Source organism: Ranitomeya imitator, chromosome 2 (assembly GCF_032444005.1).
Source record: "Ranitomeya imitator isolate aRanImi1 chromosome 2, aRanImi1.pri, whole genome shotgun sequence".
NCBI lineage: Eukaryota > Metazoa > Chordata > Amphibia > Anura > Dendrobatidae > Ranitomeya > Ranitomeya imitator.
The window spans coordinates 291,409,422-291,553,600 of NC_091283.1; the positions used below are offsets into that span (position 1 = coordinate 291,409,422).

Sequence of the window (144,179 nt, forward strand, 5' to 3'; positions counted from 1 at the left end):
GCCTACACAAGTGTTAAGTTGTGTTTGGTGAACTTTACTTTTTTTTTTTTGTGCAGATGGGGCTACAAAGCTAGTTTAAATCACACGGAGACCGTGCAGACAGCCGTAAACGGCGCTGCAAGGCCCAAAAAACATCCTCTAGGTTATCCTATGTAGTGTTTTTCCACTATTTAGCTGGAGACGGGTGGAAAGACACTAATAGGAAATTTTTTTTTAAAATTTTAAACAGGCTGCACTATTTGAAAAAAAGGAAATCTTTTTTCAAGGTATGAGGCAGTAACGCACCCTGAGCTGAATCCAACCGGCTATGGCTGCACACAGACTACAGGGCGAGCTGCGCTCACACAGAGACCGTGCAGACAGCCGTAAACGGCGCTGCAAGGCCCAATAAACCCCCTCTAGGTTATCCTATGTTGTGTTTTTCCACTATTTAGCTGGAGACTGGTGGAAAAACACTAATAGGATTTTTTTTTTTTAATTTTAAACAGGCTGCACTATTTGAAAAAAAGGAAATTGTTTTTCAAGGTATGAGGCAGTAACGCACCCTGAGCTGAATCCAACCGGCTATGGCTGCACACAGACTACAGGGCGAGCTGCGCTCACACAGAGACCGTGCAGACAGCCGTAAACGGCGCTGCAAGGCCCAAAAAAACCCCTCTAGGTTATCCTATGTAGTGTTTTTCCACAATTTAGCTGGAGACGGGTGGAAAAACACTAATAGGAAATTTTTTTTTTAAATTTTAAACAGGCTGCACTATTTGAAAAAAAGGAAAATTTTTCTCAAGGTATGAGGCAGTAACGAACCCTGAGCTGAATCCAACCGGCTATGGCTGCACACAGACTACAGGGCGAGCTGGGCTCACATGGAGACCGTGCAGACAGCCGTAAACGGCGCTGCAAGGCCCAAGAACCCCCCTCTAGGTTATCCTATGTAGTGTTTTTCCACAATTTAGCTGCAGACGGGTGGAAAAACACTAATAGGGAATTTTTTTTTTAATTTTAAACAGGCTGCACTATTAGAAAAAAAGGAAAATTTTTCTCAAGGTATGAGGCAGTAACGAACCCTGAGCTGAATCCAACCGGCTATGGCTGCACAAAGACTACAGGGCGAGCTGGGCTCACACGGAGACCGTGCAGACAGCCGTAAACGGCGCTGCAAGGCCCAAAAAACCCCCTCTAGGTTATCCTATGTAGTGTTTTTCCACAATTTAGCTGGAGACTGGTGGAAAAACACTAATAGGAAATTTGAGAAAAAATATGCAGCAGGCTGCACTAGGAGCAAGAAAGGACAACTGTGTGAGGCAGTGTGAACCCCCCCTGAGCTGAATACAACCGGGTATATGGCTGCACACAGACTACAGAGTGAGCTGCACACACACACACACACAGAGACCTTGCAGAACGCTGTTAAAACAGCGCTGCAAGGCAAGAGCAAGGTGAACAGTGAAGAACACACAGCGTTTTGCTAAATTAGCCTTTGGAAAGGAAAATAAAGCAATTAGCTATCTCAACTGGCCCTCAGTTAGAACACAACGTCCTGTCCCTAACTGAAATCACAGCAGAGTGAGCGCAAAATGGTGGCAGCGTTTTTTATAGTGCAGAGTGACATCATTTCAGCAGCCAATCACAGCCTTGCCAGTACTTACATGCCCACCATGCTAAACAGGATGTGCCCACACTTTCAATCATTCCTCATTGGCTGCTGCGTTCAGTTTGAATTCTGGGAACTTCCGATTCCGGTATCCGATACGCGGGAAGTATCGGAATTCGGTATCGGAATTCCGATACCCCAAATATCGGCCGATACCCGATACTTGCGGTATCGGAATGCTCAACACTAGTTACGACCGATATGAGCACAGCTGTGGCCAAACGTCAACAGGCCGTCTTGAAATTAATTTCTTTGGGAATCGAAGCCACACAGCGCAGGAGCTCTGGAATGCCATCAAGCAGGAAAGCGACGTGTGGTTTGTGCCAGCGAATCTCCAGCCTGGCATGGTAGTGTGTGACAATGGCCGAAATCTGGTGGCAGCTCTTGCCCTAGGCAACCTCACTCACATCCCATGTCTGGCACATGTGCTCAACTTGGTCGTGCAGAGTTTTTTGAGAGACTATCCGGATCTTGATGCACTGCAGCACAAGGTCCGCCTAGAGTGTGCTCACTTGCGGCGTTCCAGCATGGCAAGATCGCGCATTGCAGCTCTGCAGCACCAATTCCGCCTTTCGGAAAATCGCATCATATGTGACCTACCCACCAGGTGGAATTCCACATTACATATGTTGGAGCAGTTGTGTGAGCAGCAGCCAGCAGTAATGGAGTACCAGCTGCATCAGGCACAAAGAAAGAGCACTCCGCGCCGTTCAGACTTCACAACCACTGAGTGGGCCACTATGTAGGACGTCTGCCAGGTTTTGCGTTCCTTTGATGATTCCACGCGGATGGCGAGTGCAGATGATGCACTAGTCAGCATGACTGTCCCCCTTATCTGCCTGCTTCAACAAACACTGCAAGCGGTAAGGGATGATGTTGTGGAAGAGGTGGAGGATGAGGAGTCACCAATTCCATCAGCTTCTGGACAGTCAGCCCTACGTGGTTCCTCACAAAGGCCTAGGCAGGGGACACTTTGTGAGGAGGATGGGGAGGAGTCAATGGAGGAGGAAGAGATCGGTCCAGAGGAGGGAGTTACACAATTCTCCAGTAGTCAGTGTGTAGAGCGAGGGTGGGGTGATGCAGAGCAGGCAAAGATCACTTCTCAAGCAGGGGACAGCGTTTCTTGGCTAGTTGGCAGTCTGCAGCACATGGTTGATTTCATGCTGCAGAGCCGGAGAAACGACCGCCGCATCGCCCACATTCTCAACACGGCTGATTATTGGGTGTACACCCTCCTAGATCTTCGCTACCGGGACAACTTACAAAGCCTCATAACACCGTTGAACCGGGAGCGTAAAATGCGGGAGTACCAAGACACACTGGTGAATTCCATCATCTTCTCCAGTCCAACTGAGAGCAGTGCTGCTAGTGCTTTACAAAGCAGCTCAGTGCGTCGAGGCAGTGGAGGAAGCTCTACACAAAGAGGGAGCAGAAGCAGTGCCTCAGCACAAGGCAAGATCAGTATGGCCCAACTGTGGCACAGTTTTGTGTCCCCGCCACACATGTCTACACCATCACAGACGGCTCCAGTCAGCAGGAGGCAACGTTTCTGTCAGATGGTGACAGACTACATGTCTTGCCCTCTTACTGTACTCCCAGACGACTCTTCCCCCTTCAAAATTTGGGTCTCTAAGCTGGATACATGGCCAGAGCTAAGCCAGTATGCATTGGAGGTGCTGGCTTGCCCTGCTGCTAGTGTATTATCGAAATGCATCTTTAGTGCCGCAGGTGGTGTACTAACAGACCGTCGCATGCGACTATCCTCCGATAACGTTGACCGGTTTACTTTTCTGAAAATGATCAAGGCCTGGATCTCGCAGGAATTTGTCACTCCTGTTCCAGATTAAATAATTGGTTGGCTACAGTATCCAGGTCTCCTGTTGCGTTCATGTTTCTACCACCTGAACTCGAATCCCTGGGCTCAAACACCGCCAGTTGATGCTCAGAAGTGCCGTCTGCACAGTCAAAACACATGACCCAGTGTTAATGGGTTTCAGTAACGTCAGCTGATCCCCAGCTGTGTAGCCGGCAATGTGTCCTGCGACCGCCACGCTGACACAACTACTGAAATTTAAGGGAACCTGTCCCCCCCCCGGGCGTTTGTTACTAAAAGAGCCATCTTGTGCAGCAGTAATGCTGCACAACGAAAAGGTAGCTCTTTTAGTTTAGCTCCTTGAACACGCAGAACTTAACACTTATAAAATGTGTCCCCTCATACCGTGAAACCGTCCCTTCGTAATGGGATGCAGCACAGCCGTCATCCCTACCCCCTTGGTGCCGTGCGCCGCCTCCTCAGCGTTGTTTGAATCTGTCCCGTAGCCTGCGCTGTTATGTTATACATTGGCCATGCGAACTTAGCGCTGCCTGTCTTCTGATATCATTTGTTGTCAGGCTGCCTGCACCTGTGCAGCCGCACTGCCCGAGATCCCGCCTCGCAGTCTCTTCTGATTTAATCACACTGCGGGCCTGGGATCCATGGGCATGCGCAGTGCATATCTTCACCTCGGGCTCTCACTCATCTCCCTCCGCCTTCTTCAGACTGTGCGCCGTCAGCTGATCCCTAATAGCATGCCATAACCGTGACGCCGCACATTCTGTAGAAGACAGAAGGAGGGGAGTGAGAGGCGAAGGTATGCACTGCGCATGCCCATGGAACCCAGGCCCGCAGTGTGATTACATTAGACAACACTCCGAGGTGGGATCTCGGGCAGCGCGTCCGCACAGACGCAGCCAGCCTGATAACAAATGATGTCAGAAGACGGGCAGCGCTAACTGCGCATGGCCAAGGGATAACATAACAGCGCAGGCTCCGGGACAGAATTAAACAACGCTGAGGAGGCGGCGCACGGTGCCAAGGGAGTAGGAATGACGGCTGTGCTGCGTCCCATTATGAAGGAAAGTCCCACCTCCGGGACAAATTCACGGTATCATGGGACACATTTTATAAGTGTTTAGTTCTGCGTTTGCAAGGAGCATAATTAAAAGAGCCACCTTTTCCTTTTGCATCATTAGTGCTGCACAATGTGGCTCTTTCCGCTACAAACACCTTGATGGGGGGGGTTAAAGGTTCCCTTTCAACTTCCTCCAATCAGGTTTTGGCCTACACTCTGCTCCTCCTGCTGTCCCTGGGCTCTAACACTGCCAGTTGGTGCTCGGAAGTGCTGGCTGCAAAGACACTCGCCACTGTGTCAGTGGGGTTCAGTAACGTCAGCTGTTCCCCTGCCGTGTAGCCGGCAACGTGTCCTGCAAACGCCACGCAGACACAGACTATAAGCTGCCTCCAGTGCAGGTTTCGGCCTACACTCTGCTCATCCTTGATTCCCTGGGCTCTAACACCGCCAGTTGGTGCTCGGAAGTGCTGGCTGCACAGAGAAAAACTCTCGCCACTGTGTCAGTGGGGTTCAATAACATCAGCTGTTCCCCTGCTTTGTAGCTGACAACGTGTCCTGCAAACGCCACACAGACACAACTGACTATAAGCTGCCTCCAGTGCAAGCTTCGGCCTACACTCTGCTCCCCCTGGGCTCTAACACCGCCAGTTGGTGCTTGGAAGTGCAGGCTGCACAGAGAAAAACACTCACCACTGTGTCAGTGGGGTTCAGTAACGCCTGCTGTTCCCTTGCTGTGTAGCCGGCGACGTGTCCTGCAAACACCACGCAGACACAGCAGACTATAAGCTGCCTCCAGTGCAGGCTTCGGCCTACACTCTGCTCCTCCTTGATTCAGTGGGCTCTAACACCGCCAGTTGGTGCTCGGAAGTGCTGGCTGCACAGAGAAAAACACTCGCCACTGTGTCAGTGGGGTTCAGTAATGCCAGCTGTTACCCTGCTGTGTAGCCAGCAACGTGTCCTGCAAACGCCATGCAGACACTACAACAAAAATTAAAGGGAACCTGCCCCCCCAGGCGTTTGTAACTAAAAGAGCCACCTTGTGCAGCACTAATGCTGCATTTGGACAACGTGGCTCTTTTTGTTACTCATTGCACACGCAGAGCTAAACACTTATAAAATGTGTCCCCTGATACCATTTAACCATCCCGGAGGTGTGACTTTCCTTCGTAATGACACACAGCAACCTCCTTGGTGCCATGCGCCGCCTCCTCAGCATTGTTTGAATCTGTCCCGGAGCCTGCGCTGTTATGTTATCCCTTGGCGCTGCCCGTCTTCTGACATCATTTGTTTTCAGGCTGGCTGTGCCTGTGTGACCGCCCTGCCCGAGATTACGCCCCGCAGTGTCTTATTTATTCTCACTGCGGGGCTGGGATTCATGGGCATGCGCAGTGCATATCTTCGCCTCTCACTTATCTCCTTCTGCCTTCTTCAGACTGTGCGGCTTCACGGCCGTGGCGTGCGATAAGGGATCAGCTGACGCCGCACAATCTGAAGCAGGCATAGGGACATGAGTGAGAGGTGAAGATATTTACTGCGCAAGGCCATGAATCCCAGCCCTGCAGTGTGAATAAATCAGAAGACACTGCGGGGCTGGGATTCATGGGCATGCGCAGTGCATATCTTCGCCTCTCACTTATCTCCTTCCATCTTCTTCAGACTGTGCGGCTTCACGGCTGTGGCATGCGATAAGGTATCAGCTGACGCCGCAGTCTGAAGCAGGCGTAAAGACATGAGTGAGAGGCGAAGATATTTACTGCGCAAGGCCATGAATCCCAGCCCTGCAGTGTGAATAAATCAGAAGACACTGCGGGGCTGGGATTCATGGGCATGCGCAGTGCATATCTTCGCCTCTCACTTATCTCCTTCCACCTTCTTCAGACTGTGTGGCTTCATGGCCGTGGCAAGCGATAAGGGATCAGCTGACGCTGCACAGTCTGAAGCAGGCGTAAGGACATGAGTGAGAGGCGAAGATATTTACTGCGCAAGGCCATGAATCCCAGCCCCGCAGTGTGAATAAATCAGAAGACACTGCAGTGCTTGGATTCATGGCCTTGAGCAGTAACAGTGCATGGCCAAGGGATAACACAACAGCGCAGACTCCGGAACACAAAAAAGCAACGCTCAGGAGGCTGCGCCCAGCACCAAGGGGGTATTTTTCACAGCTGTGCTTCGTCTCATTAAGAAGGAAAGTCCCGCCTCCGAGACGGTTTCACAGTATGAGGGGCAAAATTTTAGAAGTGTTTCATTCAGCGTGTGCAAGGAACATAATTAAAAGAGCCACCTTTTCCTTGTGCAGCATTACTGCTGCACAAGGTAGCTCTTCTAGTTACTAACGCCTGGGGGGTGTGATGAGGGAACAGCCGCCATCTTGGACGGGCATACTAACAGAGATTGGCGTGACTCCATTTTGTCTCCTGGTCACAGGTCTGCATAGAGGAGTGCTCCTGGCCCCCACCTTTTCTAATGAATAAAGTTCCTATTAGTATGGTAATGGGCTGAGTACCATGTAGCAGGCAGTTGGCATTTCAAAGCCTGAGTGAGGAAGCCACACCAGCAGGGGACATAGAGGTGCCTGAGGGGCTTAATTAAAGCATGCATGTCAAGTGGCCACAGGATACACATCTATTATTATTAAACTAGAAGAAGAGGGGACGGGAAGAAAAACATTAGACTCGAACAAAGACGACCCAGGAAAACATACTCAGAAGGGAGGTAAGAACATTTCTAAAACAATCCACAGTGAGGAGATTGGAACAAAACAAAATCCTCTAAACTGCATGCTCGCAAACGCCAGAAGCCTGACAAACAAGATGGAAGAACTAGAAGCAGAAATATCTACAGGTAACTTTGACATAGTGGGAATAACCGAGACATGGTTAGATGAAAGCTATGACTGGGCAGTTAACTTACAGGGTTACAGTCTGTTTAGAAAGGATCGTAAAAATCGGAGAGGAGGAGGGGTTTGTCTCTATGTAAAGTCTTGTCTAAAGTCCACTTTAAGGGAGGATATTAGCGAAGGGAATGAGGATGTCGAGTCCATATGGGTTGAAATTCATGGAGGGAAAAATGGTAACAAAATTCTCATTGGGGTCTGTTACAAACCCCCAAATATAACAGAAAGCATGGAAAGTCTACTTCTAAAGCAGATAGATGAAGCTGCAACCCATAATGAGGTCCTGGTTATGGGGGACTTTAACTACCCGGATATTAACTGGGAAACAGAAACCTGTGAAACCCATAAAGGCAACAGGTTTCTGCTAATAACCAAGAAAAATTATCTTTCACAATTGGTGCAGAATCCAACCAGAGGAGCAGCACTTTTAGACCTAATACTATCTAATAGACCTGACAGAATAACAAATCTGCAGGTGGTTGGGCATTTAGGAAATAGCGACCACAATATTGTGCAGTTTCACCTGTCTTTCACTAGGGGGACTTGTCAGGGAGTCACAAAAACATTGAACTTTAGGAAGGCAAAGTTTCAACAGCTTAGAGATGCCCTTAATCTGGTAGACTGGGACAATATCCTCAGAAATGAGAATACAGATAATAAATGGGAAATGTTTAAGAACATCCTAAATAGGCAGTGTAAGCGGTTTATACCTTGTGGGAATAAAAGGACTAGAAATAGGAAAAACCCAATGTGGCTAAACAAAGAAGTAAGACAGGCAATTAACAGTAAAAAGAAAGCATTTGCACTACTAAAGCAGGATGGCACCATTGAAGCTCTAAAAAACTATAGGGAGAAAAATACTTTATCTAAAAAACTAATTAAAGCTGCCAAAAAGGAAACAGAGAAGCACATTGCTAAGGAGAGTAAAACTAATCCCAAACTGTTCTTCAACTATATCAATAGTAAAAGAATAAAAACTGAAAATGTAGGCCCCTTAAAAAATAGTGAGGAAAGAATGGTTGTAGATGACGAGGAAAAAGCTAACATATTAAACACCTTCTTCTCCACGGTATTCACGGTGGAAAATGAAATGCTAGGTGAAATCCCAAGAAACAATGAAAACCCTATATTAAGGGTCACCAATCTAACCCAAGAAGAGGTGCGAAACCGGCTAAATAAGATTAAAATAGATAAATCTCCGGGTCCGGATGGCATACACCCACGAGTACTAAGAGAACTAAGTAATGTAATAGATAAACCATTATTTCTTATTTTTAGTGACTCTATAGCGACAGGGTCTGTTCCGCAGGACTGGCGCATAGCAAATGTGGTGCCAATATTCAAAAAGGGCTCTAAAAGTGAACCTGGAAATTATAGGCCAGTAAGTCTAACCTCTATTGTTGGTAAAATATTTGAAGGGTTTCTGAGGGATGTTATTCTGGATTATCTCAATGAGAATAACTGTTTAACTCCATATCAGCATGGGTTTATGAGAAATCGCTCCTGTCAAACCAATCTAATCAGTTTTTATGAAGAGGTAAGCTATAGACTGGACCACGGTGAGTCATTGGACGTGGTATATCTCGATTTTTCCAAAGCGTTTGATACCGTGCCGCACAAGAGGTTGGTACACAAAATGAGAATGCTTGGTCTGGGGGAAAATGTGTGTAAATGGGTTAGTAACTGGCTTAGTGATAGAAAGCAGAGGGTGGTTATAAATGGTATAGTCTCTAACTGGGTCGCTGTGACCAGTGGGGTACCGCAGGGGTCAGTATTGGGACCTGTTCTCTTCAACATATTCATTAATGATCTGGTAGAAGGTTTACACAGTAAAATATCGATATTTGCAGATGATACAAAACTATGTAAAGCAGTTAATACAAGAGAAGATAGTATTCTGCTACAGATGGATCTGGATAAGTTGGAAACTTGGGCTGAAAGGTGGCAGATGAGGTTTAACAATGATAAATGTAAGGTTATACACATGGGAAGAGGGAATCAATATCACCATTACACACTGAATGGGAAACCACTGGGTAAATCTGACAGGGAGAAGGACTTGGGGATCCTAGTTAATGATAAACTTACCTGGAGCAGCCAGTGCCAGGCAGCAGCTGCCAAGGCAAACAGGATCATGGGGTGCATTAAAAGAGGTCTGGATACACATGATGAGAGCATTATACTGCCTCTGTACAAATCCCTAGTTAGACCGCACATGGAGTACTGTGTCCAGTTTTGGGCACCGGTGCTCAGGAAGGATATAATGGAACTAGAGAGAGTACAAAGGAGGGCAACAAAATTAATAAAGGGGATGGGAGAACTACAATACCCAGATAGATTAGCGAAATTAGGATTATTTAGTCTAGAAAAAAGACGACTGAGGGGCGATCTAATAACCATGTATAAGTATATAAGGGGACAATACAAATATCTCGCTGAGGATCTGTTTATACCAAGGAAGGTGACGGGCACAAGGGGGCATTCTTTGCGTCTGGAGGAGAGAAGGTTTTTCCACCAACATAGAAGAGGATTCTTTACTGTTAGGGCAGTGAGAATCTGGAATTGCTTGCCTGAGGAGGTGGTTATGGCGAACTCAGTCGAGGGGTTCAAGAGAGGCCTGGATGTCTTCCTGGAGCAGAACAATATTGTATCATACAATTATTAGGTTCTGTAGAAGGACGTAGATCTGGGGATTTATTATGATGGAATATAGGCTGAACTGGATGGACAAATGTCTTTTTTCGGCCTTACTAACTATGTTACTATGTTACTATGTTATTATGTCCGTCCAGTCGAACCGTCTCCAACATGGAATCGTGAATTATGGATGCATCGTCAGAGGTACCGGCTCATAAAATATATCCCCCTCGTCCTAAAGAAATTGTGCATCTGACAGTGCGACTCCCGGGCCCGTGGGAGTTCTGAAACCTGAGATATAGAGATCAGCCTCCCACAGCGACCGAATGGGTCCAGGTTTGATCCCTGTACGACCGGCAGAACAAACCACATGCGCTGGTACTGCCCGTGTACTGATCCGATCATCCTGAGAGAAGTTATCCCATTTATTAGAAATTGGAATAAATCTTGCAGGGAGGCAGAGGGGCGGAGATTGCTAAGCCCACCCAGCTACAGGGGGAGGGACACAGTAGGGTTAAGAGCTGGGACACTTGGAGAGTGGGTCAGAACAGAGGAAGATGACTAACTAAGGAACTAAGGAACAGGGCATATGCCAGTGAGAAGGGAGCAAGCACACGCTTTCTGGGGGCTGCCCGGCAACTAAGTCTTGGACCTGCGGAACACTGAGCCCCCCGGCTTCCACAAGCAACCTTCAACCTGGTAAATTGACCTCCAGCTTTATACCTCTAAGCCTTGTTTTATTATTGTTATATTTTACTCTGACTGTAACTCTTGATATATTTTGACTGTATATTTCTTGTAATTACCTAGTGCGCACTTAAGGCAATTAAATCATAAATTAATTTTGGGCTGATCCTTTTACTCTGATTGCGAATCTTAGAATACCCAGCGTGGGTGTGAAGAAACCAGATTGTATCTTAATTACCCAGACAGCTACCTTTTTGCAAACCAATAAGAACTGACTTTTCATTGTATATTGGCTTGTGAATTTAAGTGATTATGTCTGGTGGTTCAAGAAGACAACCTTGCAAACTGATACCATTTAACATACAGTGTAAGTCTGTAATAGTGACTTGTACATAGTGTGTGTTTATCTTTATTTATTGATGTGTGCTGATATGCTAATTGTGCATTGAATTCCAGAACTAGCTTGGTGACTTCTAAAACAGAGAGAAGGAAAGACTGTGCAAATAGATTGAATGGTCAAGTAACACTATGTCATCTCATCACCATTGTTTGCTATATATAAATGTTGAACTAAAGGACACTGGGTAATTCTTAAAATAGCTTACATGCCTCGGGCATAAAAAGGATCAGAGATCACATCCTGGGAGTCTGAAGTACACAGAGCTACCAGCAAGACATTCTGCAAACCAGACGACAGACAGAAGAAAGGACTGCAGCCAATTCATCATGGCACCATCACGAGGGACACTGGTCTAGGATTCTATAGGATACAACCTAGGAGTTTTCGGCTCCGGTTGGAAGGACACAGATCTGATCTAGTGACCATCTCTGCACCATGGATATGTTTGGAGAAAGCCAGGGTTGGGACCCGCTGGTCGCCTGGTTCCATGCAGATGATCCGATAAGACAGGTGGTGACTCTCGTGTCAACTGGCTTTGGACCTTGTATGGACTCTATGGACAGTTCTTGGTCATCTCCCTATGCTTGTCGTTGCCCCTTCTCTGTGCGTTCATCCACAAATGGAGTAGCGACCCGGGGAGCTCTGATATGTCAACTGGCTTTGGACCTTGTATGGACTCTATGGACAGTTCTTGGTCATCTCCCTATGCTTGTCGTTACCCCTTCTCTGTGCGTTCATCCACAGATGGAGTAGCGACCCTGGGAGCTCTGACATCGTGTCATACTGGAAATACGTGGAGACGCAGTGATATTTTATATGCACCCATGTACCCATACAATTCCAGGCATGTTGGGAATGCTCTGTTTGCAATTGTGTGCTGTGGTTCAATAAAGTATTGCCGTCCTGTTTTACCTTAACCCTGTGTTGTCTGTGTAGTGTATTGCCCACTGGGAGATAGAGCGGGCGTTCAGTGGTATGAGCCGTGGTCCATGCAGTCTTGCTAAAGACAGCCGGGCCAGCGGAAAAGAGCACCCACTGACCCCGCTTCTCCGTAACAGTGGGTAACAGCGCAGTCTCCCCGGCGGCCATTTGCTCTAGGTGCAGTTCCCTTACTGACCTGAAAGACAAAGGGGGCGCCAGAGAGCTGTGTCTGTGTAGTGACGTCACGGATTGGTGACGTGGGAGGAACTGGGCTTCCTTCACATTGGTGGCAGCGGGTGGGATCAGAGTAATAGTGTGTGGGACCCCTACTGCCAGACACTAAAGACTACCAGTGGTAACTTTCACTGCTGGGGTCATAAGGTAAGCCCAGCACTAGACGGTCAGAGTGTAGATATAATAAGTTGTGTGCAAGGTCAGGGTTACAGCTGTGTCAGTAACCAGAGGTTCCAAAGATGGCGGATGGCACCAGGAGTGCAGTAAGGGCGCAGGCCAGTGCTATGGTCGATGAGGAGGTGGTAGTGGACGGTACTGTCCAAGGCGAGGGGGAGCTCAGCCCAGACTCCCCGAGGAGCCAGCCACACGTGCTTTGTCCAGCAAGGGACTACCCACCACATACCCGCCCCAGCCTGTCCACATCAGAGGCCCTTGTTGGAGCGGCAGTGGCACGTCTCGAGGCGGGTAATGAAGACGCCTATATGAGACTCATGGCAGCTGCAGAGAAAGCAGCGGAGGCCGAGCGTGCAGAACGCCAATGGGCAGCGGAGCAAGCAGCGGCAGAGAGAGCAGCGGAGCGCTGGCACTGACTGGAGATGGCTCAACACGGGCTCCCGCTGGATGCCCCAGCACCACCGGAGTCCAGGGCTTCCAAAGTCCGGGCCGAGGACTTCCCTCTGCTTGAGACGGTTGGAGACCTGGATTCCTTCTTGCTGGCCTTTGAAAGGACCTGCCTTCAACACCATCTGGCACCGGCTCAGTGGGCAAGATACCTGACCCCCCGTTTGAGGGGTAAGTCCCTGGAAGTTTTGGGAGACTTACCTGCTGGGGCAGAGCAGGACTACAGCAGCATCAAGCGGGCCCTGATCCAGCACTACAACCTCACCCCAGAGTCCTACCACAAGAAGTTCCGGAGCCTGCAGCGGGGCCCAAAGGACACCTGGACCGACCACATGCGGGCGTTGCTGAGAGCTGCAGAGCACTGGACCTCGGGTCTAGCGCTCACCACCCGCCAGGAGGTCCAGGAACTGTTCGTCACAGAACAGTTCTTGTGGAGCTGCCCAGAGGACCTCCAGCAGTTCCTCCGTGACCGGAAACCGAAGGGGGTTTCTGCTACAGCCGCCCTGGCAGACGAGTATGCCAATAACAGGGCGCCTAAGCCAAAGAAGCCTGCCAGCAGCTCCTGGAGAGGGGGTAAGCCCAATCCTGCCCCTGTTTCCCCAGCCCCCAGACTGCAAGGGGTGTACTCCCTTGCTGCCCTCTCCAGGCCAGGCCCAGAACCCAGACGTTGTCATCACTGCAACCAGCTGGGACACTTCAAGGCTGTATGTCCCCAGCTTCTTAAGGCCCCATCCCCGTCCCCGAAACCGTCCGCTGTTTTATGTGTGGGAGGTCCCTGGACAATTACCAACCCGTCACTATCGGCCGCTCAGCGGTCATGGGACTGCAGGACACAGGCGCTGACCGAACCCTAGTACGTCCTGAGGTGGTGTCCCCTCAAGACTTGGTACCGGGGAAAACCCTTTCCATCTCCGGAATTGGAGGCGGGGAACCGGCGTTGCCTGTCGCCAAGGTGTTTTTGGACTGGGGCGCCGGGAGGGGAGTGTGCGAGGTGGGAGTAACGTCAAATATTCCTGCTAATGTATTACTTGGGACCGATTTGGGGCAGCTAGTGTCTCAGTATGTGGCCACTGAAACCCCAAGTTCGGCTCCCCAAGAATGACATGACTCTACTGTGAATGTTGATGTGTTGAATGTGCCTCCAACAGTGGGGGAGGGAGTGGAACCTGAAGGTAATCCATACACTGACACCACACACACAGGGCTCACAGTGAGGACAGGTGAGGAGACTGTAGGGGAGAGCTCAGAGGTGGAGGGAGGGGCTGCTATGGGCAGTGTAGAGCCCCTAAGTGAATCCAGCCTGCTGAGTCTAGGGCCCCTGCAGGAAGAGGAACAGGCCATGGGGGGAGGAGGTGTCCCGGGAGAGGAGCCACCACGTAAGACCCCGGGGCAAGAGTTCCCCACACCCGGGATGTCAGGAGTGCAGGGAAGTCTGCCTGACCCGGTGACTTGGTCAGGGGCTGGGGGGAAGCAGGCGCTACCCATGGGCACAGCGGTCGTGGCCGCTATCACCCAGAGTGGGAGCGCCGGAGCCCAAGGAGCCTTGCAGAGGTCCGACGGCTTCCCTCTCTAACCAAGTGGTTGCCAAGTCAGACAGCGGCCAGGAGACTGATCCCGGGGAGCTGACAGTGGATGTGGCAGTGTCGTCCATTCTCGCCACATCGAGTCAGGGATTTCAGGCAGTGTTGGAAGCTGACGCTAGCCTGAAAGCTCTCAAGCAGCAGGCGGCACAGCCACCCGGGGAGTCAGACCGCGAGCGGGTGTTCTGGGACCAGGGATGGCTGTACCGGGTATCGGTCCAGCAGGGTTCACCGGAGGCGTGGCCCAGGGACCGACAGTTAGTGGTACCCTATCCGTTCAGGGCGGAATTGTTGTGGATAGCACACGAGATTCCCATGGCCGGACACCTAGAGATCGCTAAAACCAGGGCCAGGCTAGCACAGCATTTCTACTGGCCTGGAATGAGGACCGAGGTAATTGCCTACTGCCGTTCATGTGACACCCGTCAGAGGGTGGGGAAGGCGGGGCGGCGCCCCAAAGCCCCACTGGTAACTCTGCCCATCATTGAAGAGCCTTTCTCGAGGGTGGCTGTGGATCTCATTGGACCTCTGTCCACTCCCAGTCGCTCCGGGAAATGCTTCATATTAACGGTAGTGGACTATGCCACTCGGTACCCGGAGGCAGTAGCTTTGTCATCCATTCGGGCTGACAAAGTGACCACTGCCTTACTGGAGATCTTCTCCAGAGTAGGGTTTCCCCAGGAAATGCTCACCAACCGAGGGACCCAGTTCGTGTCACAGCTGAAGGAGTCTCTCTGTAAGCAGATACAGGTGCAACATCTGGTAGCCAGCCCGTATCACCCACAGACCAATAGCCTGTGTGAGCGGTTCAACGGCACCTTAAAGCAGATGCTTAAGATGTTGGTCGACTCCCACGGGAGAGATTGGGAGCGGTATCTCCCACACCTTCTATTTGCCTACCGGGAGGTTCCACAGGCCTCAGCGGGGTTCTCCCCCTTTGAGCTCCTGTATGGGCGACGTGTACGGGGGCCCCTTGCTCTGGTGAAGGAAGCATGGGAAGGAGATTTGGCCACCCCTGGAGTGTCGGCCATTGAGTATGTTGTGCGCTTCCGGGACAGAATGACGGCCTTGACATGGCTGGTGCATGACAATATGGCCCAGGCCCAAGCTGACCAGAAGCGGTGGTATGACCAGAATGCTTGTGAGAGGACCTACCAGCTGGGTCAAAAGGTGTGGGTACTGGTCCCCGTCCCACAAAACAAGCTTCAGGCGGCCTGGGAGGGTCCATACCTCGTGCACCAGCAGCTCAACGCCGTCACCTATCTGGTCACCCTGGACCACGCCCATGGAAGGAGGAAGGCCTTCCACATGAACATGATGAAGGCACATCATGAGCGGGAGGCTTGTGCCCACCCAGTGTGCAACCTCCCGGAGGAAGGTGAGGTAGAAACCCTCCTGGATCTGCTCACCCAAGCCAAGGCGAGTGGATCCATCAAGGATGTGGGGGTTGGCCACCAGCTCTCGGAGGACCAACGTTCCCAGCTGGGGGTCACCCTACACCCCTTTTGGGAGCTGTTCAGCAGCCTGCCCAGAAGGACTGAGGCAGCCATCCATGATGTGGACACCGGCAATCACCCCCCGATCCGGCGTTCAGCATATCGGGTCTCTCTTGAGGTGCAGCAGCACATGCGCCAAGAGATAGACGAGATGCTGAAGCTGGGGGTGATCCAAGCGTCCAACAGCGCGTGGGCTTCACCTGTAGTCCTCGTCCCTAAAAAGGACCGAACTACTCGGTTCTGCGTGGACTACCGGCGGCTCAACACTGTGACGGTCACCGATGCATACCCAATGCCGCGCATCGATAACCTGCTCGATCAGCTGGCCGGGGCCAAGTACCTGACCATCATGTATCTGAGCAGGGGATATTGGCAGATTCCCCTGACCCCTAAGGCACCGGAACGCTCTGCCTTTATCACCCCATTTGGACTGTACGAGTCCACAGTGATTCCCTTCGGCATGAAGAATGCCCCTGCTACTTTTCAGCGGATGGTCAACACGCTGCTCAAGGGACTGGAAGGGTATGCGACCACGTACCTGGATGACATTGCCATCTTAAGTCCCTCCTGGGAGGATCACCTACAGCACCTGGTGCAGGTGTTAGGGAGGATAGAGAGGGCAGGGTTGACCATTAAGCCGGAAAAGTGCCAGCTGGGTATGAGTGAGGGCCACTACCTGGGACACTGGGTAGGTAGTAGAGCTCTGAAGCGAGAGCCCGGGAAGGTGGATGCCATCACCTCCTGGCCCTCCCCCAGGACCAAGAAGCAGGTGATGTCCTTCTTGAGGACTGCCTGGTACTATAGGAGGTTTGTTCAACACTATAGCACCCTGGCCAAGCCCCTGACGGACCTCACCAAGAAGCTGCCCGTCGCAGTCGACTGGACAGTCGCCTGCGAGACAGCTTTCCAGGCGCTCAAAACCGCCTTGTCTAGCTCTCCTGTACTACAGGCAGCCGACTTCACGCGGCCGTTCATAGTACAGACCGATGCCAGTGACTTTGGCCTCAGTGCTGTGCTCAGCCAGATCGACACTACGGGACATGAACACCCTGTTTTGTACCTGAGCCGGAAGCTCCTGCCGAGGGAAGTGGCCTATTCCACGATGGAGAAGGAATGTCTGGCAAATGTATGGGCCCTGCAGCATCTGCAGCCATACTTGTACGGACGCCACTTCACCGTGGAGACAGACCACAACCCCCTCAGCCTTGCTCTCCAGCAGTATCACTTCAGCATTCGCCACAGAAGCGGCAGAGACCTGATGGGTTGTCCCGGCAAGGAGAAGGTGCGGACGGGCGCATGGGGGAACACAGGAATGTGATGCCCCCTAGCGCCCTCTAAAGAAGGGAGGTGTGATGAGGGAATAGCCGCCATCTTGGACGGGCATACTAACAGAGATTGGCGTGACTCCAGTTTGTCTCCTGGTCACAGGTCTGCAGAGAGGAGTGCTCCTGGCCCCCACCTTTTCTAAAGAATAAAGTTCCTTTTAGTATGGTAATGGGCTGAGTACCATGTAGCAGGCAGTTGGCATTTCAAAGCCTGAGTGAGGAAGCCACACCAGCAGGGGACATAGAGGTGCCTGAGGGGCTTAATTAAAGCATGCATGTCAAGTGGCCACAGGATACACATCTATTATGGCCGTCCAGTCGAACCGTCTCCAACATGGAATCGTGAATTATGGACGCATCGTCAGAGGTACCGGTGTTGTGAATTCCGCTCTTGGGCTCCCTCCGGTGGTTGTAAGTGGCACTTTTGTGAGTTCTGCTCTTGGGCTCCCTCTTGTGGTTTCTAGTGGTATGGCTGCTCCTTGGAGTTAGCTGTCATCAGCTGCCTCCACTTATCGTCTCTTCTGCTCGGCTATTTAGGTCTGGCTCTTTCTTCAGCCAGTGCCACTTGTAAATGGTTCCTGGTTGGATTCACATATCTTTGGAGTTCCCTGTTATCCTGACCAGTTCAGCTAAGCTAAGTTTTTGCTTGCTCTTTTCTGTCCATAGATTGTGGACTTATCCATTCTGTGCTTTCTATGTTTGTCCAGCTTATCAGTGTGAATAAATTCTGTCTTGTTGGAAGTTCTGGGAGGCAGATTTGCCCTCCACACCTTTAGTCAGGTGTGGAGATTTTTTGTAAACTCTGCGTGGATTTTTGTAGTGTTTTATACTGACCGCACAGTGTTCCATCCTGTCCTATCTATTTAGCTAGACTGGCCTCCTGTGCTCATCCTGGTTTCATTCTGTGTATGTCTTTTCCCTCTCCACTCACAGTCATTATTTGTGGGGGGCTAATCTATCCTTTGGGGATTTTCTCTGAGGCAAGATAGTTTTCCTGCTTCTTTCTTTAGGGGTAGTTAGCTCTTAGGCTGTGATGAGATGCCTAGGGAGAGTTAGGAGCATTCCACGGCTACTTCTAGTGTTGTGTTGAGCTTAGGGACTGCGGTCAGTACAGTTACCACTTCCTTCAGAGCTCGTTCCATGTTGCTCCTAGACCACTGTATCATAACAGTACAAGTGGCCAAAAATGAATTAAATGCATCTCAAAAGAAGGAAAAGAAAGTTCTGAACCATTTTTTTTTCTGTGCTCTGGTTTGTCTTTTTTTTCCTCTTGATATCTGGGTGGTTCAGGATATATGCTTTGGCATGGATGTTCAGGGTTTGTTTTCTCGTGTGGATCAACTTGCTGCAAGAGTACAGAGTATCCAGGACTATGTTGTCCAGACTCCGGCTTTAGAGCCCAGAATTCCTACTCCTGATTTGTTTTTTGGGGACAGATCCAAGTTTTTGAACTTTAAAAATAACTGCAAATTGTTTTTTGCTTTGAAACCCCGTTCTTCTGGTGATCCCATTCAGCAAGTAAAAATCATCATATCCTTGCTGCGTGGTGACCCTCAAGACTGGGCTTTTTCTCTTGAAACAGGGGATCCGGCATTATTGAATGTAGATGCATTTTTTCCAGCGCTCGGATTATTGTATGACGAACCTAATTCTGTGGATCATGCAGAAAAACCCTGTTGGCCTTGTGTCAAGGTCAGGAAGCGGCAGAGTTATACTGCCAGAAATTTAGAAAATGGTCTGTGCTCACTAAATCGAATGAAGAGGCTCTGGCTGCTATTTTCAGAAAAGGTCTTTCTGAAACCCTTAAAGATGTTATGGTGGGCTTTCCTACGCCTGCCGGTTTGAGCGATTCTATGTCTCTAGCCATTCAGATTAATCGGCGTCTGCGAGAGCGCAAAGCTGTGCACCATATGGCAGTATCCTCTGAGCAAAGTCCTGAACCTATGCAATGTGATAGGATTTTGACTAGAATAGAACGGCAGGAATTCAGACGTCAGAATAGCCTGTGTTTTTACTGTGGTGATTCGGCTCATGTTATCTCTGATTGCCCTAAGCGTACTAAGAGAGTCGCTAGGTCTGTTACCATTAGTACTATACAGCCTAAATTTCTCTTATCTGTGACCCTGATTTGCTCATTGTCGTCCTTTTCAGTCATGGCATTTGTGTATTCAGGCGCTGCCCTGAACTTAATGGACTTAGAATTCGCCAGGCGCTGTGGTTTTTCCTTGCAGCCTTTGCAGAGCCCTATTCCTTTGAGGGGCATTGATGCTACACCCTTGGCCAAGGATAAACCTCAGTACTGGACACAGATGACTATGTACATGGCTCCTGCACCTCAGGAAGATTGCCGTTTTCTGGTGTTGCATAACCTGCATGATGTTGTTGTACTGGGATTTCCATGGTTACAGGAACATAATCCGGTGCTGGATTGGAAAACTATGTCAGTGACTAGTTGGGGTTGTCGAGGAGTACATAGTGACGTTCCTTTGATGTCAATTTCCTCTTCCCCCTCTTCTGAGGTCCCTGAGTTTTTGTCGGATTTCCAGGATGTATTTGATGAGCCCAAGTCCAGTTCCCTTCTTTCACATAGGGACTGTGATTGTGCTATTAACTTGATTCCTGGTTGTAAGTTCCCTAAGGGCCGACTTTTCAATCTGTCTGTGCCAGAGCATGCCGCCATGCGGAGCTATGTTAAGGAATCTTTGGAGAAAGGGCATATTCGTCCCTCTTCGTCACAATGGGGAGCAGGTTTCTTCTTTGTTGCTAAAAAGGATGGCTCCTTGAGACCCTGTATTGATTATCGTCTTTGTTCTGCCCATCTTAATGTGCAGAAAGTTAATTATCTTGTTATTCAAGTTGTGGCCACTGGAGGTCATCAGTTACCTACTTTTCATGTTGTTTACCAACTTTTCCATCCTAGAGCAATGTCTTATGGGTTAGTTCCGCCCACATTCTTTTTGTGAAGACAAGCTTCAGTAGCCATTTTTCCTCAGATCTGAACAGAGGCACACGTGCTCCTGTCTCGCTTACTTCCTTACCCCTGTCCTAACGGATCTCGGTATGTTTATAAAGGTTTAATGCATCTTATGTTTTGTGTTAGTATTTAAGCCTTATGCAGCTCCTATAGTCAGATATAGTTAGGCAGATGTGCTTTGCAGCTTGCAGTTAGGTTCAGGTGTACTCTGCATGTAGATAGATGCATTCTTGTATAGAATAGGGCAGTGCTGTTAGAATTACTGTGTAATGCACTCTGTATAATCCTTGCTGTCATGTCCCAGTTATTTATGTGGTTGCACCCTGTATGTGCATATACTGAAATGCTGTTATTCTTTACAGTTTTTCACCAGTCATCCACTATGATTATTCACTGAACATCCTCTTTGTACATCAACATCATTCACTATTCGATCATCTACTATGAATACTGTCCACCATTGTTGTTCAACATTATAGTTTTGGTTATCATCAACCTAATAAATAAGACTTAAGCATCAACACAGTCTGTTTACTGGGATGTGGATGAAGGTTTAGCCGTATGTTGGAATCCACACAGCATCTTACGTGGAGGAAGACACAACAGTGAAAAACGAGACCGCCAGTCGCAGGCGGTGATTGTAAAGTAAGAACAGATTAGCTGCCTTCAGTGAAACTGATAGCCGGTCGCAGGCTGTAGTTGATCAGACTGTACGGAACCGCTAACACCCACACTGCTCCGCATTCAGGTATCATAGCAGCCGCCATACAGCCGCAGACTATACTGCAGCCCGCCAAGAAGAGCTACATCATTCCCGCCACGCGGAAGCTCACCGCACACAGACTCAGTTTCCCACCAAAACACTCAGCAGTACGCAGCTAAGCGCACAATGTCTCGAAACAGCACATCCTCACTCAAGACGAGGTCACGAGCAAGCTCTAGCAGGTCATCATTAGCAGAGCTGGCTGCTGTCGCTCGTGCTGAAGCTGAAGCAGCCAAAGCGAGGTCTTCCTTCGCCGAGAAAGAAATGCATCTAAAGCTGAGACAAACAGAGCATGAAGCAGAAAATGCACGTTTGCGGGCAGAGCAAGAAGCAGAATGTGCGTGCCTGCAAGTGTCTCTAGAAAGACTTATGGTAGACAAAGAGGCAGCAGCTGCAATAGCTAAGGCAGAGTACTTGAAAGCCATGAAGGATCCTTATTATGAGGGACGCAGCAACGTTCTTGGAACAGATCTAGAGCAGCAAGATCCAGCTCAGCGCGTCGCAGAGTACGTTCATCGACACTCCAGCATGGACAACACCCTAGATAGACTACAACGATCAGCCTACGCCGATTATCATTGATCCAACCCCGAACTTCACTACTACAAACAAGAAGACGTCCAACACAGAGGAGTCGACCACAGCTACCATTCCACTGAGAAGAAGGTACAGCTCCCACCTCACCTTAAAGAGACATCTTCTTCACCAGAAAGGTACTATGCAGACTGTCCGAAGCCAAGAGCGTCTCACAGGTATGGTGATGCACCACACACTAGACATGGCTATAACATACCGGCTCGTACCAACACTGATCAAGCCACCATAGACTTGGCAAAGTTCTTTGCCCGCCGAGAACTGGTAACAAAAGGACTTGTAAAGTTCACTGACAAAGCCGAAAACTATAGGTCGTGGCGAGCTTCGTTCCAGAACGCCATTCAGGGACTGGACTTTTCTAGTAGTGAGGAATTAGATCTCCTGGTAAAGTGGCTTGGAGCTGAATCGGTCGAGCATGCTAAAAGACTAAGAGACATTAACATAGAATACCCACACATAGGTTTACGTAAAGTGTGGGAAAGACTTGACGAATGCTATGGGTCCATAGAAGTAATAGAGAATGCTTTATTCAAAAGAATTGATGATTTCCCTAAGATAGGGACCAAGGGTTATCAAAGACTTAGAGAATTGAGTGATTTATTGATAGAGTTACAGGTCGCCCAGAAGGAAGGTCACTTGGCTGGATTGGCATTCTTAGACACTGCTAGGGGTGTCAATCCAACAGTACAAAAACTTCCTTACAATCTTCAAGAAAGGTGGATTATACATGGTTCACGGTATAAACAAATTCATAACGTACCATTCCCTCCTTTTACTGTATTTGTTGAGTTTGTCACCCAGCAAGCCAAGATCAGAAATGACCCTAGTTTTGATTTCACTCTGTCATGTTCCACTACCCCTGGTGTCAAACCCAGTAAGACACCCGTGGCAGTCCATAAAACTGATATTGATTCCACAGGTCCTCCACACAAGACAACTAAGCCCCCTACGGAAGAGAGCAAACCTCAGGATGTCAGTAAGCAGTGTCCTCTACACAGGAAACCACATCCTCTACTAAAGTGCCTTCAGGGAGAAGACTTTAGAGGATCGCAAAGGTTTCCTCAAGGAAAACAACATCTGTTTCAAATGCTGTACTACAACCTCTCACTTCGCCAGGAACTGTGGAGCTAGCGTGAAATGTGCAGAATGCAGCAGCACGGATCACAATACAGCCTTGCATCCTGGACCACCTCCAGGAGTGTTGTCACAAGCAGAGGAACACGATGAGAAACAGAAGAACACCGACGAAGACACCCCTGCGGTCACCTCTCAATGTACGGAGATCTGTAAGGGACTCACGGGAGGAAGATCCTGCTCAAAAATCTGCCTTGTCCGAGTCTATCCAACAGGCCACAGAGACAAAGCGCTCAAGATATATGCAATCCTAGATGACCAAAGTAATAGGTCTTTAGCCAGGTCCATCTTCTTTGACAACTTCAACATTGTAGGCCCCGGTTCTCCCTACTCCCTTAGGACATGTTCAGGTACCGTCGAGACGGCGGGGAGGAAAGCAACCAGATACAAAGTGGAGTCCATGGATGGCCAGACCTGTGTGTCACTACTGACCATCCTAGAGTGCAACCAGATTCCTGACAACAGGTCTGAGATACCTTCACCAGAGGTGGCAACGTATCACCCCCACCTGATGCGTATAGCCCACCTGATACCTGAGTTGGAACCAGAAGCCCCAATAGCTTTACTTCTGGGAAGAGATATACTACGAGTCCACAAGACTAGAGAATATATCAACGGCTCACGGAATGCTCCATACGCTCAGAGGCAAGACCTTGGATGGGTCATTGTAGGAGATGTCTGTCTAGGACAGTGGTCCCCAACTCCAGGCCTTGAGGGCCGCCAACAGTGCAGGTTTTCAGGATTTCCTTAGTATTGCACAGGGGTTGGAATCATCACCTGTGCAGATGATCACATTACCACCGATGCAATACTAAAGAAATCCTGAAAACCTGCACTGTTGGCGGCCCTCGAGGCCTGGAGTTGGGGACCCCTGGTCTAGGAGGAGCACACAAGCCGGTCTCAGTCAACAGTATGCTTACCAGCACACTAGAAAATGGACATCCATCTCTCTTCCAGCCGTGTCACAATAGTCTGCTGGTAAAGGAACTACCGAGCAGCACTCCCCTACCTTGCCCTTTCTCAGTTCCTATCAACAAAGACCACACCTGTGAAGGTGAACAAGACCACATAGGATGTACAGTCTTCCACAGGACGAAGGAAGACAACAAGGTTGCGATGTCTATAGAAGACAAGATATTCTTGGACATCATGGACGAACAAATAGTCAAGGATACGTCGAATAGTTGGGTCGCACCTCTACCATTTCGACCTCAGAGGAGACGCCTACCCAACAACAAGGAATTGGTCTACAGCAGATTCATCTCCCTAAGACACAAGCTTCAGAAGTCACCTGAGACAAAGGAACATTTCTTTACCTTCATGGGAAAGATATTCCAGAGCAACCGCGCAGAGATTGCACCTGCACTTCGACACGGAGAGGAGTGTTGGTACCTGCCCATCTTCGGAGTGTACCATCCTAAGAAGCCAGGTCAAATTTGAGTGGTATTCGACTCGAGTGCCAAATGCGAAGACGGGTCATTGAATGATGTCTTACTGTCGGGCCCAGACCTCAACAACCGACTTCTGGAAGTATTACTCTGTTTCCGTAGAGATTCAGTGGCATTTATGGCTGACATACAACAGATGTTCCACTGTTTTCTCGTCAAAGAGGAACACAGAAACTACCTGAGGTTCTTCTGGTACCGTGACAACGACCCGGACAAAGACATCGAAGAGTACCGGATGTGGGTACACATCTTTGGGAACAGCCCTTCCCCAGCGGTCGCAATCAACGGCCTCCGACATTCTGCCAAAAAGAGAGAAGAAGAGTATGGCTCGGACGTCAGGTCCTTTGTGGAAAAGGATTTTTACGTGGATGACTGTTTGAAGTCCACACCGACAAGTGAGGCCGCAATCAGTCTACTAAAGAGGACTCGTGACATGCTCGCTTAGTCTAACCTAAGGTTACACAAGATTTCTTCCAATAGCCGAGAGTTGATGGAAGCCTTTCCCTCTGAAGACTATTCCAGCAATCTAAAAGATTTAGACCTCAGCATCGACCCCCTTCCCATGCAGCGGAGCCTTGGATTGCTGTGGGACCTGAAGACAGATACCTTCACCCTTCAGATCAGCAAGGATGAGAAACCCTTCATGCGCAGAGGAGTTCTTTCCTTCGTGAATAGTTTATACGACCCCTTGGGGTTCGTAGCTCCAGTAACCATCCAAGGAAAGCTGATGCTCAGGGACTTCACCCAAGACACTACTGATTGGGATGATCCACTTCCAGCGGAAAAGGCTGACCTGTGGGCAGAGTGGAGGAAGTCTCTGGAAGCCCTGACCAACCTTCGTGTGAAACGACCGTATGCTCCTGTGCCATCCACAGAGGTCAAAACGCAAAGACTTTGCATTTTCTGTGATGCATCAGTCAAAGCGATTGCAGCAGTAGCGTACCTCAAAACCATAGACGTAAGCGGACAATGCCATATTGGGTTCGTTATGAGTCGGACGAAATTGGCGCCACTTCGTGAACACAAGATACCCAGACTGTAACTCTGTGCTGCTGTCCTCACAGTTGAGTTGGCTGAACTGATCTCGGATGCGATGAGCCTGAAGATCAAGGATGCAGAGTTCTACACCGATAGCAAGGTGGTACTGGGGTACATTTGTAACGAGACACGACGCTTCTACGTCTACGTCAGCAACCGGGTACTTCGGATAAGAAGATCCACCGGCCCTAATCAGTGGCACTACGTACCTACTCACCACAATCCCGCGGACTACGCGACTAGATCCGTTGCTCCCAGTCATCTGAAGGACACTTCATGGTTCACAGGTCCTACCTCTTTGCACCGTTCGATGTCCCACATCAGCAGGCCTGAAACTTTCGAACTTGTGGGTCCAGACACAGACGAAGAGATCCGACCTCAAGTGTCTGCTCTACATACAGAGATTTCAAGCTGCCACCTCGAATCTCACCGGTTCAGCAGGTTCTCCACCTGGAAGTCACTTGTTCGAGCTATAGCTTGTCTATCTCATGTAACCCAGTCCTACAAGTCAGCACTACCTGATAGCCAGAGACCTTGTAAAGGTTGGCATCACTGCAGGCTTGCGTTTACTGCTCCCGACCTGGAAAGAGCCAAGGTAATAATACTTCGTGTCGTGCAAAGAGAAAACTATGGCAGAGAAATAGACAACCTCAACAAGAGACAACCCATTCCTGAAGTCAGTGGGCTGAGGAAGCTCGATCCCATTGTCGATCAAGATTGGCTGCCGAGAGTCGGTGGCCGTCTTCAAGAAGCTGAGGTAGAAGTTTCAGAGAAGCACCCGGTGATAATTCCTGGACGTCATCACGTAACAACCTTGCTGATTCAACATCATCATGTCTTAGTGAGACACCAAGGCCATTTGTTCACTGAAAGAAACCTACGGGCGGCTGGACTATGGATAGTTGGAGCAAAGAGAAGAGTGAGCAAACTCATCTTCGACTGTGTTACATGTCGCAAACTCCGGGGCACATTCCAAAATCCGAAGATGGCCAATCTTCCACCCGACAGACTCAGTACTGTACCTCCCTTCACCAACGTTGGACTAGATGTATTCGGTCCTTGGTCTATGGCTACACGACGGACTAGAAAAATACTTACAGAAGCAAAGTGTTGGGCAGTTCTATTCACGTGTCTGTCCATCAGAGCCGTTCATATCGAAGTAATCGAATCGATGGACACATCAAGTTTTATAAACGCACTTCGACGCTTCATTGCAATCAGAGGCCCTGTGAAGCATATTCGTTCTGACCGAGGTACGAATTTCATCGGAGCGGCAAGAGAACTCCAAATCCCTTCCAATCTGGACATCGCTAATGTGGAAAGGTATCTAGGTGAGCAAGGATGTACCTGGACCTTCAATCCACCACACTCTTCACACATGGGAGGTGCGTGGGAAAGGATGATAGGGATAGCACGCAGAATATTAGACTCTATCTTCTTGCAAGCTAACACCAGACTTACACAAGAGAGTTTATCCACGTTCTTGGCAGAGGTCTCAGCCATCATGAATGCCAGGCCACTGACAGCACTTTCTAGTGATTCTGGAGATCCATCCATCCTTACTCCTGCAATGTTACTCACACAGAAAACCTGTGTCCCGAAAGCTCCACTCGGAGAATTTAATGACAAAGACCTCTACAGACGACAATGGAGGCAAGTACAAAGCGTGTCCAACGTCTTCTGGAATAGATGGAGGAAACAGTATCTCTCCACTCTGCAAACCAGGACAAAGTGGCAGAAAGACCGCCCAAACATTCAATCTGGCGATGTTGTACTCGTCAAAGACAGTCAGTCACATCGGAACGAGTGGCCACTCGGCCTAGTCATTAAGACCCTTCCCAGTAAAGATGGGAAAGTGCGGAAAGTAGAGGTCAGAGTGTGCAAGCTTGGAGAAAACAAACTGTTCCTCAGGCCCGTTACCGAGCTTGTATTATTATTTTCCCCAAAGGAACCTAATTGTGGCATCTGTTGACGCCAAGCGGGGAGTGTTCTGCCAATCTTAATGTGCAGAAAGTTAATTATCTTGTTATTCAAGTTGTGGCCACTGGAGGTCATCAGTTACCTACTTTTCATGTTGTTTACCAACTTTTCCTTCCTAGAGCAATGTCTTATGGGTTAGTTCCGCCCACATTCTTTTTGTGTCTCGCTTACTTCCTTACCCCTGTCCTAACGGATCTCGGTACGTTTATAAAGGTTTAATGCATCTTATGTTTTGTGTTAGTATTTAAGCCTTATGCAGCTCCTATAGTCAGATATAGTTAGGCAGATGTGCTTTGCAGCTTGCAGTTAGGTTCAGGTGTACTCTGCATGTAGATAGATGCATTCTTGTATAGAATAGAGCAGTGCTGTTAGAATTACTGTGTAATGCACTCTGTATAATCCTTGCTGTAATGTCCCAGTTATTTATGTGGTTGCACCCTGTATGTGCATATACTGAAATGCTGTTATTCTTTACAGTTTTTCACCAGTCATCCACTATGATTATTCACTGAACATCCTCTTTGTACATCAACATCATTCACTATTCGATCACCTACTATGAATACTGTTCACCATTGTTGTTCAACATTATAGTTTTGGTTATCATCACCCTAATAAATAAGACTTAAGCATCAACACAGTCTGTTTACTGGGATGTGGATGAAGGTTTAGCCGTATGTTGGAATCCACACAGCATCTTACGTGGAGGAAGACAGAACAGTCTTCTTAATAAGATCACGGTCAAATTCCAATACCCCTTGCCTTCGCTTACTGATTTGTTTGCTCAGATTAAGGGGGCTAGTTGGTTTACTAAGATTGACCTCCGAGGGGCATAAATTATTGTTCGTATTAAACAGGGTGACGAATGGAAAACTGCATTAATACGCCCGAAGGCCATTTTGAATACCTTGTGATGCCATTTGGGCTCTCTAATGCTCCATCTGTGTTCCAGTCTTTCATGCATGATATTTTCCGCAATTATCTTGATAAATTCATGGTCATACATTTGGATGATATTTTGATTTTTTCCGATGATTGGGAGTCTCATGTGAAGCAGGTCAGGATGGTGTTTCAGATCCTTCGTGATAATGCTTTATTTGTGAAGGGGTCTAAGTGCCTATTCGGAGTTCAGAAGGTCTCTTTTTTGGGTTTTATTTTTTCTCCCTCGTCTATAGAAATGGATCCTGTTAAGGTCCAAGCTATTCATGACTGGATCCAACCCACATCTGTGAAGGGTCTTCAAAAATTTTTGGGCTTTGCTAATTTCTATCGCCGTTTCATTGCCAACTTTTCCAGTGTGGTTAAGCCCCTTACTGATTTGACGAAGAAAGGCGCTGATGTGATGAATTGGTCCTCTGAGGCTGTTGAGGCCTTTCAGGAGCTTAAACGCCAATTACTTCTGCCCCTGTGTTGCGTCTACCAGATGTTTCTCTTCCTTTTCAGGTTGAGGTCGATGCTTCTGAGATTGGGGCAGGGGCCGTTTTGTCTCAGAGGGAGTCTGATGGTTCTTTGATGAAACCGTGTGCTTTTTTTTCCAGAAAGTTTTCGCCTGCGGAACGCAATTATGATGTCGGCAATCGGGAGTTGTTGGCTATGAAGTGGGCGTTTGAGTGGTGACATTGGCTTGAGGGAGCTAAACACCGTGTTGTGGTCCTGACCGATCATAAGAATTTGATTTACCTCAAGTCGGCCAAGCGGCTGAATCCTAGACAGGCTCGATGGTCCCTGTTTTTCTCCCGTTTTGATTTTGTGGTCTAGTATCTTCCGGGATCTAAGAATGTTAAGGCTGATGCCCTCTCTAGGAGTTTTTCGCCTGATTCTCCTGGAGTCCTTGAGCCGGTTGGCATTCTTAAGGAGGGGGTGATTCTTTCTGCTATCTTCCCTGATTTGCGGCTTCAGGAATTTCAGGCTGATAGGCCTGACCGCTGTCCAGTGGGGAAGCTGTTTGTTCCTGATAGATGGACAAGTAAGGTAATTTCTGAGGTTCATTGTTCAGTGTTGGCTGGTCATCCTGGGATTATTGGTACCAGAGATTTGGTTGCTAGGTACTTTTGGTGGCCTTCCTTGTCGCGCGATGTGCGTGCTTTTGTGCAGTCCTGTGGGACTTGCGCTCGGGCCAAGCCTTGCTGTTCCCGCGCTAGTGGGTTGCTTTTGCCTTTGCCGGTCCCTGAGAGGCCCTGGACGCATATTTCCATGGATTTTATTTCAGATCTTCCTGTTTCCCAGAAGATGTCTGTTATCTGGGTTGTTTGTGACCGGTTCTCTAAAATGGTCCATCTGGTACCTTTGCCTAAGTTGCCTTCCTCCTCAGATCTGGTTCCATTATTTTTTCAGCATGTGGTTCGTTTGCATCGCATTCCGGAGAATATTGTGTCTGACAGAGGTTCTCAGTTTGTCTCTAGATTTTGGCGGGCCTTTTGTGCTAGGATGGGCATTGATTTGTCTTTTTCTTTGGCGTTTCATCCTCAGACTAATGGCCAAACTGAGTGAACTAATCAGACCTTGGAGACCTATTTGAGATGCTTTGTGTCTGCTGATCAGGATGATTGGGTGTCTTTCTTGCCGTTGGCCGAGTTTGCCCTTAATAATCGGGCTAGTTCGGCTACTTTGGTTTCATCTTTCTTTTGTAATTTTGGTTTTCATCCTCGTTTTTCTTCTGGGCAGGTTGAGCCTTCTGATTGTCCTGGTGTTAATTCTGTGGTGGACAGGCTGCAGCAGATTTGGACTCATGTGGTGGACAATTTGACGTTGTCTCAGGAAAGGGCTCAACGTTTTGCTAACCGCCGTCGGTGTGTTGGTCCCCGGCTTCGTGTGGGGGATTTGGTTTGGTTGTCTTCTCGTCATGTTCCTATGAAGGTTTCTTCTCCTAAGTTTAAGCCTCGGTTTATTGGTCCTTATAAAATTTCTGAAATTATTAATCCGGTGTCTTTTCGTTTGGCTCTTCCTCCCTCTTTTGCCATTCATAATGTTTTCCATAGATCTTTGTTGCGGAGATATGTGGTGCCCGTTGTTCCCTCGGTTGACCCTCCTGCCCCGGTGTTGGTTGAGGGAGAGTTGGAATATGAGGTTGAGAAGATTTGGGATTCTCGTTTTCCGAGGCGGAGGCTTCGGTATCTTGTCAAGTGGAAGGGTTATGGCCAGGAGGATAATTCTTGGGTTGTTGCCTCCGATGTCCATGCCACCGATTTGGTTCGTGCTTTTCACTTGGCTCGTCCTGATCGGCCTGGGGGCTCTGGTGAGGGTTCGGTGACCCCTCCTCAAGGGGGGGTACTGTTGTGAATTCCGCTCTTGGGCTCCCTCCGGTGGTTGTAAGTTGCACTTTTGTGAGTTCTGCTCTTGGGCTCCCTCTTGTGGTTTCTAGTGGTATGGCTGCTCCTTGGAGTTAGCTGTCATCAGCTGCCTCCACTTATCGTCTCTTCTGCTCGGCTATTTAGGTCTGGCTCTTTCTTCAGCCAGTGCCACTTGTAAATAGTTCCTGGTTGGATTCACATCTCTTTGGAGTTCCCTGTTATCCTGACCAGTTCAGCTAAGCTAAGTTTTTGCTTGCTCTTTTCTGTCCATAGATTGTGGACTTATCCATTCTGTGCTTTCTATGTTTGTCCAGCTTATCAGTGTGAATTAATTCTGTCTTGCTGGAAGCTCTGGGAGGCAGATTTGCCCTCCACACCTTTAGTCAGGTGTGGAGATTTTTTGTAAACTCTGCGTGGATTTTTGTAGTGTTTTATACTGACCGCACAGTGTTCCATTCTGTCCTATCTATTTAGCTAGACTGGCCTCCTGTGCTCATCCTGGTTTCATTCTGTGTATGTCTTTTCCCTCTCCACTCACAGTCATTATTTGTGGGGGGCTAATCTATCCTTTAGGGATTTTCTCTGAGGCAAGATAGTTTTCCTGCTTCTTTCTTTAGGGGTAGTTAGCTCTTAGGCTGTGACGAGATGCCTAGGGAGAGTTAGGAGCATTCCACGGCTACTTCTAGTGTTGTGTTGAGCTTAGGGACTGCGGTCAGTACAGTTACCACTTCCTTCAGTGCTCGTTCCATGTTGCTCCTAGACCACCGTATCATAACATACCGGCTCATAAAAAATATCCCCCTCGCCCTAAAGAAATTGTGCATCTGACAGTGCGACTCCCGGGCCCGTGGGAGTTCCGAAACCCGAGATATAGAGATCAGCCTCCCACAGCGACCGAATGGGTCCAGGTTTGATCCCTGTACGACCGGCAGAACAAACCACATGCGCTGGTGCTGCCCGTGTACTGATCCGATCATCCTGAGAGAAGTTATCCCATTTATTAGATATTGGAATAAATCTTGCAGGGAGGCAGAGGGGCGGAGATTGCTAAGCCCACCCAGCTACAGGGGGAGGGATACAGCAGTGTTAAGAGCTGGGACACTTGGAGAGTGGGTCAGAACAGAGGAAGATGACTAACTAAGGAACAGGGCATATGCCAGCCAGAGGGGAGCAAGCACACACTTTCTTTTCTTGGACCTGCGGAACGCTGAGCCCCCTGGCTTCCACAAGCGACCTTCAACCTGGTAAATTGACCTCCAGCTTTATAGCTCTAAGCCTTGTTTTATGATTGTTATTGTCACGATTCACACCGTGACCGTCACCCCTACGCTACGTGTCGGGGTGACTTTAGGCCAACAGAGAGCTATCACATGTGTAGGGGGGCTTATCTTAGTTATCCCTCCACTGCTAACAATGTGATGAAAGAACACACACAAGGCTATTGACCTCTTAGTTTACAGCAGGGGCTTATTCTAGCTATCCCACTGCTCTTCAATATACCACGAACTGCAGGGATTTATGTATATCCAGCTTACACTTCCACTTAACACTTGCAGGTCTCTGGCGCCCCCCTTACTCTCAGGTCAGATAGAGTACTGCACCCTGGGTAATTAGTCGCCAGACAGGCTGCCTGCTATGTACTGGCTATTTGGCACGCTGCAGCGACGCGATAAACTACACCCACTCAGGCAGGAACAATAATTATCAACGCCGCAGCCGCTTCAACATCACCCAAAAGTCTGCACACGGTATCGCTGCCACCAGCTTCGATTTAACGGGTCCGAAGCTAACCCAACACAACAGTAGCGTAATTCCCTTCAGGAGACAGGGTACGTTTAGAGCATGGAGAAATAATCTAGTATATTAATTATTACACTCCATAAAGTTTCAGACAGTGTTTTATTAAAATATTTTACAAGGATGTTACAAATGAGACAATTGCAAATATGTACAAGGTAATTATAACATAAAGGGATTACAGGAGAAAAGATAACACTCACATGTTCAAAGCATTGCAGGCACCCAGGCTAGTGGAGTTTTCCATACGTCCCAGTTCATGGGACGTGCTCAGGGCTCTCCAGGAAAAGACAAGACTGTGCTGGGGATGTGGGCAGACAGTTATAGCTAAGCCTGTAACATCCCAGAAAGGGGTTGGATCACCTCGTCTCTCCTACCTCTTCAGTTAACTCATTTTACCCTAACCTATATCTAATTTTGATAACTCCGCTACAAAACATGTCATAGTCATAGTAAACCCAGCATTCATCTCGGATTAACGTGGGCATTCTAATGAGATCAAATATGTCCTGTCTGTGATACATATTTGCAGAGAAATCCCTACTTTTTTACCAGATGGAGTTAAAAGCCCGTGTTTCGACGGATGGGTAGATCCACCGAGGGAGATTAAGAATATATATTTTCGTGTTCTTAACGTAAATGGTTTGCATAATATCTTACAAAAACAAAACAAAGAACTTCCATGGATTTCTGGAAACGTAGAATCCAGTTCTAGCTTGTCACTTTCCACTGCAGGACTGCCGGTCGTAAATACTTTTGCTCTCCGAGCTGGAAAGGAAGCTCTTGGCTGTGTGCAAGGGAAGGGGGGTCTTTAGCCCGCAGCCTGCTAACAAGAGAAACTACTTATATGATATTTCATACCATATCATGACAGTTATATTTTACTCTGACTGTAACTCTTGATATATTTTGACTGTATATTTCTTGTAATTACCTAGTGCGCCCTTAAGGCAATTAAATCATAAATTAATTTTGGGCTGATCCTTTTACTCTGATTGCGAATCTTAGAATACCCAGCGTGGGTACCAGGGCAGTCTCCCTGGTGGCCATTTGCTCTAGGTGCAGTTCCCTTATTGACCTGAGAGACAAAGGGGGCGCCGGAGAACTGTGCCTGTGTAGTGACGTCACGGATTGGTGACATGGGAGGAACTGGGCTTCCTTCACAGGGGGTTTAAAGGTTCCCTTTCAATGTGCTCAATTAGGCTTTGGCCTGCACTCTGCTCCTCCTTGATTCCCTGGGCTCCAACACCGCCAGTTGGTGCCTGGAAGTGCTGGCTGCACAGAGAAAAACACTCGCCACTGTATCAGTGGGATTCAGTAACGCCAGCTGTTCCCTTGCTGTGTAGCCGGCAACGTGTCCTGCAAACGCCACGCAGACACAACAGACTATAAGCTGCCTCCAGTGCAGGCTTCGGCCTACACTCTGCTCCTCCTTGATTCCCTGGGCTCTAACACCACCAGTTGGTGCTCGGAAGTGCAGGCTGCACAGAGAAAAACACTCGCCACTGTGTCAGTGGGGTTCAGTAACGCCAGCTGTTCCCCTGCTGTGTAGTCGGCAATGTGTCCTGCAAATGCCACCCAGACGCAACAGACACTAAGCTGCCTCCAGTGCAGGCTTTGGCCTACACTTTGCTCCTCTGCTCCTCCTTGATTCCCTGGGCTTTAACACCGCCAATTGGTGCTCGGAAGTGCTGGCTGCACAGAGAAAAACCCTCGCCACTGTGTCAGTGGGGCTCAGTAATGCCAGCTGTTGCCCTGCTGTGTAGCCGGCAACGTGTCCTGCAAACGCCATGCAGAGACAACAGACACTAAGCTGCCTCCAGTGCAGGCTTCGGCCTACACTCTGCTCCTCTGCAACTCCTTGATTCCCTGGGCTCCAACACCGCCAGTTGGTGCTCGGAACTGCTGGCTGCACAGAGAAAAACCCTCGCCACTGTGTCAGTGGGGTTCAGTAACGCCTGCTGTTCCCCTGCTGTGTAGCCGGCAACATGTCCTGCAAACGCCATGCAGACACAACAGACTATAAGCTGCCTCCAGTGCAGGCTTTCGCCTACACTCTGCTCCTGTGCTCCTCCTTGATTCCCTGGGCTGTAACACCGCCAGATGGTGCTCAGAACTGCTGGCTGCACAGAGAAAAACACTCGCCACTGTGTCAGTGGGGTTCAGTAATGTCAGCTGTTCCCCTGCTGTGTAGCCGGCAACGTGTCCTGCAAACGCCACGCAGATACAACAGATATTAAACTGCCTCCAGTGCAGGCTTTGGCCTACACTCTGCTCCTCCTGCTGTCCCTGGGCTCTAACACCACCAGTTGGTTCTCGGAAGTTCTGGCTGCACAGAGAAAAACACTCGCCACTGTCAGTGGGGCTCAGAAACGCCAGCTGTTCCCCTGCTGTGCAGCCGGCAACGTGTCCTGCAAACGCCACGCAGACACAACAGATATTAAACTGCCTCCAGTGCAGGCTTCGGCCTACACTCTGCCGCTCCGTGATTCCCTGGGCTCTAACACCGCCAGTTGGTGCTCGGAAGTGCTGGCTGCACAGAGAAAAACACTCGCCACTGTGTCAGTGGGGTTCAGTAACGCCAGCTGTTCCCCTGCTGTGTAGCCGGCAATGTGTCCTGCAAACGCCACGCAGACACAACAGATATTAAACTGCCTCCAGTGCAGGCTTCGGCCTACACTCTGCTCCCCCTGCTTACCCTTGGCTCCAACACCGCTAGTTGGGGCTCTAGGAAGACAATCTTGAATAAGTTCCCCTGGTTCCAGTAACGTCAGCTGGTTCTGGGCAGAGCCTTTGGCTTAGGTGCCTCCTTCTGGGTATCCGAGTTCCACCAACGTCAGGTGGTCCTTGGTAGTGCTTTCTGGCACGGGTACCTGCTGCTTAGTAACCGGGTTCCAGTAACATCAGCTGGTCCTCGGTAGTTCTATTGGCTCTTGTACCTTCGGCTACCCATCCGGGTTCCAGTACCGTCAGCTGGTTCTCGGCAGTGTCTTTTGCTCTTGTACTTTCTGCTCCCCATTCTGGTTCCAGTACCGTCAGCTGGTTCCGGGCAGAGCCTTTAGCTTAGGTGCCTCCTCCTGGGTATCCGAGTTCCACCAACGTCAGGTGGTCCTTGGTAGTGCTTTCTGGCACGGGTACCTCCTGCTTAGTAACCGGGTTCCAGTAACGTCAGCTGGTCCTCGGTAGTTCCATTGGCTCTTGGACCTTCGGCTAGCCATCCGGGTTCCAGTACCGTCTGCTGGTTCTCAGCAGTGTCTTTTACTCTTGTAACTTCTGCTACATTTCCAAGTTCAAGACCCTAAAGAGGACGACCCTGAAGACCGAGAAGCAGAAGAACAAGAAGCTGCAGAACAAAAAGCAGAAGAATATTAAGCATAAGACTAAAAATCAGAGCAAAAGATATTATCTAAATTATAAGCAGAAGAAGACTAAGTAGTGTATCGGGGTGAGTCCGTTCCTCTTCGAGGTGCCCCTGGAAAAAGTCTGCTGCTGCAGGCCTAACTGAACACGGACAAATCCTGCTGTAACTCTTTTGTGACAGGCAGAACGGAATGTGTAATCTTCAAACTTTTATATATAACAACTACAGGAATGCCTGTCGCAAATAAGAATATGATGAAGTAGAATATGAAGAATAATAATTTCATAAAAAGAGTATGAAGAATGTAACAAAAAAAAATAATAGGTAGAAGATGAAGATGAATAAGGTGAAGAAGAATTTGATGTCAAAGATGCTGCTGCTGAGGATGATGAGGAAGAAAGTGTGGGAGAAGTAAAAAAGAAGGTGAAGGGCATGGAAGTAGTGAAACATCAGTATCTGACAAAATAAAAAAAAATCTTAACATAGTCAATATCTTTGTAACTCCGAATGTCTTAAAAAATTTTTTTTAATTCCTGCTATTCTATTTGATTGGGCTAAACCTATGCCTTAAATGTCTCCGCCACCTCCCCCAATACATCCTACATTATTCTTGGTTGTTTTCCTTCATGTAGAAAGAATCTACAAGGAAAGTCAGGGTTTATTTTAATTCCGATATTTTGGTCCCATTGACTTGCATTGGTATCGGTATCGGCGATATCCGATATTTTTTGAATATCGGCCGATCCAATCCGATACCGATACTTTCCGATATTGGAAGGTATCGCTCAACACTAACTATGAGAGTATCTTTTAATCTTAAGTATGACATTACTTCTGACATTAATTTGGTAAAGACTCTGGGAGCTATTGACAGTCCAAAGGGCATTGCTGTATATTGGAAATTACATATCTGTCCCTTTATCATGATCGCCACACGCAGATACTGCTGATGTTTGACATAAATTGGTAGATGGTAATATGCATCTTTTAAGTCGAGGACTGCCATGAAGCACCCGGGGAACAGAAGTTTTACAGTGGATATGATAGACTCCATCTTGAAGGTTTGGTTTTCTAAATAGATATTCAATTTCTTAAGATTTATTATAGTTCTATATGACCCATCTAGTTTTGGAACCAAGAATAAAGGGGAATAAGATCCCTTTCCTCTCTGATGAAACGGGACTTCTACTAATACTCTTTTGGATAGGAGATTTATTATTTCCTGCTCCAAAAACTGTTGTTGAGATTGAGACTTTAAAGAAGTCAACAGGAATGAGTCGGGAGGGACTCGGGCAAATTTTAATTTTAGGCCTGAAGTTATGAGGCTAATAGCCCAAGAGTTGGAGGTTACTATACACCATTGTGTGGAGAAAAAAGACAATCTACCACCTACTGGTAGATCTGTTCTAACGTGGTTTGTCTTCCATTTTAAATGGGCGTTTTCAGAAAAAAAGAACCTTTTTGTTTGGTATCTCTATTGGCCCAGCGGTCCTGGTTTCTAAAATCCTTTCTCTTATTAAAAACAGGCTTCCGGAATGCTCTCCTATAAAATGGAAAATAATTATTAGGGAACCCCTTTTTCCTCTCACCCGCTTTGGTCAGGATTTCATCTAGTTTTGGACCAAACAGGTACTCACCCTGGCATGGAAGGCCACAGAGCTTTGATTTTGTTTGGGTGTCTCCTTTCCAACCCTTTAGCCAAAGCACTCAACGTGCTGCGCTGGTTAGGCCCGCTGATTTGGCTGCTAACCGAATAGAGTCAGCAGATGAATCCGCCAGGAATGCTGTAGCGCCTCTGATCAGGGGTAAAGAAGAGATTAGCTTATCACTGGAGAGGCCGCCTTTTAGACCTTCTTCTAGATCGTTTAGCTAGACTAACATGGACCTTGCCGTACATGTAGCTGATATAGCCGGTTTAAATGCCCCTGTACATGATTCCCATGCCCTCTTTAACAGAGAGTAGGCTTTGCGATCCAGCGGGTCTTGTAGGAAACCAGAATCCTCTACTGGAAGTAAGGATTTTCTAAACATGGATGCTACTGCCGCGTCTACTTTTGGGGCTTTAGCCCAAATAGACATGTCCTCATCATCAAAGGGATAACGCCTCTTCAATGATGAAGGGAACCATTTTTGCCCTTGGCTCTCCCATTCTTTTTTAACTAAATTTTTGATTGCTGTTATTACTGGAAAGGTTGGTCTTTTCCTTTCTGATAATCCTGCGAACATTATATCTTGTGGTGTTTTGGGGTCTTTGGTATCCTTAATACCCATGGTGTCACAGACAGATTTTACAAGATTATCAATGCTTTCTGTTGGAAAGCACGTGGCTTGTTCACTTTTCGAGGAAATACATTCCTGGGAAATATCCGTATCTCTATCTTCATTACCAGTAGAACAGTCCAATTTTGGTGAATTATATTTCCTGCTTTTACTTTCAGGAATACTCTCTGAACTACGTAAGGCCAGCAATTCGTCCCTGATCATTTTTCTGATGTCATCTGATCTTACTGAGGATTCTTTACGTAATGTGGTTTCAATACATGTGTAAGATATTCTCTTTGTATGACTATCTGGGAGGGGTACATAAAGCATATTGTTTTGATTTTTCAGTTCTTTTTGCCTAGGGTGCATAGAAAAAAAGAGGGAGCAACAATCAGCTTAATAGGGTGGGATACACACTCACCCCAGCGAAGCTATAGGTCAAGGTACCGGCTGAAGAGAAGGAGGAGTTACAGGCTGAGAGGTGGATCGGTCGGATCTTTTCTCCTTAGGGCTTCATGTGGAGGATCTGCTGTTTGGATCGTCCGCTGCTTGTACGGCTGTGAGGTGCATTGGCTGTGTCTTCTAACAAAGGCACCGCTTAGTCCTGAGGTGATGCCATGCTTTGACTCTGGGGTATCAGCACTGGCGTCCTTTTACACTGGAGGCCGCCATTTTCTTCATGTTGTACCCGAAAGTCTTTGTCACTTCCGGGTCACGGCCATCTTACGTGCACCTGCACACTGCCTGCTTGCTGGCACCATCTCTCTCCTTCACTCACCCAGGAAGCTTTTGTTTCACTTCTGGGGGAACACACATCGGGCCCCACACTTGCGCGTACGCCCACCGAAAATGGCGTTGCGCTTACCTGAGTACGTTTAGCCCTCCGCAGGCCAGCTGAAGTGTCCTTCTCCATGAGCCAGGTGACTCTCCAATCCTGGCCTCACGGTGCCTGCCAGCAGAGGGGGGAGCTGAACTAGGATGCCCGATGCTGCTTCCAGCACTGGAGCCCCTGCCATCCTCTAAGGTAAACCGCGCAAGTGGCGTCCAGGCCAGGTATCCTCTTCTCCACGAGTTCCCTTAGGAACAGGAAACCAACTGTGGGAGCGAGGGGGACCGCCCCTTTTATCTCTCCATAGGGTTTCCTGTTCCTAGGGGCAGATCCCCTCTCTCAAGTGGGTGCTGTCGTGGCGAAGAGAAAAACTAAATCTCCGAACACTAAGAAATACTCAGAGATCACCCGAGCATGCTAGGGAAAACCCGAGCAACGAGTACATTCGCTCATCACTAATGATAATGACTAGTGATGAGCGAGTGTACTCATTGCTCGGGATTTCCTGAGCATGCTCGGGTGACCTCCGAGTATTTATTATGACTGCTCGGAGATTTAGTTTTCATCGCAGCAGCTGAATGGTTTACAGCTACTAGCCAGGCTGAGTACATGTGGGATTCCCTAGCAACCAGGCAACCCCCACATGTACTCAGCCTGGCTAGTAGCTGTAAACCATTCAGCCGCCGCAATGAAAACTAAATCTCCGAGCAGTCATAAATTCTTGGAGGTCAACCGAGCGTGCTCGGGAAAACCAAGCAACGAGTACACTCGCTCATAATTAATGACTTCCCTCTGTGTGGGATTTTTGATGTTTAAAAAGGTTGTCCACTACTTAGACAACCTCTTCTCATTCCTCATGTTTAGTCCTAATAAAATAAAAACACTTACACAAACCTCCCACACCGGCACCATTTCAGCAGTGTGGGTACTTGCATTCTTGGGTCTCTTGAGGTTTTTACGACATGTGAGCCATGTGCCCAAACAGCACTGACATCACTGTCCCCACCTTCAGACAAATCGAGTCATGATGCAGTCAGAGACCAGTCGCGGCCCTGGCTTCCTGCTGATTTTCAATACGTCCGAAGGAAGGAACGGCGAAGCTGCCACTGATTGGGCGCAGAGCTCATGTGATGTGATAAACTCACATAAGCCCCGGAACAGTGAGTCTCAACACCGCTGAAGTGTAGCCGGCACGCCAGCAGAGTATGAGTGTTTTATTTTAATGAGGCCAAACATGAGGAATGAGTTCACTGAGAAAAAAAAATATATGTATATAATTATCCCTTTATTAGAAGATTCACTGACAAAAGGATAAAACTAAACTTTATTAATTCCTTATGTAAAACTATACCCATATTTCACCCCCTGAAGGTTAGTCAGAAGGTGACCAATAGAAAAAAACATTTACCCCACATCTCAGTATATAAGGTGAGGTGACATATACACTCTCCAAGCTTTCCGTCTCTACGCGTTTCATCGTCCTCCCCAAACATTACTCATCAAGAGACTATTTAATATTGACCTACATTCAAGTGAGACTAGACGAAAAAAAAATTTAAATCATGTATTATGTTATCCGAAATAGTCAGAAAACTAGCCACATATTGGCAGATCAAAGACTTCAAACTATATACTTCGTAAGTTTATAAGCCACTCCAGTGTCGGGAATGATAGTATGTGAAAATACAGTATATACCGCTCAGGGAACTCAACTTAATTTGCATATTCATACTAAATAATAGCACAGATCTCCCAGACATTATGGTTGCACATATCCCTAGTCTTTATAATGATATTGTACTCATTGCTTGACAGACCGCAGCATAGCCATTACTTACTGTAGAAGCTGCTAATGATCTTTGGAGCAGATAAGTTTCCCTGAGTGGTACATATTTGGCCATCTGAAAACTGAGTTCAGTCTAGGACAATTTGCCTGCACTACAAATAGACAGCTGTTACAAAGCAAAACAAATAAAAAAACAATAATTATATTGTATTTTCACATACTTTCTATTCCTGACTGACCGCCACTGGAGTGGCTTATAAACTTACGAAGTATATAGTTTGACGTCTGGGAACTGCCTATATATGGCTAGTTTTCTGAATGTTTTGGATAACATGATACACGATTTTAGTTGTTTTTCCCCATCTAGTCTGGCTTGAATATAGGTCAATATTAAATAAAGTCTCCCGATGAGTTGTCTTTTCTTGAGGACAATGAAACCCATAGAAGTGAGAGGCTTTGAGAGTGAGTGTGTATACCTCACCTCACCCTATATACTGAAATGTGGGGTACATGTTTTTTCTATTAGTCACCTTCTGACTTAACTTCAGGGGGTGAATTCTGGGTATAGTTTTACATTTGGAATTAATAAAGTTTAGTTATATCCTTTTGTCAGCAAACATGAGGAATGACATGAGACAACCCCTTTAAGAAGATCCAATTTTGGTTAAAACTATTCAAACATTATGAACACAAAAATGGCTTCTCCCCTATGAGACATCTCTGGTGTTTATTAACAGTCGATTTCCAAGTAAAAAAATTCCCACATTAAGAAAATCAAAAAGGCTTCTCCTCTGTGTGACTGCTCTGATGTCTAATAAGATGCTCTTTCAGACTAAAGCATTTCCCACATTCTGAACAGGAAAAAGGCTTCTCCCTTGTGTGAGTTCTCTGGTGGTAATCAAGATGCGCTTTCGTGTGAAAACATTTCCCACATTCTGAACATGAAAAAGGTCTGTCCCCTGTGTGAGTTCTCTGGTGTCTAACAAGAACGTCTTTCCGGATGAAATATTTCCCACATTCTGAACAGGAAAAAGGCTTTTCCCCTGTGTGAGTTCTCTGATGTCCAGTAAGATGCTCTTTCCGATTAAAACATTTCCCACATTCTGAACAGGAAAAAGGCTTCTCCTCTGTGTGACTGCTCTGATGTCTAATAAGATGCTCTTTCCGATTAAAACATTTCCCACATGCTGAAAAGGAAAAAGGCTTCTCCACTGTGTGAGTTCTCTGATGTCCTGTAAGATGCTCTTTCCGATTAAAACATTTCCCACATGCTGAACAGGAAAAAGGCTTCTCCCCTGTGTGGGTTCTCTGGTGCTGAAACAAAACTGTTTTCTCGCTAAAACATTTGCCACATTCTGAACATGAAAAAGGCTTCTTCCCTGTGTGAGTTCTCTGGTGGTAATCAAGATACGCTTTCGTGTTAAAACATTTCCCACATTCTGAACATGAAAAAGGTCTGTCCCCTGTGTGAGTTCTGTAGTGCGTTACCAAAGCCGATTTCCATTTAAAACATTACCCACATTCTGAACATGAAAAAGGCTTCTCCCCTGTGTGGGTTCTCTGGTGTCTAACAAGAAGCTCTTTCCGGGAAAAACATTTCCCACATTCTGAACAGGAAAAGGGCTTCTCCCCTGTGTGAGTTCTCTGGTGGTAATCAAGATGTGCTCTCGTGTTAAAACATTTCCCACATTCTGAACATGAAAAAGGTCTGTCCCCTGTGTGAGTTCTGTAGTGTGTTACCAAAGCCGATTTCCATTTAAAACATTTCCCACATTCTGAACATGAAAAAGGCTTCTCCCCTGTGTGGGTTCTCTGGTGTCTAACAAGAAGCTCTTTCCGGTAAAAACATTTCCCACATTCTGAGCAGGAAAAGGACTTCTCCCCTGTGTGAGTTCCCTGGTGGTAGTCAAGATGCGCTTTCGTGTTAAAACATTTCCCACATTCTGAACATGCAAAAGGTCTGTCCCCTGTGTGAGTTCTCTGGTGTCTATCAAGAAATTCTTTCCGGTTAAAACATTTCCCACATTCTGAACAGGAAAAAGGCTTCTCCCCTGTGTGGGTTCTCTGGTGTCTAACAAGAAGCTCTTTCCAGTAAAAACATTTCCCACATTCTGAACAGGAAAAGGGCTTCTCCCCTGTGTGAGTTCCCTGGTGGTAATCAAGATGCGCTTTCGTGATAAAACATTTCCCACATTCTGAACATGAAAAAGGTCTGTCCCCTGTGTGAGTTCTCTGGTGTCTATCAAGAGCCTCTTTCCGGTTAAAACATTTCCCACATTCTGAACAGGAAAAAGGCTTCTCCCCTGTGTGAGTTCTCTGGTGGGTATCAAGATGCCCTTTCGTGTTAAAACATTTCCCACATTCTGAACATGAAAAAGGTCTGTCCCCTGTGTGAGTTCTCTGATGTCCAGTAAGATGCTCTTTCCGATTAAAACATTTCCCACATTCTGAACAGGAAAAAGGCTTCTCCCCTGTGTGAGTTCTCTGGTGGTTATCAAGATGCGCTTTCGTGTTAAAATATTTCCCACATTCTGAACATGAAAAAGGCTTCTCCCCTGTGTGGTTTCTCTGGTGTCTAACAAGAAGCTCTTTCCGGTAAAAACATTTCCCACATTCTGAACAGGAAAAGGGCTTCTCCCCTGTGTGAGTTCTCTGGTGGGTATAAAGCTGCGCTTTCGTGTTAAAACATTTCCCACATTCTGAACATGCAAAAGGTCTGTCCCCTGTGTGAGTTCTGTAGTGTGTTACCAAAGCCGATTTCCATTTAAAACATTTCCCACATTCTGAACAGGAAAAAGGCTTCTCCCCTGTGTGGGTTCTCTGGTGTCTAACAAGAAGCTCTTTCCGGTAAAAACATTTCCCACATTCTGAACAGGAAAAGGGCTTCTCCCCTGTGTGAGTTCTCTGGTGGGTATCAAGATGCGCTTTCCTGTTAAAACATTTCCCACATTCTGAACATGCAAAAGGTCTGTCCCCTGTGTGAGTTCTCTGATGTCCAGTAAGATGCTCTTTCCGATTAAAACATTTCCCACATTCTGAACAGGAAAAAGGCTTCTCCCCTGTGTGAGTTCTCTGGTGGTTATCAAGATGCGCTTTCGTGTTAAAATATTTCCCACATTCTGAACATGGAAATGACTTCTTTGCTTTAGGAGCAGTTTGTTTTTTAATGCCTCTTTTGTGACTTTGATTTTCAGTCGGTAATGAATCAGAAGACATGATCTGCTTCAAAGGATCAGCTGACAGATCTTTGCTGTGAATGGATGATTTTATAACTGGAGTAATAGCATTCACTTCAGTTGTATCTTGTAGGATCTCAAGATCATCATATTTAAAAATTAAAGAGGTCAGCTGTCCTTCTGATCTCCTGGTACAGTCATCTGCCAAGATAAAAACCAATTATTTTTTAATAAAATATCCTTGAGTTTTATATTTTTGAACATTTCTAATTAAACTGTCCATAAACATGGCAAGCTATGTTAAAAAAACTAATTATTTACCAAGATAATGACAGTTCACAGTCTAATAGAAAACCTTATTAGATGAACCAGTAGTGTGTGGTGTTCAACTGTTTGTTCATTCTGCCTCACAAATATAGAGTAAAAAGAAACCAATCAATGTTATGCAGGCGAAAATAATACCAATTCTCATCTCCCAAAAAACAAGTCCAAACAGGTCCATGATCTATCAATGGAAAAACATTACGCTATGTGCACACATTGCGGATTTTGATGTGGATCTGCAGAGTATTTGGACGCGCGGAATTGCATCAAATCCACAGTGTAGTGCACAAGCAATATTAGTCAATGTGAAATTGACATTTGTAGTGCACATGCAGGGGAAAAATGCGAGGAATTGCAGTATTTTCCCACAGCATGTCAATTCTTTTTGCGGATTTCCAGCGTTTCTGAACCCATTGACTTCCATTGTGTCAGGCCAATCCGCAGCAATATCGCAGGTTTAAAAAAGATCTGCGGATGTGCTGCGGATGTGCCTGTGAGAAACACTGCAGGTGGGGAAGGGGAAGAGTGTGGGCAGAGACTGTGTACGGAGAAGATGTGCGTGTCTGTGTGTGTATCTGTGTATGTATGGCTGTGTGTGTGTGTGTGTGTGTGTATCTGTGTGTGTGTGGCTTTGTGTGGGAAGGCATCTTCCGAACTGTCTACTAGTCCCATCCGGCTATGCCTGCTACAGTGACAGGAAGCCGGATAATGCGACAGTAGTAGTACCATCATCTGGCTACTGTGTTCAAGTCTAAAAAAAAAAAATCATACACATCATACATACTGACCATACACCTAGACTCCGAAGCCTTCGATCACCTGTAAAAAAAAAAATAAAAATAAAAAACCAACAGTTTACTCCCTGATCCGATGTGATCCATGTAATAATGAGCGTCCAACGACGATCTCCCGTGGAGAGCTGTCATATCAGCAAATGCAACCGCTCTCCAGGGGCTCCGGTGATACAGTGAGAGGAGGTAATCCTCTGCACTGTATCCCTCCGCCGTGAGTTCAGTATAGTTCATACTGTCACTTGCGGCACCGCTGCGTGGGAAAATTCTCACGCAGCGTTGCCGTAAAGCGAGAGCCTGAACTCGGGTAACCTCTTCAGTGTTGCACTGCAGGAGCCATTGTTTCCTGTCAGTGTGTCACTGGAGGCCTATAGTGCTGTCACATCTGCTCATGTGAACCCTCTATAGGGGAGATCGTCATGGGACAGTCATTATTAAATGGATTGCATCGGACCAGGGAGTATTTGTGTTGGTTTATTATTTTTTCTTTTTTTGCAGGAGATCGAGGGCGTCGCATGGATTGGCAGAACAATAAAGATGGCAAAACTATGTAGTATTTTATTTCATTAAAATACTTTTTCCTGGCTGTGTCTTTTTTTATTTAACCCATTAACAAATATAGCATTAGTAATGGATAAGTATCTTATTGACGCCTCTCCATTACTAAGCCGGCTTGATGTCACCTTACAATTCAAAGGTGGTATCAACCCACAACTACTACCCCATATGCCACCGCTACAGGGGAGTGGGAAGAGAGGCTAAGTGCCAGAATAGGCATATCTTATAGATGCGCCATTTCTGGGGCGGCTGTGAGCTGGTGTTTGTAGCTGGGGAGGGGGCAATACCCATGACCTCTTCCTAGGCTACGATTATAAGCCCGCAGCTCTCTGCATAGCCATTTCTGGCTATTAATTATAGGGGGACCCCACATAGTTTTTTTTAGCCAGTAAAAACTAAATATACAGCTACAGGGGTGATATTCATAACCTGGGAAGATCCATTGGTATTAACCACTTCCCGGGCTATAAACATAGGCCCCTAGTCGCTGGCTTTCCCTCTATGGTGCAGAAAATTGCGCGGGAGCACATTTTTTAAAAATAAATTAAAGACATATTGCGTTTAAGGCCGGGGTCACACTTGTGAGAAACTCTCGCATGAATACTCTGCACTGCCGCAGGCACTCGGGACCGGAGTGTACGGCTGCATGTATTTCTATGCAGCTTACCACTCCAGTCCTGAGTGCCGGCAGCAGTGCCGGCCGGGTATTAAGGTCAGAGACACTTGCGAGTTTCTCGCAAGTGGGACCCCAGCCTAACGCAGATTTTGTGTGTGTCTTTATTTCACTTTTTTATGTACTATTTTATGTTTATTCCTAAACATAGGGCTTGGTGTTATCTATCTATAGATCTATCTATTATCCATCTATCAATCTATGTATCTATCTATCTCTTTCTTTCTGTGTGTGTAAACATTATTGTTCAATGGAGTATGTAAATGAAGAGGTTGGACAAGAAATGACATCACAATTCTTTTTTTTTCTATATTTAGCTTTCAAAAATGCATACAAATCCGAATAAAAAAACACATGAAAATAAGCACCAAATCCATGCGGATTTTTACCTTTCTTTCTGGCAAAAGCTGCAGAATCTGCGCAGAAAATTTCACAAGCAATTCTGCAACGTATGCACATACCTGTAGCGGCTAAAAGGCTGTTGAGAAGCAACAGGGTTTCTATAAACCAATCCAGCAAAATGTCACCGGCGATGGCAGCGCCTGTGCAGTATCATCTATAAGTAAGAGATAGATGCTACTGGACAGGAGCCTCCGGTGTCATTTTGCTGGATGTTATTTTTTTTCTAAGCCTCATAATAGGCAAAATCAACAATAATATCAACACTATTATATGCATTATGCAAAATAGAGGGCAGGTCACTGAGGGTCAGTGACCTGTCATAAGCCAATACAGATGAATATGTAATCAGAGTACAAAATAAAGCCCCGCACACAGCCCCACCCACACCTCCGCCCACAGCCCCAGCCACACCCACAGCCCCACATCAGAGCATGAGAATCTCTTTAACTGAAAACTACAAATAAAGATTAAACAACAACCACAAGACGGATTTCATCACCAGGTATCAATGTGATCAGTATAACGGCGCTGATCTGACACTGTAGGTTCCTAATCCTGCTGACAGGTTCACTTTAAATTTAGATCTCCGTCATTTGGAAGAGGCGATGGAGAGCTTTTTTAAGACTATCAGTTAAACACTCACATAACTGAGGTAGGCCGATCCCACCACAATCAAACTATCATACAGAATGAACAGGTAAAAAAACACAAAGAATAAAAAAGTATGTTACATCCCCAACAACTTATGTACGAGGGGAGAACTCCAACACTATACCAGAGTTGCATTCATTTATGGTGAACCATTGGAGCTACTATGAGTCCTGACCAGAAGAGTAGAGAAAGTATTAGCGCTCCCATTTCAGGAGAGATTGTGCAGTAAGGTAAACTCCTTAGGATCGAGCACATAATGTCATTTAGGACGTGGAGTGAATCCATGAAACCAGGGCTCGAGCAAGGTCAACACATCTCCTGCAGGTGTGAATAAATGTATATTACAGCCATCAGCCGTGCACAGCTTAGAGATATATCATGGCACAGGGGTAATGGTTTTCCTGTAGTTTATCACAATCCTGTTTGAAGTTAGAAGGTTTTAAAAGAAATTTAAAAGTCAGGATAAAGGGAAACTCTTATTATTGTACAGAAATTCACACTTGGCCTCACTGCACATTTAATGTTGTCGATCATAAAAGTAAAGTTTGCACAGGAAGACTGGACCTGGTCTTGTAGGGACCATATGAGCACATTCAGCAGCACAGAAGGGGGAGAAGGTAGATTCATCCAATAAGATACCAGGGATCTAGGAAGCCAACAACATCATTACTCTCCGCTATCTCTTACAGACCGATCATAATATATTTCTTCAAGTGATTTTCTAACTTGTCAGCACATTCTACGTACGCTGTCTGGACTTTGTTGCTTACAGATCTGGGCAGGTAAGGACAGTGTCTTCTAATCCCAGGGGGTAGGTGGATCATCCAGGTGGTAAGTTCTATAAAAAAGGGCTTTCGATACCCAAAGTCATTTGAACAGTTTTTGGTAGAGGAGAATGTTGTGGTCGGGAGGCCAAATGGTGATCGCACGATTGTGATACTGCCGGACTACACCACCAATAAAGCAGCCACAGCCGGTGGTGGAGAAGAATCTGTGACTTGTCTGCATTTACTAGTTTCTACTGTATCAAAAAACTTGGCACTCAATAATGCTTGTAGAAAATAAAGTCATTAATTTTGCATCAGGACAAACAGATCAACTGTAGCTCGTATCTTGCTAAACGTTTTCGGTCCTTTGTGGACCTTCCTCAGAGCAAGTGCCTGCACACACCCACTGTGGTCACATGACTGCCCTGACGTGCAGCTGCATGTGATACGCCCCCTCCTAGCTAAATACCCGGAAGTTCTGGCCACACTTGCAGCGTGACTCCCTCAGCGTCTCAGCACGCCACCAGCGCTCCAGGCAACAGAACGGTAAGCACACACACACACGTGGCGTTCCCCCGTCTAAACGCCCCTCCATTATGTGAGTGCGTTACACTGACCCATCATTGTTTCACCATTTTAGTGCACAGTGTGGGCACATCGTATGCCCAAGCAGCTTTATCTGCTCAGTCACGGTCTCCATTAGTGGTAAGCTTGTCCATCATTATCCTACACTTACCATGTGGTAGATTTCCCTTATATCCTGGGTTATTCTTATTGAATCTCTTTTTGAACATTGCAGCCTCTGAAATTTGCCTCTACATATAGTGTCAGCATACTCATGCATCTGGTTATATGTCCAGATCCTACGCTCCAGGTGACTATTCTCTTGTATCAGCCTATTTAGCATCACAGGACACACAACATGGGCAGCATTCCCATTGTCACCGTATTTCCTTGTAATCTTACTTCTCTTGAACTGATGAGATTGCCTCTGTGTTTTATTACTCTGCTTTTGACACTACGTTCTCTTCTCCAGATCATGAGATGTGGGCACGATACACCAGAGCACGATTATGGCATTGTTCTTTTAGGCACGTCTCTAGTACGCATCACGATACCTCAGCTTATCTACGTCACCCACTTAGATCCATAAGGAGCACATATGTTCGTCTCTCCGTTCCATAATATCCTTTCCATTAGGATCTCAAGTTGGTACTGATGACTCTCTATTTAATGGACGTCACGTTTTGTGTTTTGTCACTCTGGAAACGCTCTGTGCTTGTCTCTCTGGAAACTAGTCTAACAGCTGCAGTCACTGTTATTTCAGCATTTTGACATATATTGCAGTTATTTATGCTTTTTTTGTCTTATATTGAGTTATGTAATGTGTTTTGACATTGACAGATTGTTATTTTGATCCTTATTTTTCTTTTTTTCTATTTTGTATAATCTCTGTATTACATTAGATAAACTTGCTCTGAGGAAGGTCCACAAAGGACCGAAAACGTTTAGCAAGATACGAGCTACAGTTGATCTGTTTGTCCTGATGCAAAATTAATGACTTTATTTTCTACAAGCATTATTGAGTGCCAAGTTTTTTGATACAGTTGATTTAAGGGGCTGGAAACCCTACTTGAGCACCTTTACTCACAAATCTATAGAGTGCCGTGTATCTTGTTCTTGTTTAGTAGTTTCTACTCACCTGGGTAGTCATATGTAGGAATCTCCTCTTTACACCACTCATCACCCCTCACATATGTCCCTGTAGTATTAATATGGGTCAGATCTTCACCCTGAAACAAATATTGTAAAAGTCACAGAGAGATGGAGAAGTCACATCTATGATCAGCTCTAATCCTGCCATCTCCACCGTTCACATTACACAAGTATAAAACATATAATACTGGTGGATAAAACAAGACTGAGTACAAGACCTTCACAGCTGTCTACACATCATAGGGGAGATCTCATGACACCTTCTCTCCATCTACCTGATGATTCTGAGGAACATTGGGATCTTCCTGCTTACAGTCCTGTGGAAGAAGAGGACGGGGACATCTCTCTGGTGTTGTCCTCTTACTGGATAGATCTGGAGGAAACACATACAGGGACTGAATTCATTCTTTACATACAAATACTTATATTCCGTGTGTATTTAGTCCTGTCTATTACCTGGTGTTGTGAGGGACTGAGGAACCTCCATCATGACATCCTTACACAGATCTTTGTGTCCTTCTAAATACTCCCACTCCTCCATGGAGAAATAGACAGCGACATCCTGACATCTTATAGGAACCTGACACATACAATGATACAGTCATCCCCTGATCCCTTCATAGCATTACTGTATATGTATGTCCCAGCATTCCCAGCAGTGTCACCTCTCCAGTCAGCAGCTCAATCATCTTGTAGATGTGTTCTAGGAACTTCTGGTCATTGATGTCTTCATGTATCAGGGGGTGAGATGGAGGCCCCGTGATTGGACTCAGGGGTCTCCCCCATCCCTCAGACACAGGGTCCTGACAGTGTTCACTAGTGGTCTTCTTCACTACTGTATAATCCTGGTTATGGAGAGACACATTAATAAATCTCACTACAGACATTTCCAGAGTCCTCACCTCTCCAGTTCTGTCCATCTGTTATTCCCATAGATAGGAATGATGTAATGTGACATCATCAGAATCTCTCACCTCTCCAGTAAGACGGAAGAGGATCTCTAGGGTGAAGTGTAATATCCTCTCCGCCATCTTGTCTCTGTCCATATCCATCTTTGATGGGCGATTCAGAAAAATTCTCTTACACAGAAGATCATCACTGAGAGGATCCGATATTGTAGAGACCTGAATGAGAAGATGAGATGATGTAACATCATAAATATCCTGTGTAATAATACAATTACTGGAGATAATAAGGGAAACATATGAGGAGATTTATTATTTTACAGTATTTACATCTACTAATAAAATCTATATATTTAGGCCACAGACAACAAGCAGTTTCTTCCTCGGAGTCGGCAGCTGAATACGTTCCTCATAGACTCATCTTCTATAACGCTAATTCTCGTCTCATTTACCGACACTGGAATCGGCATTAGCAATACTGCAGGAGATATTCATTACACGTGACAGGAGAAATAACTATTTTATGATGAGGACGACATCTTCATCTTCTACTACGGCTCTAGAAACATATTTGGCCAGAGTCCGTCACTGACTCCATCACCACCGGCCGTCTATATGAAGGTTTCCCGTCTTCCTTGCACTGTAATCTTCTATCACGTTAGATCTCAGGTCTGAGTCATACACAGATGTTTGAGGCTTTTATAAAAGCTTTTTTTTCCCACAAACACCGCGGACAGAAATGATCTGATCTCAACGTCTCCATGTACAGTGATTTATGGGGTTTATTTCTGTCATTAGGCTTTCCTATATTACAAGAAAAACACCAGAAAATAAACATATTAAAATGTTTCTAAAGAAAGTTGGCTCCAACAATTCTGCTTTTTCCATGTATTTGTCTTTTTACAAGAAGACACATTTTATTTTTTCACACCATAAACAATTGTTTAAAAAAAATTAAGTCTATTGGGCACCAGAACATAGATGTACACCGCAGGGATGGTACAGAGTGGCTGCAACAAAACCCTGGCAGTTTAATCACTTACTGCTGCCAAAAGCAAACATGGCATCTAAGGTGTGAGAGTCCGGCTGAATGCCCCTCTGCCCCCAAGTATTCGATAGTAAGGGGAGGCCTAGTTACTACAATACTTACATGCCTAATAATGGTGTCTGGGCTGCAATGTTCGAAGGTCTATTAGGCCGGGCCAGAGGCAGCGTCCAATAAGTTACCTTTTAACCCCCCCTATACACCTTAGAGTAAAGTTACATGAAGGCGCTGATTTAGGGGGTTTGGCCAACCATATAATGTATTTTGGGGCCTCCCAACAGATGATGGTGGGGCAGAGAAGGATCTGGCATCCTGAATTTCAGAGGCTAATTCGTTTGTTCTTCCTGTAGATAATCCTCCATTAGAGGAGTCTGGAGGCGACTCTCTCATACAGACCCCAGGAAAGCTGGAATATTTGTGTGTATGGGGGAGTCGGCATAAATGGCCGTCTGCCAAATGACCGTTCAGCCAACACTTATCTCATGTGTATGGGGCCGTTAGTATTACACTGACAGCAGTGATGATACACGGCACTACAGTAGTACAGAGCATCACCGGAGCCATCAGAGGCTTGGATGTTGTATGATCGCAGTAATCAGAGGGGTTTAAAAAAGTTTTAAAAAAGGTTTAATGTGAAAAAAAAATCTCAATTTTAGCAATAAGAAATATCCTTAACTATAGGGAAAACAGAATCCCTGCACAATGTTAGTTAAGTCACGTCCATAAAAATGTTATTATACTGTATTATCCTATACACTGTGGTGTAGATAGAAATCACAGGTCTGACAGCAATAGCTGGAATTGGACCCACAATCTCAAGAGGAAAAAAATATAAAATATAAAATATATTTATAATGTCACCTACAGGTGTTTCTCAAAAAATTAGAATATCATCAAAAAGTTAATTTATTCCAGTTATTCAATACAAAAAGTGAAACTCTTATATTATATATAGTCATTACAAAAAGAGTGATCTATTTCAAGCGTTTATTTCTGGTAATGTTGATGATTATGGCTTACAGCCAATGAAAACCAAAAGTCATTATCTCAGTAAATTAGAATAATTAACAAAAAACACCAGCAAAGATTTCCTAAGCATTTAAAAAGGTCCCTTAGTCTGTTTCAGTATGCTCCACAATCATGGGGAAGACTGCTGACTTAACATTTATCCATTGACACACTCCACAAGAAGGGTAAGCCACAAAAGGTAATGGCTAAAGAAGCTATAATTTAGCGAATAGACGTTTTGGAGGTGCCAAGGTAGGTTCCAAAACCTTAATGACATGCAAAAAAGACCTGGCACTCAACTCATATGCAAGCGGTTTATTTCTCAAGTAACAAAACGTTTCAGTCACACAATAAGACCTTCATCAGTTACTGTAAATATAACATAATCAAGCTCAATATAAAGAAAGAAAAAATAAAGTATATACATGACTCAATTATTGGCAAAAAAAAAGATACTACGTGGCATAGTATTTAAAAAAAAAACGTATTAAATATGGGAATCAGAAGAAAAACGATCTTGGCACAATATTGGTAGAAAACAGAATGAGAAAGTGTTAGAGGGGTCACATACCGTTATGTAGATAGTAATAAAGAAAATATGCCAGACTGCGCAAGCGGTGAGATATTTCTGTGAATATAGGAAATGTGTCCTATAAGTAAGAAGCCAGATGGCGAGGTGCTGTATATATGAGTTTACATACCCTTAGTTAAGAGGAAAGGGTTCATCTTTAGATAACTGGTATGGCAGCCTGTATAGGTGAAAATACATTGGTGGTTCAGTGCATGTGCCGAGTGGTGACTCGGAGTGCGGGTCCGGTGGGTTCTTAACTGCTGGGCAGCGCTGCAGACGCGGTGTCCACCGCTTGTCTGACGTCCCATGTGAAACCGCTCATATTTGAGCGCTGAGAGGCGGCAGGAAGGGGGCAGGTCGCGCCAACCTTAAGTGGGCGAGTCCCGGTGCGGTACTGAGGTACATGGGACAGGAGGTGATGTCATAGAGACGGTGGTGCGTTCCACAGGGTAACGCTTGCGTTCCACCAATATAAACACTATGTGGCTGCTGTGTACCATGTCTAGGGATGAAAGCGCTATACTTAATACAAAACTGGGACATATGTGCGGAAGATGGTGTGCCTTAATCGGTAGGACCCCTATAGATGGAAAGAGAGACAAAAGGTGGTACAATTGGTACTAGTACTATGTTGCTTGATGCGTGCACGGGAATTACATGATAATCGGTGTTATATACTACATGGGCAGTGTTATATACTACGTGGGCAGTGATATATACTACGTGGGCAGTGTTATATACTACGTGGGCAGTGTTATATACTACGTGGGCAGTGTTATATACTACGTGGGCTGTGTTATATACTACGTGGGCTGTGTTATATACTACGTGGGCTGTGTTATATATTACGTGGAGTGTGCTATATATATTACGTGGAGTGTGCTATATATTATGCAGCTGTGCTATATACTATGAGGGCAGTGTAATATACAAAGTGGCTGCTATATACTACGTGGCTGTCTGTGTTACATGGGCTGTGTTATACACTGCGTGGGCTATGCTATATACTAAGTGGCTGTGCTATATACTACGTGGCTCCTATATACTACATGGCTGTGTTATATACTACGTGGCTGTGCTATATACTACACGGCTGTGCTATATGCTATGTGGGCTGTTATATACTTCATGGCTGTGCTATATACTTCATGGCTGTGTTATATACTACGTGGCTGTGCTATATACTACACGGCTGCTATATACTGTTGTGAATTCTGCTTTTGGGCTCCCTCCGGTGGTTGTAGGTGGTAATGCAGTTGTCCCTGGGCTGCAGTCCTGGACAGGTGTACCTGCTGATTGCAATTCTGACTGGGGTATTTAGGTTTGCAGGACTCATTAGTCCTTGCCAGTTGTCAATGTTTCTTGGAAGGTGTTGGACCTTTGTCTGGCTTCTCCTGCTTAGCTGCCAATTCAGCAAAGATAAGTGTCTGTTTCTTTTTCTATGGCACACATACTGTGTGCTTGTTTTTTTATTGTATTCCTGCTCTGAGTGTAGGATTCTCTGGAGTTGCAGATATACGTTCCACGTCTTTAGTTAGATGGAGGAATTTTTGTATAATCTGCTGTGGATATTTTTGAAAGGGTTTTAATACTGACCGCACAGTACTCTGTCCTATCCTGTCCTATTTTAGCTAGAGTGGCCTCTTGTGCTAAATCCTGTTTTCTGCCTGTGTGTGTCTTTCCTCTCCGACTCACAGCCAATATTTGTGGGGGGCTGCCTATCCTTTGGGGTTCTGCTCTGAGGCAAGGTAGAATTCCTATTTCCATCTTTAGGGGTATTTAGTCCTCCGGCTGTGACGAGGTGTCTAGGGTTTGTTAGGTACACCCCACAGCTACTTCTAGTTGCGGTGTTAAGATCAGGATTTGCAGTCAGTATAGTTACCACCTACTCCAGTGAAAGTTTTCATGTTGCTCCAAGGTCACCGGATCATAACAGTACAACTGGCCAACAATGAGTTAAATGCATCTCAGAAGAAGGGAAGAGAGGTGTTGAGCCATTTTTTTCTTCAGTCTGTTTTGTCTTCTCTTCCCTCTTTATCTCTGGGTGGCTGAGGAGTCTTGTGCTAGCATGGATGTTCAGGAATTAGCTTCTCGTGTAGACCAGCTTGCTGCTAGGGTACAGGGTATTTCTGATTATATTGTTCAGACTCCTGTTTTAGAACCGAAGATTCCTTCTCCTGATTCATTTTTTGGTGACAGGTCCAAATTTTTGAGTTTTAAAAACAACTGTAAACTATTTTTTGCTTTGAGACCTCGATCCTCCGGTGATTCCATTCAGCAGGTTAAAATCGTCATCTCCCTGCTGCGTGGCGATCAGCAGGATTGGGCGTTTTCCCAGGAATCTGGGAATCCGGCTTTGCTTAATGTAGACTCCTTTTTTCAGGCTTTAGGATTATTATATGATGAACCTAATTCTGTGGATCAAGCTGAGAAGACCTTGTTGGCCCTGTCTCAGGGTCAAGAGGCGGCAGAATTGTATTGTCAGAAATTCAGAAAATGGTCTGTGTTGACTAAATGGAATAATGATGCTTTGGCAGCAATTTTCAGAAAGGGTCTTTCTGAATCCGTTAAAGATGTTATGGTAGGGTTTCCCACGCCTTCCGGTCTGAGTGATTCTATGTCTCTGGCCATTCAAATTGACCGGCGCTTGCGGGAGCGCAGAACTGTGCGCGCTGTGGCGTTGTCCCCAGAGCAGATCCCTGAGCCAATGCAGTGTGATAGGATTCTGTCTAGAATGGAATGACAAGGATTCAGATGTCAGAATAGGTTGTGTTACTATTGTGGCGATGCTTCTCATGTCATTTCAGTCTGCCCTAAGAGGACAAAGAGGATCGCTAGTTCATTTACCATCAGTACTGTACAACCTAAATTTCTGTTATCTGTGTCCTTGATCTGCTCATTGTCATTATTTTCAGTCATGGCGTTTGTGGATTCAGGCGCCGCCTTGAACTTAATGGACTTTGAGTTTGCCAGGCGTTGTGGTTTTCCCATGCAGCCTTTGCAGAACCTTATTCCTTTAAGGGGCATTGATGCTACACCCTTGGCTAAAAATAAGCCCCAGTTTTGGACACAGATGACCATGCGCATGGCGCCAGCCCATCAGGAAGATTGTCGATTTCTGGTGTTGCATAATTTGCATGATGCTATCGTCCTGGGTTTTCTGTGGTTGCAGGTACATAATCCTGTGTTGGATTGGAAGTCCATGTCTGTGATTAGTTGGGGTTGTCAGGGGGTTCATAATGATGTTCCTTTGAACATCTCTTCTTCCTCTTCTGAAATTCCAGAGTTTTTGTCTGATTTTCAGGATGTATTCCATGAGCCCAAGTCCAGTTTCCTTCCACCGCACAGGGACTGAGATTGTGCTATTGACTTGATTCCAGGCTGTAAGTTTCCTAAGGGTCGACTTTTCAACCTGTCTGTGCCTGAACATACCGCCATGCGGAGCTATATTAAGTAGTCTTTGGAGAATGGGCATATTCAGCCATCTTCTTCACCGTTGGGAGCGGGGTTCTTTTTTGTTGCTAAAAAAGATGACCCTGTATTGATTATCGCCTCTTGAATAAAATCACGGTCAAGTTTCAATACCCTTTACCTTTGCTTACCGATTTGTTTGCTAGGATTAAGGGAGCTAGTTGGTTTACGAAGATTGACCTTTGGGGGGCATACAATCTTGTTCGTACTAAGCAGGGTGATGAATGGAAAACTGCGTTTAACACGCCCAAAGGCCATTTTGAATACCTTGTGATGCCATTCGGGCTCACTAATGCTCCATCTGTTTTTCAGTCCTTCATGCATGATATCTTTCGGACTTATATTGATAAGTTCTTGATTGTATATTTGGACGATATTTTGATTTTTTCCGATGATTGGGAGTCTCATGTTGAACAGGTCAGGATGGTATTTCAGATCCTTCGTGACAATGCCCTGTTTGTGAAAGGGTCTAAGTGACTCTTTGGGGTGCAGAAGGTTTCTTTTTTGGGCTTCATTTTTTCTCCCTCGTCTATAGAGATGGATCCGATTAAGAATCAGGCCATTCATGATTGGATTCAGCCCACATCCGTGAAGAGCCTTCAGAAATTTTTGGGTTTTGCTAATTTTTATCGCCGTTTCATTGCTAATTTTTCCAGCGTGGTTAAACCCTTGACCGATTTGACGAAGAAAGGCGCTGATGTGGCGAATTGGTCCTCTGCGGCTGTCTCTGCCTTTCAGGAGCTTAAACGTCGATTTACTTCTGCTCCGGTGTTGCGCCAACCGGATGTTTCTCTTCCGTTTCAGGTTGAGGCTGACGCTTATGAGATTGGGGCAGGGGCCATTTTGTCTCAGAGGGATCCTGTTGGTTCCTTAGAGAAACCGTGTGCCTTCTTTTCCCGTAAGTTTTCGCCTGCTGAACGCAATTATGATGTCGGCAATCGGGAGTTGTTGGCTATGAAGTGGGCATTTGAGGAGTGGCGGCATTGGCTTGAGGGAGCTAAGCACCGTATTGTGGTCTTGACCGACCATAAGAATTTGATTTACCTCGAGTCTGCCAAACGGCTGAATCCTAGACAGGCTCGATGGTCCTTGTTTTTTCCCGTTTTGATTTCGTGGTCTCTTACCTTCCGGGTTCTAAGAACTTTAAGGCTGTTGCCCTCTCTAGGGGTTTTTTGCCTGATTCTCCTGAGGTCTTAGAACCGGTCGGTATTCTGAAAGAAGGGGTGGTCCTTTCTGCCATTTCCCCTGATTTACGACGGGTTTTTCAGGAATTTCAGGCTGACAAACCTGACCGCTGTCCTGTGGGGAAACTGTTTGTTCCTGACAGATGGACTAGTAGAGTGATTTCTGAGGTTCACTGTTCCATGTTGGCTGGTCATCCTGGCATTTTTGGTACCAGAGACTTGGTTGGTAGGTCCTTTTGGTGGCCTTCTTTGTCGTGTGATGTGCGTTCTTTTGTGCAGTCCTGTGGGACTTGTGCGCGGGCCAAGCCTTGTTGTTCCTGTGCTAGCGGGTTGCTTTTGCCATTGCCGGTCCCTGAGAGGCCCTGGACGCATATTTCTATGGATTTTATTTCTGATCTTCCGGTTTCCCAGAGGATGTCGGTTATCTGGGTTGTTTGTGACCGGTTTTCTAAGATGGTTCATTTGGTGCCTTTGCCTAAATTGCCTTCCTCTTCGGATTTGGTTCCGTTGTTCTTTCAGCATGTGGTCCGTTTGCATGGTATTCCGGAGAATATTGTGTCCGACAGAGGTTCCCAGTTTGTTTCTAGGTTATGGTGGGCCTTTTGTGCTAGGCTGGGCATTGATTTGTCTTTTTCTTCTGCGTTTCATCCTCAGACAAATGGTCAGACCAAGCGAACTAATCAGACTTTGGAGACTTAATTGAGATGCTTTGTGTCTGCTGATCAGGATGATTGGGTGGCTTTCTTGCCATTGGCCGAGTTTGCCCTTAAAGGGAACCTGTCACCTGAATTTGGCGGGACTGGTTTTGGGTCATATGGGCGGAGTTTTCGGGTGTTTGATTCACCCTTTCCTTACCCGCTGGCTGCATGCTGGCTGCAATATTGGATTGAAGTTCATTCTCTGTCCTCCATAGTACACGCCTGCACAAGGCAAGATTGCTTTGCTCAGTCGTGTACTATGGAGGACAGAGAATGAACTTCAATCCAATATTGCAGCCAGCATGCAGCCAGCGGGTAAGGAAAGGGTGAATCAAACACCCAAAAACTCCGCCCATATGACCCAAAACCAGTCCCGCCAAATTCAGGTGACAGAGTCCCTTTAATGATCGGGCTAGTTCAGCTACTTTGGTTTCGCCTTTTTTTTGTAATTTTGGTTTTCATCCTCGTTTTTCTTCTGGGCAGGTTGAGCCTTCTGACTGTCCTGGTGTGGATTCTGTGGTTGACAGGTTGCAGCAGATTTGGGCTCATGTGGTGGACAATTTGGTGTTGTCTCAGGAGGAGGCTCAACGTTTTGCTAACCGTCGTCGGTGTGTTGGTTCCCGGCTTCGGGTTGGGGATCTGGTCTGGTTGTCTTCCCTTCATGTTCTCCTAAGTTTAAGCCTCGGTTTATTGGTCCTTATAGGATTTCTGAGATTATTAATCCGGTGTCTTTTCGACTGGCGCTTCCGGCCTCTTTTGCTATCCATAATGTCTTCCATAGATCTTTATTGCGGAAATATGTGGAGCCTGTTGTTCCCTCTATTGATCCTCCGGCCCCTGTGTTGGTTGATGGGGAGTTGGAATATGTTGTTGAGAAGATTTTGGATTCCCGTTTTTCGAGGCGGAAGCTTCAGTACCTTGTCAAATGGAAGGGTTATGGCCAGAAGGATAATTCTTGGGTTTTTGCCTCTGATGTCCATGCCGCTGATTTGGTTCGTGCCTTTCATCTGGTTCATCCTGACCGGCCTGGGGGCTCTGGTGAGGGTTCGGTGACCCCTCCTCAAGGGGGGGTACTGTTGTGAATTCTGCTTTTGGGCTCCCTCCGGTGGTTGTAGGTGGTAATGCAGTTGTCCCTGGGCTGCAGTCCTGGACAGGTGTATCTACTGATTGCAATTTTGACTGGGGTATTTAGGTTTGCAGGACTCATTAGTCCTTGCCAGTTGTCAATGTTTCTTGGAAGGTGTTGGACCTTTGTCTGGCTTCTCCTGCTTAGCTGCCAATTCAGCAAAGATAAGTGTCTGTTTCTTTTTCTATGGCACACATACTGTGTGCTTGTTTTTTTATTGTATTCCTGCTCTGAGTGTAGGATTCTCTGGAGTTGCAGATATACGTTCCACGTCTTTAGTTAGATGGAGGAATTTTTGTATAATCTGCTATTGTCCTCTGTCCTATTTTAGCTAGAGTGGCCTCTTGTGCTAAATCCTGTTTTCTGCCTGTGTGTGTCTTTCCTCTCCGACTCACAGCCAATATTTGTGGGGGGCTGCCTATCCTTTGGGGTTCTGCTCTGAGGCAAGGTAGAATTCCTATTTCCATCTTTAGGGGTATTAAGTCCTCCGGCAGTGACGAGGTGTCTAGGGTTTGTTAGGTACACCCCACGGCTACTTCTAGTTGCGGTGTTAAGATCAGGATTTGCGGTCAGTATAGTTACCACCTACTCCAGTGAAAGTTTTCATGTTGCTCCAAGGTCACCGGATCTTAACAATATACTACGTGGCTGTCTGTTACGTGGGCTGTACTATATACTATGTGGCTGCTATATACATACATATTCTAGAATACCCGATGCGTTAGAATCGGGCCACCATCTAGTAAATATGTAATAAAATAAAACATACTAGGATAATATATAATAAAGGCATTTTTTATTGTATTTGGCAAACGGTAGCACTGATGCAACGTGCCCGTACTTGGAAAGAAGATACAACAATAATTTTAAAATAATTTTAAAAAATACATGTGTATTGTTGTACAAATAATGGCGGCAGGGTGAACAAAAAGCAAATGCAACGATAAAGTATAATATCACATAAAATATTCTATAATCATCAGATAAATGGGAGGTATGGTGTGCACAAAAATCAATACTAGGAAATATATATTGTAATATATATATATATATACACGTGCAATAAACTCCCATCAATATTAACTAAGTATACTCAAAAAAGTGCATGGTGCAATACAGGATGCATATATAAATTAAATAGAAAAAGATATAAAAATGTATATATATAATTACAATATAGTCAAAATAGTGCAAGAACCAAAGTGTGGGTGATATAGCATACATATATATATACATCTCCCATGCATATATTCAATACGCACACCAAAGTTGTGTATAAAATCTAAAGATGGTACAGTATATACCTTTAAGGCCCTCTTCTCCAAGTACAGCGCACCCCGACGCGCGTTTCGGATAAATCCGTCACGGGAAGGATTTATCCAAAAAGCGGGTCGGGGTGCACTTTTTTGTCTATATTGTCATTATATTTTGATCTTTTTTCCACTTAATTTATATATACATTCTATATTGCACCATGCACTTTTTTGAGTACACTTAGTTGACATTGATGGCAGTTTATTGCACATGTATATATTATAACATATATTTTCTTGTATTGATTTTTGTGCACACCGTACCTCCCTTTTATCTGATGGTTATAGAATATTTTATGTGATATTATACTTTATCTTTGCATTTGCTTTTTGTTCACCCTGCTGCCATTATTTGTACAAGAATACACATTAATTTTTTTTAAATTATTTTTAAATTATTGTTGTATTTGCTTTCCAACTACGGGCACGTAGCATCAGTGCTACCGTTTACCAAATAATATATAATAAAGGCATTTTTTATTGTATTATCCTAGTATGTTTTGTTTTATTATATGTTTATATCAATTTTAATATTTATTCGTTATCCTATTTTGTTTTTTTTTCTGTTCTTTTTAGTGTTCCGAATGCACTGCCATTCAATTTTTTTTAGCATTTTAGCAGTCACATTTTCCTTTTTTTTCACCCTATTGATAATATAAGTTTTAGATATTTTATATTTACCTTTATTATTGTCTGGCTGGGAAATATGGCTGCTATTTCAATTTTTAAGAAAGAAAAGAATGGCAGGTGAAAGCTCAGGTGACGAATGGCCGGCTGATTAAACACAACGTTTCCGTGTGGAAGGCCAATTTTAGATCAGATTTTGACAAGCCTCACTGAAAGACTTTCAGAAAATAAACAGTTGATAATTGATACTCAATTTTTGCAGCCAAAATTTTTTGAAAATATTCGAAATGACCCCAACCTACTCAAGGAAGGCAAACTAACAAGAATCTCAGAGTTATCAAAAGTTAATGAAGAAGCTTATTAGTGAGCTCAGAAGTTTTGCAAACCTCTTTCCTAAGTTGATGGTACACTTGGATGAACCAGAAAAAACACCTGCTGCTACAGAAGAATATGGAGGAGATGGAGATGAATGGGGTGTACCTACAGACGTTGTCAAAATGAAATGCAAGTCATGTAAAAATTGTTTCCTCTGCTGTCACCGATTACTCATGAAGTACAATCTCTACAGCTGCCTACGAGACTCTGTCTGTGACATATGTGTACTTACTGACTCCATCTTTCTCACAAGATGTATGTGAAAGAGCATTCAGCAACTTAAACTCATGAAGACAAGACTGTGGGTTACAATGGGACAAGACCTGCTTGAAGCCTTTATGATCATGTCCGTGGAGCGAGATCTCTTGGAACCAGTTCAATTTCAAGATGTGCTGGAAATTATTCGTGAAAGTTCACCTCTGATGAGATCTTTGCTAACTGTATGAGAATTCTCGGTGTTTAAAGCACCACTCTAGCAATTTGTTTTTCTTCAGTGCTGGAGTGGTGCTCTAAATCTAAGTCTCCTGCTCCCTGCTTTATACTCACCCTCTGCCATCATCATCTGTTTCCAGTGTTGCTCCCATTGGGCTCCTTTGTGACCTTCCAGCAGATCCAGTGTTTCATGGAGTGTATCGGAGGTCACTAGTGATGAGCAAATATACTTGTTACTCGAGATTTCTCGAGCATGCTCGGGGGTCCTCCGAGTATTTTTTAGTGCTCGGAGATTTCGTTTTTCTTGCCGCAGCTGAATGATTTACATCTGCTAGCCAGCATAAGTACATGTGGGGATTCCCTAGCAACAAGGCAATTTGTTAATTGAGCACTTGTGTTATCGATGGTGATACAATATGTAAGATTGCGCTCACTAACGCATTGGGGAATACTCAATTCGCACAGGATTCAAGCACACTGGCACATTTTTCACTTAAACACAGTCTATACGGTTTATTATGGCATCATGAACCGGGTTATGCACAGTTCATTACACTTCATGGAGCACAATAGGCACCAACCGGTGACATTAAGTTGCAGCTTTATCTTAGACACTTCATATTTCGGCTTTATCTCATGGACACTAAACATGCTGGACCTCTCACTTCATCCAGTTACCATGGGTGTCCGTACGCCGAACAGTTCACCAATGTCCCTAGTCATATAGCGCACATGACATTGGGTCGCAGTCTCTAAACACGCTGAACCTCGCTTCGTTCAGTTACCGTGGCAGACCACACAGTTCATAGCATATCACAAGCATCAACAGTCAATGGTACCTTATGGGAGCTCCTGCTCCACCTGCTGACTCCTTGTCAATCCTCTCTCCTGGGGAAACTGCCTTACAGGGTTCACCAACTTGCCTTGCAGGCACACATCAGTCAGTCCAGAGCCACCAAAGGAGCCACCACAGACAATCCAGGTCCACAGTCTCTCAGGTGCTCCAGGAAGACTCCACTCACAGGAGCTTCCAACACAGACTGTCCAGGACCATAGTCTTACTGTGCGCTATTCAGGACGTCCATCACACTGGCATGTGCTCTTCAGGATTCCTACTCCCAGGAGATCCAACACAGGTTGTGCTCTTCAGGAAGCCTACTCCCAGGACTTCCAACACAGGTTACACAGTGCGCTATTCAGGACGTCCATCCCACATGGGACCGTCCAACACACATTCATGTGACCTGTCCAGGTGCTATTCAGGAAATCTGTCCAACACCCCAGGCCACCAGGTCCAAAGCCCCACCACGTGCTCTTCAGGGAGACGACACTCCCAACACAAAGGCTCTCCAGGACCTTCCAGCATAGACCATTCAGGTCCACACTCAGCGAACATGTGACCCACACCCTGGTCACATTATGAAGCTGTAACCACTCCCACAGGTGGGAGAGTGTGTATGTGTGGCCAGTTTGACCCGCCCATCTCTCATAACTAGCCTAGTAAGTCTCCCTTACAACTATACAAACACTTGAGGGACTATAGGTCCCAGAACAACAACATTACATCAGACTTACCACGCAGACTCCCTTTGCGGCACATATCCGCCACTTACAATTCTGTCAGTCACTGTTTCACCACCATTATAACAACAGATACGCCTCCATGCATATCCCGAAGAGCACACACAGCGCCCCCTAGCTGCCACAAGGGTCACTGCATCACAAATAACAGAGCATTTTTTCTATTGATAAATATTTATTGTTCCTCAACCATTTTTATGAAATGGGTTGTTAGAAGGTGTACCTCTGTGGCACATGTGCTATACTCAAGTGCTACTACAGGAGACCCAAGCCTTAAGATGGGCCCCGGCCCACGTCATAGTGGACCACTGCATTATCCTTGCCCCCAGGCTAAAATTTGCCAGCCAGCCCCTGATGTGCCTAAACAGTGGAAACCCCCACATGTGACACCATTTTGGAAACAAGACCCCTTTGGGACCTTATCCAGATGTGTATTGAGCACCTTGAACCCCCGGGTGCTTCACAGACGTTTATAACATTAAGTTGTAAAAATTAAACAAAATCACATTTTTCCCCACAGTAAATATTTTTTAGCTACAAATTTTGTATTTTCACAAGGGAAAAGGGAGAAAATGGATACAAAAGTTTGCTTTGCAATTTCTCCTGAGTTCACCCATACCCCATATGTGGTCGAAGACTACTTTTGATTCACAGTGCAAAGCTCAGAAGGGAAGTAGCACCATATTACAGTGCAGATATACCCCCCATAAGGGACCCCAATTTGGAAATTATAACCCTTTGGGAATTTATCTACAGATGTAGTGATTATTTTGACTCCATAGGTGTTTTCCAGAAACGGGCAGCAGTGGATGTTGCAGAGTGAAAATTGCAAACTGCTGTTATAGTGACCAGTACGCTGTAGGAACCATTACACTGTAGGGACCAATACATTATGCCCAGCTCATGCTTCTGGAGACATGCACCTGTAAATTAGGCAGGCTCTCATCGCTACAGAAATGCCAAACTTGTGGGTGCTAATCGTTGTTTAGGCACAGTGGGGCTCAGAAGGGAGGGGGCATTTGGTTTGGGAGAGGAAAATTTGCTGAATTTCTTTTGGCAGGTCAGGAGCCATCTTGCTTTTCCAGAGCCTTTGTACTACCAGTAGCGTGGAAGTCCCCTATATTTCCGTTAACAGATGACAGATCTGAGTGGGGACTTGCTTTTTTAGTGGTTTGAGTGATCTGATCTGACACTTAGCACTGCTGAGTATCAGATCAGTGATCTGTCAGGCAGTGAAGGAGGCTTCTCAGGTCCTGCTTTAAGCAAGCGCTGACAAGTCACCTCCCTACAGGACCCGGAAGGACCCCGTGGCCATCTTGGTGCTGGGGGTCGACATGGAGACCCTCAGGACAACGCGATCACATCACATTGTTCTGAGGAAACCACACAGGGAGCCCCCTCCCCGTGCGATGCTTCTCTGTGCTGCTGTCACTACTGACAGAGGCATCAAAGGGGTTAAACACCCTTTTCTGGTGATAGCACCAAATCATGGGCATTGCTGTTGGGTATCAGCTGTCTCATACAGCTGACACCCACATGTGATCGCCGCACCCCTCACCGTGAGGCCACCGTAATCGCGGTGCTGTACTAGTACTGCTCCGGGCACAATCGCACCTCCTGCCGAGCAGTAATAGTACGGCACATGTCATGAAGGGGTTGGTTTTGGGAATGTTTATCTTGCAAAAAAAAGGCCAAGAGGAGACTTAATAATTGTCTACACATATTTGAATGGATGTTACAATGTAGAGGGATCATCCTTATTCTCATTTGCACATGGAAACACGAGAAGCAATGGAATATAACTGAAACTATGATTCTAAGTATAAAACATATAATACTGGTGGATAAAACAAGACTGAGCACAAGACCTTCACAGCCGTCTACACATCATAGGGGAGATCTCATGACACCTTCTCTCCATCTACCTGATGATCCTGAGGAACATTGGGATCTTCTTGTTTACAGTCCTCTGGAAGAAGAGGATGGGGACATCTCTCTGGTGGTGTCCTCTTAATGGATAGATCTGGAGGAAACACATACAGGGACTGACTTCATTCATTATATACAGATAATTATAGGCCATGTGTATTTAGTCCTGTCTATTACCTGGTGATGTGAGGGGCTGGGGAACCTCCATCACAACGTTCTTGTACAGATCTTTGTGTCCTTCTAAAAACTCCCACTCCTCCATGGAGAAATAGACAGCGACATCCTGACACCTTATAGGAACCTGACACATACAATTATACCGTCATCCCCCAGATCCCTTCATAGTTTTAGTATATAATGTCCCAGCATTCCCAGCAGTGTCACCTCTCCAGTCAGCAGCTCAATCATCTTGTAGGTGAGTTCTAGGATCTTCTGGTCATTGATGTCCTCATCTACAGGGGGGTGAGGTTTAGGCCCTGTGATTGGGCTCAGGGGTCTTCCCCATCTCTGAGACACAGGGTCCTGACAGCGCTCACTAGAGGTCTTCTTCACTACTGTGTAATTCTGGTTATGGAGAGACACATTAATAAATCTCACTATAGACATTTCCAGACTCCTCACCTCTCCAGTTCTGTCCATCTGTTATTCCCATAGATAAGAATGATGTAATGTGCCATCATCAGAGTCTCTCACCTCTCCAGTAAGCCGGAAGAGGATCTCTAGGGTGAGGTGTAACATCTTCTCCGCCCTCTTGTCTCTGTCCATATCAATCCTTGATGGGCAAATCAGGAAAATTCTCTTATACAGAAGATCTTCACTGAGTGGGTCCGATATTGTAGAGACCTGAATGAAAAGAAGATGAGCCGATGTAACATCATGAAATCCTGTGTAATAATACAATTACTGGAGATAATAAGGGAAGCATATGAGGATATTTATTATTTTACAGTATTTAGTTTTCTTCTTTGCATTTACTAATAAAACCTACCGTATATACTCGAGTATAAGCTGAGATTTTCAGCCCATGTTTTTAGGCTGAAAGTGCCCCTCTCGGCTTATACTCGAGTCATTGTCCCAGGGAGGTCGGCGGGGGAGGGGGAGTGTCGGGTGTCACATACTGTACTCACCTGCTCCTGGCATGGTCTCTGCATCTCCGATAGCCTCCGAGCGCTGACAGCTTCTTCCAACATGAAAAAGCAGAAGACACATTTTATTATTTTTTAATAAGTGAAACATTTTTTTTTACAAATTAACTCTTTTGGGCACCAGAACATAGATGCACACCGCAGGGACGGTTGTAACAAAAATACTGACAGTTTAACCACTTGATGCACTGAAAAACAAACATGACATCTAAGAAGGTGTGACAGAGTTCGGCTGAATGCCCCCCGCCTCCAAGTACTCGATAGTATGAGGCGGCCTAGTTACTACGATACTTACATGCCCAATAATGGTGTCTGGGCTGCAATGTATGAAGGTCTATTAGGCCGGGTCAGAGGCAGCGTCCAATATGTTACCTTTTAACCTCTGTAGAGGTTTGTACTCACTCGGCTGCGTTTGAGGTCGGCACAGACAGTGGCATTGCTGCAATGTCCAGGCAAGTTTATTTAAACTTCATAAACCGTTCAGGATAGCAAAATAAAAGAACAGCCTTTTCCGGCACAAAGTGAAAACATAAAGTAAAAAGTCCATAGAGCACACAGCGGGTCCGCCCGCTCAGGATAGTGTCCGATTCTTTATCACAGACCAACACACAGGAGATCCACACATCTCCAGCTCCAGAATGAGAGACTCGGCCTCCATTTTATCTGCCAAATCACACCCCTGAGGTTGGGATATGTGATCAGTCATTCCCACTAGAGTTGAGCGACCTTGACCTTTTTAGAGTCGAGCCGGGTTTCGCGAAACCCGACTATCTCAAAAGTCGGGTTGAGTGAAATCGACCGATTATGACGTAAAGTCGGGATCGACCGAAACACGAAACCCAATGCAAGTCAATGGGGCAGCATAGTCGACAGTGAGTGGGGGCCAGGAAAACACCTAGAGTGCCCATTTTAATGTCAAAACCATCCATTCTTCTTAATGAAGCTTGTCAAGCGTAATTTACCTTATAATAATTGGAAGGCATTTGAAATTGGGGGTCATTTGGCTAAAGTTGTGGTGGGTAGGGCTGGTTCAAGTAATTAGTGGGCCCAGGAAATCTGGACCACGTCACGGCAGTGGAGCAGGGAGAGGTAAGTATTTCAACTTTGCAAGTGCTGTGAACCTGAGCAAGCAGGGGGGGCCCACTCGTTGGCATTGGCACTGGCACAGGGCCCCTCAAAGTACAGCGGTGTGTTTGCACGGCGGGGGCGCCTCCCACCGGCAGCAACACTTTTGCGTACTATGAGAGGCCCTGTGCCAGTGACGTCGCCAACTAGAATTCCTCCCCCCACCTGATGAAGGAACCTGCACTTTCATCTGCACCTTCCTCTTTGTCCCCGTGTAAGGTGGTATGGTATGCAGGAAGAGCAACCTGACTTTCAGCAGGGTCACAATGTTGTTGTGTAGCGTGCACGGGGAATGTTGCGTTATGGGTCAATGTACCAGCAGACTCATCTATCACTGGCTGGGCAATGGGCAGGATGAGGAGGAAACACAGATATAGGCCCAAAGAATAAAGTTGGCTAAATGCAGTTCAAAATTGGTAACACAGGAATAACCAGGGGGCATTGCAGTGGAGGACAACTGGAATGAGAGGCTGACACAGAGAGTAGGCCCAAATCAGTAAGTAGTCGAAATGCAGTTCAAAATTGGCAACCGTAGTAAACAGGCGGCACAGCTTTGTTCAGTGGAGGAGAACAGCAAGGAGTGGCAGACACCGATAGTAGGCCCCAACCCAACTAGTAGACCAAATGCAGTCTAACATTAACAACTACTTAACGAGCGCCTGAAAACGGAATTTCAGGACAGGAAACCAGGAGAACAGCAAGGAGTGGCAGACACCGATAGTAGGCCCCAAACCAACTAGTACGCCAAATGCAGTTGTTCCGTTTAACCACAATTTAATGAGAGCCTGAAGATAGAAGTTCAGGAAAGGCAACCTGGAGAACACCTTGGAGTGGAACACACCATCTCTCTACACCCCATACCCAATTTGTAGGCCTAATGCAGTGTAGTTTCCAACAACTACTAAACGAGAGCCGGAAGATCGAAGCTCAGGAAAGGCAACCTGGAGAACACCTTGGAGTGGAACACACCATCTCTCTACACCCCATACCCAATTTGTAGGCCTAATGCAGCGTAGTTTCCAACAACTACTAAACGAGAGCATGAAGATCGAAGCATTGGCGAGGAAACCTGGGGAACACCTTGGAGTGGAACACACCATCTCTCTACACCCCATACCCAATTTGTAGGCCTAATGCAGCGTAGTTTCCAACAACTACTAAACGAGAGCCGGAAGATCGAAGCTCAGGAAAGGCAACCTGGAGAACACCTTGGAGTGGAACACACCATCTCTCTACACCCCATACCCAATTTGTAGGCCTAATGCAGTGTAGTTTCCAAGAACTACTAAACGAGAGCTGGAAGATCGAAGCTCAGGAAAGGCAACCTGGAGAACACCTTGGAGTGGAACACACCATCTCTCTACACCCCATACCCAATTTGTAGGCCTAATGCAGTGTAGTTTCCAAGAACTACTAAACGAGAGCCGGAAGATCGAAGCTCAGGAAAGGCAACCTGGAGAACACCTTGGAGTGGAACACACCATCTCTCTACACCCCATACCCAATTTGTAGGCCTAATGCAGTGTAGTTTCCAAGAACTACTAAACGAGAGCCGTAAGATCGAAGCTCAGGAAAGGCAACCTGGAGAACACCTTGGAGTGGAACACACCATCTCTCTACACCCCATACCCAATTTGTAGGCCTAATGCAGCGTAGTTTCCAACAACTACTAAACGAGAGCATGAAGATCGAAGCATTGGCGAGGAAACCTGGGGAACACCTTGGAGTGGAACACACCATCTCTCTACACCCCATACCCAATTTGTAGGCCTAATGCAGCGTAGTTTCCAACAACTACTAAACGAGAGCATGAAGATCGAAGCATTGGCGAGGAAACCTGGGGAACACCTTGGAGTGGAACACACCATCTCTCTACACCCCATACCCAATTTGTAGGCCTAATGCAGCGTAGTTTCCAACAACTACTAAACGAGAGCCGGAAGATCGAAGCTCAGGAAAGGCAACCTGGAGAACACCTTGGAGTGGAACACACCATCTCTCTACACCCCATACCCAATTTGTAGGCCTAATGCAGTGTAGTTTCCAAGAACTACTAAACGAGAGCCGGAAGATCGAAGCTCAGGAAAGGCAACCTGGAGAACACCTTGGAGTGGAACACACCATCTCTCTACACCCCATACCCAATTTGTAGGCCTAATGCAGTGTAGTTTCCAAGAACTACTAAACGAGAGCCGTAAGATCGAAGCTCAGGAAAGGCAACCTGGAGAACACCTTGGAGTGGAACACACCATCTCTCTACACCCCATACCCAATTTGTAGGCCTAATGCAGCGTAGTTTCCAACAACTACTAAACGAGAGCATGAAGATCGAAGCATTGGCGAGGAAACCTGGGGAACACCTTGGAGTGGAACACACCATCTCTCTACACCCCATACCCAATTTGTAGGCCTAATGCAGCGTAGTTTCCAACAACTACTAAACGAGAGCCGGAAGATCGAAGCTCAGGAAAGGCAACCTGGAGAACACCTTGGAGTGGAACACACCATCTCTCTACACCCCATACCCAATTTGTAGGCCTAATGCAGTGTAGTTTCCAAGAACTACTAAACGAGAGCTGGAAGATCGAAGCTCAGGAAAGGCAACCTGGAGAACACCTTGGAGTGGAACACACCATCTCTCTACACCCCATACCCAATTTGTAGGCCTAATGCAGTGTAGTTTCCAAGAACTACTAAACGAGAGCCGGAAGATCGAAGCTCAGGAAAGGCAACCTGGAGAACACCTTGGAGTGGAACACACCATCTCTCTACACCCCATACCCAATTTGTAGGCCTAATGCAGTGTAGTTTCCAAGAACTACTAAACGAGAGCCGGAAGATCGAAGCTCAGGAAAGGCAACCTGGAGAACACCTTGGAGTGGAACACACCATCTCTCTACACCCCATACCCAATTTGTAGGCCTAATGCAGCGTAGTTTCCAACAACTACTAAACGAGAGCATGAAGATCGAAGCATTGGCGAGGAAACCTGGGGAACACCTTGGAGTGGAACACACCATCTCTCTACACCCCATACCCAATTTGTAGGCCTAATGCAGCGTAGTTTCCAACAACTACTAAACGAGAGCATGAAGATCGAAGCATTGGCGAGGAAACCTGGGGAACACCTTGGAGTGGAACACACCATCTCTCTACACCCCATACCCAATTTGTAGGCCTAATGCAGCGTAGTTTCCAACAACTACTAAACGAGAGCCGGAAGATCGAAGCTCAGGAAAGGCAACCTGGAGAACACCTTGGAGTGGAACACACCATCTCTCTACACCCCATACCCAATTTGTAGGCCTAATGCAGTGTAGTTTCCAAGAACTACTAAACGAGAGCCGGAAGATCGAAGCTCAGGAAAGGCAACCTGGAGAACACCTTGGAGTGGAACACACCATCTCTCTACACCCCATACCCAATTTGTAGGCCTAATGCAGTGTAGTTTCCAAGAACTACTAAACGAGAGCCGTAAGATCGAAGCTCAGGAAAGGCAACCTGGAGAACACCTTGGAGTGGAACACACCATCTCTCTACACCCCATACCCAATTTGTAGGCCTAATGCAGCGTAGTTTCCAACAACTACTAAACGAGAGCATGAAGATCGAAGCATTGGCGAGGAAACCTGGGGAACACCTTGGAGTGGAACACACCATCTCTCTACACCCCATACCCAATTTGTAGGCCTAATGCAGCGTAGTTTCCAACAACTACTAAACGAGAGCCGGAAGATCGAAGCTCAGGAAAGGCAACCTGGAGAACACCTTGGAGTGGAACACACCATCTCTCTACACCCCATACCCAATTTGTAGGCCTAATGCAGTGTAGTTTCCAAGAACTACTAAACGAGAGCTGGAAGATCGAAGCTCAGGAAAGGCAACCTGGAGAACACCTTGGAGTGGAACACACCATCTCTCTACACCCCATACCCAATTTGTAGGCCTAATGCAGTGTAGTTTCCAAGAACTACTAAACGAGAGCCGGAAGATCGAAGCTCAGGAAAGGCAACCTGGAGAACACCTTGGAGTGGAACACACCATCTCTCTACACCCCATACCCAATTTGTAGGCCTAATGCTGTGTAGTTTCCAAGAACTACTAAACGAGAGCCGGAAGATCGAAGCTCAGGAAAGGCAACCTGGAGAACACCTTGGAGTGGAACACACCATCTCTCTACACTCCATACCCAATTTGTAGGCCTAATGCAGTGTAGTTTCCAAGAACTACTAAACGAGAGCCGGAAGATCGAAGCTCAGGAAAGGCAACCTGGAGAACACCTTGGAGTGGAACACACCATCTCTCTACACCCCATACCCAATTTGTAGGCCTAATGCAGTGTAGTTTCCAAGAACTACTAAACGAGAGCCGGAAGATCGAAGCTCAGGAAAGGCAACCTGGAGAACACCTTGGAGTGGAACACACCATCTCTCTACACCCCATACCCAATTTGTAGGCCTAATGCAGTGTAGTTTCCAAGAACTACTAAACGAGAGCCGGAAGATCGAAGCTCAGGAAAGGCAACCTGGAGAACACCTTGGAGTGGAACACACCATCTCTCTACACTCCATACCCAATTTGTAGGCCTAATGCAGTGTAGTTTCCAAGAACTACTAAACGAGAGACGGAAGATCGAAGCTCAGGAAAGGCAACCTGGAGAACACCTTGGAGTGGAACACACCATCTCTCTACACCCCATACCCAATTTGTAGGCCTAATGCAGTGTAGTTTCCAAGAACTACTAAACGAGAGCTGGAAGATCGAAGCTCAGGAAAGGCAACCTGGAGAACACCTTGGAGTGGAACACACCATCTCTCTACACCCCATACCCAATTTGTAGGCCTAATGCAGTGTAGTTTCCAAGAACTACTAAACGAGAGCCGGAAGATCGAAGCTCAGGAAAGGCAACCTGGAGAACACCTTGGAGTGGAACACACCATCTCTCTACACCCCATACCCAATTTGTAGGCCTAATGCAGTGTAGTTTCCAAGAACTACTAAACGAGAGCCGGAAGATCGAAGCTAAGGAAAGGCAACCTGGAGAACACCTTGGAGTGGAACACACCATCTCTCTACACCCCATACCCAATTTGTAGGCCTAATGCAGTGTAGTTTCCAACAACTACTAAACGAGAGCCGGAAGATCGAAGCTCAGGAAAGGCAACCTGGAGAACACCTTGGAGTGGAACACACCATCTCTCTACACCCCATACCCAATTTGTAGGCCTAATGCAGTGTAGTTTCCAACAACTACTAAACGAGAGCCGGAAGATCGAAGCTCAGGAAAGGCAACCTGGAGAACACCTTGGAGTGGAACACACCATCTCTCTACACCCCATACCCAATTTGTAGGCCTAATGCAGTGTAGTTTCCAACAACTACTAAACGAGAGCCGGAAGATCGAAGCTCAGGAAAGGCAACCTGGAGAACACCTTGGAGTGGAACACACCATCTCTCTACACCCCATACCCAATTTGTAGGCCTAATGCAGTGTAGTTTCCAAGAACTACTAAACGAGAGCCGGAAGATCGAAGCTCAGGAAAGGCAACCTGGAGAACACCTTGGAGTGGAACACACCATCTCTCTACACCCCATACCCAATTTGTAGGCCTAATGCAGTGTAGTTTCCAAGAACTACTAAACGAGAGCCGGAAGATCGAAGCTCAGGAAAGGCAACCTGGAGAACACCTTGGAGTGGAACACACCATCTCTCTACACCCCATACCCAATTTGTAGGCCTAATGCAGTGTAGTTTCCAAGAACTACTAAACGAGAGCCGGAAGATCGAAGCTCAGGAAAGGCAACCTGGGGAACACCTTGGAGTGTAACACACCATCTCTCTCCACCCGATACCCATTTTTTAGGCCTAATGCAGTGTAGTTTTCTACAACTACTAAACGAGAGTCGGAAGACCGAAGCAATGGCAAGGAAACCTGGGGAACACCTTGGAGTGTAACACACCATCTCTCTCCACCCCATACCCATTTTGTAGGCCTAATGCAGCCTAATTTCCGACAACTACTAAACGAGAGCATGAAGATCGAAGCTCAGGAAAGGCAACCTGGGGAACACCTTGGAGTGTAACAAACCCTCTCTCTACACCATGGAAGGGCTGATTCTTAGGAAGGAAGGCTGTCGGAAAGAAGCAGGGCGCGTCCGAGGGTGATTATATTCTTATTAGGTATATACTCACCCTCGGACGCGCCCTGCTTCTTTATTTGTAATGAATGTTTATTTGCAATGTGGTTTTGACTTACTCTATTTTTTTGGTAAATAATGATTTTATTATTTTCATTGTTTTGCATCTTCTTGGCAATAATATAAAGAAGACGCGACAGGACAACACTCGGTGGATGCCATATCTGTGTTTTAAATTGAAAAAAACTTTCAGTTAACTACTTGCAGGAGAAAGTTATTGTAGCTGGTGGCCATTTTTAGTACTGTACCAGATTTTTGTTGTATGTGTTTGTTTTTAATGTTAAAATGTCTGCATTTGATATCTCTCCAGTATTTTCTTTTTTATAAGCAAAATACTTATTTTTATATTTTCTGATGTTGGTTCCAGGGGTACACGGGCAGCAGTGGTGTGGTCAGTGGAGGCCTAGTGGAAGGAGTGACCTCAGACAGGCATCGAAGGCCTAAAATAATAACACATGGCTGTAGGCAATTTTAAATTGGTTCCAGGGGTACACGGGCAGCAGTGGTGTGGTCAGTGGAGGCCTAGTGGAAGGAGTGACCGCAGACAGGCATCGAAGGCCTAAAATAATAACACATGGCTGTAGGCAATTGTAAATTGGTTCAAGGGGTACACGGGCAGCAGTGGCCTGGTCAGTGTAGTAGTAGTAGAAAGAATGGACCGCAGACAGGCATCGAAGGCCTAAAATAAAAAAATTGGGCTGGCTGTAGGCAATTTTAAATTGGTTCCAGGGGTACACGGGCAGCAGTGGTGTGGTCAGTGGAGGCATATTGTAAGGAGTGACCGCAGACAGGCATCGAAGGCCTAAAATAATAACACATGGCTGTAGGCAATTTTAAATTGGTTCCAGGGGTACACGGGCAGCAGTGGTGTGGTCAGTGGAGGCATATTGTAAGGAGTGACCGCAGACAGGCATCGAAGGCCTAAAATAATAACACATGGCTGTAGGCAATTTTAAATTGGTTCCAGGGGTACACGGGCAGCAGTGGCCTGGTCAGTGTAGTAGTAGTGGAAAGAATGGACCGCAGACAGGCATCGAAGGCCTAAAATAAAAAAATTGGGCTGGCTGTAGGCAATTTTAAATTGGTTCCAGGGGTACACGGGCAGCAGTGGCCTGGTCAGTGTAGTAGCAGTGGAAAGAATGGACCGCTGACAGGCATCGAAGGCCTAAAATAAAAAAATTGGGCTGGCTGTAGGCAATTTTAAATTGGTTCCAGGGGTACACGGGCAGCAGTGGTGTGGTCAGTGGAGGCGTAGTGGAAGGAGTGACCGCAGACAGGCATCGAAGGCCTAAAATAATAACACATGGCTGTAGGCAATTTTAAATTGGTTCCAGGGGTACACGGGCAGCAGTGGTGTGGTCAGTGGAGGCATATTGTAAGGAGTGACCGCAGACAGGCATCGAAGGCCTAAAATAATAACACATGGCTGTAGGCAATTTTAAATTGGTTCCAGGGGTACACGGGCAGCAGTGGCCTGGTCAGTGTAGTAGTAGTGGAAAGAATGGACCGCAGACAGGCATCGAAGGCCTAGAATAAAAAAATTGGGCTGGCTGTAGGCAATTTTAAATTGGTTCCAGGGGTACACGGGCAGCAGTGGTGTGGTCAGTGGAGGCATATTGTAAGGAGTGACCGCAGACAGGCATCGAAGGCCTAAAATAATAACACATGGCTGTAGGCAATTTTAAATTGGTTCCAGGGGTACACGGGCAGCAGTGGCCTGGTCAGTGTAGTAGTAGTAGAAAGAACGGACCGCAGACAGGCATCGAAGGCCTAAAATAAAAAAATTGGGCTGGCTGTAGGCAATTTTAAATTGGTTCCAGGGGTACACGGGCAGCAGTGGTGTGGTCAGTGGAGGCATAGTGGAAGGAGTGACCGCAGACAGGCTTCGAAGGCCTAACATAACAAAAATGTTAATACAATGGTATTGTCAGTTTGAGCTGGGGGGGGGAACTGTCTTGTGGCCGGCGGTACAGGCCCAGGGCCCCTCATATTACAACGGTGTGTCTGACGTTGGGTGCGCACCACCACCGCCAGAGACACTTTATTGTACTAGGAGGGACCCAGTGGCAGTGCCATCGACCAAAAGCGGGCACACCCACCTCTTCAGACAAACAGCACTCTCACGGGTGCTGTCGCCAAGTGTCGATACCACGGCCCCGTGTGAGGAGTTTGGCCATTTAGTGAGGTGTAAACATGTCGTATGCTGGACAATCAGGTGCAGAAAATTACGAGATTGGAAAAGGCATTCAGAATAGTCCACAGGCAAGACCTTTTCATAGGAAAGCTAGGTGTCGGCCGGGCAAGGTGGGGCAAAAGATTTCGAAATCCAGTTGTGGTTCATTTTAATGAAGGTTAGATCATCTACATTTTGGGTAGCCAGACGAGTCCTTTTTTCTGTTAGTATTGAACCTGCAGCACTGAATACTCTTTCTGATAGGACACTAGCTGCCGGGCAAGCAAGCTCCTGCAATGCATATTCTGCCAATTCTGGCCAGGTGTCTAATTTTGATGCCCAGTAATCAAATGGGAATGACGGTTGAGGGAGAACATCGATAAGGGATGAAAAATAGTTTGTAACCATACTGGACAAATGTTGTCTCCTGTCACTTTGAATTGATGCTGCAGTACCTGTCCTGTCTGCGGTCATAGCAAAATCACTCCACAACCTGGTCAGAAAACCCCTCTGGCCAACGCCACTTCTGATTTCTGCCCCTCTAACTCCTCTGGTCTGCTGGCCCCTGCAGCTCGTGTGAGAACGATCACGGGCACTGTGTGCAGGGAATGCCAGAAGCAAACGGTCAACAAGAGTTGATTGTTTGGTTGCTAATATTAGTTCCAAGTTCTCATGTGGCATTATATTTTGCAATTTGCCTTTATAGCGAGGATCAAGGAGGCAGGCCAACCAGTAATCGTCATCGTTCATCATTTTAGTTATGCGTGTGTCCCTTTTTGAGGATACGTAAGGCATAATCCGCCATGTGGGCCAAAGTTCCAGTTCTCAAATCTGCCCTGTGGACCCTGCATCCACAACATTCACCCAGTGTGCCGTGATGGACACGTAACGTCCCTGGCCATGCCTACTGGTCCATGCATCTGTTGTCAGGTGCACCTTTGTGCTCACAGATTGCCTGAGTGCATGGACGATGCGCTCTTTAACATGCTGGTGGAGGGCTGGGATGGCTTTTCTGGAAAAAAAGTGTCGACTGGGTAGCTCGTAGCGTGGTACAGCGTAGTCCATCAGGGCTTTGAAAGCTTCGCTTTCAACTAACCGGTAGGGTATCATCTCTAACGAGATTAGTCTAGCTATGTGGGCGTTCAAACCCTGTGTACGCGGATGCGAGGCTAAGTACTTCCTTTTTCTAACCATAGTCTCATGTAGGGTGAGCTGGACTGGAGAGCTGGAGATCGTGGAACTAGCGGGGGTGCCGGTGGACATGGCAGACTGAGAGACGGTGGGAGATGGTATTGTTGCCGCCGGTGCCCTAGATGCAGTGTTTCCTACTACAAAACTGGTGATTCCCTGACCCTGACTGCTTTGGCCTGGCAAAGAAACCTGCACAGATACTGCAGGTGGTGCGGAAAATGGTGGCCCTACACTGCCGGAAGGGATGTTGCGTTGCTGACTAGCTTCATTGGCCGAGGGTTCTACAACCTTAAGGGACGTTTGGTAGTTAGTCCAGGCTTGCAAATGCATGGTGGTTAAATGTCTATGCATGCAACTTGTATTGAGACTTTTCAGATATGGCTGCCAATCGGGGTCAAGAACTGGGTCATCTATTACCTCTTCTTGTAGCTCGTGTGCAACTTCGTCTGTGTCACCGTGTCGGTCGGTGGTATAGCGTTCGTGATGGGGCAACATAGTCTCATCAGGGTCTGATTCTTGATCATTACCCTGCGAGGGCAATGTTGTGGTCTGAGTCAAAGGACCAGCATAGTAGTCTGGCTGTGGCTGTGCATCAGTGCATTCCATGTCAGATTCAACTTGTAATGGGCATGGACTGTTAACTGCTTCACTTTCTAAGCCAGGGACGGTATGTGTAAAGAGCTCCATGGAGTAACCCGTTGTGTCGCCTGCTGCATTCTTCTCTGTTGTTGTTTTTGCTGAAGAGGACAAGGAAGCGACTTGTCCCTGACCGTGAACATCCACTAACGACGCGCTGCTTTGACATTTACCAGTTTCACAAGAGGAGGCAAAAGAGCTAGAGGCTGAGTCAGCAAGATAAGCCAAAACTTGCTCTTGCTGCTCCGGCTTTAAAAGCGGTTTTCCTACTCCCAGAAAAGGGAGCGTTCGAGGCCTTGTGTAGCCAGACGACGAACCTGGCTCCACAGCTCCAGACTTAGGTGCAATATTTTTTTTCCCACGACCAGCTGATGCTCCACCACTACCACTACCCTCATTACCAGCTGACAATGAACGCCCCCGGCCACGACCTCTTCCACCAGACTTCCTCATTGTTTTAAAAACGTAAACAAACTAACGGTATTTGTTGCTGTCACACAAATTACACGGTGAGCTATAACTTCAGTATGATTTAGCTACCCCTTTACAGGTGAGTGAGACCACAACGAAAATCAGGCACAATGTTACACACTCTGTTGTTGGTGGCAACAAATGAGAGAGATGCCACACACGCAGGACTGTCACTGAAGCACAAATGTAAATATTAATCTCCCACTGTTTTTTTTTTTTGTTTTTTTTCAGGGAGACTTTAGGAAAAAAAAATAATAGAATAAAATGATTTTTTCAGGAAGAATTTAGAAACCAAATAAAATAAAATGATTTTTTCAGGGAGAATTTAGAAAACAAATAAAACAAAAAAAGGCTTTCTATGGCCCACTGAGTGAGAGATGACGCACACAGGAGTCAGGAGTGGCACACAAGCCCAGAGGCCAATATTTATCTCCCACAGATTGATGTAGTGATTTTTTCAGGTAGATTTTGGAACCCAAATCAAGCTAAAAAAATAATAGGCTTTCTATGGCCCACAATTGGAGAGAGAGAGAGAGATGGCACACCCAGGAGTCAAGACTGGCACACAAGCAGAAAGGGCAATATTAATCTCCCACTGTTTTTTTTTTTTTTTTTTTTTCAGGGAGACTTTAGGAAAAAAAAATAATAGAATAAAATTATTTTTTCAGGAAGAATTTAGAAACCAAATAAAATAAAATGATTTTTTCAGGGAGAATTTAGAAAACAAATAAAACAAAAAAAGGCTTTCTATGGCCCACTGAGTGAGAGATGACGCACACAGGAGTCAGGAGTGGCACACAAGCCCAGAGGCCAATATTTATCTCCCACTGATTGATGTAGTGATTTTTTCAGGTAGATTTTGGAACCCAAATCAAGCTAAAAAAATAATAGGCTTTCTATGGCCCACAATTGGAGAGAGAGAGAGAGATGGCACACCCAGGAGTCAAGACTGGCACACAAGCAGAAAGGGCAATATTAATCTCCCACTGATTTGTTTTTTTTTTTTTTTTTCAGGGAGACTTTAGGAAAAAAAATAATAGAATAAAATGATTTTTTCAGGAAGAATTTAGAAACCAAATAAAATAAAATGATTTTTTCAGGGAGAATTTAGAAAACAAAAAAAGGCTTTCTATGGCCCACTGAGTGAGAGATGACGCACACAGGAGTCAGGAGTGGCACACAAGCCCAGAGGCCAATATTTATCTCCCACTGATTGATGTAGTGATTTTTTCAGGTAGATTTTGGAACCCAAATCAAGCTAAAAAAATAATAGGCTTTCTATGGCCCACAATTGGAGAGAGAGAGAGAGATGGCACACCCAGGAGTCAAGACTGGCACACAAGCAGAAAGGGCAATATTAATCTCCCACTGATTGATTTATTGATTTTTTCAGGTAGAATTTAGAACCCAAATAAAGCAAAAAAAAAAAGGGCTTTCTATGGCCCACTGAGTGAGTGATGATGCACACAGGAGTCAGGAGTGGCACACAAGCCCTGAGGCCAATATTTTTCTCCCACTGATTGATGTAGTGATTTTTTCAGGTACATTTTAGAACCCAAATCAAGCAAAAAAATAAATAGGCTTTCTATGGCCCACTATTTGTGAGAGAGATGGCACGCTCAGGACTGGCACACAAGCCCAGAGGCCAATATTAATCTCCCACTTTTTTTTTTTTTTTGTTCCAGGGAAAATTTATAAACCCAATAAAAAAAATAATAAATAGTCTTTCTATGGCCCACTATCTGAGAGAGAGAGATGGCACGCTTAGGACTGGCACACAAGCCCAAAGGCCAATATTAATCTCCCACTGATTGATTTATTGATTTTTTCAGGTAGAATTTAGAACCCAAATAAAGCACAAAAAAAAAAAAAAATGGGCTTTCTATGGCCCACTGAGTGAGTGATGATGCACACAGGAGTCAGGAGTGGCACACAAGCCCTGAGGCCAATTTTTTTCTCCCACTGATTGATGTAGTGATTTTTTCAGGTAGATTTTAGAACCAAAATCAAGCAAAAAAATAAATAGGCTTTCTATGGCCCACTGACTGAGAGATGGCACACACAGGAGTCAAGAGTGGCACACAAGCCCTGAGGCCAATATTTTTCTCCCACTGATTGATGTAGTGATTTTTTCAGGTAGATTTTATAACCCAAATCAAGCAAAAAAATTAATAGGCTTTCTATGGCCCACTGACTGAGAGATGGCACACACAGGGATGGCACTCTAGCAGAAATGTCAATCTTAATCTCCCACAAAAAAAAAAAAAAAAAAAAAAAACAGGGAGTGTCCTTCAATTACTATCTCCCTGCAGTAATCTCAGCCAGGTATGGCAGGCAGCAATAAGGAGTGGACTGATGCACAAATTAAATAAAAAGTGTGTACAAACAAAAAAGATAGCTGTGCAGAAAGGAAGGAACAAGAGGATTTGTGCTTTGAAAAAAGCAGTTGGTTTGCACAGCGGCGTACACACAGCAATGCAGCTATCAGGGAGCCTTCTAGGGCAGCCCAATGAGCTACAGCGCTGAGGGGAAAAAAAAATGTAGCTTCCACTGTCCCTGCACACCGAAGGTGGTGTTGGGCAGTGGAAATCGCTACAGCACAAGCGGTTTGGTGGTTAATGGACCCTGCCTAACGCTATCCCTGCTTCTGACGAAGCGGCAGCAACCTCTCCCTAAGCTCAGATCAGCAGCAGTAAGATGGCGGTCGGCGGGAACGCCCCTTTATAGCCCCTGTGACGCCGCAGACAGCAAGCCAATCACTGCAATGACCTTCTCTAAGATGGTGGGGACCAGGACCTATGTCATCACGCTGCCTACACTCTGCGTTTACCTTCATTGGCTGAGAAATGGCGCTTTTCGCGTCATTGAAACGCGACTTTGGCGCGAAAGTTGCGTACCGCATGGCCGACCCCGCACAGGGGTCGGATCGGGTTTCATGAAACCCGACTTTGCCAAAAGTCGGCGACTTTTGAAAATGAACGACCCGTATCGCTCAACCCTAATTCCCACCCATCCAGGAAAAGGACTAATAACTCTTTCAGCACTATATGTGCTGGTGCATGTTTCCGAGCTCACATCACCGCAGCTAATAGCCACGATGATACATATTTCCCCTCAAGGACTCATCCAGGGGCCATCTTAAATCCCCTCCCCTGCCCAAAGCCGGGGAACTTGGCACCTTTTGTCAACAGACAGTAGTCTCTCGACAAAACGTCAGCATTGCCATGCAGTTTCCTTGGCCTATGCTCCACATGGAAGTTAAAATCCTGAAGTTCTAGGACCACCCGGTCACTCGGGCATTGTTCCTTTTCTTATCCACTTCAGTGTGGCATGGTCTGACACTAGTCTGAACTTCCTGCCTAATATGCAGTACGTTAGATTATCCAACGCCCACTTTTCTTCGGGTTTATGGAAAACCCCGCCTTCCATAGAGCATCAAATATCACCTGAACCTTGCTCAGATAGCTTCCACAATCCTAGCTGAAGATCACAATGTCGGTAGGCCGCTGCATACCTCTTGTGAGGAGCTAGGATCTCATGGCTCTCTGGAATGTGGCTGGAGCACCTTGTAACCCAAATGGCATCCTAGTGTATTTTAAGCATCCATCTAGCATTGAAAAGGCAGTCTTCTCTTTGACGTCTTGGGATATGGCGATTTGCCAATGCCCTTTTGTGAGGTCAAGTGTAGTAATGTACCGAGTTGGCCCTAGACTCTAATTTAATTCATCGACATGGGGCATCGGGTATGCATCAAACTTAGAAACTTCGTTCAACTTCCTATAGTGATTGCAAAACCGCCACTCGCCATCTGGTTTTGACACTAAGAATATTGGTGTAACAATTATAGTGGTACACTTAGGAATCTCTTGGCTTGAGACAAGGCAGCAGAACCAGAGTATAGTGTAAAGTCTGTATTATACAAATAAACACAGGTGCAAGGTGTGAGCAAGTAAAAAACACAGCAAACAAAGGTGAAACCAGGAGAAGATTCTTTGCAGCTCTGCTGCAAGCAGAGATAGTGTTTATATGCACAAACATGGGTGCAGCAAGTGCACATAAGTTCAAGAGAATGGCAAGCAAGGTCCTTCTTAGGAGAAGTTCTTTTGCAGCTCAGCTGCGGGCAAGTCTTATGGGCGTAGCACTCTCTGGAGTAAGCAGATCATAAAGCACAGTTCATACCAGGGCTGGCAGCACTAGAAAAGTGTCCGGAAGCAGTGCAGAGCTACGAGTCCAGAAACAGTCAAATAAACAAGCAACGCATGCCAAACAAGATTAGCTGTAGCAGGCTAAGCTTACATGTCCCAGTAGGCAGGAGAAGAATGCAGGAGAACCTCAGAGATGAGAAGGTTTGCTGAGGAGGCGGAGCTGGAGTTTCTAAAGAGGGGAAGTCTCTTGCAGCACAAGCCAGGGATTCAGGCAGAATACACAAGCAAGGAGTAGGAGGCAAGCCAGGCTTATAAAGACAGGGAAGTCAGATTACATGAGCAGATTAGAGGCAGCAGACGCCATCTTGGAAAATGGTAATAAAGCACCACAGATGAGCAAGAAATCCAGAGTCCTTACAATTGGACTGGACTAGCCGCTCTTGGATTCCTCAAAGACTCCCAGGCTCAGCATTTGCTTCACCTCTTTTGAGATCACCTCTCGACGGCCTTTATGAATCTGATATTGTTTCAAGTTAACCCGGACATTAGGCTGTATCAGAACCTCATCCTCCATGACCTTCGTACAACCTGGCAGCACAGAGAATAGTTCCTTGTTCCACTGTAGCAACTCTTGGCACTGTTGCTTTTGGGCATGTGACAGCTTCTCTGCCACCTTAACTTCCTCCACATCCGCTTCAGGCCTGGCCATACAACACAGAGCTTCCATGAGCTCCCTTTCTCGCCATGGCTTAATCAGGTTGACGTGGCATACCTGGTAGGGCTCTCTTCCCTGGTTGGTGGACTTTACAGTTGACATCTCCAACCTTTTCAACTATTTTGTGGGGGTCCTGCCACTTGGCCAGGAATTTGCTCTCCACCATAGGTAACAGCACTAGTACTCGATCCCCATAGTTGAAGTGTCTCACCCTCGTCAACCTATTTTACAACCTGGACTGTGTCTCTGGTGCTTTGAGGTGTTCTATCATGAGGGGCATCACCTTGGCAATCCTCTCTTGGTGAAGACTCTGCCTCCCATGTCTCTTTTGCTGCACCGAGGAGCCCACGGGGGTGTGGCCATACAAGAGTTCAAAAGGGGAGAACACAGAAGAGGCCTGTGGTACTTCTCTGATGGAGAATAGAAGGTACAGTGGTAGACAGTCCCAGTTGCGGCCATCCTTCTCTATTACCTTCTTCAACATGGCCTTCAAGGTTGTATTGAACCTTTCTACCAAGCCATCTGTTTGTGGATGGTAGAGTGAGGTCCAGAGTTGTGTGACTTGCAGGGTTTTGCACAACTCCTTCATCACCTTTGACGGGGTCCCTTGGTCGTACAGAATCTCTTTGGGCAACCCCGTTCTAGAGAAGACATGAACCAACTCTCGGGTGACACACTTGGTAGAGGAGTTACGTAGTGGAATGGCCTCCAGGCAATGCATAGCATAGTCCAGTACCACCAAGATATACTGATGTCCTCTGGCGGGCTTGACCAAGTGTCCCACTAGATCCATGGCTATGCGATCAAATGGCATCTCAATAATGGGCAATGACACTAAGGGTCTATGAAAGTGGGCCACTGGGAAAGTCAACTGACAGGTGGGACAGGACCTACAGAAATTCTCAATATCATGGTGACAACCGGGCCAGTAGAACCTCTTGAGGATCTATTCCTGGATTTTTTCTACACCCAGGTGACCACCTAACATGTGTATGGACCATGTCTAACACTCTGCATCTGTACAGCCCTGGCACCAGTAACTGCTCAATTACCTCCCCTCTCAGCTTGGTGATCCGAAACATCATCTCCCCATTCATGGCAAAGTATGGGTATCCGGTGTCAGCCACCAACTCTTGAGCAAGACCATTAAGTGCCGTCACATTATCAAATGTCCTTCTAGAGTTAAATCCCTGAGTTGGGCAGTTCCAAAGTTTCCCTCGGACACCTCCAGCTCAGGAATGTTAGCCTCTGGGGATGCTTGCCTCATCCTCATCGCCAACAACCACACAAAACGGAAACCTGTCAGCTGCGGACTGCGATGAGGTTTTTTAGGAGCAACCTGTTGTCCAGACAATCAGATGTCCTCCCTTTCCCTCACAAGTCCCAAAATAATGCAAAGTCCTGACCTATTATAATAGGGTGCAATAGGTCCTTGACTATGCCCACCTCATGGGACAAAGTTTGTGTTTATGACTACTTGGGACACAGGGTAGTCCTTAGTGTCACCATGGATACATTGGACGCCCACCCTCTTTTCAGGAATCAGCTGATGGGGAATTGTGGCCCTCACTAGGGTTACCAAATTCCCTGAGTTCAACAGACCAGTCATTTTTACCATGTTTATGGTCACATGGCATGCCTGCGGTGCCTCACATGGTTGAGTGACAGCACTACAGGCAGGATATGCAAAATATGAGCAGTGCCATCCTATGCTGCAGTCCTTTGGCTTGGTGGTCATGGGGCAATGGGTGGCTATGTGACCTGGAGTATGACACATCCAACAAAATATATTATTGGACGGGCCTTTGACAATAACTCGGATGTCTCATGGGCTCTTGGATGCCCCCCACATACTACTCTAACTTCCTTCTTTTGAGTGCCCCCCACATGCTACTCTAACTTCCTTCTTTTGAGTGTCAGACCCCCTTTGGGAAGCCTAGTATTGGGATGCTTGCTGTTGTGAATTCTGTGGTCAAGCTCCCTCCTGTGGTCATGAGTGGTACTTCGGCTGGTTCTGTCTATGAGCTTCCTTTGGTGGATGTGAGTGGGGATGCGGCTTCTGAGTTTCCTTCCTCAGGTGACGAGGTTAAGTCGTTAGGTGCTGCTCTATTTAACTCCACCTAGTTCTTTGTTCCTGGCCTCCAGTCAATGTTCCAGTATTGGTCTTGCTCTCTCCTGGATCGTTCTTGTGGCCTGTCTACCCTGCAGAAGCTAAGTTTTGCTTGTGTTACTTTTGTTTGCAATATTTTCTGTCCAGCTTGCTATATTGGTTTTTCTTGCTTGCTGGAAGCTCTGAGACGCAGAGGGAGCACCTCCGTACCGTTAGTCGGTGCGGAGGGTCTTTTTGCGCCCTCTGCGTGGTTGTTTGTAGGTTTTTGTGTTGATCGCAAAGCTATCTTTCCTATCCTCGGTCTATTCAGTAAGTCGGGCCTCACTTTGCTAAAATCTATTTCATCTCTGTGTTTGTATTTTCATCTTAACTCACAGTCATTATATGTGGGGGGCTGCCTTTTCCTTTGGGAAATTTCTCTGAGGCAAGGTAGGCTTATTTTTCTATCTTCAGGGCTAGCTAGTTTCTCAGGCTGTGCCCGAGGCGCCTAGGTCTGGTCAGGAGCGCTCCACGGCTACCTCTAGTGTGGTATGATAGGATTAGGGATTGCGGTCAGCAGAGTTCCCACGTCTCAGAGCTCGTCCTATGTTATTAGTAACTATCAGGTCACTTTGTGTGCTCTTAACCACTAGGTCCATTGTGGTTCTGATTCACCAGTTCATAACAGCTTGTACCCCTTGTTTCCCCAAGGAACTCTTAACCACCTGGTATCTCTACACCAGACTCGCTAGGTCATCGGTATTACGGGGATCTTCCTGGGCCACCCAGGATTGCAGCGACCTTGGTAGGGAGTGTATTAACCTGTCCATGACAACCTTCTCCACCATCAGTGCTGACGAAGGAGGATTCAGGTTGCAACCATTTTTGGACCAGGTATAGAGATCAAAGATTTGGGACCGGGGAGGTTTATCAATGCGATAGACCCAATGATGCTCCCATTGCGCTGTGACTGTCAGAGTCACTCCTGAGTGTGCCAAGATCTTAGCTTTTAAATTGTACTCTTTTTGTCCTACAACACAAAGTCATAATAAACCTTCTGTGGTTCCCCTGCTAAATATGGCGCCAGGACCTCAACCCACTGCTCCGGAGGCAATTTCTCCCACTCCACTACCCTTTCAATCCCCGTCAGGAACACCTCGATGTCATCACCCGGGGTCATCTTTTGCAATGCTCTTCTTACCTTTTTCCTCACGTGAGAGTCATCACCTGGATTTGGTACGGTTGCCCTGCCATGGATTGCCTCAGATAAGAGTTCCATTTGTTGACTGTGCTGCTGCTGCATCTGCTCCTGCTGTTGTTGTTTCTGCCATATATGTTGCTGCTGAAGATTAGCCTGCACCAGTTGCTTTATTAACTCCTCCATGTTGGCTTTTGCTCCTGTAGTTGCTTTCACCCAGGACATGTGGTATCTGTGCCCCTTGGGATTCATGCCTGTGCTTCTAGCACCAATTGTAAAGGTTAGTACTCACTCGACTGCGTTTGAGGTAGGCACATCAAGCGTTATTGCTGTGTGAGCAGGTTTCAGGATGCAGTAACGGACAGGAGGCAGAGCAAGAGTTAACACTATTGGTTTACTGAATGGGGATATACTCCAGGCAGTGAGAGGAGGAGTTAACAGGGGTATAACAAAGGGGAGGATACAAAAAGAAGGCAAGGAAACGATGACGGTATGGAGGGGTTAAAGCAACAGTTATTTAGGGTTAACTTATCAGTTCAACGGCTTTTTGACTGAAGAGTCCACGATACAAATGGTGGCGCTTACGCTGTCAGCACATGATTAATCCGTTGTGGTCCTGGAGGCAGCGATGATCCGGGTCCTGATGGCGATGTTCGGTCCGTGATGTTCGCGGTGAGGTCTGGGGTCCTGAGCCAGCTGTGGCAAGCAAGGCAAAGTTTCTGCAACAGTCTGAGCCCAACAGGGCTCGATGAGGATATGCTGGGAGAAATAAGCACAGTGTACGGTGAGTCTCCCGCCCCTCCACTTGCAGTGAGCGTTCAACACCAACCAGCCCGATGCATACGACGCCCTGAGTGACGGGAGTCAACGGGCCCAAAGCACCAGTACTGTCACTGTCTCTGTGCGCGGTCGCTGGGGAGCACAGGCATGGGTCTGCACTGCACCCAGGCTCAGGCGACGGAGCCTCGGCACCCTGTGCTGCTCTCCCTGTCTTCCCGCCAAGTCTGACCGCTTCCGCGTGCGCTCTCTGCTACTTAGCTTAGCCACGCCCCCTGCTGTACAGTGCAAAGGTCGGTACCGATCTATACGTCTTCTTCCGGACAAAAAAGGAGACAGCCCCGAGAGTTGTGTGGCCATTATACAGTATTGAGCACTGTGTGGCCATTATACAGTATTGAGCACCACGCACCCGTGGTATCAGGATTCGGCTGTCCTTAAAGGTATATGCCCCTTTTTTCCTTTTTTTTGTTTGGCACTATGCAATCTTATACATGGGTGTATTGTACATTTATCATGACACTAGAGCACTTTAATTCTTACATCTGTGCAAGGATTTCGATATTATATATGAATTACACACTTTCCCTAATAGTTACATGTATGATATTGCTCTGATCCATAATTGGAAATTGTCTTATACTTGGAAATACTACTTTTTATTGTGTACCTTGTCACATCTATTGGTGTTAGCCACATTATTCTCTTTTCCACACTTATATACCGTATTTTCCTGAAGAAGACTTTTTAACCCCTGAAAATCATCTCAAAAGTCGGGGGTCGTCTTATACGCCGGGTACGGCGTGTGCAGGGTGCAGTCCTGTATGGTTCCCAGGATCTGGAGGAGAGGAGACGCTCCTTCAGGCCCTGGGATCCATATTCATGTAAAAAAAAAGAATAAAAATAAAAAATATGGGATATACTTACCCTCCGACAGCCTGCGGCTCTCGATCACGCAACCGAGACGTCATCGAAGGTCCTTCGCTCAATGCATCCTTAGGAATGGAGGCCGCCGCTTGCACCGCTGAGAGCCGCGGGCCATCGGAGGGTAAGTATATCCATTTTTTTTTTTTTATTATTCTTTTTAACATAAATATGGATCCCCGGGCCTGAAGGAGAGTCTCCTCTCCTCCAGACCCTGGGAACCATCCGCACCGCACACGCCGTATAAGATGACTGGGCGTATAAGATGACCCCCGTCTTATACGGCGAGTATATCCCAAACTCCATATTTTATATGGAAAAGTTGGGGGTTGTCTTATATGCCCAGTCGGCTTATACACCAGAAAATACAGTAATTGCTTTTGTCTATCACTTTAATTATGGTAGTAATACCTTTATCCGCCATTTCAATGTTTTAATATTATTATACTGATCATTTATTAAAATATGTATATATACGATATACTTTGCATCTTGATACACGCACATGCTTTTCTTGTACCATTTTTTGCCATTACTTAATAAACATATATAATAATTTTTATATTTTCTGTCTGGACATCTTTGGTTTTCCATGCTGGTTTTTGGCTTTTCTTCTATACTGTATGGAGAGAATGGCGGTACTGTAAGAAGATTATACTGTGTGTGGTGGCATGGTGATAATGTGAGAAGATTATACTGTGTGTGGTGGGATGTTGGTAATGTGAGATTATACTGTGTGTGGTGGGATGGTGGTAATGTGAGAAGATTATACTGTGTATGGAGGGAACTTTGGGACTGTGAAAAGATTATACTATGTGTGGGGGTACGGCGGAACTGTGGAAATATATTTTGTGTGAGAGAAGCCAGTACTGTAGAAACTTTATACTGTATGAGGAGCATCATACAGTATATACTGCATAAGGGGTGTAAAAAGGTGTGTCATAAGAAGAACAATTCCACGGGGGGGTGCGGCATTTGCACAAAAAGACTGGCATCTGCCGTCCAGACGGGACTCTGCGGAATCAATGAAAAGAGGGAGCGTTTCAGGAAGAAAGAGTCTAGAAGGTACACCAGGTCAGGTGACCTGGATGATGCAATTTCCTGTTATTATAAAGGCCATAGCCCCAAAGCCAGAACAGATTTGGCGCCAAGCAAAACAATGGGGTGCCAGGGAAGAATGTGATGTACCAGGCCATGGTAAAGTGCCCCAGGCAGCTGGTTGTCGCAGAACCCAGGTGGCACCAGACGATTCCCAGAGTCCAGATTATGCCAGCTAAGGCCTGAGAACCACACCTGCGCTGGTCAAGACCCGGAGTCCAGAATATGCCTGCCAAGACCTAAGAACATGACTTGCAGCGGTCAAGACCCAGACTCTGCCAGGGAAGAACAGAGTCCCAGCTCTTATTTCTTCTGGAACAAGAGACATCTGCTGTTGATCAAGCACTGAAGATCTGAAAGGAAACTCCGCTCAGTAGTATACGCCTGCAGTGAAGAGCAGGAGGCGCAAGTGAGCAGGGCCATTGCTTCCAACACTGAAGTCAGTACAGTTGTTGGCCTAGTGCAGTGGTGGGGAACCTCAGGCCCCAGGGCCATTTACGGCCCTCGATGACCTTTTATCAGGCCCCCGAGCAGATTCTCAGGGACCGCATTCTTGGAAAAGGAGCTGTATTTTGATTGCCACAAGCTCATTAACCCCTTTACCCCCAAGGGTGGTTTGCACGTCATTGACCAGGCCAATTTTTACAATTCTGACCACTGTCCCTTTATGAGGATATAACTCTGGAACGCTTCAACGAATCCTGGTGATTTTGACATTGTTTTCTCGTGACATATTGTACTTCATGTTAGTGGTAAAATTTCTTTGATATTATCTCCGTTTATTTGTGAAAAAAATGAAAATTTGGCGAAAATTTAGAAAATTTTGCAATTTTCCAACTTTGAATTTTTATGCAATTAAATCACAGAGATATGTCACACAAAATACTTAATAAGTAACATTTCCCACATGTCTACTTTACATAGGCACAATTTTGAAAAAAAAATTGTTAGGGAGTTATAAGGGTTAAAAGTTGACCAGCAATTTCTCATTTTTACAACACCATTTTTTTTTTAGGGACCACATCTCATTTGAAGTCATTTTGAGGGGTCTATATGATAGAAAATACCCAAGTGTGACACCATTCTAAAAACTGCACCCCTCAATGTGCTCAAAACCATATTCAAGAAGTTTATTAACCCTTCTGGTGCTTCACAGGAATTTTTGGAATGTTTAAATAAAAATGAACATTTAACTTTTTTTCACAAAAAATTTACTTCAGCTCCAATTTGTTTTATTTTACCAAGGGTAACAGGAGAAAATGTACCCCAAAAGTTGTTGTACAATTTGTCCTGAGTACGCCAATACCCCATATGTGGGGGTAAACCACTGTTTGGGCGCATGACAGAGCTCGGAAGCGAAGGAGTGCCATTTGACTTTTCAATGCAAAATTGACTGGAATTGAGATGGGACGCCATGTTGCGTTTGGAGAGTCACTGATGTGCCTAAACATTGAAACCCCCCACAAGTGACACCATTTTGGAAAGTAGACCCCCTAAGGAACTCATCTAGCATTGTGGTGAGCACTTTGACCCACCAAGTGCTTCACAGAAGTTTATAATGCAGAGCCATAAAAATAAAAACACATTTTTTTTCCCACAAAAATTATTTTTTAGCCCCCAGTTTTGTATTTTCCTGAGGGTAACAGGAGAAATTGGACCACAAAAGTTGTTGTCCAATTTGTCCTGAGTACGCTGATACCCCATATGTGGGGGGGAACCACCGTTTGGGCGCATGGGAGGGCTCGGAAGGGAAGGAGCGTTATTTGGAATGCAGACTTAGATAGAATGGTCTGCAGGCGTCACATTGCGTTTGCAGAGCCCCTAATGTACCTAAACAGTAGAAACCCCCCACAAGTGACACCATTTTGGAAAGTAGACCCCCTAAGGAACTCATCTAGATGTGTTGTGAGAGCTTTAAATCCCCAAGTGTTTCACTACAGTTTATAACGCCGAGCCGTGAAAATAAAAAAATCTTTTTTTTTCCACAAAAAATATTTTTAGCCCCGAGTTTTGTATTTTCCCAAGGGTAACAGGAGAAATTGGACCCCAAAAGTTGTTGTCCAATTTGTCCTGAGTACGCTGATACCCTATATGTTGGGGTAAACCCCTGTTTGTGCACACGGGAGAGCTCGGAAGGGAAGGAGCACTGTTTTACTTTTTCAACGCAGAATTGGCTGGAATTGAGATCGGACGCCATGTCGCGTTTGGAGAGCCCCTGATGTGCCTAAACAGTGGAAACCCCCCAATTATAACTGAAACCCTAATGCAAACACATCCCTAACCCTAATCCCAACGGTAACCCTAACCACACCTCTAACCCAGACACACTCCTGTTGTGAGTTCCGTTCTTGGTTGTAAGTAGTATTTTTGTGAGTTCTGCTCTTGGGCTCCTCCTGTGGTCTTTAGTGGTATTGCTGCTTCTTGGATTTAGCTTCTCAGCTGTTTCCTTTGATTGTCTTTTGGGCTCGGCTATATTAGGCTGGCCTTAGCCCTCAATCAATGCCAGTTGTCAATTGTCTCTGCCTGGAGTCATTGCTCTTTGGACTTTCCTGACACTCTGACCAAGTTCTGCTAAGCTAAGTTCTTCCATGTCCTTTGCAGTTCACTTATTGTGGACTTGTTGTTTTGTACTGTCTTGTTTTTGCTCATTTGTCCAGTTTATCAGTATGGATCTATTTAGCTAAGCTGGAAGCTCTGGGCAGCAGAGTTTTCCCTCCACACCTTTAGTTAGGTGTGGAGATTTTTGCATTTCTCTGCGGTGGACTTTTTATAGTTTTTTCTACTGACCGCACAGAGCTCTTTTCTGTACTTTCCTCTCTAGCTAGAAGTGGCCTCCTGTGCTCAATCTTATTTCATACTACGTTTGTCATTTCCTTCTCCTCTCACAGTCATTACATGTGGGGGGCTGTCTTTCCTTTGGGGATTTTCTCTGAGGCAAGATAGTTTTCCTGTTTCTATCTTTAGGGGTAGTTAGCTCTTAGGCTGTGACGAGTTGCATAGGGAGCGTTAGGAGCAATCCACGGCTGCTTCTAGTTGTGTGTTGAGCTTAGGGTCTGCGGTCAGTATAGATACCACCTGCTCAGAGCTAGTCTCATGTCGCTCCATAATCACCAGACCATAACAGTACAACTGGCCAAAATTGAACTGAATGCCTCTCAAAAGAAGGAAAAGAAATGAGTTTTGAGGTTTTTTTTTCCTCTGGTTTGTTTTGCCTTTTTTTTTCCTCTTGATCTCTGGGTGATTCTGGATTTGGATGCAGGCATGGATGTTCAAGGGTTATTTTCTCGTGTGAATCAGCTTGCTGCAAGAGTACAGAATATTCAAGATTTTGTTGTTCAGACTCCGGCCTTAGAGCCTAGAATTCCTACTCCGGATTTGTTTTACGGGGATAGATCTAAGTTTCTGAACTTTAAAAATAATTGCAAACTGTTTTTTGCTCTGAAACCCCGTTCCTCTGGTGATCCCACTCAGCAAGTAAAAATTGTTATTTCTCTGCTACGTGGCGATCCTCAGGACTGGGCATTCTCTCTTCAGTCAGGGAATCCGGCATTGCTTAATGTAGATGCATTTTTTCAATCGCTCGGATTATTGTATGACAAACGTAACTCTGTAGAGCATGCTGAGAAAACACTGTTGGCCCTGTCTCAGGGTCAGGAAGCAGCAGAGTTATACTGCCAGAAATTTAGAAAATGGTCTGTGCTCACTGGATGGAATGAGGACGCTCTGGCAGCCATTTTCAGGAAGGGTCTTTCTGAAGCCCTTAAAGATGTTATGGTGGGGTTTCCCACGCCTATTGGTTTGAGCGAATCTATGTCTCTTGTTATGACCTGGTGGTCAGGACAATAATGGACCTGGAGGTTAAGAGCACACGGAATGACCTGATAGTTACTGATAATATAGGACGAGCTCTGGGACGTGGGAACTCTGCTGACCGCAATCCCTAATCCTATCAACCACACTAGAAATAGCCGTGGATTGCTCCTAACGCTCCCTATGCAACTCGGCACAGCCTAAGGAACTAGCTAGCCCTAAAGATAGAAAAATAAAGCCTACCTTGCCTCAGAGAAATTCCCCAAAGGAAAAGGCAGCCCCCCACATATAATGACTGTGAGTAAAGATGAAAATACAAACACAGAGATGAAATAGATTAAGCAAAGTGAGGCTCGACTTACTGAACAGACTGAGGATAGGAAAGGTAGCTTTGCGGTCAGCACAAAAACCTACAAAAAGACCACGCAGAGGGCGCAAAAAGACCCTCCGCACCGACTCACGGTGCGGAGGCGCTCCCTCTGCGTCCCAGAGCTTCCAGCAAGCAAGAAAACGATCCAAATATCAAGCTGGAAAGAAAAATAGCAAACCAGAGAAAAACAAGCAGTCACTTAGCTTCTGCTGGGAAGACAGGTCACAAGAACGATCCAGGAGTGAACTAGACCAATACTGGAACATTGACAGGTGGCATGGAGCAAAGATCTAAGTGGAGTTAAATAGAGGAGCCAGCTAACGAATTAACCTCGTCACCTGTGGAAGGAAACTCAGAAACACCCACAGCCACCAGAGGAATTCCATGGACAGAACCAGCCGAAGTACCATTCATAACCACAGGAGGGAGCCCGACAACAGAATTCACAACAGTCTCTAGCCATTCAGATTGATCGACGCCTGCGTGAACGCAGGGTGGTGCACCATATGGCAGTGTCCTCTGGGCAGAGTTCTGAGTCCATGCAATGTGATAGGATTTTGACTAGAGCGGAACAGAGGGGATACAAACGTCAGAATGGGTTGTGTTTTTACTGTGGTGATTCAGCTCATGCTATTTCTGATTGCCCTAAGCATATTAAGAGGGTCGCCGGATCTGTTACCATTAGTACTGTGCACCCTAAATTTATCCTGTCTGTGACCCTGATTTGCTCATTGTCATCTTTTTCTGTCATGGCATTTGTGGATTCAGGCGCTGCTCTGAACTTAATGGACTTAGAATTCACTAGGCGCTGTGGTTTTTCTTTGCAGCCTTTGCAGAGTCCCATACCCCTGAGGGGTATTGATGCTACACCATTGGCCAAGAATAAACCTCAGTATTGGACTCAGCTGACTATGTGCATGGCTCCTGCACATCAGGAAGATTGCCGTTTTCTGGTATTACATAATTCACATGATGATGTTGTACTAGGTTTTCCATGGTTACAAGTACACAATCCAGTGCTGGATTGGAAATAAATGTCTGTGACTAGTTGGGGTTGTCAAGGGGTACATAGTGACGTTCCACTGATGTCAATTTCCTCTTCCCCCTCTTCTGATGTTCCTGAGTTTTTGTTAGATTTCCAGGATGTATTCGATGAGCCGAAGTCCAGTTCCCTTCCTCCACATAGGGACTGTGATTGTGCTATTGACTTGATTCCTGGCTGTAAGTTCCCTAAGGGCCGACTTTTCAATCTGTCTGTGCCAGAGCGGAGCAATGTTAAGGAGTCTTTAGAGAAGGGGCATATTCGGCCGTCTTCGTCACCATTGGGAGCGGGATTCTTTTTTGTTGCCAAGAAGAATGGCTCCTTAAGACCCTGTATTGATTATCGCCTTCTTAATAAGATCACGGTCAAATTTCAATATCCATTGCCTTTGCTCTCTGATTTATTTGCTAGGATTAAGGGGGCTAGTTGGTTTACCAAGATTGACCTTCAAGGGGCATATAATCTTGTTCGTATTAGAAAGGGTGACGAATGGAAAACTGCATTCAATACGCCCGAAGGCCATTTTGAATACCTTGTGATGCCTTTCGGGCTTTCTAATGCTCCTTCTGTATTTCAGTCCTTTATGCATGATATTTTCCGCAATTATCTTGACAAATTCTTGATTGTGTATTTGGATATTTTGATTTTTTCTAATGATTGAGAGTCTCATGTGAAGCAGGTCAGGATGGTGTTCCAGATCCTTTGTGATAATGCTCTATTTGTGAAGGGGTCTAAGTGCCTATTTGGAGTTCAGAAGGTTTCTTTTTTGGGGGTTATTTTCTCCCCTTCGTCTATAGAAATGGATCCTGTTAAGGTCCAAGCCATTCATGACTGGATTCAACCGACATCTGTGAAGAGCCTTCAAAAATTTTTGGGCTTTGCTAAGTTTCATCGCCGTTTCATTGCCAACTTCTCTAGTGTGGTTAAACCCCTGACCGATTTGACTAAGAAAGGCGCTGATGTGACTAACTGGTCCTCTGAGGCTGTTGAGGCTTTTCAGGAACTTAAACGCCGATTTACTTCTGCCCCTGTCTTGCGTTAGCCGGATGTGTCTCTTCCTTTTCAGGTTGAGGTTGACGCTTCTGAGATTGGGGCAGGGGCCGTTTTGTCGCAGAGGAATTCTGATGGTTCCCTGATGAAGCCGTGTGCCTTCTTTTCTCGGAAATTTTCGCCTGCGGAACGCAATTATGATGTCGGCAATCGGGAGTTGTTGGCTATGAAGTGGGCATTTGAGGAGTGGCGTCATTGGCTTGAGGGAGCCAAGCACCGCATTGTGGTCTTGACCGATCATAAGAATCTGATTGACCTTGAGTCGGCCAAGCGGCTGAACCCTAGACAGGCTCGGTGGTCCCTGTTTTTCTCCCGTTTTGATTTTGTGGTCTCGTATCTTCCGGGATCTAAGAATGTTAAGGCGGATGCCCTCTCTAGGAGTTTTTTGCCTGATTCTCCTGGAGTCCTTGAGCCGGTTGGCATTCTTAGGGAAGGGGTGATTTTATCTGCCATCTCCCCTGATTTACGGCGGGCGCTTCAGGAGTTTCAGGCTGATAAGCCTGACCGCTGTCCTGTGGGGAAGCTGTTTGTTCCTGATAGATGGACAAGTAAGGCAATTTCTGAGGTCCATTGTTCTGTGTTGACCGGTCATCCTGGAATTTTTGGTACCAGAGATTTGGTTGCTAGGTCTTTTTGGTGGCCTTCCTTGTCGCGGGATGTGCGTGCTTTTGTGCAATCCTGTGGGACCTGTGCCCGGGCTAAGCCTTGCTGTTCCCGTGCTAGTGGGTTGCTTTCACCTTTGCCCATTCCGGAGAGGCCTTGGACGCATATTTCCATGGATTTTATTTCAGATCTTCCTGTGTCCCAGAGGATGTCTGTTATCTGGGTGGTTTGTGACCGGTTCTCTAAAATGGTCCATTTGGTACCTTTGCCTAAATTGCCTTCCTCCTCTGATTTGGTTCCATTGTTTTTTCAACATGTGGTTCGTTTGCATGGCATTCCGGAGAATATTGTGTCTGATAGAGGTTCCCAGTTTGTTTCCAGGTTTTGGCGGGCCTTTTGTGCTAGGATGGGTATTGATTTGTCTTTTTCTTCGGCGTTCCATCCTCAGACAAATGGCCAAACTGAGCGAGCTAATCAGATCTTGGAAACCTATTTGAGATGCTTTGTGTCTGCTGATCAGGATGATTGGGTGACTTGTTTGCCGTTGGCCGAGTTTGCCCTTAATAATTGGGCCAGTTCGGCTACTTTTGGTTTCGCCTTTCTTTTGTAATTTTGGTTTCCATCCTCGTTTTTCTTCAGGCCAGGTTGAGCCTTCTGGTTGTCCTGGTGTGGATTCTGTGGTGGACAGGTTGCAGCGGATTTGGGCTCACGTGGTGGACAATTTGACGTTGTCCCAGGAAAGGGCTCAGCATTTTGCTAACCGCCGTCGGTGTGTTGGTCCTCGGCTTCGTGTGGGGGATTTGGTCTGGATATCCTCTCGTCATGTCCCTATGAAGGTTTCTTCCCCTAAGTTCAAGCCTCGGTTTATTGGTCCTTACAAGATTTCTGAGGTTATCAATCCTGTGTCTTTTCGTTTGGCCCTTCCAGCTTCTTTTTCCATCCACAATGTTTTCCATAGATCTTTGTTGCGAAGATATGTGAAGCCCGTTGTTCCATCTGTTGATCCTCCTGCCCCGGTGTTGGTTGAGGGGGAGTTGGAATATGTGGTTGAGAAAATTTTGGATTCTCGTTTTTTCAAGGCGGAAGCTTCAGTATCTTGTCAAGTGGAAGGGTTATGGACAGGAGGATAATTCTTGGGTTGCTGCCTCCGATGTCCATGCTGCCGATTTGGTTCGTGCTTTTCACTTGGCTCGTCCTGATCGGCCTGGGGGCTCTGGTGAGGGTTCGGTGACCCCTCCTCAAGGGGGGGTACTGTTGTGAATTCCGTTCTTGGTTGTAAGTAGTATTTTTGTGAGTTCTGCTCTTGGGCTCCTCCTGTGGTCTTTAGTGGTATTGCTGCTTCTTGGATTTAGCTTCTCAGCTGTTTCCTTTGATTGTCTTTTGGGCTCGGCTATATTAGGCTGGCATTAGCCCTCAATCAATGCCAGTTGTCAATTATCTCTGCCTGGAGTCATTGCTCTTTGGACTTTCCTGACACTCTGACCAAGTTCTGCTAAGCTAAGTTCTTCCATGTCCTTTGCAGTTCACTTATTGTGGACTTGTTGTTTTGTACTGTCTTGTTTTTGCTCATTTGTCCAGTTTATCAGTATTGATCTATTTAGCTAAGCTGGAAGCTCTGGGCAGCAGAGTTTGCCCTCCACACCTTTAGTTAGGTGTGGAGATTTTTGCATTTCTCTGCGGTGGACTTTTTATAGTTTTTTCTACTGACCGCACAGAGCTCTTTTCTGTACTTTCCTCTCTAGCTAGAAGTGGCCTCCTGTGCTCAATCTTGTTTCATACTACGTTTGTCATTTCCTTCTCCTCTCACAGTCATTACATGTGGGGGGCTGTCTTTCCTTTGGGGATTTTCTCTGAGGCAAGATAGTTTTCCTGTTTCTATCTTTAGGGGTAGTTAGCTCTTAGGCTGTGACGAGTTGCATAGGGAGCGTTAGGAGCAATCCACGGCTGCTTCTAGTTGTGTGTTGAGCTTAGGGTCTGCGGTCAGTATAGATACCACCTGCTCAGAGCTAGTCTCACGTCGCTCCATAATCACCAGACCATAACACACCCCTAACCCTAATCCCAACCCTATTTCCAAACGTAAATGTAATCCAAACCCTAACTTTAGCCCCAACCCTAACTTTAGCCCCGACCGTAACTGTAGCCTTAACTCTAGCCCTAACCCTAGCCCTAACCCTAGCCCTAATGGGAAAATGGAAATAAAAACATTTTTTAAATTTTTTAATTTTTACTTAAATAAGGGGGTGATGAAGGGGGGTTTGATTTACTTTTATAGTGAGTTATTTAGTGGATTTTTATGATTGGCAGCCGTCACACACTGAAAGACGCTTTTTATTGCAAAAAATATTTTTTGCGTTACCACATTTTGAGAGCTATAATTTTTCCATATTTGAGTCCACAGAGTCATGTGAGGTCTTGTTTTTTGCGGGACGAGTTAACGTTTTTATTGGAAACATTTTCGGGCATGTGACATTTTTTTGATCGCTTTTTATTCCGATTTTTGTGAGGCTGAATGACCGAAAATCAGCTATTCATTAACTTCTTTTGGGGAGGCGTTTATACCGTTCCGCGTTTGGTAAAATGGATAAAGCAGTTTTATTTTTCGGGTCAGTACGATTACAGCGATACCTCATTTATATTATTTTTTATGTTTTGGCGCTTTTATACGATAAAAAACTATTTTATAGAAAAAATAATTATTTTTGCATTGCTTTATTTTGAGGACTATAACTTTTTTATTTTTTCACTGATGACACTGTATGGTGGCTCGTTTCTTGCGGGACAAGATGACATTTTCAGCGGTACCATGGTAATTTATATCTGTCTTTTTGATCGGGCGTTATTCCACTTTTTGTTCGGCGGTATGATAATAAAGCATTGTTTATTGCCTCGTTTTTTTTTTTTTTTTCTTACAGTGTTTACTGAAGGGGTTAACTAGTGGGACAGTTTCATAGGTTGGGTCGTTACGGACGCGGCGATACTAAGAATGTGTACTTTTATTGTTTTTTTATTTAAAGAAATGTATTTATGGGAATAATATATATATATATTTTTTCATTATTTAGGATTTTTTTTTTTTTTTTACACGTGGAAAAATTTTTTTTTACTTTGTCTCGGGGGGGACATCACAGATCACTGATCTGACAGTTTGCACAGCACGCTGTCAGATCAGTGATCTGAGTTAGAGCACTGCAGGCTTACCAAGCACCTGCTCTGAGCAGGCACTTGGTAAGCCACCTCCCTCCCTGCAGTACCCAGATGCCGCGGCCATCTTGGATCCGGGCCTGCTACAGGGAGGGAGGTAAGGAGACCCTCGCAGCAACGTGATCACATCGCGTTGCTCCGGGGGTCTCAGGGAAGCCCGCAGGGAGCCCCCTCCCTGCGCGACGCTTCCCTATACCGCCGGCACACCGCGATCATGTTTGATCGCGGAGTGCCAGGGGTTAATGTGCCGGGGGCGGTCCGTGACCGCTCCTCGCACATAGTGCCGGATGTCAGCTGCGATAGGCTAGATAGATAGGATAGATTGCTATGACGTACTATCCCATCGAGGGTCAGATAGGCCCAGGGCACCTCGACGGGATAGTATGTATAAGGTCAGAGAGGGGTTAATTTCTTCTTGCTCTATTAGCACACACACGTAGTATTCACTAAGGAACACCGAAGGGCATGCAATGAAAGATTACGTCCTGAAACCAGTGCCAGAGTCAGGATGTACTTTGTGGGCGGAGTTTATATGGCCCCTGAAGGATGGTATAAATATCCAAATGGCCCTTTGCAGAAAAAAGATTCCCTACCACTGGCCTAGGGTAATACAAGAGACAAGGAGAAAGCTAGTGGAAGTGAAGGCGGCCCAGAGAGCTTTGATAGACCATAAGTCCTCCTAACAAAGTCTAACAAGAAAAGGTGGAGACCCCGCTATGGCCGGTGTTCACAGAGTAGAGTTTTGTTGACTATATGTGTCAGGAAAATCATCCTTGTCAGTAGTTAAAGTAACCTTTGGTTAGAGGCTGCTATTACAGTGACATACCTCCCAACCGTCCCGGATCCAGCGGGACTGTCCCGATTTTGACAGTCAGCCCTGTGATCCTGGGCGGAACATTAGTTGTCCCGCACTGTTTGGGAGGTGTGTATATCACCCGGTCAGCTCCCTGAGTCCCTGCACCCGCAGAGCAGCACACCACATATTGGCTGCTCTGTGCGCACAGGACCTGTGATGAGGTCACAGGATGGGAGGAATCAAGGGGTCACATGATCGGGAGGACCTTTGTGTACAGGACTCTGCTGGTTGTCATGCCGCCGGACGAGGGTATGCGTAAGTGTGAGGTCAGGAAGGGTTTACAGTGTGGATGTAGCAGAGCCGTGTGTGTACGAGGTGTATGGATCGGAGCAGCGTGTGAAAGGTGTATGGAGCAGAGTCGTGAGTGTGTAAGACGTGTACGGAGCGGAGCCATGTGTGTAAGAGGTGTGTGGATTGGAGCAGAGTGTGAAAGGTGTACGGAGCAGAGTCGTGTGTGTACGAGGTGTACGGAGCAGAGCCACGTGTGTACGAGGTGTGCGGAGCAGAACCATGTGTGTACAAGGTATACGGAGCGGAGCAGCGTGTGCAATGTGTATGGAGCGGAGCCGTTTGTGTATGGAGCGGAGCCGTTTGTGTACGGAGCGGAACCGTGTGTGTGCAAGGTATACAGAGTGGAGCAGCGTGTGGAATGTGTATGGAGCGGAGCCGTGTGTGTATGAGGTGTACGGAGTGGTGCCGTGTGTGTACGAGGTGTATGGAGAGGAGCCGTATGTGTATGAGGTGTACGGGGCGGAGCCGTGTGTGTGCAAGGTAGACGGAGCTTAGCAGCGTGTGCAAGGTGTATGGAGCGGAGCCGTGTGTGTACGAGGTGTACGGAGTGGTGCCGTGTGTGTACGAGATGTATGGAGAGGAGCCATGTGTGTACGAGGTGTACGGAGCGGAGCCGTGTGTGTGCAAGGTATACGGAGCGAAGCAGTGTGTGCAATGTGTATGGAGCAGAGCCGTGTGTGTACGAGGTGTACGGAGTGGTGTCGTGTGTGTACGAGGTGCACTGACACTGACTGGCACAGGAGACACGGAGAGGTCTTTATCAGTGGCGTATCACAGCTGCAGCGATGTGAGCAGTCAGCGGCGCAGCTGGATGACACCATTCAGCGCCGTGGGAGTAGAAGCTGACGGCTGCTGCAAGGGTGCGCAGTGAAAGGTGTGTGTGTGTAGTGATGGAGAAGGCAATGATGGGGGTGGAGTAACCATGAGTGGCCATTATACTGTACCCAGCATTGTGTGGGGCCATTATACTGTATGGAGCATCGTGTGGGTCCATTATACTGTATGGAGCATAATGTGACCATTAATACAGTATGGAGCATTATGTGTGGCCATTATACAGTATGGGGCACTGTGTGGCCATTATACAGTATGGAGCATCATGCGGAGCCATTATACAGTAAGGAGCATCATGTGTGGTCATTATACAGTATGGAGCATCATGTGTGGCCATTATACAGGACGCAGCATCATGTGTGGCCATTATACAGTACGAAGCATCACGTGGGGCTATTATACAGTATGGAGCATAATGTGGCCATTATTCAGTATGGAGCATCACGTGTGGCAATTAGACAGTATGGAGCATCATGTGTAGCCATTATACAGTATGGAGCATCATGTGTGGCCATTATACAGTATGGAGCACTGTGTGTGTGGCCATTATACAGTATGGAGCACTGTGTGGCCAATATACAGTATGGAGCATCATGTGGAGCCATTATACACTATGGAGCATCATGTGTGGCCATTATACAGTTTGCAGCATCATGTGGGTCCATTATACTGTATGGAGCATAACGTGAGGCCAGTACACTGTACGCAGCATCATTTGGGGCCATTATACAGTATGGAGCATCATGTGTGGCCATTATACAGTATGGAGCATCATGTGGGCCCATTATACTGTATGGAGCATAACGTGGGGCCAGTACACTGTATGCAGCATCATTTGGGACCATTATACAGTATGAAGCGTCATGTGTGGCCGTTATACAGTATGGAGCATCGCTTGGGGCCAGTACACTGTACGCAGCATCATTTGGGGCCATTATCCAGTATGGATCATCATGTGTGGCCATTATACAGAAAGCAGGATCATGTGGGCCCATTATACTGTATGGAGCATAACGTGGGGCCAGTACACTGTACGCAGCATCATTTGGGGCCATTATACAGTATTGAGCGTCATGTGTGGCCATTATACAGTATGGAGCATCACGTGGGGCCAGTACACTGTACGCAGCATCATTTGGGGCCATTATACAGTATGGAGCGTCATGTGTGGCCATTATACAGTATGGAGCATCGCTTGGGGCCAGTACACTGTACGCAGCATCATTTGGGGCCATTATACAGTATGGAATATCATTTGTGGCCATTATACAGTATGGAGCACTGTGTCGCCATATTTTTTTGTTTAAAATTATTGTTTACGAAACATTGTGATCAGGAGTGCAAAATGGGTGTGGTTGGGGCGTGACTAGTTGTGAAATGGGTGTGGTCAGAGGTGTGGCTAACATTTGCCGTGGGGCGCTGTGCGCACCGCTAACTTTGTCTCTCTTTCCCTTCCTCGAAAGTTGGGAGGTATGGCAGTGAGAGTGAGGCCGAGAATTCATTGTGTATCTGATATTGTATATTTTACCTCATAATCACCATGTTTTGCATTATTCACTGTTGCCATAGTGATCACAATTCCCATTATCAGGAAATAAATAATTGTATTAACTACTTCCAGTTTGTGTGTTGTATCCGGTCATCTGCTTACAGGGGCATTATGGGGGCATTATACTGTGTAGGAGGCATCATATATACTGCATAAGGGGCATAATGGGGGCAAAGAAAGGGGCCTTGTACTGTGAGAACCATATGTTTCCTCACTTCCTGTCTTCTATAGTTGGGTCGTGTGTATCTATTACAGGAAACAGAACAAAAACGCAATAATTCTTATAACGTGGCAACAAAAACCTCAAGAGTCTCAGTGCTGAAGGGGTTAATGTCCCCTGCGCTCAGTAATGGGGAATCTCCACCACCTACCTCCACCCGCAGAGCCGCACTCCACATATATGGCTCTGGCTGCTCTGTGCATACAGGACCTGCGATGAGGTCACGGAGGGGAGGAGTCAGGGGTCACATGATCAGGGGACTGCATGATATCCACCAGTGAAGACGCTACATGGAAACTTCTCCTCAGTCAATGACATTTCCGCCATTATTCGCCCCTCACTACTGGCACAATTACCCCGCGCCGCCTTTTCTACACAGTGTTATGTGTGGAATGTAACGTGTGATTTCTCTGGAGACAAATAGACCCCACACATGAGGGAATTATCACCAGTTACCGGACGGCTACTATATGACGGCATATGATTGTGCTATCGACTCCACACCAGGAGCTAAAATGCCGAAATGTCGCTTATTTAACCCCTTCCAGTGTCCGGCTAAGGGTCATATCCGGCCATCCACCTCTCCAGTCGCTGTGGGGTTTTTTGTTAATAGGATGGAGGGCGGCGTCCATGCTTGGATTTCAGAGAGATTAATAAAATCACAGCTCACCTTCCCTATCCTTTACCCCTTATACCTGTGCTGCTTAGCCAATTACCTGGAGATAAATGGTTTTATAAACTCAACGTGAGAGAGGCATATAACCTTATACGTATACGCCATGGTGACAGATGGAAGACCGCCTTCAATACACCTGAGGGGCAGATTGAACATTTGCTGATGCCATTCGGATTAACAATGCTTCATCAGTCTTTGAACTTTTCATAAATTATATGATTTTCTCACTGGTGAGTAGATTTGCGGTAAGTAGTAGTGTAGCAGAGCTAGGTTTCGTCAAACTCAATCTGACAGGTGCCCCGCCCCTATCAAAGTGTATCAAAGTGTGTAACCCCTCCCCTCCTCCTGTCAGCCAGCTGTCCCTGAGGCTGGCTGATTTCCCCTTTTGATATAGTTTGATATATTTTAATTTGTTGCAGTTTGATATTATTCCCGTATTTGTGGGATAACACGTGTTTATAATTATATCCTAGTCGTGTATTTATTTTACACGTGGTTTATAACACCTTTCTCATTTGTTTTATATTAGATTTTATACGTAGCTCGAGTTCGATTCTGTAAGCTGTGTTTTATTCACAGTGTACAGATATAGTGCAGAACTTTGTTTTATAACACAACCAGCTGTTTATTTGTGTTTCTACTGACCATTAACTAAATGTTTATTTTCACAAACAGAAAAGACAGATTTTCTGTTTGTACCTGTATTGTACCTGTAGGGTTATGTAGGGTTATCTGCGGGTCAGAGGTTTATAACACCTAGGTCAATTGTTGTTGTATTCGCTTTCCCAGAAAAGTTATTTGTGTCTCTACATTTCTCAGAAAAGTTATTTGTGTCGCTACTGACCATTAACTAAATGCTTATTTTCACAAACAGAAAAGACAGATTTTCTGTTTGTACCTGTATTGTACCTGTAGGGTTATGTAGGGTTATCTGCGGGTCAGAGGTTTATAACACCTAGGTCATTTGTTTTCTGTATTCGCTTTCTCAGAAAAGTTATTTGATGTCTCTACTGACCATTAACTAAATGCTTATTTTCACAAACAGAAAAGACAGATTTTCTGTTTGTACCTGAAGGGTTATCTGCGGGTCATGTGCACATTATGTATGCGGCCACATTACAACACACGCAAGTAAGAAGCGGTGTGTTTTATACGAATATAAAACCAAAGACACGATATTGTAAAAATGTAAAAAAAATGTATTTCTCACAATAAAACAACATTTCAAAGACATTTCAATACTATAAAAATTCTTACAGAATATAAAAAGTAAAAAATTCTTACAGAATATAAAAAGTAAAAACATTAATACATCTCAAAGACATTTCAATACTATAAAAATTCTTACAGAATATAAAAAGTAAAAACATTAAATAGTACAATGAACATACATCATTACACTTCTTACAAAATAATTAATATAGCGTTACAAGGCGAGTACAGCATTTTAGCCAGTACATTCTTTACATCGTGAGCCACATGGTTTGTAGCATCGGTAGAGACCTTTTTTTAGGTAGCAAAGTTCCACGTGTGGTACCTAATGACGGGGAATGTAAAGATTGAATTGTACGGGGCGCCGCCGCTAACTTCAGCGGTGTAGATACAGAGCGTGTCTCACTGTTGGTAATTTTTAATTCATCTAAAAGCTTCCTAGTAGCGGGGTTACCCACAACTGTAGACGGCATATTTAGCTCGGCCATAGCCTGCATAAATGAATCCCAACCCGGCGGTAAATTTCTACTGTTCAGAGCATGGCTCTGCGTTGTACTACGTACCAAATCCAGTAAGTTAGACCCTGGTATTACGGATCCTTTGAAAATAAATTCAGCATTATTATTCCATGCTGTGACATTTTTATTCTGCAGCAGCCTGTTTAGTAAAAATTCAGCATTCTTTTTATATCTTTGGTTTATATGGCCGACAATTTCAGCGATCTCATGATTTTTATCAGAGTCGGTATTTGGCAATTGCTGCTGATCAGGATCAGGAGGACTAACGAGATTTAAAGCCGTTACTTCTTTTGAGCTGTGCCTCGTATGTACCAAGTAGCGTTGTAGCACAGAGCTATACATTTTAATTTTCACATCATCGGGAATGTCACGACGATGTAAAATGTCGCTAATTTCACCATCAAGGCGTCGAATAACACTGTCGCGTATGTTATCTGTAGTACCGGATCTTAGTTTGTCTAGCTCCTGTTTGGGGACTAGATACATTTTCGCTGCATGCTCCATTATCTTCCGGCGATCAGGCTTGTTATTATTGGAATTGCAAAAGCTAAAAGAGGACCGATAAACCCGCCGGCCTGTTTTAGTAGTCGCTTCTTTTTCTTTATGGGCTGAGATCTGTCGCTCAGGGTTCTTATAGCTTTACGCCACTTCTTTAATATACCTTTTTGGCGCTCTTTCAGCGGAATCCTGCCTTTTAAGATATTTAAAGCAATCTCGCCTATGGCTGTAATTAAATCATTGCTTGCATCGCGCAAAATAGACTTTCTGACAGCGGGGGTTGCTTTCACTAGGGTTTTTAAGAGAGCCCAGTTACGCCGGAGCCTCTCAGACATCTTTACATCACAACGCTCACAGCGTAGAATGTCTGATACCGGGTAAAATTCACTTTTTAGAAGTGTTTTTCTTCTGAACATAGATAGAGGGCAACGCGGGTGGAAACAACCCAGTCCTTAAACGCAGATCCTCAGGCGTATTAGCTCGTAAATCTACAAGCAAATACCCGTAAGGCTCCCGCGTGGCATCCTCAAAAGCTTCTAGGAAAAAACGTGTTTTTCCGGGATACATCTGACGAGCTAGAGTTAAAATTTGTAATTTATCTCGGGGGTTATTAAAAAGCACCATGTACTTTGTGTTTAAATTTATCATACGGCTTTTCTTGCCCTGACAAAATATGTTTTGCACCAGGTAGAAAATGCTGAGATTTCTGTGGTGCACATACTTGGTAAAGGCTTTTTCTATCTCACAATTCTCACTAGCACTCTCCATGAGATCATCAACAACCGCCAAATTTACCTTCTCCGGGGAAAATAATTTGTCATCTACGAATGTATTCGGCAGACCCTCCACAAATCTGGCGTGGGGAAAAGAGAGAGAGATTTCATCATATAGTTTTTGCCAACACGAATAAAACTATACAATATTATCAGGTTTCTGAGAAAAATTAGCTTCAGTATTATATAGCAACTGTTTTACAAAATAGCTCTTTCCAGAATTAGACGGGCCTGCTAGAATGCATGAGAATGGGTGCTGCAGATGCGTATCCATCACAATACTCGACTAATATCCAAAAGGTAATGTTGTGAAATCGTCTAATAGTCGCCGCTTTGTATAAACGCACTTTTGTGTTTTGCGTAATGGCCTTGTTTCAATATCCCAGTACTTTTTATTTCTCACAATGGACGCCTGCTGTACGACAATACGTTTCTGAGTTTCTGCGGCAGAATTACGCGGGTAGTCCAGAACTAGATCTTTCAGACTGTTGAAATTAATAGATTGAGAGTTACCAACATTTAGTGTTATGCCCTTAACTTTTAAGACAGTTTTACCGGTGTTGAGTTTGTAGCCGTAAGTTTTGGGTCCAGCGGATACAAATTCTGTGATGTGTGTACCATCGGGTATTTCACTGGTCAGCTCCCCCAGGTAATCGCCTAAAAGCGGTTGCCACTCACCATCTGTCTGTACAAAAATAACTGAATCTGTGTCGTGATAAAGGCACCTCTCCTGCAGTCGGTCCAGCAGCGAATAGAGCTCTAACCGAGCATACGCTGTTGTAAAACACGCTATAAAAATGTTTGTGTTTTTGTTCAGTGTGTGGTGGCCTTTTGCATATTTCCAGTTAATGGTTGCGGTGTCATCATCAAGGAAATGTAACATCGAAATGTCATAGTAAGGCAGGAACAAATACTTAAAAAGCTCATCTGGATCCCGAACAATGCTGGTACATGATAGATTAGATCTCTGAGCAAACTTTCCCCATAAAGAATTTAAGAAAAGCTTGGAGATCTGTCGCTTAGCAGGATTGACAGCTATATTTTCAGGCCGTAATTGGACACCTTCTTTTTCAAGAAAAGAGTCAATGTACTGCCGTTTCTTGGCGTCATCAGTGCACCAGCTAGGATAACCAGAGGCTTCCTGCTTATCCCTAAGATGTAATTTAATGTAAGGCGCAAACAGATCATCAGTGGTTTTAGGAAAATGCCATATTTCATAGATGTGGGCGATCCGATACCCTTTTTCTATAGCCATCTCGAGCTCTATAGTGCACCAGGTGCCTGTCAGCGCCCGTTCTTCATCACTGTGGTCACAAATATCTGTCTGGGAATTTGCAGCACATGTGTAGCAAAGGGGAAACATTAATTTTTTGTTGAGTTTTACCGGTAGAACTGGAAAAAATAAATCTCTCGGCGGGTAGACCTTGACTCTAGCAATGCCAAAGTATTTTTTAATGAATCCAAAATTGTCATAGATGATGTCTGGATGGCCTACAGGGTATGTTTTAGTTTTGTTTACAAAGGGGTACAGACGGGTGAAGTCGTAGTAGTGTAAAGTCTCCCCTGCTTCCAGATGGTGATAGAGCTTAATGGCGTTAGTTCGCCCGCCATAAAGCGCATCACGGGGGTCTAAAGGAACGGGAAATTCCATCTGGCGGAGAAATGCTTGAAGATTAGAATCATTTTCAACCATTTCATTCCACTCATGCTCCCACATCAGTCTTACTGTGTACCCGCAGCACTGTAAGTAACGCTTTTTAGCTAAAAAGGTGTAATATAACTGGCCGTAGGACGTACTTGTGACCTTATTTGTGTCATTTTCATTATAGCACACGGGGCATCCGTGGTAAAAACACCCCTGAAATTCAAAGGCTATGTGCTGGCCGCTAACATAGGCATAACCATCTAGAAAATACTTCCCGACCTGTTTTTCACTTCCTCTCAAAGCGTGCTGTATGTCGATGTTCTCGGAGTGGGCTACATACATGAGCCACTGTATAGCGGGTGTCGAGTAGTGCTTTTTTGCCTTGTGATAATTATCACCAGGTAAAATGGCGATTGTCTTTTTTGGTAGAAATTTAAACCGGTACATTGTCATACACACCGAGGCCAGGGTGATGAGCTGAAAAGGATCAACACATCTGCTCACTACAATCCTTTGCTTTTGACGCTTACAGTATTTTTTAACATTTTTCTGCGTCATCTGCATAATACGCTCTCTATAGATCTCGCAGGCGTGTCTCAAAATTTCAACATCTTGTTTGCAATAAGATTTTAGCTCGGCCTTGAAGTCAAAAGTTGTATTTACCTGTGTCTCATACCACTCCAGGAACTCTACCTTCTCACCAGGTGACATGTACTCCACCCCATAATATTTTACATCAGGTATGGGACCTACATAGTTTTGGTTTTCTCTGGTATTGAAAAAGTGTGGAAAATGTTCTTTGCCGCCTGAAAAGCCCATGGCCTGTGGTAATTTACTGAGTTTCATGGGGATAAAATTTAGAGAGTCTATGAACCTTATAGACAAATCGGGTAGCGACACACACAAGAGACGGCCACCTTGGGTTATCAACTGTACTTGTAGTTTTTCAGAAATCAGCTCCTTAACAATAAAGTATGCGTCGTATCTTCCACCATTGTGGGCAATAAATGTATGATCTGAAAATTTGCCGCTTGTAAAGAACTGTACAAAGTCATGTGTACAGGTATCACCCTCAAATTCCCAGGAGGGGTGGCCATATAGCGTTGTAGCATAAATGTAATTCAGGACGTGCGTGCCTGTCTCCTGCATACATTCAAAATCATAAAAGATATAACAATCTGACTCATCCTGTGCTACATACTTCCGCATGTAACAAAGATGGGCATCGAATTTATTTATATGTCTGCGACATACAGGACAGCGCAAACCATTACATTTATGCTCTGTTTCACTATTTCTGGGGACAAAACGGTTGCATTTATCACAAAATGTTTTAAGTCTGCAGAATGCCGGGTCGCCTAAACCCAATTGTTTGTGATAATCTAAGCACTCGCTCGAGCGGCAATAAACTCTGCAAACAGGACATCTGGGCTGCTGGTCGGGACTGCTTTCTTCACAATTCTCTCTCTGACAGGCTTTACAAAAATACTGACAGGAGTGGTTGTTTTTGTGGTGAAACACTGAATTGCAGAGCTCACAAAAGTGCTTAGCGCCAATAAAACCCTTCATATTTTTGATCCCGTAGTAGTGATTATCATGGAACAATATGAATACTGTTTTGTCATTAGGTGTATTACCGCTCTGAAAGTAACGCCAATCGCCCTGACTATAGTACAGTACTTTAATGGTGACCCCCAAATATTTTTCAAATGCAGGGATGTCGCTAAAACTCACTAATTGATCATCAGGGATGCCCAGTGCTGTGTGTATGTTTTTAGAGCGGCTCAGTAAAACACCATCAGTGACATCCGTGTCGTCCAACAGGGCGCACACACTAGCAGCCAAACACAGATTTGTCGTGTAATTGTTAAAATCATACAGCCATTGTCTCTTTTGTTTAATGATCTGACTGCTCGCTATAGATTTCAAGCGCCTATTTTGTTTTACACCACCGCGTCGGTTTTTAATGATGGTGACGACTAGCTTTAGCGAATTGGATGCTATGCATTCATTGTTACTTTGAAGTGCGCTGGCAACAGCATTTAAAAAAGATTCAGAATTAAAATCTTCACGGGTCTGTTTTGTTGTGAAAATAGGGTCTAAAGTATCGCCGGCATCAAACCTTAACTGTACAAAGTCGCCAGGTTCAGTAATGCCTGAATGCCTTCATGAACAATATTCACGCCCTCTTCAAATGATCGTACACGCTCCAAATTTACAAATCTAAAATGATCTGTATGTATATGACCGTTGAAATTGCGGAGGGCCCTTTCATGATGATGGATGTGTTGCAAAAATACTGTATGATCGGGGCGCCGCACATTACCAGCAGCGTCAGCGTCTGAGGCTTGTGAATTTTGTGTAGATGCATGTGCGGCATCTGCAGAGCTGCCTGGGCTATGTGAGTGCTGTTCTGGCTCTTGTGACGACGGCAGGAGTGTCTGTAGAGCCACTGCTGGACACATGCCACCACGACGCCTCCTAGAGCATAGCGCCCGTCTAGCGCTGACCAACAATTTTAGAGCCCTCTTTATAACTCTAGCCCTATTATACCTGGGTAGTGTTAGTTTAGGTGGTTTATGCATGCCGTAGCCGACCATATTTAGTCATAATGGGGTCGCTGTAGTTGTTATCTCGCCATCCAGTAGCAGGCTCCGGAGTGCGTATAGTTCGGCCTTATTAGCCTGTGTTGGGCTTTGTGTTGATAATAATTTTTCAAAAGTATCACAAAAAAACATTATTTTGGGGACCCAGCGTTTGTAGCGTAAGTAGCGGGCGATGTGTTCCTAAAACACAAGCATTTCAGCGGGGCCCCAGCTGCGGGATTCATGCGGCTGATCTATAGCTGGCGCATGAATCCATGGCTTTTTACACACCTTAAGCTCTTTACACACCTTAACATCCGCTGGCCGCGACCTCTTTGCCCGTTTCTTAACATTAATAGAGTTAGATACACAGACATGAGATATGTCACCCAAATTAGAGGTTCCTGAGGGTCCGGCCCCAGAGGCATTAGCAGGTCCAGTTACACATGGCGCTGACGGTTGCATAGTGTGGGGCATACGTATAATGAGCGGTTCTACGGATGCTTGCTTACCATCAGCGAGCTGAGCAATCTCGCGATCAAGCTCTTCACGAGTCATCGTGGCTGCGGCACCCACGGCGCAGGATGTGGTTGGTGGCTCTGTAACATATTTTGTTTTTCGCTTATGTTTTCGGGGTGCCTCGACCACTTCTGGATATAGTAGCGCGGGGTCATTCACACGGATGGTCGATGGCTGTCCGGTGCTTGAATGGAGTATTTCACGATGGTCCGATGGTACAGGGTTTCCTGCGTCCTGCACCACGCAGATCGGTGATAGCGGATATGTTCTAACAGCTCCATTAGCCGTCTGTATTGCCGGCCACGCTGGTGCTGCAGCATTCTCGGAGAGCTGTAGCGGTTGTAGTGGTGCTGGTGGCGTTTTTCTCATGACTTTGCGCTTAGCTGTAGGAAAGATTATACATGTGTCAGATATGTGTGAGACCGCTGCAGGTCGCTGCGCTTAGCTGCAGGAAAGATTATACATGTGTCAGAAATGTGTGAGACCGCCGCAGGTCGCTGCGCTTAGCTGCAGGAAAGATTAAACATGTGTCAGATATGTGTGGGCCCTGGATCTCAATGGTGAAGCACGTGCATCATTGATTGTACAGAGACTGTGCATGTATACCAAAATATACACTTACGGGCTAGCGATGTGTGGTGAATGATTGCCGTGGCGTCTTCTGTAGCGTCTGTGAGGCTCTCCATTAGCTGCGGTATATTCTCTTTTGTGAAAATTCTTCTAGGCTTCAGTTTACAAGCTATAAATAAAGATATAGGCCTTAGTAGAGGCGTGGTGGATTTTCTCAGAGCTGTTGTGCAAAAACACGTTTTCATATGATTCTTACCTTTTCCTTTCTTGCCCTCCGGTCCGAGCTGTTTTTTAGGGGCTCTAGAAACAGGGCTGTTTCGCGGTGTGGGGGTCTGGTACATCAGTTCCTCAACAGGCATCTGATTGTGTTCCGAGGTGGTTGGTTCTGGAAACATGTCGACATCTGTAAAGAATTAATATATATATATTTACACGTCTAAATACTTAAAAGCTATATACACACACACACATACACGCAGACACACAACGCACCTATGATGTCCTGAGCCAAATGCCACACAGCAGCATCACCTGCATTAGTGTTACTATACTCAGCTCCAGGTGTATCACACTCCAGAGTAGGCACGCTGAAGCTGTTTAAAAACTCATCGGGAATGTTCCTGATAAAGTCATCTACATCATCGTCGGCGTTCCCGATAAATTCATCTACATTATCGGGGATGCCCCTGATAAATTCATCTTAAACAAGAAAGAATAAAACAATGTAAAGATAATATATAAAACAGTCCTTACTTAGAATGGGGCACTAAGAGATACATTTATATAAATCTTGAAACATACCGAATACCGAATCCGCAACTTGACTGGAAAAAGCCGAAAAATTTTGGGATTCCATCTAAAATAAATTATCTGTGTAAATTTTTTGTGCAATCTATATTAATCACAAACTACCACTCGTCAAACTCATTTATATACTCCAACAAATAAAACGGCGCCCCGTGTATAAATATATTTATACTAAGCAAATCATGGGTAATACGGATAAGTCTTTCTATATTAATTATGTACCACAAATATGGTTTATGCAGTAAAACTATATTATACAACCCAACTAAATATACCGCTACTGTATAAATATGACTATAAATATGTCTATGTTAAACAAAACACAGGTAGTAAGTAAGCGCTGCATACGCTAGTTAGGGCGTATTAACAGTTATTAACTACTGTATTACATAAATTATGTTATAATAGTTGCCCGCGGATAAGTCTTTCTATATTAATTATGTACCACAAATATGTTTATGCAGTAAAACTATATTATACAACGCTACTAAATATGCAGCTAGCCTCCAGTATAACACTAACTTATTAAACAAATAACATCCTTAATTATGGTTTTAGAGATGCATAGTTAAATATAATTAAGCATTTGTGAATAATAAGACAACTGTCTTATATACTTACATTTAGAATAGCTCTGCTTTTTAGTCTAGTCTGACTTCTGGTGGATGTCTGCTGTACTTAGTGGTACAGTCAGCTGTATTTATCCTGAGTGTCAGAAAACAGCTCACCTGTTAACACCCAGAAACACACCCAGTTACGCCCCATCACACGCCTTCTGTTAACACCCAGAACACAACCATACATGCAATTAATGCATGCATTAACTCACGCATGATATAGCCGGATTAAAACAGGAATTTTTATACAGCTGAATTTCTGAAAGAAGCAGGCTGTTGATTAACGAGCCACAATCATTTTAATCAATCATGACGTCTAAATCGTATGATGCCATATTAGAAAAACAATATTTTACAAGCAAGGCACCCGGATCATTCTCGGGCATTGACAAATTATTTAGAGCTGCAAGAGCGCGCGGAATAAAGAAATCTGATGTGATTGCTTGGTTGAATAAGCAAGACACCTACACGCTACACAAGCCTGCTAGAAAACGCTTTTGACAAATAAAATTTACGTCTCGGCCATTGATGCGCAGTGGCAGGCGGATCTCGTAAGTTTAATTGACTATTCAAGGGAAAATGATAATGTCAAATACATCCTGACGGTGATTGATGTTCTATCGAGATACGCATGGTGCGTGGCCTTGACAAACAAGACAGGCGCTAGTGTCGCCAGATCGTTCGAATTAATATTTCAAAATGATAAGCGCATACCGAAGAAACTGCAGACGGATCGCGGCAAAGAATTTATAAATTCATCACTTAAGCAACTATGTAATACGCACAATATTCATCACTTTTTTACAAACAATGAAGTAAAAGCCGCTATGGTCGAGCGTTTTAATCGCACATTAAAAACCCGTATGTGGCGCTATCTTACGCATCATAATACCTTTAGGTATATTGATATTTTACCGGATTTGCTGCATAGCTACAACCATACGTACCACTCAACGATCCGCTGTAGTCCCGCGTCTGTGTCAGAGAGAAACGTGATGCAAATCTGGCGCAATATTTACAGTTCTACTATCTAATATATAATTGCCTAGAATACTACTTCCTGCAATTTGTGCCAACTTCCGTGGCTTTGTCCGGAGCTAATGTCCAGAGCTAATGTCCGGAGCTAATGTCCGGAGATTAATTGCCTAGAATACTACTTCCTGCAATTTGTGCCAACTTCCGTGGCTTTGTCCGGAGCTAATGTCCGGAGCTAATGTCCGGAGCTAATGTGCGGAGATAATGTCCGGAGCTAATGTCCGGAGCTAATGTCCGGAGCTAATGTCCGGAGATAAGTGACGTCAACAGTGTCCAGTGTCTGATTGGTTGCCGCCTGCTGCGAGCGACCAATCAGAAACGTGCCGTACTGTGACACACTCCGCCCGCCATTTTGGTGCGATTTTTGAATTTTTACCTCACAGCAAGTTTCTACTGCGTGGAGGCGGGCCCAGTGACGTTGCTCTTCAAGCTCCTGCCGAATTTCGTCAAAAAAATGATAATACCATTTACCAAAACTATATATATTTAGTTGTGAAGTGGTTCAGTGACATTTTCACACCAATTTTGAACTTTTGTTTGGTGTTTTCTCCATATACTGCCTATTATTCACTGACTGTTATACTGAGAGACTGCCGTTTATTAACCTCTTCTTTGCCACATTGGGTATATTGCTCTATTATTTGCCACATAAGGACATTGTCCATTATTGCCCAGCAATTTCTCTGCAATATAAACTGCCTATTTATTAATATCTGCATTCCTGCAAAGAACTATTGCCTATTATTAACTGGCTATTTTCCTACTACCTGACACTGCCTCTTATTAACCTGTTGTTTGCCACCACCACGCTTAAAGCTGTTTAGCTTAGCCAACATGAGCTCTAATAGTAAGGATACTAATGACACAGAGCCCAAAGCTGCTGATGGCGCACGTAAGATTAGGTCTGATAGAAAGTATACTAATAATGCAGAGCAAAAAGACGCCGATGCCGCACGTAAGCGCAAACAGCGTGCTAACAAGAGTACAGAGGATAGATGCAAGCGCATGGACACTGTTAAGTATACTAATGATACAGAGTCCAAAGCTTATGATGGCGCACGTAAGATCAGGTCTGATATAAAGTATGGTAATGATGCAGAGCGAAAAGCCGCCGATGCCGGACGTAAGCGCAAACAGCGTGTTAACAAGAGTACAGAGGATAGATGCAAGTGCCTGGATACTGTTAAGTATACTAATGACACAGAGCCCAAAGCTGCTGATGGCGCACGTAAGATCAGGTTTGATATAAAGTATGGTAATGATGCAGAGCGAAAAGCCGTCGATGCCGCACGTAAGCGCAAACAGCGTGTTAACAAGAGTACAGAGGATAGATGCAAGCGCCTGGATACTGTTAAGTATACTAATGACACAGAGTCCAAAGCTGCTGATGGCGCACGTAAGATCAGGTCTGATATAAAGTATGGTAATGATGCAGAGCGAAAAGCCGCCGATGCCGCACGTAAGTGCAAACAGCGTGCTAACAAGAGTACAGAGGAGAGATGCAAGCGCCTGGACACTGTTAAGTATACTAATGACACAGAGCCCAAAGCTGCTGATGGCGCACGTAACATCAGGTCTGATAATAAGTATACCAGTGACGCTGAGCGAAAAGCCGCCGATGCCGCACGTAAGCACAAACAGCGTGCTAACGAGACTACAGAGGACAGACATAAGCGCCTGGACACTGTTAATGCTGCTTGCAATAAACGCATTACTAATGAGTCTTTTGAGGACAAAACTAATCGATTAAGTAATAAAGCTGCTGCTGCACGCTCTCAACGTTGCAAACATAATATTTCCACGTCCTCAGTCATAGATTCTGCCCACAATACAGCTTCTTTGTCTCCATTCATAGAATGTGTGCAGCTTGAAGCTCCTTTAACCGTTGGTAAATCTGCACGTAAGCGCAAACACTGTCCTACTTACACTCCAAATGATAAACGCCGTCGCCTGCACACTGTTAAGTCTGCTTATAAGACATGCTTCACACCTGACTCTTCTAAGGCAACAAACAAACCATTACCAAATGCAGCTGGTGCACGCCGTGAATGGCGCAAAAAAACCGCTTGCACCTCCATATTAATAAACTCTGACCACGATACACCTTCCAACTCCTCAGTGATTGAATCTGTGGACAGTGAATATCCTCTACCAGGTCCACGCTTTATATATGTTGGCTTACAGAAACATTCCAATGCTCCGTTATCACAACCTGTACCTCAACATCCTACAGGTTTTACTAATGATGACAGTACCATAGTAGAACACTCCTGTGGTCCTATGAACTATTTATGTGAACATTGTCAAGCATTACATTTTAATGCTGAGATACCAGCAGATATATATATATATATATATATATGGATTCTAGACTCCCGATTCTTTAGAATCGGGCTGCCATCTAGTTACTAATAAACCGATTAAACCGTCTTTAACGGTTGGCTCTCATGTCAGAATATCGCGCTATAAGTCGTCCTTCTGTAAGGGCTATGAGAAGACGTACAGCTAAGAGATTTTTTTAATTACCGCCGTCTCCAATAAATTTCATAAACCCCTTTATAAAATCAGTGATTTAGCCGGGGAGGCTGTAGAGGGGTCATTTTATAAGGAAGAGCTGCAAAAAATACCTATGGATGAGGATCGTGTCTACAGAGTAGAAAAGATTTTGAGAAAAAAACGTGTCAGGGGTGTGAGTCACTGCTTTGTCAAATGGCTGGGCTACCCCGAAAAATTCAATAGTTGGATCCCGGCCTCGGATTTGACAGATATATAACAATGGAAGCGGGCTCGTTTTTCGTGACATTACCCAGTAATTCGTCAATTAAAATGTACCCCGAAAACACAATATCGGAGTACAATACCAAGTTAGCGCGGGCCGTTCATCTTTCAGCAGATTATGAGGTGGCGTTAACGGAAATACAGTACCCCCATACGTGGAACACGTTTGAGGCTTTTGAAGGGAGCTTCTACGCGGCTAAACACGGCGAACCGTTAGTACAGTATCACATAAAATCAGGATTTTACTCGTCCATTCCTAAGCTAGTTGGCGCGGTCAATGCCCGAATAGAAGCGCTGTATTTATCTACGCCTGCCTACATAATACGGTATGATGAGCTACGCCGCGGGGTGATCCTGCCCGACCCATCCCCTATACAGTTTGCTGTGGGTACTAAGTTAAAATTTATTTTCGGACTGCAGACCGTCGATGACTCCCCCGTTGCTTTAATGCCGTGGAATCGCCGCTTTTACCCCGATTCAAAGGCCGGTTTTTATTCGCTTTTTGTATACACTGATATAATTCAACATCAACTTGTAGGTGACAGTTACGTTCAACTGCTACGAACCGTAGAAGTTAGCGGCGATGATAATGATATTGTCACGGTGCGCTACTCACGGCCCGATTACATACCGCTGTGCAAGCAACACTTTGACTCCATAAACATTACAGTCATGTCGGACCAGGGCACGCCGGTTAAATTCAGATACGGCAAGTGTATAGTGCGATTACATTTTAGACCTCGCCAGCATTGACACGATAAAATGCTGTCTCAAAGGGTGTATGGAGATCCTGCTGTTTATGCCCGCTACTATACTGCCCAGTCGGGGCACGGGCTAGAGGGATTCCGCGGGAGCGAGTACATGTATGGCTCTGGCCTGGCAGGGCTATTTAAAGGCTTATTTCGTCGCGCCGTGCCGCTTTTCAGAAAAGGCTTAGAATTAGTAAAACCACACGTTCGGACGGCTGCCCGGAACATCGCTGCAGATGCCGTGACATCAGCATCAACGGCCCTTATGAAAAGGATAAATACACCAACCCAGCAAGACGGCTCTGGGATAATCTATGTCGCTAAAAAAGCCCAAAAAAGAAAGCGGCGCGTTTGCCCTCCTTTACCGCCGATGCTCATGAATAAAACTACATCCAAGAGACGCCCCCGTCAGAAACGAGTAAGACGCTCTGCGGACAACATCTTCTAATCAGTTATCATGGCTTTCCTGTATGACGCTTCTGTAGAGTGCGCAAAATCTGAACTGGATATTTTTGCCGTACCACCGACTCAAACAAGCATCGAGAAATCTCTATTTGTAGAAGTACAGCCGGTTGCTGCTCTGTCAGACAATGGACCGTTGGAGTTTTACATATCTGGTTGCGGTGATTATTATTATGATCTGAACAACACGCTGCTGTACATAAGCTGTCGCATCGTGAAGCAGGATAATACGGCCATCGCCGATGGTGCGCGTGTGGCGCTCATAAACTACCCTCTAGCCACTCTTTTTAACCAGGTCGATATTACTCTGGGAGACCGACTTATCTCACAATCGGACAATCTCTACAGCTATAGAGCGTACATAGAGACCCTTTTAAATTACAGTTCACAGACGCTGGCATCACAATTTACAGCCGGTTTGTTCTATAAAGACACTGCGGGACATCATAATGACAGGCGCCTGGATGGCGCAAATGCGGGATTTATCAAAAGAGCCAGTGCCGCTTCTCGCTCAAAACCCATCGACCTTTTGGGGCCCATTTTTGGGGATATATTTAACCAGCCAAAGTTAATATTGAACGGCCTTGACCCTAAGGTTAAGCTGTCAAGAAATAAGGATACTTTCTGCCTCATGTCCGCAGAAGCCGAGCCGCTGAAGGTACAAATCTCGCAGGCGGCTCTCTATGTGAAAAGAGTGCAGGTATCTCCGGCTGTCCGAATCGGCCACAGCCAGGCCCTCCTAGCCGCAACCGCCAAGTACGCTGTTGACCGAACATGCCTGAAAGTGTACAGCATCGCCGCAGGGACACGGATCACGAACCACGAGAACCTCTTCCTAGGACAGATAACAAAAACTGTTATATTGGGGTTTGTAGATAATGAGGGCTTCAGCGGTTCTTATACAAAAAACCCACTGGACTTTCACCACTACCACGTCAACCACGCGGCATTATATCTGGATGGTCAGCAGATACCCGCGAGGCCTTATAATCCTAATTTTAATGCTGATTTAGCCATCAGAGAATATATGGCGCTTGCCCATATATCGGGCAAGCAAAAGGCTGATTGTGCCATGGCGATAGATCGTGAAGAATTTATGGCTGGCTTCACGCTATTTGCTTTTGATTTATCGCCTGATCAAGAGCCTGGAGGCCATTTCTCGCTCATTAAAACAGGTAATCTGCGTGCTGAAGTCCGCTTTGCGATAGTGACACCCCACACGATAAATATGATTGTCTTTGCAGTCAACCACACCATTCTGGAAATTAATAACAGGCGAGAGATCTTGTACGATTTTAATTAAGCAACGATGGACAGTCTGCAGCTTACAGTTGTAGCACGGTCCGATAATTATACAGACCGCATATTCGCCGGTGTGTTTCCGTGTGATTTGCTTCCGGAAGAAAGAGTGACTCAGAGACCCGCGGCATATATTGTGAATACAGACCCGGCGAATCAAGCTGGTCGCCACTGGATATTAATCGTACTCTGCGACGATAAGACGGGCATATATTTTGACAGTTACGGCTTCCGTGCGGATAATATTATCTTTCCACGCGCTTTTGTGACATTCCTGAACAAGAATTGTTATTGTTATTGTTATCAGAGCGCACAAATTCAAGATTTGTATAGCCGTGTATGCGGTCATTATTGCATATATGTATTATACCATTTAGCGCGAGGCTTTCCATTTAAGAAGGTTTTACAGCATTTCACGTCTGACTTGCAGAATAATGATTGAATCGTATCAGATTTTGTGACATCAAGATTTTCAGGCTCAGCCCTTTGTTCAGCGCGTTGTTATCAGATTCCGCAAAGATGCATTGTCAGCATCATGCTGTTAGCTAACTTAAAATTTGAGATGCTGTTTTATTGTGAGAAATAATTTTTTTTTACATTTTTACAATATCGTGTCTTTGGTTTTATATTCGTATAAAACACACCGCTTCTTACTTGCGTGTGTTGTAATGTGGCCGCATACATAATGTGCACATGACCCGCAGATAACCCTACAGGTACAAACAGAAAATCTGTCTTTTTTGTTTGTGAAAATAAGCATTTAGTTAATGGTCAGTAGAGACATCAAATAACTTTTCTGAGAAAGCGAATACAGAAAACAAATGACCTAGGTGTTAGCAGATAACCCTACAGGTACAAACAGAAAATCTGTCTTTTCTGTTTGAAAATAAGCCTTTAGTTAATGGTCAGTAGAGACATCAAATAACTTTTCAGAGAAAGCGAATACAGAAAACAAATGACCTAGGTGTTATAAACCTCTGACCCGCAGATAACCCTACATAACCCTACAGGTACAATACAGGTACAAACAGAAAATCTGTCTTTTCTGTTTGTGAAAATAAGCATTTAGTTAATGGTCAGTAGAGACATCAAATAACTTTTCTGAGAAAGCGAATACAGAAAACAAATGACCTAGGTGTTATAAACCTCTGACCCGCAGATAACCCTACATAACCCTACAGGTACAATACAGGTACAAACAGAAAATCTGTCTTTTCTGTTTGTGAAAATAAGCATTTAGTTAATGGTCAGTAGCGACACAAATAACTTTTCTGAGAAATGTAGAGACACAAATAACTTTTCTGGGAAAGCGAATACAACAACAATTGACCTAGGTGTTATAAACCTCTGACCCGCAGATAACCCTACATAACCCTACAGGTACAATACAGGTACAAACAGAAAATCTGTCTTTTCTGTTTGTGAAAATAAACATTTAGTTAATGGTCAGTAGAAACACAAATAAACAGCTGGTTGTGTTATAAAACAAAGTTCTGCACTATATCTGTACACTGTGAATAAAACACAGCTTACAGAATCAAACTCGAGCTACGTATAAAATCTAATATAAAACAAATGAGAAAGGTGTTATAAACCACGTGTAAAATAAATACACGACTAGGATATAATTATAAACATGTGTTATCCCACAAATACGGGAATAATATCAAACTGCAACAAATTAAAATATATCAAACTATATCAAAAGGGGAAATCAGCCAGCCTCAGGGACAGCTGGCTGACAGGAGGAGGGGAGGGGTTACACACTTTGATAGGGGCGGGGCACCTGTCAGATTGAGTTTGACGAAACCTAGCTCTGCTACACTACTGCGGTAGTTTACCTGGATGATATATTGAGTTACTCACGTACTCTGCAGGAGCATCATGAGCATGTCAGACAGCTGGAGTGGGAAAACATTACCTAGCAATCCCTCTGACATTCAGAAGAGCTCCATTGAAAAATGTCCTAGCACCAAGAAAGATATAAAAGAAGAAGAAAGATTCACTAAAAGTGGCATGTCTTCCAAATAAAATCATTACATGCGATCTTAGGCTACGTTCACATTAGCGTTTCGCTAATGTGCGTCGCTGTTGCGTCGGCGACGCAGCGGCGACGCGCCCCTATGTTTAACATGGGGGACGCGTGAGTTTTTTTGGTAGCGTTTTCCGACATGTGCGTCGTTTTCGACGCTAGCGTCGGACGCAAGAAAATGCAACAAGTTGCATTTTTCGTGCGTCCGATTTTCGTCAAAAAACGACGCACGCGTCGCAAAACGCAGCGTTTTTGCGCGCGTTTTTGGTGCGTCGTGCGTTGCGTCGCCGTTGCGTCGCCGACGCACCGGCGCGCAACGCTAATGTGAACGTAGCCTTAGTGATGAGCGAACGGGCTCGCCACTACTCGTTACTTGCCCGAGAATCACTGTGCTCGGTGTACTCAGCGAGCACCGAGCATTTCCGGAATTATTCGGTGGGAGCTCGGGTCTCCGCCCTGCAATTCTGGCGCTCTCCAATCAACATGCAGTGATTATCTGCCATGCACTGTAATGCTGCAGCCATCTTTGTTGTGGTATTACAGTGATTGGCTGGACACACAGCGTCATCAGGTCTATAATAGACCTGGCGCCGCCCTGCTCCTCACAGTCACGTCCGGAATCAGACAGTGTAGGGAGAGCTGCTGCTGAGATAGGGACAGATTTGTGCTGTTATTAGATACTCTGGGTACACCATCCTAGAACCCACAAATCCAGCTAAACCAACAGTCCTAAGGACTAAATACAGGGTATATAGATTGCAGTGCTAGGGAAGCAGGGAGTGTACAGTATGTGCGTATATACACATCAGTACAAGGCCTGCAGGCACTGTATGTGGATGTATAGATATCATTGCATGCATGCATCAAAAGGCTCCATTACTGCCTGCTGCTGACTATTACATATATACCTGTTTTCAGGTATCAGCGGCTAGGAATATTTTTTTTTTGCACCTCAATCCTGATAATTTTATTCCAAAACAATCCAGAGACCTTTTTTTGTTTTTTTAATATTTCACATGTGTTCGGTAATCCTAATATGCAGTGGGCGTTTTAGCGAACACATGCCAAATATTAAAAAACAATTTATGGGACATCCCTTGTCCAAACATTTCTATGAACACTATAACAGCACGGTGTAAGACATGACAATAATGGGCAATGAGATTATTCACCCATAATGGAGAAAAGGGGACTTTGTAAAACAAATGGATCTATCAATTGGACACTCTGAGACCGAAGGGGTAAAACAGTGAAATGGAGTTCTTTGGATTTTATAACCTCTCAGTTATCTAATTGTCAGCAAGGATATTTGTAGCCAGACTTTAGCAGCAGTCTGAGGAAGAAGACCGCCGTCTAATAAACGCAATATTAGGGATGGCGGCACACACCAAATAATATTAAGGAAGATATAAGGTGCGTTCGCAGCCCGGGGTCCACCGTGCAGAGATGACACCTGCTGCTCGGTAATGGCAGACAGTATATGGCGGTATAATGTGAACACACACAGGTTAGTTTCACCCGGTATGTAAGGAGGCGAACCCTCTTGTGTCACAGGGCCGCAATATCGCAGAGTGAACACTAATGTTTGGTCACAGAACTCCACCCCAAGGACACAGGGTTAGAGTCCCTCTACACCCACTAGTGTTCGGTGCCGCAACTGCTGTGCCAGAGAGAAAACTGAACTTAAAGATTTACTGCATAAAGTGTGTACAGAGCCGCTCTGGGGGACCCTAAACCACCCTAAACTTGGGTAGGAAAGTGCACCAATTGCGCATGGCGCTGCTCTGACGGATGCTGCAATGGATGCAGTACTCTCGTGCCTAGTGCTGGATGGCACAATCTGGCGCTAGTTAGCTCCAGTCACCCACACTCAGGTTGCAACACTAGGGAAGGGGTTCAATTAGGAGCTTTCATCAGATTGCACACACTCATCCACACATACACGATTTTATATTTATACTAGCGCATGGCCGAGCGGCAACGCAAACTTTTTATAGTTGCGTCCTTCCGGGACCTTCCTGGTGGTCCAATTAGGGCCACTTCAGGAACTGAACATGTGACCCCTGACCTCCAATGAGAGGTTGTCCTAGAAGCATTCTCAGTTGACCAAAAGCAGGACTTAGACCCTGGAGCATCTTCTCACTGCTAATTACTGCTGGTTACAATAACTGAACCTGGGAGGGCAGCAGTAACCAGACGCTCAGCATCAGCTTGAGCAGGCTACTCTGCGGCTGGAGAAGACAGGGAGTCCGCAGATGACATGGTTTGAGATTCCCCCTGTGCAGTGGAGGGAACTCGATGCCTAACATGCGTAGGATACTAGGATTGCTTGGTCCACTTGCTGCTCCGTAAAGAAGATCAGTCGTGTGATTCTCAGCAATGTCATGCAGGTCCTTACTGTCCTGACGTTACCATACTACACAGAAGACGCGCCTGTATTATAGGATGAAGATTGTGCGCTTGTCACTGGCCGTGACAGCGCTCCACTGACTATACCTCCATATTGCTGACCATCGGAGGTGAGACAGCATTTACCCCATAACTTCCATACTTCATCTGTACATGAAGTCTACTCTCGCAGAATTTAATCACCACACATGGCTTTACCTGATACAAGGTAAATGAACCTCCATATTGGTCTAACTCACGCTAAAACTTTATGGTAGGATCACTAGTCCACTATAACATCCTCATATCATTTACTACCTGTAGTGTAGTGATTTTCAATTTTGAATCTACATTAGGATCATTGACGTATTTATTATTTTTACATGTTCTATAGGGTGTTGATCCAGGGAACTAGTCTGATTGCCGTATGTGGAGTCGGGAAGGAATTTTTTTCCCCAATGTGGAGCTTACTCTTTGCCACATGGGTTTTTTTTGCCTTCCTCTGGATCAACATGTTAGGGCATGTTAGGTTAGGCTATGGGTTGAACTAGATGGACTTAATAACTATGTTACTATGTTATATGTGGGGTCAGATGTAATTGTTTTCCCTTCTTAACACTAGAATCGTTTTTCTCCATAACCATACTCCTTTAGCGCAAATTCACATTCATTGCCTCCTTTATCTTTTAATAATTTGTGGTTATTTTTTATTTGCAGCTGAGCAGTTATTTGGTATAATAGCACCACTATTATTTATTTCCCACACATTACAAACAACTGAAAATATTCCCTAGAGAGGAGATTCCCCCACAGGTTCAGAATCGCATTGGACAACTACATCGGAAAGAAATCTTTTGTATTTATAAACTAATAACCTTACTCCAAATGGACTCAACGAAATTACAGATTTACAGATGTATTTTTGTGACCACCTTTTTGACTTCATAAATTGTATTATTTGTTATAAAATGTTATTGTCATATTCATCAGAAATTTTATTGATCTATTCATTGAGGATCTTAATTATTTTAATATTTTTAACATACTTCTAATACATTCATAAATGTCATTGTCATATTTCTTATCACCCTTATTTATAATACAGTTTTAATACATTTGTACTATAATAACACTTAGTTTGCTTATATCATATCGGGTAATTATTCTTTTCATATCCCGATATATACTATATTATATACTACACGCCTGCCACCAATTCCTGTTTGTGTAGTTTGTTCCCCGTGTTTTTTGTTGTCTCCAGCATCCAGAGTGCTCCTCCAATGGATCCTCCGTTTCATAGCCTGAGTGATCAGCCGATGCTCTTTGTATCGCATTATTCACCTCATCTACGACACCTCCATCATTTTCCCTCACTCCCATTCACTACACGTTCAGCTTCCACCATAGTATCTTGACCCTGATACATGCTCAATAGGTTTATGTCTCCTGTTACTAGAACAGCCGCGATCAGGAACCAACACGCGCTCTTCGAATATCCAGTATCCGTTGTTTCAGATGCTGCATATCTCGTATCTTCACAGCATAGACAATTGCCTTCAGATGACCCCAGCATCTGAAACAACGGATACTGGAAGCCTGTGCTAGCATTTCTTCTGCGGTGTTGCTATCAGTGTGTCAAGAGTGGGAGAAGAGGGTTGCATTGACAATCCAACACAATGGGCAGCACTTTGAACACATTTTATAAGTGGTAGTAAACTTCTAAATAACTTATAAAATAATAAAGTTACGTTAAAACCAAGCTCACCATTGTTTTTCTTGTGAAATTCTCAATACGTTTGATGTGTCACATGAACCTCTTCCCATTGGAAAAAATAAAGTTGCATCCAAAATGGCCTACTTCAAAATGGCCACCATGGTCACCACCCATCCAGAAAAGTTTTCCCCCTCCCTTATACTTGTCACGAATCCCACCCATCTGTCACGGTTCACGGGGAAGATACCTTTATCATCCTCACCACTCATACCAATTTGTCACGAACCGGGGTTGTTTGGTTGCCCCTGGTTCCTTCTGAAGGGGATTTATCTATATCCCACTTCCCAGTTCCAGTGTGGAACTTGCAGCTCTCTGGCACCCCCCTTACCCTCAGGTCAGTCAGGGTACTGCACATAGGGTAATTAGTTGCCAGAAAGGCTGCATGCTATGTACTGGCTATTGGGCACGCTGCAGCAAGGGCGATATAACTACTGACACACAGTCGAGAACAATAGTTATCAACTCCTCCAGTCGCTGCAAAGACGCCCGATTGCACAGGACAAAGTATGCTGCCACCAGCTCCAATTTTCCAAGGACCAACGGGTCCGGAGCCAACCCAAATCAGTAGCGTAATTCACCTCAGAGGACGCAACAGTGTGTTATAGAACAAGGAGAGACAAGCTAGTAGTTTTATATTTTACTTCAAAAAAGGTAGGCAGTGTTTACAAAGTACAAAAAGAAATTATAAAGGAGACAATATCATATGTACCATACAATTACGAATAACAAAAGGATTACAATTGAAAAAACACTTAGCGTTCAGATCATTTCATATCATGATGGCTGGCCGTGGGCTGGGGAGGAGGAGGAGCCACATCTAGATTCATGCCACACATCTGTATAGCAGCTAGAACCTGGACAAAATACATTGCGAGACTCCTGCTTCACACAGTTATTTCCAGTTATTTCTAGCCAAAAACCAAAGCCCTCCCCCTGTGGTGACCTCACTGACAGGCTGAAACCTCCCCTTTTCTTAGACTTATGAAAACTATTTGTATGCCTAGCTCGCTGTAGGAATCTCGTATATGAAAGACACGGTGATAAGAATGTGCCCCACATAATGGAGATTCTTTTAAGTGTACACATGGAGTAATTACCTGAACCGCTTACCGAGAAATCCACGCTTTGCACTTGTTGCGTTTAGATTCTAGCAGTTTCAGTGAGTCATAGATCTATCGATGGTCATCTGAACTCATCATCTTTAATCCATCTTATAGATCTTCCTTACCTGACCTATTGCAATTAACGACATCATGCTTTCCTCCGTACCGGAAGTCCACTGCCTCGGAGTGACCCTTGACTCTACCCTGTCCTTCAAACCAGACATCCAAGCTCTTTCCACCTCCTGTCACCTCCAGCTCAAAAATATATCCAGAATCCATCCTTTCCTCCACCGTCAATCTACTAAAATGCTTGTGCATGCCCTCAACAACTCCTGCCTTGACTACTGCAACATCCTTTTCTGTGGCCTCGCTGCTAACAACCTTGCACCTCTCCAGTCCATCCTTAACTCTGCTGCCCGACTAATTCATCTCTCTCCTTGCTGCTCCTCCGCTTCCCCCTCTGCAAATCTCTTCACTGGCTCCCATTCCCTCAGCGTATCCAGTTCAAATTACTAATACTGACCTACAAAGCCATCCATAACCTGTCTCCTCCATATATCTCTGAACTAATCTCCCGAAATCTACCCTCATGTAATCTCCGGTCCTCCCCTCACGTAATCTCCGGTCCTCCCATGACCTCCTTCTCTCCTCCACACTTATTCGCTCCTCACCCAGCCGCCTCCAAGACTTCTCCCGAATATCCCCCATCCTTTGGAATTCTTTGCCCTAACAAGTCCTACTATCAACCACATTTTGATCCTTCAGATGGAACCTGAAAACCCACCTCTTCAGGAAAGCCTACAGCCTGCACTGACCCTGCTGCCTCCTCACCATTACCGAAGCTACCGCCTCACCAACACCGGAGCTCCTGCAACCCTCAACCTATTTTTTCCTTCCCCACCATCCTGTAGAATGTGAGCCTGCAAGGGCAGGGTCGTTGCCCCTCTGTATTAGTCTGTAATCATTAGTTTGATTACTGTAAGCCATATCTCTAATTTGTATGTAACCTCTTCTCATGTACAGCACTATGGAATCAATGGTGCTATATAAATAAATAATATTAATAATAATAATTGTGACTGATGGCAAAAAACTGATGTGTGAAATCAGCCTTAACCCCCTCCACCCCCCCCCTCTCTTCCTCTGGCAGTGTTAGGTTAAAAGTTGAGCGTGAGGGGGAGGAGCCGTCTCACAGGACAGCAGCCAGACTCGGGCCAGGAAGATGCCGGCAGCCATGTCTGCTTCTGGGTCCCCTCCTCCTCATCATGGCTGCTCCTAAACCACTTGTCATGGTCAGGACATGGTTAATGTCCTGTCAGGGTTAATTTTTGCTAGCCTCTTATCTATAATGGGAGGGGTATTTATACTCGCTCCTAGCCTGGTTTCTCTGTCAGCTATAGATTCTGTTTCTGTCTGCATGCGTGACTCCTGGATTGTGTGCCCGGCTTGCATAGTGTGGTCTTGCTTTCCGTGCTTTACTCTGTTCGTGTTCCTGGCTACTGAACTCTGGCTTTAGTTCTGACTATCCCGTCTCTCCGTTTTGGTACCTCGTAATCTCCTGGCTACGACTTCTGCTTGTTTGATAATTCTTTAGTGCTTGTCCCTTCTCTGTTTCCCTGGCATCTAGCTCCGCCCCCTTTCCTCCTCCCACTCTGTCACATGGTCTAAGGTACTGTTCGTTACCTGTTCAGTCTGTTTCATGTCAAAGGTCCTGTGGGTTCAGGTTAGTAACTTCGCGTTTTGCTCAGCTGCTGTGTGCAGCTTCCCCTGCAGCATAGATATCCAGGCACAGTGACATTATAGCTGACCTTACAGTCTTTTTCCCTGGTGGGGGGTTGTTGGTATGCCATGGATCCTGTACAGGTTCTCACGGGGCAGATTAATGAGCTCTCCCAGTTGTTGCAGAAGCTGTCTGTGGAACAGCAAGACCTGGTCCACTCGAACCAGCAGGTGCAGAGAGATGTGGCAGGTGCTTTACAGATGTCTGCTTCCTTGCGGTCCCGGGAGGGGGGCACCACTGATGTATCCCTGGTGGACCCCGAACCACCTGTAAAGTTACCTGATTCTTTTTCTGGGGATAAAAAGTTGTTCAGGGTCTTTAGGGAGGGATGCAGGTTGTTTTTTGACTTGCGTCCCCGGACCTCGGGAAATGAAAGACAGAGGGTGGGGGTAGTTATGTCTTTATTAAGGGGGTCCCCTCAAGCATGGGCCTTCTCCCTCTCTCCCTCTGCTCCTGAACGCATGTCTGTGAACCTGATTTTTGAGTCCCTGGGGCTCATTTATGATGAACCTGATAGAGTGAATTTGGCAGAGGATATGGTAATGAGTTTGACACAAGGGAAGCACTCTGCTGAATGGTTCTGCTCGGAGTTTAGGCGCTGGGCAGCTGAAATTTCTTGGAATGATGCAGCCCTGAGGGGGTTGTTCCGCATGGGTCTGTCTGACCATCTGAAGGACGCTCTGGCACTTCATCCTCCTCCTAATACCCTGGAGGACGCCATGACTCAGGCAGTTCGAATGGACTCCCTCCGGTGGTTGTAAGTGGCACTTTTGTGAGTTCTGCTCTTGGGCTCCCTCTTGTGGTTTCAAGTGGTATGGCTGCTCCTTGGATTTAGCTGTCAGCAGCTGCTTCCACTGATTGTCTTTTCTGCTCGGCTATTTATGCCTGGCTCTTTCCTTCAGCCAGTGCCACTTGTAAATGGTTCCTGGTTGGATTCACATCTCTTTGGATTTCCCTGTTATCCTGACCAGTTCAGCAAAGCTAAGTCCTTGCTTGCTCTTTTCTGTCCACAGATTGTGGACTTATCCGTTCTGTGCTTTCAATGTTTGTCCAGCTTATCAGTATGGATTAATTCTGTGTTGCTGGAAGCTCTGGGAAACAGATTTACCCTCCACACCTTTAGTCAGGTGTGGAGATTTTGTAAACTCTGTGTGGACTTTTTGTAGTGTTTTATACTGACCGCACAGTATTCCATCCTGTCCTTTCTATCTAGCTAGACTGGCCTCCTGTGCTCATCCTGGTTTCATTCTGTGTGTGTCTTTTCCCTCTCCTCTCACAGTCATTACATGTGGGGGGCTAATCTATCCTTTGGGGATTTTCTCTGAGGCAAGATAGCTTTCCTGTTTCTATCTTAAGGGGTAGTTAGTTCTTAGGCTGTGACGAGGTGCCTAGGGAGAGTTAGGAGCATCCCACGGCTACTTCTAGTGTAGTGTTGAGCTTAGGGACTACGCCAGTACAGATACCACTTCCTTCTGAGCTCATTCCATGTTACTCCTAAACCACCAGATCATAACAGTACAAGTGGCCAAAAATGAATTAAATGCATCCCAAAAGAAGGAAAAAATTCTGAGCCATTTTTTTTCTGTGCTCTCTTTTGTCTTTTTTTTTTCCTCTTGACCTTTGGGTGGTGCAGGATTTGTGCTCTGGCATGGATGTTCAGGGTTTGTTTTCTCGTGTGGATCAACTTGCTGCAAGAGTACAGAGTATCCAAGATTATGTTGTCCAGACTCCGGCTTTGGAGCCTAGAATTCCTACCCCTGATTTGTTTTTTGGAGACAGATCCAAGTTTTTGAACTTTGAAAATAACTGCAAATTGTTTTTTGCTTTGAAACCCCGTTCTTCTGGTGATCCCATTCAGCAAGTAAAAATCATCATATCCTTGCTGCGTGGTGACCCTCAAGACTGGGCATTTTCTCTTGAATCAGGGAATCTGGCATTACTGAATGTAGACGCATTTTTTCAAGCGCTCAGATTATTGTATGACGAACCTAATTCTGTGGATCATGCAGAAAAAACCCTGTTGGCCCTGTGTCAAGGTCAGGAAGCGGCAGAATTATACTGCCAGAAATTTAGAAAATGGTCTGTGCTCACTAAATGGAATGATGAGGCTCTGGCTGCTATTTTCAGAAAAGGTCTTTCTGAAGCCCTTAAAGATGTAATGGTAGGCTTCCCTACGCCTGCTGGTTTGAGCGAATCTATGTCTCTAGCCATTCAGATTGATCGGCGTCTGCGCGAGTGCAAAGCTGTGCACCATATGGCAGTGTCCTCTGAGCAGAGTCCTGAGCCTATGCAATGTGATAGGATTCTGACTAGAACAGAACGGCAGGAATTCAGACGTCAGAATAGGCTGTGTTTTTACTGTGGTGATTCTGCTCATGTTATTTCTGATTGCCCTAAGCGTACTAAGAGGGTCGCTAGGTCTGTTACCATTAGTACTATACAGCCTGTGACCCTGATTTGCTCATTGTCGTCCTTTTCTGTCATGGCATTTGTGGATTCAGGCGCTGCCCTGAACTTAATGGACTTAGACTTCGCCAGGCGCTGTGGTTTTTCCTTGCAGCCTTTACAGAGTCCTATTCCTTTGAGGGGCATTGATGCTACTCCATTGGCCAAGGATAAACCTCAGTACTGGACGCAGATAACCATGTACATGGCTCCTGCACATCAGGAAAATTGCCGTTTTCTGGTGTTGCATAACTTGCATGATGTTGTTGTACTGCGTTTTCCATGGTTACAGGAACATAATCCGGTGCTGGATTGGAAAACTATGTCTGTGACTAGTTGGGGTTGTCAAGGGGTACATAGTGACAGTCCTTTGATGTCAATTTCCTCTTCCCCCTCTTCTGAGGTCCCTGAGTTTTTGTCGGATTTTCAGGATGTATTTGATGAAACCGTGTGCTTTTTTTTCCAGAAAGTTTTCGCCTGCGGAACGCAATTATGAAGTCGGCAATCGGGAGTTGTTGGCTATGAAGTAAGCGTTTGAGGAGTGGCGACATTGGCTTGAGGGAGCTAAACACCACGTTGTGGTCCTGACTGATCATAAGAATCTGATTTACCTCAAGTCGGCCAAGCGGCTGAATCCTAGACAGGCTCGATGGTCCCTGTTTTTCTCCTGTTTTGATTTTGTGGTCTCGTATCTTCCGGGATCTAAGAATGTTAAGGCTGATGCCCTCTCTAGGAGTTTTTCGCCTGATTCTCCTGGAGTCCTTGAGCCGGTTGGCATTCTTAAGGAAGGGGTGATTCTTTCTGCCATCTCCCCTGATTTGCGGCGGGTGCTTCAGGAATTTCAGGCTGATAGGCCTGACCGCTGTCCTGTGGGGAAGCTGTTTGTTCCTGATGGATGGACAAGTAAGGTGATTTCTGAGGTTCATTGTTCGGTGTTGGCTGGTCATCCTGGGATTTTTGGTACCAGAGATTTGGTTGCTAGGTCCTTTTGGTGGCCTTCCTTGTCGCGCGATGTCCGTGCTTTTGTGCAGTCCTGTGGGACTTGCGCCTGAGCCAAGCCTTGTTGTTCCCGCGCTAGTGGGTTGTTTTTGCCTTTGCCAGTCCCTGAGAGGCCCTGGATGCATATTTCCATGGATTTTATTTAGGATCTTCCTGTTTCCCAGAAGATGTCTGTTATCTGGGTTGTTTGTGACCGGTTCTCTAAAATGGTCCATCTGGTACCTTTGCCTTAGTTGGTTTCCTCCTCAGATCTGGTTCCATTGTTTTTTCAGCATGTGGTTCGTTTGCATGGCATTCCGGAGAATATTGTCTGACAGAGGTTCTCAGTTTGTCTCTAGGTTTTGGCGGGCCTTTTGTGCTAGGATGGGCATTGATTTGTCTTTTTCTTCGGCATTTCATCCTCAGACTAATGGCCAAACTGAGCGAACTAATCAGACCTTGGAGACCTATTTGAGATGCTTTGTGTCTGCTGATCAGGATGATTGGGTGTCTTTCTTGCCGTTTGCCGAGTTTGCCCTTAATAATCGGGCTAGTTCGGCTACTTTGGTTTCACCTTTCTTTTGTAATTTTGGTTTTCATCCTCGTTTTTCTTCTGGGCAGGTTGAGCCTTCTGATTGTCCTGGTGTTGATTCTGTGGTGGACAGGCTGCAGCAGATTTGGACTCATGTGGTGGACAATTTGACGTTGTCTCAGGAAAGGGCTCAATGTTTTGCTAACCGCCTGTTAGGATCGCGGTACCGCACATAGAAGGCGAGCAAGCAGTCAGCGAACTTAACCCCATCTAGGATTGAAGTCCGATTAGACCACTTGCTGACACAACACCGCAACAGGGTGTGTTAGGCAACTCTTATAATTAGAGCACCGAAGTGCGAACTGTGCCGTGCTGGCAGGCACCACTAAGCACCCAGACGTGGGTCAGGAAGCGTACTACTGGCGCGTGGAGCCGCACTGGCGGTCACAGCAATAGACGCTGATACGTGTGTGACACGTTGAGTGATTTGTCGGGCGCTAGATAGCAGCCATACTCCATACGCGAACAGTCATACAATAGGGTAGGGGTTATTTAATGAACGACTTGCACTCACAACAAACACACGTATTCAATTGTACACTAGCGCATGGCCGTGCGGTCATGCGCAGTTTATATAATTGCAGGACAGGAAGTGGCCACAGAAACTTTGCCCTTCCAGGACCTGCCAAGAGGACCAATGGAATGCGCTGCAGAGCCAGAGCACATGACCCTCGATCTCCAACGGGAGATCTTGCTCTGGGCATGCTCAGTGTGCGCAAACAAGGACTTAGTCCCAGGGAAGTCCGCTCGCCGCTGACCAGCACTGACTTTAATGGCAGGAGCTGAAGAAGCAGCAGTAACTCTCTGTACAGAGTGAGAGCGAGCAAGACACTGGGAGCGACGTCCCTGCTGAGCAGACTCCACTGTGGCTGGAGGAGAATGGGAGACCACAGCAGAGACGGATCGAGATTCCCCCTGTGCAGCAGAGGAAACTCGACTCCTAACATTACCCCCCCTCCTAGGGCCCCCCCCCCTCCTTGGGCCTTGCTACGCTCGAAGGCAGCAATGAGCTGTGGGGCCCGAATGTTTTCAGCAGGCTCCCAAGACCTGTCCTCTGGACCATAACCCTTCCAATCCACCAAATAAAACTTTTTGCTGCGTACCACCTTGCACCCCAAAATAGCGTTCACCTCGTAATCGTCCGTAGACGAACCCGATGTCCCGGCAGATGACTCGGAAAACCGGGACATGTATACGGGTTTCAAGAGGGACACATGAAAGGTGTCGGTGATACCCAAGCGTGGAGGAAGAGCCAGGCGGTAGACCACAGGATTAACCTGTTCGAGAACCTTGAAGGGACCCAAGTAGCGAGGAGCAAACTTAGTGGACTCAACTCGCAGCCTGATGTTACGGGCGGAGAGCCACACCAAGTCGCCAGGGGCAAAAGTCGGAGCGGGGCGCCGATGAACATCGGCGGAGGACCTCATTCTCTCCTTGGAGGCCCGAATGGCATCCTGCATGCGATCCCAAATGTCCCGTGCCTCCACAGCCCAGTCTGCCACCCTGGGATCAGCGGAAGACACAGGCATGGGCACAGGAACACGCGGATGCTGGCCGTAATTTAAGAGGAATGGAGTCTGACCGGTGGAGTCGGCTACAGCATTGTTAAGTGCAAACTCTGCCCACGGTAGCAAGGATGCCCAGTCATCCTGTCTGGCAGAAACAAAATGTCGCAGATATGTGACCAAGGTCTGGTTGGCCCTTTCTACCAACCCATTCGTCTTGGGATGATATGCCGAAGAGAGATTTAACTCAATACTGAGTAGACGACATAGCTCCCTCCAGAATCGAGACGCAAACTGGGGACCCCGGTCACTAACAATTTTGTCTGGCATACCGTGTAAGCGAAAGATATGCTTGATAAACAAGACAGCCAACGCCCGTGCAGATGGTAGCCGTGGAAGAGGCACCAAATGCACCATTTTGGAAAAATGATCGGTGATCACCCAGATAATGGTGCAATTACGAGACTTGGGTAAGCCAACCACAAAGTCCATCCCGACCATCTCCCAGGGCCTGTCAGCCACAGGCAGAGGATAAAGCAAACCAGCTGGCCGTTGCCGAGGAGTCTTGTTCCTGGCGCAAGAGACACACGCCCGAACGTACTCCGCGACATCACGAGCCATATGCGGCCACCAGTATGTCCTCGCCAGTAACTCTGATGTCCTTTTAGTACCAAAATGTCCACCCACCCTGGACGAGTGTGCCCAAGAGAGAACCTCCGGTCGCAAACTAGATGGAACAAAAGTCTTGCCCGGGGGCACAGACTCCAGCGAAACCGGGGCCATGGTTCTCGAACTCTCGGTGGGGACAATAAGCCGAGGCTCCTCCTCCTCCTCCGCAGATGACACAACGGAGCGAGAGAGAGCGTCGGCCCGAATGTTCTTCTCCCCAGAAAGGAAATGGAGGGTGAAATGAAATCAGGAGAAGAACAAGGACCATCTGGCCTGGCGAGTATTCAACCGCTGAGCTGTCTGCAGATACACCAAATTTTTGTGATCTGTGAAGACTTGGAAGGGAAAACGTGCTCCCTCCAAGAGATGTCTCCACTCCGAGAAAGCCAACTTCATGGCTAGCAACTCCCTGTCCCCAATGGAATAATTCCTCTCTGCTGGTGCGAAGGTCTTGGAGAAAAAGAAGCAAGGATGCTTCCGACCTTGAGCATCCTTTTGGAAGAGGACTGCTCCAGCACCAACAGAAGAGGCATCCACCTCCATGATAAATGGCTTATCAACATCGGGGCGATGAAGAATGGGAGCGCTAGCGAAGTGTGACTTTATAGAGATAAAGGCCTTGGAGACCTCCTCAGACCACAATTTGGGATTCGCCCCCTTCTTGGTGAGGGCAACCAAGGGAGCTACCAAAGTTGAGAAATGCGGAATGAACTGGCGATAATAATTGATGAACCCCATAAAGCGCTGCACCGCTTTAAGAGAATGGGGTTCCTGCCAGTCCATCACAGCCTGTAGTTTGGCAGGATCCATAGCCAATCCCTGGGCTGAGATGATGTAGCCTAGGAAAGGTAAGGACTCCTGCTCAAACATACACTTCTCCAACTTGGCATAGAGGGAGTTTGCCCGTAGGAGGTCGAAGACTTTGCAAACATCTCTCCGGTGGGAGTCAATATCTGGAGAGTAGATGAGAATATCATCCAGATAGACTACGACCGAGGTGGAAAGCATATCCCGGAAGATATCGTTCACAAAGTCTTGGAAAACGGCTGGGGCATTACAGAGCCCAAAGGGCATCACCAGATATTCATAGTGCCCATCCCTGGTGTTAAAAGCCGTCTTCCATTCGTCCCCCTCACGGATGCGAATCAGGTTGTAAGCACCCCGCAGATCTAATTTAGTAAATACTCTTGCTCCCCGAAGCCTATCGAACAGTTCAGATATCAAAGGCAAAGGGTATTTATTCTTAACGGTGATGGCGTTAAGACCCCTGTAGTCTATGCATGGACGCAATTCCCCACTCTTCTTCTGCACGAAGAAGAACCCTGCCCCAGCAGGTGACACTGACTTCCTGATGAACCCTCTTGCCAGATTTTCCTGGATGTACTGTGACATTGCCTCCGTCTCCGGGAGAGATAGCGGATAGACTCGACCCCGGGGAGGCTCAGCACCAGGCAAGAGGTCAATAGGACAGTCATAGGGGCGATGGGGCGGAAGGGTCTCCGCCGCCTTTTTGGAGAATACGTCTGCATACGACCAATACTGCTTGGAGAGAGAGGAAAGATCTGCGGGTACCTCAGTTGTAGCTACCTGAACGCACTCCCTCTGACACCTACCCCCACAAGATTCACCCCATCCCAGAATTCTGCCTGAGGACCACTCGATATGAGGAGAGTGGTACCGTAGCCAAGGTATTCCCAACAGGACCTCATCAATTCCCTCTGGAATGACGAGCAGAGAAATAATCTCCTGATGAGATGGCGACATGGACAGAGTAAAAGGGATGGTCTGGTGAGTTATCTGTGAGGGCAGAGTCGACCCATTCACCACTCGTACCGTTACAGGTTGAGCTAGCATAACCAGAGGTATTGCGTGGCGTTGGGCGAAGGCAGAAGACATAAAATTGCCCTCCGCCCCAGAATCCACGCAGAGCTCTACCGAGTGGGAGAATGAGCCTATAGTAATTGTCCCCTTATAGGACAATTTAGAGGCAAACGTCGCCGTGTCTAGTGTACCTCCACCTACGACCACTAGACGCTGACGTTTCCTCGACCGCTGAGGACATCTGGTGGCTAAATGTCCAGACTGCTGGCAAACATGACAGACCCTGAGTGCACAAGCGGTCCGGGACTTAGGTCCCGCTTGTGACACTTCCCTGGCCTCATGTGACTCAGGAACCAGGACAGGAGATTCCAGAGGTTTGGCGAAAGTAGGAGCCAGCCGAAACCTCTGCCTACACTGGGCTCGCTCTAACTTCCGCTCGTTAAAACGGAGGTCAATTCGAGTGGAGACTGTTATTAACTCCTCCAGTGTGGCAGGAATCTCCCTAGTGGCCAGAGCGTCCCTTACATGGTCAGCCAAGCCCCTCCAAAATATGGGGATAAGAGCTTTATCCGACCATTCCAGCTCAGATGCTAAAGTGCGGAATTGGACGGCAAAATGACTGACCAAGGACTCACCCTGAGTTAATGCCAGCAGTTGGAGCGCAGTGTCATGGGTGACTTGAGGTCCTAAAAAGACCTGTTTTAAAGTGCTCAAAAACAGAGGAGCACTCTGCACCACATGATCGCCATGCTCCCACAGCGGCGTAGCCCATTCCAATGCCCTGTCCGACAATAGAGACACAATAAATCCCACCTTAGCCCGCTCTGTGGGGAAACGTGCAGCCAGAAGCTCGAGATGAATAGAGCACTGACTCACGAATCCCCTACAAAATTTGCTATTACCAGAAAACTTTTCTGGCAGCGGGAGGCGAGAAAATGTCGGAACAGGGGTGGCAATGGACAAAGTTGCTGCAGCCACGCTGGCAGCCTGTACAGCAACTGCGGTAACATCCACAGCTGAGGTTGCGCTCTCGAGAGCCGCCAACCTACCCTCCAGCTGCTGTATATACCGCAGGGATTGCTGTTTGTCCGTCATCACTAGCCAGACCCTGGCGCTAGTGTAATGTTAGGGCTAGCGGAACGCACCAAATAATAAGACTGATAGTGTACGGTGCGTTCGTAGCCCGGGGTCCACCGTGCAGAGATGGAACCTGCTGCTGAGTAATGACGGACTATATGGCGGTACTCATAAGTATACTCGCGTGGGTTAAACTTCACCCAACGTGAAGGAAGCGATCCTGTTGCGTCACAGGATCGCAGTACCGCACATAGAAGGCGAGCAAGCAGTCAGCGAACTTAACCCCAACTAGGATTGAAGTCCGATTAGACCACTTGCTGACACAACACCGCAACAGGGTGTGTTAGGCAACTCTTATAATTAGAGCACCGAAGTGCGAACTGTGCCGTGCTGGCAGGCACCACTAAGCACCCAGACGTGGGTCAGGAAGCGCACTACTGGCGCGTGGCGCCGCACTGGCGGTCACAGCAATAGACGCTGATACGTGTGTGACACGTTGAGTGATTTGTCGGGCGCTAGATAGCAGCCATACTCCATACGCGAACAGTCATACAATAGGGTAGGGGTATTTAATGAACGACTTGCACTCACAACAAACACACGTATTCAATTGTACACTAGCGCATGGCCGTGCGGTCATGCGCAGTTTATATAATTGCAGGACAGGAAGTGGCCACAGAAACTTTGCCCTTCCAGGACCTGCCAAGAGGACCAATGGAATGCGCTGCAGAGCCAGAGCACATGACCCTCGATCTCCAACGGGAAATCTTGCTCTGGGCATGCTCAGTGTGCGCAAACAATGACTTAGTCCCAGGGAAGTCCGCTCGCTGCTGACCAGCACTGACTTTAATGGCAGGAGCTGAAGAAGCAGCAGTAACTCTCTGTACAGAGTGAGAGCGAGCAAGACACTGGGAGCGACGTCCCTGCTGAGCAGACTCCACTGTGGCTGGAGTAGAATGGGAGACCGCAGCGGAGATGGATCGAGATTCCCCCTGTGCAGCAGAGGAAACTCGACTCCTAACACCGCCGTCGGTGTGTTGGTCCCCGGCTTCGTGTGGGGGATTTGGTTTGGTTGTCTTCTCATCATGTTCCTATGAAGGTTTCTTCCCCTAAGTTTAAGCCTCGGTTTATTGGTCCTTATAAAATTTCTGAAATGATTAATCCGGTGTCTTTTTGTTTGGCTCTTCCTGCCTCTTTTGCCTTTCATAATGTTTTCCATAGATCTTTGTTGCAGAGATATGTGGTGCCCGTTGTTCCCTCGGTTGACCCTCCTGCCCCGGTGTTGGTTGAGGGAGAGTTGGAATATGAGGTTGAGAAGATTTTGGATTCTCGTTTTTCGAGGCGGAGGCTTCAGTATCTTGTCAAGTGGAAGGGTTATGGCCAGGAGGATAATTCTTGGGTTGTTGCCTCCGATGTCCATGCCACCGATTTGGTTCGTGCTTTTCACTTGGCTCGTCCTGATCGGCCTGAGGGCTCTGGTGAGGGTTCGGTGACCCCTCCTCAAGGGGGGGTACTGTTGTGAATTCCGCTCTTGGGCTCCCTCTTGTGGTTTCAAGTGGTATGGCTGCTCCTTGGATTTAGCTGTCAGCAGCTGCTTCCACTGATTGTCTTTTCTGCTCGGCTATTAATGCCTGGCTCTTTCCTTCAGCCAGTGCCACTTGTAAATGGTTCCTGGTTGGATTCACATCTCTTTGGATTTCCCTGTTATCCTGACCAGTTCAGCAAAGCTAAGTCCTTGCTTGCTCTTTTCTGTCCACAGATTGTGGACTTATCCGTTCTGTCTGTTCTTTCAATGTTTGTCCAGCTTATCAGTATGGATTAATTCTGTGTTGCTGGAAGCTCTGGGAAACAGATTTACCCTCCACACCTTTAGTCAGGTGTGGAGATTTTTGTAAACTCTGTGTGGACTTTTTGTAGTGTTTTATACTGACCGCACAGTATTCCATCCTGTCCTTTCTATATAGCTAGACTGGCCTTCTGTGCTCATCCTGGTTTCATTCTGTGTATGTCTTTTCCCTCTCCTCTCACAGTCATTACATGTGGGGGGCTAATCTATCCTTTGGGGATTTTCTCTGAGGCAAGATAGCTTTCCTGTTTCTATCTTAAGGGGTAGTTAGTTCTTAGGCTGTGACGAGGTGCCTAGGGAGAGTTAGGAGCATCCCACGGCTACTTCTAGTGTTGTGTTGAGCTTAGGGACTGCGGTCAGTACAGATACCACTTCCTTCTGAGCTCGTTCCATGTTACTCCTAAACCACCAGATCATAACAGTACAAGTGGCCAAAAATGAATTAAATGCATCCCAAAAGAAGGAAAAAATTCTGAGCCATTTTTTTTCTATGCTCTCTTTTGTCTTTTTTTTTTCCTCTTGACCTTTGGGTGGTGCAGGATTTGTGCTCTGGCATGGATGTTCAGGGTTTGTTTTCTCGTGTGGATCAACTTGCTGCAAGAGTACAGAGTATCCAAGATTATGTTGTCCAGACTCCGGCTTTGGAGCCTAGAATTCCTACCCCTGATTTGTTTTTTGGAGACAGATCCAAGTTTTTGAACTTTGAAAATAACTGCAAATTGTTTTTTGCTTTGAAACCCCGTTCTTCTGGTGATCCCATTCAGCAAGTAAAAATCATCATATCCTTGCTGCGTGGTGACCCTCAAGACTGGGCATTTTCTCTTGAATCAGGGAATCTGGCATTATTGAATGTAGACGCATTTTTTCAAGCGCTTGGATTATTGTATGACGAACCTAATTCTGTGGATCATACAGAAAAAACCCTGTTGGCTCTGTGTCAAGGTCAGGAAGCGGCAGAATTATACTGCCAGAAATTTAGAAAATGGTCTGTGCTCACTAAATGGAATGAGGAGGCTCTGGCTGCTATTTTCAGAAAAGGTCTTTCTGAAGCCCTTAAAGATGTAATGGTAGGCTTCCCTACGCCTGCTGGTTTGAGCGAATCTATGTCTCTAGCCATTCAGATTGATTGGCGTCTGCGCGAGTGCAAAGCTGTGCACCATATGGCAGTGTCCTCTGAGCAGAGTCCTGAGCCTATGCAATGTGATAGGATTCTGACTAGAACAGAACGGCAGGAATTCAGACGTCAGAATAGGCTGTGTTTTTACTGTGGTGATTCTGCTCATGTTATTTCTGATTGCCCTAAGCGTACTAAGAGGGTCGCTAGGTCTGTTACCATTAGTACTATACAGCCTGTGACCCTGATTTGCTCATTGTTGTCCTTTTCTGTCATGGCATTTGTGGATTCAGGCGCTGCCCTGAACTTAATGGACTTAGACTTCGCCAGGCGCTGTGGTTTTTCCTTGCAGCCTTTACAGAGTCCTATTCCTTTGAGGGGCATTGATGCTACTCCATTGGCCAAGGATAAACCTCAGTACTGGACGCAGATAACCATGTACATGGCTCCTGCACATCAGGAAAATTGCCGTTTTCTGGTGTTGCATAACTTGCATGATGTTGTTGTACTGCGTTTTCCATGGTTACAGGAACATAATCCGGTGCTGGATTGGAAAACTATGTCTGTGACTAGTTGGGGTTGTCAAGGGGTACATAGTGACGTTCCTTTGATGTCAATTTCCTCTTCCCCCTCTTCTGAGGTCCCTGAGTTTTTGTCGGATTTTCAGGATGTATTTGATGAAACCGTGTGCTTTTTTTTCCAGAAAGTTTTCGCCTGCGGAACGCAATTATGATGTCGGCAATCGGGAGTTGTTGGCTATGAAGTAAGCGTTTGAGGAGTGGCGAGATTGGCTTGAGGGAGCTAAACACCGCGCTGTGGTCCTGACTGATCATAAGAATCTGATTTACCTCAAGTCGGCCAAGCGGCTGAATCCTAGACAGGCTCGATGGTCCCTGTTTTTCTCCTGTTTTGATTTTGTGGTCTCGTATCTTCCGGGATCTAAGAATGTTAAGGCTGATGCCCTCTCTAGGAGTTTTTCGCCTGATTCTCCTGGAGTCCTTGAGCCGGTTGGCATTCTTAAGGAAGGGGTGATTCTTTCTGCCATCTCCCCTGATTTGCGGCGGGTGCTTCAGGAATTTCAGGCTGATAGGCCTGACCGCTGTCCTGTGGGGAAGCTGTTTGTTCCTGATGGATGGACAAGTAAGGTGATTTCTGAGGTTCATTGTTCGGTGTTGGCTGGTCATCCTGGGATTTTTGGTACCAGAGATTTGGTTGCTAGGTCCTTTTGGTGGCCTTCCTTGTCGCGCGATGTCCGTGCTTTTGTGCAGTCCTGTGGGACTTGCGCCTGAGCCAAGCCTTGTTGTTCCCGCGCTAGTGGGTTGCTTTTGCCTTTGCCAGTCCCTGAGAGGCCCTGGATGCATATTTCCATGGATTTTATTTAGGATCTTCCTGTTTCCCAGAAGATGTCTGTTATCTGGGTTGTTTGTGACCGGTTCTCTAAAATGGTCCATCTGGTACCTTTGCCTTAGTTGCTTTCCTCCTCAGATCTGGTTCCATTGTTTTTTCAGCATGTGGTTCGTTTGCATGGCATTCCGGAGAATATTGTGTCTGACAGAGGTTCTCAGTTTGTCTCTAGGTTTTGGCGGGCCTTTTGTGCTAGGATGGGCATTGATTTGTCTTTTTCTTCGGCGTTTCATCCTCAGACTAATGGCCAAACTGAGCGAACTAATCAGACCTTGGAGACCTATTTGAGATGCTTTGTGTCTGCTGATCAAGATGATTGGGTGTCTTTCTTGCCGTTGGCCGAGTTTGCCCTTAATAATCGGGCTAGTTCGGCTACTTTGGTTTCACCTTTCTTTTGTAATTTTGGTTTTCATCCTCGTTTTTCTTCTGGGCAGGTTGAGCCTTCTGATTGTCCTGGTGTTGATTCTGTGGTGGACAGGCTGCAGCAGATTTGGACTCATGTGGTGGACAATTTGACGTTGTCTCAGGAAAGGGCTCAACGTTTTGCTAACCGCCGTCGGTGTGTTGGTCCCCGGCTTCGTGTGGGGGATTTGGTTTGGTTGTCTTCTCGTCATGTTCCTATGAAGGTTTCTTCCCCTAAGTTTAAGCCTCGGTTTATTGGTCCTTATAAAATTTCTGAAATTATTAATCCGGTGTCTTTTTGTTTGGCTCTTCCAGCCTCTTTTGCCATTCATAATGTTTTCCATAGATCTTTGTTGCGGAGATATGTGGTGCCCGTTGTTCCCTTGGTTGACCCTCCTGCCCCGGTGTTGGTTGAGGGAGAGTTGGAATATGAGGTTGAGAAGATTTTGGATTCTCGTTTTTCGAGGCGGAGGCTTCAGTATCTTGTCAAGTGGAAGGGTTATGGCCAGGAGGATAATTCTTGGGTTGTTGCCTCCGATGTCCATGCCACCGATTTGGTTCGTGCTTTTCACTTGGCTCGTCCTGATCGGCCTGGGGGCTCTGGTGAGGGTTCGGTGACCCCTCCTCAAGGGGGGGTACTGTTGTGAATTCCGCTCTTGGGCTCCCTCCGGTGGTTGTAAGTGGCACTTTTGTGAGTTCTGCTCTTGGGCTCCCTATTGTGGTTTCAAGTGGTATGGCTGCTCCTTGGATTTAGCTGTCAGCAGCTGCTTCCACTGATTGTCTTTTCTGCTCGGCTATTAATGCCTGGCTCTTTCCTTCAGCCAGTGCCACTTGTAAATGGTTCCTGGTTGGATTCACATCTCTTTGGATTTCCCTG

General features: G+C 45.9%; 2 protein-coding genes and 1 long non-coding RNA gene across 4 annotated transcripts; all 3 read right to left on the reverse strand.

The window, feature by feature from the left end:
• Positions 1-41,289: 41,289 nt before the first annotated feature.
• LOC138663258 (zinc finger protein 420-like) lies at positions 41,290-103,820 on the reverse strand. 2 transcript variants are annotated; one of them, XM_069749431.1, is made up of 11 exons: positions 67,043-67,097; positions 66,609-66,758; positions 66,300-66,479; positions 66,093-66,216; positions 65,912-66,009; positions 50,625-50,774; positions 50,316-50,495; positions 50,107-50,230; positions 49,926-50,023; positions 49,637-49,727; positions 41,290-43,969 (listed from the first exon to the last, which is right to left on the reverse strand). In XM_069749431.1, exons 1-11 carry the CDS (start codon positions 67,064-67,066, stop codon positions 42,105-42,107), a joined length of 3,084 nt encoding a protein of 1,027 aa, XP_069605532.1. In that variant the 5' UTR covers positions 67,067-67,097; the 3' UTR covers positions 41,290-42,104. The 2 variants fall into 2 exon arrangements, with proteins under 2 accessions (XP_069605532.1, XP_069605531.1); XM_069749430.1 differs by lacking the exon at positions 67,043-67,097 and adding an exon at positions 103,781-103,820 and having other exon boundaries at positions 41,301-43,969.
• LOC138666430 (oocyte zinc finger protein XlCOF22-like) lies at positions 41,367-42,096 on the reverse strand. Its single transcript, XM_069754651.1, has 4 exons — positions 42,081-42,096; positions 41,781-42,031; positions 41,577-41,732; positions 41,367-41,480 (listed from the first exon to the last, which is right to left on the reverse strand). The coding sequence occupies exons 1-4, from the start codon at positions 42,094-42,096 to the stop codon at positions 41,367-41,369; spliced, it is 537 nt and encodes a 178-aa protein (XP_069610752.1).
• A 9,408-nt stretch (positions 103,821-113,228) lies between the features above and the next one.
• LOC138667393 (uncharacterized) lies at positions 113,229-114,082 on the reverse strand. Its single transcript, XR_011318736.1, has 3 exons — positions 114,054-114,082; positions 113,427-113,481; positions 113,229-113,324 (listed from the first exon to the last, which is right to left on the reverse strand). It is a non-coding gene; the product is annotated as an uncharacterized lncRNA (long non-coding RNA).
• Between the last annotated feature and the right edge of the window lie 30,097 nt (positions 114,083-144,179).

What these genes read in the sequence shown, in the direction of transcription:
- LOC138663258 (XM_069749430.1), bottom strand. Translation starts at nt 103,807, where the DNA reads ATGTGGAGTGCGGCTCTGCGGGTGGAG. An exon ending in TTGAGCTGCTGACTGGAGAG is followed by an intron (nt 50,231 to 50,315) that starts GTGACACTGCTG and finishes TGTATGTGTCAG; the next exon opens with GTTCCTATAAGATGTCAGGA. An exon ending in TCCTACATATGACTACCCAG is followed by an intron (nt 43,970 to 49,636) that starts GTGAGTAGAAAC and finishes TTATCTTGGCAG; the next exon opens with ATGACTGTACCAGGAGATCA.
- LOC138666430 (XM_069754651.1), bottom strand. An exon ending in AGAAGCCTTTTTCCTTTTCA is followed by an intron (nt 41,733 to 41,780) that starts GCATGTGGGAAA and finishes ATTAGACATCAG; the next exon opens with AGCAGTCACACAGAGGAGAA. An exon ending in TCATCCGGAAAGACGTTCTT is followed by an intron (nt 41,481 to 41,576) that starts GTTAGACACCAG and finishes GATTACCACCAG; the next exon opens with AGAACTCACACAAGGGAGAA.